At 37.4% G+C, this 144,179-nt stretch overlaps 4 protein-coding genes and 1 pseudogene across 6 annotated transcripts; 1 reads left to right on the top strand and 4 right to left on the bottom strand.

The window, feature by feature from the left end:
- Positions 1-3,925: 3,925 nt before the first annotated feature.
- LOC149836407 (UBP1-associated protein 2A-like) lies at positions 3,926-9,035 on the bottom strand. Of its 2 annotated transcripts, none has more exons than XM_090005329.1 (2): positions 7,557-9,029; positions 3,926-4,064 (listed from the first exon to the last, which is right to left on the bottom strand). In XM_090005329.1, the coding sequence occupies exon 1, from the start codon at positions 8,886-8,888 to the stop codon at positions 7,557-7,559; it is 1,332 nt and encodes a 443-aa protein (XP_089861455.1). In that variant the 5' UTR covers positions 8,889-9,029; the 3' UTR covers positions 3,926-4,064. The 2 variants fall into 2 exon arrangements, with proteins under 2 accessions (XP_089861455.1, XP_089861454.1); XM_090005328.1 differs by lacking the exon at positions 3,926-4,064 and adding an exon at positions 4,458-4,813 and having other exon boundaries at positions 7,557-9,035.
- Positions 9,036-21,666: 12,631 nt separating this feature from the next.
- On the bottom strand, positions 21,667-26,623 carry LOC149836406 (UBP1-associated protein 2B pseudogene; annotated as a pseudogene). The gene is made up of 2 exons (XR_016431790.1): positions 25,160-26,623; positions 21,667-21,909 (listed from the first exon to the last, which is right to left on the bottom strand). The product of XR_016431790.1 is annotated as a UBP1-associated protein 2B pseudogene (transcript).
- Positions 26,624-47,056: 20,433 nt separating this feature from the next.
- Positions 47,057-59,816, top strand: LOC149836405 (uncharacterized). Its single transcript, XM_090005319.1, has 14 exons — positions 47,057-47,794; positions 49,216-49,774; positions 49,994-50,216; positions 50,378-50,468; positions 50,648-50,719; positions 50,835-51,583; positions 52,931-53,000; positions 54,406-54,510; positions 54,653-54,993; positions 55,095-55,253; positions 55,381-55,444; positions 58,246-58,391; positions 58,591-58,695; positions 59,361-59,816. The coding sequence occupies exons 1-14, from the start codon at positions 47,432-47,434 to the stop codon at positions 59,587-59,589; spliced, it is 3,276 nt and encodes a 1,091-aa protein (XP_089861445.1). The 5' UTR covers positions 47,057-47,431; the 3' UTR covers positions 59,590-59,816.
- Positions 59,817-60,673: 857 nt separating this feature from the next.
- Positions 60,674-83,099, bottom strand: LOC149836404 (uncharacterized). Its single transcript, XM_090006979.1, has 10 exons — positions 82,438-83,099; positions 81,991-82,118; positions 81,749-81,811; positions 81,517-81,606; positions 81,073-81,238; positions 66,551-66,740; positions 65,421-66,268; positions 64,669-65,307; positions 61,094-61,159; positions 60,674-60,952 (listed from the first exon to the last, which is right to left on the bottom strand). Exons 1-10 carry the CDS (start codon positions 82,984-82,986, stop codon positions 60,845-60,847), a joined length of 2,847 nt encoding a protein of 948 aa, XP_089863105.1. The 5' UTR covers positions 82,987-83,099; the 3' UTR covers positions 60,674-60,844.
- Positions 83,100-87,143: 4,044 nt separating this feature from the next.
- LOC149836403 (uncharacterized) lies at positions 87,144-130,917 on the bottom strand. Its single transcript, XM_090005318.1, has 10 exons — positions 130,685-130,917; positions 129,785-129,992; positions 129,559-129,670; positions 116,274-116,380; positions 89,306-89,374; positions 88,712-88,827; positions 88,564-88,618; positions 88,351-88,471; positions 87,449-87,591; positions 87,144-87,361 (listed from the first exon to the last, which is right to left on the bottom strand). Exons 2-10 carry the CDS (start codon positions 129,923-129,925, stop codon positions 87,260-87,262), a joined length of 966 nt encoding a protein of 321 aa, XP_089861444.1. The 5' UTR covers positions 129,926-129,992; positions 130,685-130,917; the 3' UTR covers positions 87,144-87,259.
- Between the last annotated feature and the right edge of the window lie 13,262 nt (positions 130,918-144,179).

Below are 144,179 nucleotides of genomic sequence, written 5' to 3'. Positions count from 1 at the left end.
ATACAAAACCCTAAAAGACAATCAACCTGACCCTAACAAAGCATCAATCACATAACGGACGTGATCGACATAGACCACACACACTTCCCTTGCTCACGATATGATGGAAAACCTTTATCAGCACAAATAAAATATCACAATCGTATTTTGACATAAAAAAAAAGGTTAGGACAATTTAATAGACCTAATCACAGAATAAAACACGATGGATCAGGAGAGAGAAGGGATATGGGACAGTGGGGAGACAGAATAACTTTTCAGCAAAAACTAACATTTTGAACGCCTAGAACAATTTTAGACACTAAACGTTTTATAAGATGCATCGTTGCAGAACACTCTTAGGAGACAACCAATCATAATGAACTTCGATACTAAAGCACCAGAAAAATGAGTTTCTGCGTTGCATCATCCAACTGAAGAGGGGGAACAACAAAAATGTAAAATTTTGCATCAGATAATCAGCTAGTCTCTAGCAAAGGCTAGTCTATAAAATTGAGCAAATTGTTGGTTCTGAAATATAAAAAAACATCCCATTCAAGTACCTAAACGCTAGTAGACTGCCAAAACAGTGTAATCAGCAACAAACATGAGACAGGGAAAAGAGACAAAAATACTTTGATTTCTTGCATGTCACTTCAGCAAACTGGCATGCATAATTCCACAAAATGAACATAGTAACTATGGTGTGCACAATCAAAGCATTCCAGCAGAATGAAGCCACCCAAACAAGTGTATAATCAGTCAAAAAGATCACAAGAAACGTGTCTTGACAACAGCAAGCAAATCATCCAAACCAAATTATGTAATTTCAGCAACTCAACAGATTTTGCGGACTTATGAAATCAGAATTCCGTCATTTACAATTAGATTGAGGCCAAGACAAGTCAAAGTCTCACAAATGACCTCCCCTTTTGGTTAGACAATATTTGTAAAACAAAATATCTCCACTTCGAGGGCCCTCACAGATGATACGACAATTTGTAGATGAAGCACTATTGGTCCACAAATGTTGAACTGACGGGCGACTTGCTTTTGGCCCGCCTGCCTTGCCTCTCCATGGGCCTTACCTGATTGATTCAACTAGGGTACATCACCGTGCCTAGCTAGAAAAGGCCTATGACGAGTTAAAAAGTGAATCCAAAATACAAAGGAAGTCCACACCCCGCGGTCAAAATCCCAATGCAAGTCGAAAGAGTAGGCAAGGAAGCAAGTCGGTTTACAGGGATGATTTATCAACCTTTACTTAAATAAAAAAGCCACCGGAACTACAATGGTGGCTGATATTTTACATAGACAATCTTTCAAGCTGAAACCAATGGCTGAATTTTGGTCAAAATAAGTAAAAGTAGAAAAGATGTGGAGAAAAATATTGCTACCAGATAGAAAAAATAAATTCACAGTTGGATTAACCAGAAGAGTAGCACTGGAACTAGCATACAGAAGGATATTCCTAACCCTAGCCCATAATGATCCCCACGTTTTAAGAATTTTGCAGATTCCTCCAGCAATCAAAAAATAAAAAATATACAAAGAGAAATTTACATAACTCCAGAAATTTTCTTCAGACCATATAACCTAGAAACATTTTCCATCTTATGGCCTTTTCCCTGTGTTTATCCTTGACAAAGCAAAAATCCAGACACCATATGACATTTCTCAAAAGGAAGTTGTAAGACTCCGTTTATCCCCAGGGCATTAGAATCAAAGACTATCAATATCCTCCAAAATCATATGCCACCGTGCTCAAAAGGCATGAAGAATTTCGATGAAAGGCCAATAAAAAGAGCTATAGGACACAAAGAAAACATTCACCCAATTTAACTCAACCAATTACTACATATAAACCATCAAATCTTCTTGAAAGCACTTGAATGGAAGGCAACTTTTCGGAATTATTCCAAGTACTGATATTCATTGTACCAAATGAAAACATCAAATATAAAATTGAAGAAACTCACAAATCGCAGATTTGGTGAACCAAAACGTCTTTAATGAACTATATGACAAAACCATCTAGACCTCCAAACCTTCACACAGGCCTTTAATCCAAACATCTTGGATGAAAGATTTGAAACATCTTTAACAAAGATCCAGAGAAAATCAGAGTTCACCAAAAGCTCCAAACCATCTTGCAAACTTAAGCCTAATCATCTTTAACAAAAAATTTCAAGCAAATTGAAACTTTCTGACAAACCAGAATCTATCTCAATCTCCAAAGCCCACCTCACCACCTTTTCAAACCCAAACATTTTTGACAAAACATTTCAACTACCCAAATCTGTACTATTCAGTGAAACACACACCAAAGCACAGCCCTAGAGAACCACAAACAGAGAAAGAAAATTTTGTAATGTTCTCAACAATTCTTGACTGTTCGACCAAAAAGAAATCGATAGGGAGCACTTAAATGCACTGCCTTGTATTCAGGGACCTTGCTCAACATCTTCCCATACACTAGCTCACCTCTATTTTTACGTTGCAGCAAACTAAACCTTCCAATGAAAATCCAGATCAAGGGCTTTATATTTAGATCTAAAATACTAAACAGCTGGTGCTTTATGCTAAGCAATTTTCAGCTACTTCCTGCCACTTCAAAACAGTAGTTCTGTTCTTAATAATAGAAGGAGTCCAATTCATGGAAGTTTTGGCAGGTTACTGACATACAAAATCATGGAGGATGTTCCAAAAATAATGTGATATTAAAAAATGAAAGGCTAGTTTTGTCTGATCTGCAAATACTAAATGTTTATTCAAAGCAATGCTAACGTGAAATTCATCTCTGATCCAGAAAGTTGATTTTGAAAGTTTCCATGAACCTTTAAATCTTAAAAGTTTCCAACTCTCTCACAGAATTATGAACCAAGCAACTTCTAAACTAAAAGTGGCCGGGCAGTGCATTAATACCTGTCTTTTCCATCATCGAGAACAAAAAGGGAAACTCGAGCTTCATTGCATACCATTCTCCATCCAAATGATCAAACTTCATTAATCAAGCAGCTGGTGCAGCTAATTGTAAAGCAGGCAAGTTCAAATAAAGTCCCTGACTCTGCATGCCTCCTTGCTACCACAATCATGTGCACATACCATCACAAGTTGTTTCAGTATATAATTCCAAAATGAATAAATGTGCCTTCTTCTAACAATACTTTCCAAATAATCTCCATAATGAAAAACATGGAAACTATCACGTGAAACACAGATAGTGCTTAAAATCGCACTAAAACCAGTACCCTTGAAGCACACAAGTGTTTTACAAACAGAAGATTTAGCTTCAACTTTGAATCCAAAAAAGTGAGAAACTCACTGACCCGATGGGAAAATCTAAAGAAAATTGGGAAAACAAAAAAAAGAAGTAAAATGTTGATATGATTATCGCTTTTTCAAATATCATCGATTCAGTAGGTGCAGCCTGCTTTGTTCGGCAACTAGCAATCAAAGCAAAAGCCTTGAAGTTTCGGTCAAAAGTTGATAACAGCAGGTTGGAAGTTCATAACAAGTGCCAAAAACAAACGAAATTTGACCCAATACATCCTGAGAGGCCCATCCATTTTGAATAAGAATCTCAAAGATCATAATCACTTCACATCTTTATTTTTGCTCCTCCACCAAAGGCCATACACTGCAAGCTATATAACTTCATGTAGTTAAAATCAATGATCAGCCTATGTATCATCCATTAAAGTGAAGTTATTTTCTGTAAATCTAAACCTTGAATGAAACGCCGAAATCTTTAGAACCAAATAAAAATGTTAGTGCACAGTACTTGTGTATCTGCTAGAGCATTGCTTTTATATTTTTAATGGAGACCAGCAACACTGCCGGCAACTTCAAAGATTTGATCATTAAAATCAATCTGAAAACCAACCTACCAAAGAAAGCAGCTCCTACCATATGCAAAAATTTGGCCCACCAGAAAAATTGAAAGAGATCAAACAGACTTCTACAATCTCCTAAAGTTTTATATTGAATTGTTTGATTAGTGTGGTTACATATAGTATTGGAGGTTTTTATACAATGACACTACTAAAGGAGCAGATTACTTACAAAGGCTCCAAAGAAACAACCTGCAATATAAACAAGATGTCCAAGATATTTCAACAATGGTCACTCAGTTAACCAATAGATAACATAAATGAAGGCTTCAAGAGAGAAAACTGGGGAATCAACAGACATTTAAAAAAAAGTTCAGCTTAAATAAATAAATACACAAACTCATGCATGTGTTTGTGTGCTTGAGAAGGGAAGGGTGAGGTGGGCCAGGTGAAGGCTCAAGACTACACCCAACAAAGTTGCAAACTAATAAGCTAATCAATCACCAGAAAATATTCACCAAGCAAGCAAAAGCCAGATACAAAAAATGAATAGATTAAAATCAAAGCAATGAAAAAAAAGCAACCCAGATAGTGAAAGGACACATTGAAAAATGCACATTAACCCAGATAGCATCAACTAGCCACTCAAAGAAATTTTTAAAATAACAGAGCACTGAAAGTATTAAATCTCAAGATTCTGGACACAAAACCACTTAATACGGAGTTTTGTAAACTTCACGTCTAAGTTCAAATTCAAGTACTGAATCCCAAGATTCAGAAACACAAAATTACTTAACACATTGTTCAGCGAACTACATAAAGTTGAAAGACCATAGTACTTTTATCATTTCTTAACATGTCTAAATTTCAAATCTCTTGTTACACCGGTTGCACTTCATCAGAAGTAATAAAAGCGGATTTTCATGAAGAGGGCACGAGATCAGAAACTTGAGGAGAATCATCTGCCCAAAATTTTAGGAACCGGTGCACCCATGAAAGATCTGCACAATCAATAGAAAAATATAAAGCAGTAATTTCATAAAAGTTGTTCCTTTGTTTTGTAAATGAAACAAGAAACTTTACATGGTGGCACCAAAAAAACAAGAAATAAAAGTTATGATTTAGAAACAAGAGATAATAATACAATAAATTTCAAAATTGAATTGATCAGTACTTTAATCAATGGCAAAGACATGCAATAAAGCATTTCCCAATCCAAAAAGATGACACAATGTCTAAAATTTGCACAAATCTATAGATTTTGTAAATATACAAACACTTGCAAAACTAAGATGAGATAAAGCACCTAAATCCTTGAAAAGATATGCAGGAGTCACTTAACTTTTTGACAGCCAACTAGCATAAGATCTACAAACTTATAATCAATAAAAACGAGAATCACACAACACAGAATATTTTAAGAGAAAACAAAATTTAATGAAAAAAAAAACATGAGCATGCAGGTTCTGCCCACTGTCAAAAATGTAACTTCATGGTAAACCTAATTCCTTCGATTAATATTTGTGAAAAACAAAGAAGTATAACAAATGATCTTCTTTTAACAAAACACCAGAAAGGATTTTGTTTCAGTTTGAACAGTTTCAAACACATTGGATGTATAAGCACATAACTGTTAAATTAAGAATTCTCCATGCACCAAACGTTTTTTAAAAGGACAAGTATTACCTTAGGATAATCTTAAATGTATGTTAGTTTTTGGCATATTTTATATTTGTTTTGTTCTTGCACTGACTGTTCCATGCCTTATTCATGCTCAACAAAATCCACAACTAATGGACCCACCATATGCCCACCCAAAAAGAAATCCCAAAAACATAGTGCCCATTAATCCATTAAAGTCAACAACCCAATGCTAGGAAAAGTTTGACATTCCAACTTAATTGGAAAAATATGCATTAATCACTCTTACCACAAAGCTTCCTCGTAACGATTGACTTGACCATTAAGAACAGAAACTTAGCATGTAAATTGTCCACTAAGAAGACAGATGAAAGTAGAACAGAATACATCCCCACCATGCCAAGGGAACTAGAACAAGGTGAATGACCAACAGACCATGAAAGAAGACCCAACTAATTGACAAAACCATGAAGGTCCATAGATACTTTTCTACACCTTACATAAATTTCTAATAGCTTAGGCTACTAGAAATGTATACAATCAAAACCATATCTTTATTTTGCTTGTTCTTCTTAAATTTCTAATAGCTTAGATTACTAGACATGTATTCAATCAAAATTGTATCTTTATCTTACTTTTTCTTTCCAATGATCATGGCGAAAATCAAAATCTGCCCTTTGTGCATCCAAATTTTGACAAGGACATTGACACCATCACTTTAAACCCTTCAACAGGACAAGCATAAAATAACGACTGATCATTCAATCAGATGATGTCTGCCCCACTGTCACCGATATTTTGAATATATAGTGATAGTATCAGCAATTTCAAGCTTGCCAATAATATCGGGATTATATTGAGATATTTTCAAAATATCGGCAAATCAAAAATATCGCGATAATATCACAATATTTTTGAGTTTTTTAAGTTCTCATTTCCTATTTTTTGTTTCTTTTATATTTTAAAACCTTTAAAACATGTTTCTTTATATTTTTGAAAGAAAATTAATACAAAACTCAATATTTTCTTAGGTTTTTTGTTGTTGTTTATATTTTTTTCAGTTTTGTAAACTCTCAAGATTTTCCCGAGAATTATCAACTTTTGAAAATCTCTCCGAGAAATACCCTAGCCGATAAATTACCCTTAACGATACAGGTGACTATGGTCTGCCCATGGTTTCATAATGATTATCTTTACATATCATTCTATAAATTGAACAAGGCCCAAAAAACATTGCATAACAATCATGGAAAACACAAAATTCTAGATATAAGCCACAATATCTCACTACATGGTATAAGTCTAAAATGCGAAAAATGATTACAAACAAATGAAAATTTCCAATGACGTACATGAGTCTCAGAAATTCTATTAACAGATCTACATAACTGACAATGGTATCCTCTAACGAAATCAATATATTCAGCATATTGACGCCAGCATCCTTAAAACAAGTTGATATAATTATCGCATTGACAAACAACAAGAACATATGGCAAATCATGCAAAGTTGCGTGTACAATCAAAAGTTAAAAACAATAAGCAGACAGAAAAATAACCCAATCCAAACACGGCCAAAAAAGCAGAGTGTCACCATGCAGCTCCATAATTGTCATGCTTGTAAAAATAGATAAAAAACACTCATTAAAACTAGAGGATGCAAATAATGTGGAGTTCACAAAATCAAAATCCTCTCATCTAGCTGCAAGTTACTGAAATGCCCTAATAAATATCAATAATGACCTTGATTAAGCAAGTTCACTATTAAACTTAACACGTCCAGTCAGTCCAATTCAGAAGACAACAAAATCAAACTCACGGAATTTATAAGTGCAATTACAGAAATATCCTACAAACTATGAAACGCTAATTCATATAAAAATTTTGGTGGCAGAACACTTCCATAAAATACACCACATGGGTGTGAAACCGTGCGTTCATGACAGCACATGAATGGTTAGATCATGATAGAGGGTGGTAGGCAAGAACACACGCGTGTGTGAGTGGAAGAGGACCCTCTTCCAAGTCCTAACCCAAAGCCAGAAATTAACATGGAACTTGGTGTGAATTATAAACATTTTTCAAGCTAGAGGAACAGCATACCTAGTGCCCCATGTAAGGCGGCACACCACCCATAGGGCCTCCACCAGGCTGCGATCTTCCGCCAGATTGTTGCGCAACATTCTGATATGGGAGTGCCCCTTGGTTTCCATACATGTTGGCATTGACACCAGGCTGGTTTCCATACATGTTCGCATTGCTCACCAACGGAGTAGGGACTGTCTGGTTAACAGCTGAAGCCAGCGCTGGGTTGAGTGAAGCAAGCACATTTGTCAAACCAAGTCCAGCACCCTGTGATGCCAAAAGCGCTGTCAAAGCCTGACCAAGCGCTGGGTTGAGAGGTGCTGGAGCAGCCGCAGCTGCCTGATTAAACCCTAGACCACCGGCCATCAAATGGCTACCTCCAGCACCACCACCTGCTGCATTCCCCAACCCGTGAATAAACCCTCCGCCCACGCCCTCATTCCTATGGAAGCCATGATGGCTTGCACCTGGGTGGTGGTATTGCGGCTTCCCCGGCTTCGGCCCATCGATGGCCTTCTGGCAATGCAATATATGCCCCTCAAAGTTCTTGTGCGGATCCTCCAGCGCCTTCTTAGCACTCTCAGCAGCCTTGTAGACGAAAAGCGTGAACCCCTTCGGCTTCCCGGTTTGCTTGTCAAGTCCAAGCGGGCCCTCCTCGATCTCTCCGAACTTGCTAAAGAACTGGAGCAGCTTCTGCGGATCGATGTCCGCTGAGACGTTGCTCACGTAGATCTTCTTCTGCGTGTACTCGGAGACCGGAGGCATCGCCGGCACCGGCCCTGCTGAGGCAAGCTGGCAAGCGGTCATGCGGCTCCCGATCTTCTTCTGCGGTTGTTTGAGGGCCTTCCTGGCGCCCTTCCGGTGCTTGAAGAGGATGAACCCATAGCCCTTCGACTTGCCAGAGGCCTTGTCGGTGACGGCGTTGCAGTCCTCGATCTCGCCGTACTTCTTGAAGAAGTTCGTCAGGGATTCTGCGGTGGTGTCCCAACCGAGGCCGTGGACGAAAATCTTGCGGTGGGCGGGATCGACGTCGGCAACCTTGTTGATGCGCTCGAGCACGTCTGTGTGATTCAGGGCCGCCTCGCTGAGGAGATCCAAGAGCTGATCCTTGCCGAAGGGCTCCAGGAGCTTCTGGATGTCCTTGGCATCATCCTCCTCCTCGTCGGAGCCATCCTCGCTGCCTTCGCCCTCCCCGGCCCCGGCAGCATCCTCGGCTTCAGCCTCGGCATCGGCGGTAATAACTGGATCTGCGTTCGCTGCGTCTTCGCTGGGAGGCTCCTCCATGACGACGGTCGACGGATCTTCGGCCAGTTGCTCGACCTTCACCTCCACCTTTCGCTTCTTCGCCATGGCGGAAGAGAGTCGACACAGAGATAACGACCGAACGAAAGAGAGAGAGAGAGAGAGAGAGAGAGAGAGAGAGAGAGACGGGAAGAAAGGGCAGACGGAAACACTTTATATAGATTTTAGGTGTTAGGGTTTCGGTCGGGGCTTCCCGAGTGTATCGACCGACGGCCGACGGGGCTTGGAGTAGCGGTGTAAAAGGTTCGGGCATGGTTCGGGTTCGGGTTCGGTCTTGTTACATTCATTTTTAATGGGGCCTAAAAGCAAGACCCAAACCAGATTGAATTTGACCACCGTGGCGTGGAGTAAACCCAACTTGGACCTTGCGGCAAGGGATGCCACCCGTGGGTTTCCAACTTCTGACGTCCTGTCAACTTGGTAACGTTCACAAGTCGCCCGTATCAAACTGACGAAAAAAAACGACTCCAAATGGCTAATGTCTTAATTTTATTTATCTTTCAGTTGGGTTTAGATATTACTAAAAAATGTTATAAAAGAAACCTATTGGATTAATGATAATTATATTTTTATTAATGATGAATATATTTCTATTAATGATAATTATGTTTATTTTTTTTATAATTAGTATACATTAAGTTTGAGTTAAGAATAATTGGAGTATCAAGTCCAACATGGGCATGGGTCCAAATTGTATAAAACCAATTCGGTCAAGTATCAAATGGGTTTCACTACATACTTTGTCCGGGCTCAAGTCAATTAAGGTATAAATCACATACAACCAATAAAGTTGGGTATAAAATCCAGGTGGGGCCTAATTAGTTTTCAGTTTATATTTTTCATTCCTAGAATCCACCCGTTTCTTAAAGCTTTTAGATTTTAGACCTGATCGAAACTGAAAAGTCTATAAAATCGGGTCGATTTGGGTTTAACAAGTTTGTGTATACCCGACCCAGTTACACCCCTTAGTTTGGACGGTTTTTTGTGACAAGTTTACGCTAAATCTTTTAGCAAATGACAAAATAAATTGCCTTCTTAAAGAAAGTAATTATGGCACAAACTTCGATGATGAATGATAAATACCTTTATAAAGATTTAAATTCAAAAGGTGCTGATCAAAAACCCTATAAATTTTGAGTAGTAGGAAAAAAGAAAATAACATATGGAAAATGATCGTACTGCATAGCAAAAATACTCCATAATTTACCAAATTTGCTCAATGAACAATATTGCATGTTATCAATTTTTTCTAACCGCTTTTACTTCTCATAAATGTGCTTTTTATATTTTCGCACATTATGATGCCAACAAATTCACATCTAAGGTTGTAATATTCTAAAAAAGATTATCAAATTTTAAACAATTTTCGAAACTCGGCTCAATCACTTGTGAAAATCATCAAACTTGTGAAAGTCTGATAATTGAGAAATTGTGGAAGCGTATCACATCAAGTATTGCAAATTTTTGAAATATAATTTTGTTAAAGAATAATGTTTTGTATCTCAACCCATTTTTTGTATTTGGATGCCCTATTTTCGCAATCATATGGTTCTTGTGGTCTCCAATTGATTATCCCCAATCCTTCTAATAATTTTTTGACAACATTCAGGCAAATATTCTGACAAATATTATATATTGACTGTAGATGTGAAAAAATTATGTGAATGACTATCAGATTTTTTACTATAAATGTGAATGATTATAAATTTTTTTTTCTGATTTAAAAAGAATAAATGAAAAATCACATGTATCTTAAGAAATGTTTTCTTAAATTAAAAAGCATAAATGAAAATTTGCATGTACTTTGCGCAATTTCTTTCTTGTACGAAAAATCATCACTTACAAACACATGTTCATTTCATGTTATATATTATACAGAGCTAATTCTCATAAACAAATCAATCACTTATTACATAAATAACACATATCAAACAAAAAACAATATCAAACAACTTCATTCTATGTTATATACACAATTCATTCTCACTTGTTACATACACAACACATAAACAAATCAATCATCCATTATATAAACAATTCATTCTACTCAAAATCAAGAATCAAACAACTTCATTCCATGTTATATACATAATTCATTATTGTCAAAATACAAGAATCAAATAATGGCATTCCTTATTATATATACACAATTCATCCATAGACAACTTCATCAACTCTTACACACATAAACAAAGTTCAAATAATATACATAACAAAGCTCAAGCTACAATTAGAGTTCATTTTCACTTTAGTTGGTCTTATAATATCGTATTATAATTATGCAAATGAGCGATAACACCTCCTTGATAGTTAAGCATCTCCCTCAGCCTAACAACTTCTTCTCTTAAATAGGCTATTTCAATATATGCTATGATAGCACTTATTGTAGCCCCAACTTTCTTCTGAATGTAGATCTTATCTTTCTCTTCATCCCTGTGTACATCGGCCATGGATTCTTCATAGATGTCTTTCTCACCCTTGTACAAGTTCGTATTCAAACAAAGTGGGACAATCCTTCATTGTGTCATGCATTTTTTTACTAACTACTCTAGGGTGACTAAGTGTTCATTGAACAAAGTCAAACGGTCAGACCACTCAACTCAACTTCGTTCATATTGGGCAACCAAATGTCACTCCTTGCGAGGTCTCTCACGTGCACAATCACATCCCCACGGTCCTCGTCTATTGTGTCTATGTAGGAGCACCACATTACCCAAAACGTAACAAACATCATGAATACTTCCAACAAAAGAATAATCACCTTCAACAAAAGAATGAACACCTCTAACATATTATTTGAAGAAAACTTATATGAGATTATGTGATGTTTTGTAATTCTGTTATGCAAGATGCCCTATTGAAATTATGATCCAACCATGTTCGATTATTTCTATCATCTTTGTCATGTGTTTGTCTATACATTGCAACACATGAAAATTCAGGAAAAGGGTTACGTCTGAAGGAGTTTTCAATGGATATGTGCTCACATATCCAAACCTATAAGGATTGATATAAGGATTAGTATCACAACAACAATTTATACATAAAAAACACAAAGAAACATCAAATACGAAACATGAAAGAATGAATATCTCTAACAAAACTAAAATGCCTGCAATATTTTTTCTGTTAGTCTTGCACTCAAATAAACATGCATACATATGTGCAAGAATAGTAGCTCCTCATGCATATTCATATATGAAAGGCAATGGCTATAACAATTTCAAGTATGATCCATGCACCAAAAAAGTATAGCAAGAATGCTCTAATGTCGTTCTGCGAATTATTTTTTGCCCTTCCCTCCAAAAGTTCACACCAACTTCACCCTATAACTCTTAGTCAATGTAAGATTATAGTGGTTCCTCAACTATGATAGCTTGACCTCAACACTATCTCATGCATCATCATCCGCATTTATGAGAACATGACCCAAATCTATAGATTATCTCCACCGACGTTCAGTCACTTGCTTTTCATGGTACCTTAATCTGGTGATTTATGTCACATCCTCCAACGTAATCATTATCTCAATGTCTCCGAAGTTGAATGTGTTTGAAGACTAACTTCAAAACTGCACAATAAAATCTATATACTATGGCCAATGTTCTATGGCGTGATCTTCAAGAATTTTTGAAAATGCATCTTATTTAGCAAACCCTTATGGGACTTTCTCAATGCTGAAAACCACAATTTTGCTTTGTACTAGAAAAATTGATGCACGCGGAGTGGTTGGGGTTGATGCCGCTACTACACATGCACATATTCAATAGTTATAACATTGAATTGCAAGTACACAAATACACAACTAAACACATGGCATGATACATATATACAAACTAGTAATAATTATATAAAGTGCAGAAGAAACAAGATTTAGTCATATACCTTCATTTGTATCATATCTATAGTTTATATTTGGTAGTAATGAATGTATGAAATCAATACCAAATGTTCATGAGTTATGGTGATATACTCTTGATTTACATAACTTGTGGTACTGGCATACTCAAGAACTATAATGTTGATTCCAAGTCTTTTTTTTTTGTTTTTGAAAGACGACTTGAAGATGTTGTTTTAAACCTTATGTTCATGAATTATTTTTATACGCGCTCAGAAAAAAAAAAAACATCAAATGGTTCATCAATACTTACACACACATACAAACATCAGGTGGCAATTATATATGACACTTTTAACAGTTATTGAATAAAATTGACAATGAATATACAAAATAGATATAGAAAAGTACTTGTCCCTCGACACAAGACATGTTTGTTGTTGCGACCTCCTACTCAAAGCATGCACTCTCACCGAAGAAAGAAGAGGAAAAAACTCATTTGCACTATGTAGCCCTGCATGGCACTCATCTAACTTTGAACCCTCAATCTCCTCTAATAAGCCTATAATCACATCTACTGCCTGAGGACCCTCCACAATTGCCGCTAACCCCAACCACACTCTCCTCTACATTTGGGCTCAAATTCTCCTTCAATTTGTGCACCTCCATCTCTGTCTCGCTACTACCACTGCAAGTGACAACATCTCCATCTTGTTCAAACCAGGAGTTGAGGTTGGTAGCAACCTCACTCTGAGCCAATGGCTTAAATTGTTTCACCAATGAATCCTCATCCCCCTCCTTCAATGCTTCTGGGATGAGAAACAAATATTTGGTTGTAATATCATCAACTTTTCTTGAAAAAACAGTAGGACTTGTGAGTCAGTTTGAAAGTTTTAGCAACTGATTTGTTGAAAGTGTATAAAACTGCTTAGATCAACGCAGATTTCTCTGTGGCAAATCGTTGAGGCTGTATTTTTTGTGGACAAAAACTGACAGTCAAATTTTTTGTGCTCAAGCAAGATGCTTATCTATCAGAATGGCAAGCCTATTGTATGTGTCAATAAGTGTCTCATAAAAACCACACAACTGTCAAATCCATGGGTGTAAATTGTGTGTTTTCTCTTCTTTGATGTCATCTCATAATAAAAAACGTAATTCTTATGATAACAAGGGTACCGTCATAATTCAAACAACAGTAAATTGGTTAATGTACATGCAAAAATTGAAAGAACTCACATGCAATGATCTACACACCGAAAAAATTGATTAAATTGGATAATATACATGCAAAAGTATATTAGTCTTAATCGAGGAAACTCACATATATATTATACAACTTAGATCATTAAATTGTGTGTTTTTGCACTTTTGCATGTATATTATCCAATTTAATAGATTTTTTCAGTGTGTAGATCATTGCATGTGAGTTTCCTCGATTTTTGCATGTACATTATCCAATTTACTATTGTTTGAATTATGACCATACCCTTCTTGTTATCATAAGAATTAAGTTTTTTATCATGATATGACATCAAAGAAGAAAAAAAACACAATTTACACCCATGGATTTGGCGGTTATGTGGTTTTCATGAGACACTTGTTGACACTTTTGCATATGATTATTTGATCTACACACTGAAAAAACTGATTAAATTGGATAATATACATGCAAAAGTATATTAGTCTTAATCGAGGAAACTCATTATAACGCTCAAATAAGTGCAAAAAATAGTATCCATCAAATTTTTGACGGACAACTTAGCTCCTGGGCTGATCTAGCTAAACTCTAAAGCCATGCCAAGTGACCAATATAATTTACAATTTACATAATTACTTGCCTCACAAACAATATGTAATTCTGCGAGTCTACCCAATCTAAGGTAGCTGTAGAGCTACAATCAGGCAAACCCAAAGGTGAAACCAATGAGGGATTCATCCGTTGAAGGAAATTTTGGGATAATGGATGTCTCATTTGCTCCCACGGAGCAGTGGAGACGAAGACCTTAATATATTTCAAAGATTTTTATTTTTTGTAAGAAAAACTAAAAATAAGTGTAAAGGATATGTTAAAGTATAAATACAAATATAAATAATATCAACCCATCATAAATCGATTTTATCTTGTTAATGTCATTGACAATAAACACCTCAAATTCAAAACATGAAATATCCTGAAGCTATGTTTTACTGATATTATATTAACCTTTTGAACATATCAAGGCAGGTGATGACATTGTAAGAATACCGGCAATATTTGTGACACAGCTTCTACAAGGTTGTACTACTGAATCGCCTACAAAATGTAGCAATAAAATTAACAATAAGGACCCAGAGGACAAGCTCTCTGATGCATTCTTGCAAGTTCCATGCTTCTAGATTAGAAAAGACAGCAAGCAGGACCTCTAAAAAATTATCCACTCATGAGTTTGCAAAACAAGACTCTAGGTCCTGCACGCTACCTGTAAATCCATGGGCCTTCTCTTTGAATTCTCCATCTTCCTCTTTAAATCCAAAAAAATAACACCAGCTTATACAAAATTTGTATCTACACAATTAAGACAATATATATGGTTAACATATAGAAAAAATATAGACTTTCCTTTAGTGAAATGAAACTAAATACTAATAGTAATCTAAACATTTGTGGAAACAGTTGTGTTTGATAAAAGTGGACCATAAAATAAAAATTAATGATCGTAGATACGACATAAAAGATGTCATTTTTTTCCTGGATGATTTTTTCTAGGTGGGTTCGGTTACCATTTAATTTTAGAGACCAACATAGGTATTCAAAGATCTCGAAGAGAACCAACAAAAATAGAGTGTCTAAATTAGTAAAAAAAATATCATATGTAAAATGAAGATGATTAAATTTTTTAAAACCATGTTATTTTCCCAATATATTAGGGTTTTTCTTATATTTTTGTATATTCAACGAGATACAGTTACCAAAATGGAATTTACAAAAAAAAGCACGGCAATTATCAACAATTTACAACATAAAACATCAGTACAGCTTGCTTTTTTTTTCATTTATGACAATTTGTTTTGTGTTACGAAACTGGGGGTATAAATGTAGAGAGCACCGGTATCGGCCCTGTACCGTTTGAACAACTATTCAGGTGAATCAGCCCTTACTGAGCCAAAAATAATGAAAAAAAAATATTAGATGTCAATCAGAAAGTAACAAGTGTTAAAGCCATTAAAATAATATTAAAACAATAATAAAAAGTAATTTTAAGTACTTTTACATTTATTCAAAAATAATTTTAAGCAATTTTTTTTTCATTTATTAAAAAATAGCCAATTCAGGCGTGCAGATACGCACTGAGAACATTACCTCTTTTTCTCATTCACGTTTCGTAAACATGCTTGGCCATAAAATCCTTAAACGATGGGTCACTTTAAAAGGGAAAAAAGCAAAAGAAAGAAAAAACATTACAAAACTCAACTTGGCATATGAGACGCATTCACAGAGCACCAGCAATTGAATAAACTGACAGAACCGTGGGACGATTATCAGAAAACAGCTGGTAAATAGAGAGTCGTTTTTTCCCTAAAACAAACCCATTATCTTATCAACATCCACATCATCATCATAAGCCACGCAGTGTTATGACAACGCTACCATTAACTTAAGTTCACATTAAATGACACCTATTACTTAGCCGAGTTAGAAATCAAACCCACTCTAGACCAGCATCAAAAAAAGCAAAAATTTGACAATAAATAGTTAAATTTAGTAACAAACATATGATTATAGCTATGAATGAAAGTGTGTAATTCAGTGTAACATGTCACAAAATTCATGAAATTGCATAATATTGAACAAACACCAAAACTTGGGGCACACCATCCGATTACTCTATACACAAATATATATATATACACAGAGAGAGAGAGGGTGGGGGGATTATCCTGCTGCTGTTTTGTTAGGTTGCTGTTAGGACCCTCCAAAAATCATAGTTTTGAGATGTTTTATACTCCATATAAACCATTAGATGTGTTCACGATTGTTGCTGAATGGAGAACATGTAATTGATTAAACATCTTTATGCTCATATGTGTATTTTAAAGAGGTAAAAACATTATCAGTTGATAAAGTACTAAAATTTTATAATAAAATGTTTACATTTTTTACATCAAATAAATTTGAAACAAACCTTGTTTCTTAATAAATAAGTATTGATAAACACATCTAATGGTTCAAATTAGACATAAAACACCTAAAACTTTGATATTTGGAGGGTCTTAACGATGATGTAAAGAAAAAGGGGATAAGATGAACCCCATTCTTATGTATATAGATTAATCTAATATTAAACTAGTTGAGTTTAACATTAGATGGATTCACCATTATTAAAATGACTAAAACCATTAAAAGAACAGTATTTTGGAAAATGTATGATTCCGTTTATGGGCATTATGGGTCTTTTGAACTTGAAGAAAATCGAAAAGTCAAACACTTTTTTCAAAAAAGTAACTTATGAATCCATTAAAGTTACCTTTTTTATCTCAAATAGTATTATTTAAAACAAAAAAACATAAAAGCATGGTTTTGCCCATTTTTAAGTCCGTAAGCACCATATCATACGATATGACACTGTATCGTACGATACACACCCGTATCGAGATACAGGTGTGTATCATATCGATCTCTTGCATCGATACGATATGTATCGTATCGTATCAAGACGACATTGGATACAACCACGTAAAACCGAGATTAGTAGTGCAAGAGCATGGAGGAAATGGAGCTTTTATTTTTGTTTTATATTTTACTTTTTAAGTTTTAAATTATTTATGGTTATGAAGCTTTTATATAGTCTTAATGGAAATGCTTTAAAATAATGTCTTTTGCTACTAAATAATACTTAATATGAAATAAGGTTATCTTTTGATTAATTACTTTTTTTACTCTAATTAATTTGTGGTAGTCATGCAGCCAAATTTTCATGTAATGAAGGATGCCAATCATTATAAGAATTATCTACTCAAATAGAGCTTAAATCTAGATTATTTACATTTGTATTGGCAATAATTTACGTTTAATTTAATGTATAAAGTTATTTTTTATCAACAGATTCAACACACATTTGTGGTCACTCAAGATTTTTTTATTTTTTAAATAACTTTATTTGAATTAAAAAGAAAACCTTAGAAGTAACTAATTGTACAAAGGTTTATTTAATAAACACAAATTTTAAAGGCTTATGTACAAAGACTCCTTTTCATAGGGCTTAAGCCTCATGTAAAATCTTAAGCCTTGAAGTGGCAGAGGGTACCTGGAAATGGCCCAAAGTGTCATTTTTTTAGTGTTCTAGATCTAAATATAAGCTGCTGATATAGATTTTCATTTGGACGGGTTATTTTGCTACATCCAAAATATAGAGAAGCTAGTTTATGGAAAAATGTTAACCAAGATGTCTGGATATGAGGTGGCCCATTAAGTGCTCATTACACATTTTTTGGCTGAACAATCAAGAAGTGTGGAGAATTTTAAAAGTATATTTGTTCATTTGGGGTTGTCTGGAATTGAGGTTTTTGGGTGTGTTTTGATTCAATACAATTTTTTAGTTAGTTGAAATGTTCTGTAAACTATGTTTGGGTCCCAAAAATTGTGAGAGGGCTTGGAGGTTTAGATAGATTATGGTTTGCCAAAAAGTTGATTCGATTAATTTGAAATGTTTTGTTAAAGGTGGTTAGCTTTGAGGTTTCCGGAAGGCTTAGAGGTCTAACTGGAATCTTATTTGGTTGATAACTTCATTGAATATTTGGATTCAAAGGCATGTGAAGGTTTGGAGGCTTAGATAGACATTTTTTTTCAAATAGTTACTCATTAAAGATGTTTGTTAGGGTCGGATCTAGGAAGGATGCGAGAGGCAGATGAATTGCTGAGAAGGGGGATCTGCTAGTGAGGAAGGGTTGGCTAGAGGGAAGACATGAGATATGGAAGTTTGAAAATGGAGGTAATTCTCAATTGTGCTCACAATTGAGCCAAACTCTCTAGCTAAGCTAGAGCCAAATCCAGTTTAAAGATTAGAGAGGCCAAGTAGATGAATTCTCATTCCAATAAGCATAGGGAAAAAAGAGTAAATATAGCTATTTATAGGCTTTTCACATGCCTAAAGACTAAAACGCCGTTCAACAAGACAACAATACCCAAAGCCCCATTACACCCATAAGTGGGTCGTGGACCCAATAGAAGCCAAGAAAGACCCATAAAAGTATGGTTCCAATGCTCCCTCATATGGGTCATGGACCATAATACAAGCAAAAAGAAGTCCCATAACCCGAACAATGAACTTGGCTAGGTGGGTATGGTAACAATGTTTGGGTTCAGAGAGTCTGTGCTTGGTGTAATTCTTCAATTTCATATTGATGTGTTTCTGTCTGATACTTTGAATTTTGGGTATTTGTAATGCAAAAAAGTTGCTTCAATTGAAAGGCGGTCAAAAGTTTTGATGGCTTTATTATGGAGTAATTAATTGAGTCAAATCATGACAAATGCTTGTTTGTTTCATAAACTCTTGAATTCAATGCCCTTCTGTGAAAGAGTCTACTGTGGCTTTTGGTTATGGTTAAATGTAGGTTCTCTGGGGATACTAATCGTCTTTAATGATAGAGTGCTTTAGGATAAATGGTCTCTATCATGACTAAAATAATATGGATTTAGATGCCATATTTGTGGCTTTTGGTTATGGCCTTTTCAGCCTCATGGGTTTATTCGCCTCAAAGCCTAAGCCTCTCATTGGTATATAAGGAGGCCTTTGTTCTTAATTATAAACAATTTCGAAAAATCAATAATATTTTAAAACGAAAAGGCTGACTTTTAGTTGTTACGCAAATTCTATATGTATGAGAACTGAAGTATGAGAACTAGAATATGAAAACTAAAAATATGGGTATTTCTGACACTTTTTTTGCAAATCCAACCAAGAGGATGTGCTCAGCATGGTGAATTTGCTAGGAATCACCCATTGGATCGTGTATTTTCATTGAAAAAATGTGATTTTTGAATGCTTGAATATTTATGAAGATTATGAGCCATTGATTTTAAAGCCTTAAAAAATTCCGTTTATGCATCAAAATCGGATTATTCAAGAGAGGATTCTTATAAAACCAAACATGCAGATCACATCTGTACTGTTAGATTCAAGAGAAAAGAACAAAAAATCCAAGAAAATAGTGGTTCACAAATAGTGACTCCTATATTTTTATCCAAAGCCACCCATGCAAAGTCATCTTTCAACAGAAATTTGGTATTGAAAGCTCCCACGGGCTTTTAAATTCCCAAAGTTTCCAATTTGCTTACAAAATTGCAAACTAAGCAAGTTCTCAACAGAAATTGACTGGGCAAAGCATTAATACATCTCCTTTTCATCATCAGAACAATAAGAGAACTCAAGTTTGATAGCATACCTTTCTCAGTCCAAATGATTAAAACTGCCTTAATAGAGCAGTTGGTCTAGCTGACCATACAGCAGGCAACTTTCAACAAGTCCCGACATTTCCTTGCCAACGCAATTATGTTCAGAGGCCATCATAGGTCAATTTTTGTGTATAATTCCAAAATTAATGGAAAGAGCCTTTTTCTAACAATTCTTTCTCAGAAAACTCTATGATGTGTATACATGAAAACTACAGTATGGAATAGAGATAGTGTTTAAACCCCCCCTGAAATCGTACTCTCGGACAATGACACAACTATTTTACAGATGAAAGGTTTAGCTTCAACTTTGGAATCCATTAAACTCTATTACCCACTGTAAATTTCTACAAGAAAAATGAGAAACAACAGAAAACAAGAGTTTTATCTGATTTTCTATTTTTTGAATATCTATTGAGTGGGCCCAGTCCTCTTGTTCAGTGGCTATGAAACACTAGGCAAAAGCATTGAAATATTAATCAAAGAAGCTGATATTGGTGCCAAAACACACACAAAGAATGACACAATACAGCTTGAGAGGTTCATTCATTCGGAGCAAAAAACACACATCATAATTACTTCAGACCTTCATATTTGCTCCTCTAGCAAGAACCTTACACAACAAGCTGTACCCTATGCATCATCCATCAAAACAAAATAATTTTCTCCAAACTTTATTGAACAAAATGCAGAAACCCTTAAGAATTAAGGATTAATAAGTTAGCCTCTGACACTTATTTGCATCTGACCAGAGCATCCCTTTTTCGCAATTTCACAAAACAGAGACCAGCAAAAGTGCCAGCAAAATCATAATTTGTTCATTAAAATCAATCTCAAAGGACAAAAGGCTCAAGCATTCCTCAAAAATGTTTACAGGCATTCAAACTTTCTTTCAACAAAAAGTTACAGAAATAGAAGGCAATAAGGGCGCCGACCATCAACACATGCACTGACTGACAAAAGCAAACAGTTCACAATGTATGCAAAAGTGTGACCCATTAGAAAAATTGGAAGCAAAGAAACAAAATTTCTTAAATCTGCTGAATTTTAATTGTTTGATTAGTTGGAGGCTTCTAAAAAGTAACTCATTAAAGAAGTGGTTACTTGCAAAGCCTCCAAAGAAACAACCTGCAACAAAAACAAGATTCCCCAGCTACTTCATCAATGGCTATGAAATTAGACAGTTGATAACATAAACGAAAGCATCAGAAGAGAAAACTGGTGAAATCATTAGATACTTGCAAATAGTTCAGCATATGCATGTGTGTGTGTGTGTGGAAAGGAAGCTCAAGACTAGAACTGAGAGAGCCATAAACTTATCTGCTAAATCCACGACCACAAAAAAATGCTTATCCATGTAAGCAAGAGCCAGTTCCAAAATCTTATACATGTTAATAGCAAAGCCATGAAAAGAAGTTTTCACGATGCCTAGTAAAATGACACATTCTTAAACCAAAAAAAAAAGGACACATTGTCAAACACGTTAGACAAACCACAAGATGGCATTGACTAGAAACTCAAAAAGAAATTTAATTATCAAAGTGCTGAAGTACTGAAACTGAAGATTCTAAAACATAAAACCACTTAATATGATGTTTAGCAAACTTCATATCTAAGTTCAAATACCAAAGGTCATTTATCAAAGGCTAAGTAACATGCCTAAATTTCAAATCTCTCATTACACCAGTAGCACTTCATCAGAAGCAATAAAAGCGGCATTTTCATGAAGAGGGCACAAGATCAGAAACTTGAGGAGAATCATCTGTCCAAAATTTTAGGGACCAGGTGCGCCCATGAAAGATCTGCACAATCAATAGAAAATATAAAGCAGCAGTTTCATAAAAGTTGTTTCTTTGTTTTCTAAATGCAACAAAAAATTTTACATGGTGACACAAGAAACTATATGAAATGAAAAGAATTATTTAAAAAGAAGAGAACATAAACCAGCTGCTTTCAAAGATTGAAATCATCATTACTTTAAAGTTTAAACAATAGCAAAGACATGCAACATAGCATTTTGCAATCAAGAAGCCGACAAAGTCCAAATTTCAGCAGTCTAGATTTCATAAACACAGAAACATTGGAAAAACTAAAATTCAAATTATTAAACAATAAAGCTGAAAAGATAAGTAAGAGACACTAACTTATTGACAGCCATGCATGAGATCTATAAATTTATAAATATTGAAAATGCTTGACAAACCACAGAATATTTTGGAACAAAAAGAAACTGATTCAAAAGAAGTTCTATTTATTTTTGTGCCAAGACCAATAAAATATGATATGTGATCATTTTTTACAAAAAACCAGAAATCATTATGTTTCAGTTCAGCCAGTTTCATGCACATTAGATGTATAAACAAAGACAAGCACCCCGTGCCTACACAAGTTGCAATTCTGCTTCGCAAGTTCACAAAAAGGTCATCTACATTCCTGTTATGTTGCCTCTATCAATAACAAGTTGTAAAGTTTCCATGAATATAAATTCACATCTAAACCAAGTTTAAACCTAAGATATTTCTTTCATTACAATAACATTAACATCATCGTGTGACTTAGATTTTGCATTTCAGCACACTTCTTGCAACTAGTTAAATTCTATTTTTATGCATGTTTAATCATTGGGAAGGCAACAAAGTGTCATTCAAGAGACCACAATAGAGTGGAAAAGCCGCGACACAAAGTTCCTTACCGACACTGAACTCGAGGTTGGTGTTTTGGTTGGGATGGTTATCTAGTAGTTATAGGAGTGGAGAGAGGGCTTCCAGGCCTAGTGGTCAGCATTCGCCTAGCGCAAACTTCACTTCCCAAGAAAAACCAATACAGTGGTGTAATGCTTTCTTAAAAGCAGAATATATCATTAGTTGTCTAAATCTTAGGCCCACATCTATTCTCAGTGGAGTACCTTGGCTACTCAAAATACACAACATGAAAGATATACAACTGTTAACATGAAAAATTTATATATACCCACATATTTTTTATATGGAGAAACATTACTATAAATATGTTGATCTTAAACATACAACAGTTTTGGCATGTTTCATTCAAATTACATTCATAAAGAGATTTTCTACTCCTTGTTCATGCTCCTAAAAATCTGGAGCTGATTTTCAACCCCATGGACCCATCACACTCCACCTAAAGGGGATCCCAACCATTACACGCTTCTGACCAATAAATTGGCACATTGTTGTGTGTAAAATATGACATAGAAATTGCAGTATGATCCAGAAACTAAAATAACACTAAAATAGTTTGTTCATCATTTGTAGACACTCTTCTCATCCATTCAGTATAGTGGCCCTTAAATCCATTAAACTACCCTTGCCAGGAGAAGACTAGCTAATGCAGAGGTCAATAAATAGTATCATTGCAAATTTATAATGTAATTAAAAACATAGGAAAAGGTACAAATACATAATAAGAAGAATTTGACGACTAAAGTAAGACAGCAATTGTCTTTAGTCCTTCAGATGCATGCTCAAGTGCATCTGATCTTAAAGATTGCAATCACAACAGAGACAGACACAAAGATATGAATATGGTTTATCTTTCTCGTTTTAAAAATGAGTGTGTTGATGATAATTTGCACGTAATCGGAAAAACATGAATTGAATAACTTCCATTCATATGGCACACATAATCATTCTTCTAGTACAATGCTTTATCATAAGGATTGCTTTGCCATTAGGGACAGAAACATGGGAATGTAAATTGTTCTCTAAGAAGGTTGGCGAAAGTAGAACAGAATACATCCCCACCATGCTAAGGAGACTAAATCTGGGTGGCCTCCCAACAAATCCAGTAAGATGACCTGTCTAGTGGACAAAAACCACCAAAGCCCAGATCTACTTTTCTATTTCAACTTGCCTAAATTTTTAACACTCAAGACATGTACATAGTTGTGATTGTTTTCCCCCTTGTCAATGATAGTGGGAGAACCTAAATCTGGATATCACATCAGAGAATCCCAGTCTAGTATCCAGCCTTCCATCTGGCATGCCATTGCAAAGGCATGACGTGCATTTGGACTTTGACTAGGATATTGACATCGTCAGCTTAAACCCCTCGGCATGACTTACAAAGGACAAAGGCCAATCGTTCTATGACATGAATCCTGAAACACATACAACATTTTAGACATAACCCACAGTTGCTCGGTACATGTTATAGAAAGTCCAAAATGTGAAAAAAGAGTACAAACAAGTGAACATTTTGAATGATGCAATGAAGGAAAAATACATGACATTCGCCAATTCTATTTAACAGATGATAACATAATTGACACCGGTATGATGTAATATAGTTGACATAGTCAGCATATTGACTCTGTATCATTTAAACAAGTTCATACAACCATCACATTACAAATAATAAGAACATATGTCATATCATAGTGTAAATCCATATCATGCAAAGTTTTCTTAAAAATAAAAAGAAAAAAGGAAATATAGAAACCGCAAAAAGCATGAACCAATTCATGCAGCACTATACTTGTTACGCCTGTAAAATATATGAAGCTATTCATTAACACTACAGGATGCAAACAGTGAGGAGATTACAATAGCAAATTGCACTGATCTTGCTGCAAGTTACGGTCATGGTCTAACAAATATCAAACACGCCCTTGATCAAGCCATTTAGATATAAAGGAGAATTTATCAGCAGGTCCTGTTAGTTGTATGCCATTTGCATGAAAATTACATGTATACAAGAATGCACCAAAAACAAACTTATGAAATTTATATGCACAATTCTTGAAATACTCTAAGCAAAATAAAACATCGTTTCATAAAAAAAAATCCCAGGAAATGAATGCTGCTTGCAGAATATTTTTATGAATTACATGTTTAACATGGGGATGACTGTGTGCAGGACTACACACAAGGAGTTGGAGCATGCTAGTGCCAGGCAGGCAAGACCGTGTGCACACGCACGTTCATGTGTGAATGGAATGGAAGATCCTCCATGTCCTATGAAAGCCATGTATTAACAAAGAACTTGGTATGCACTATTCAATAAAAAAATTAATTAAGGGCAGTTGCATACCTAGTGCCCCATGTAAGGCGGCACACCACCCATAGGGCCTCCACCAGGATGCGATCTTCCGCCAGATGCTTGTGCAACGTTCTGGTACTGGAGTGTCCCCTGGTTTCCATACATGTTAGCATTAACACCAGACTGGTTACCAAATCCCCCCACACCAGCCCCATGTGAAGCGTTGCTCACCAATGGAGTCGGGACCATCTGGTTAACAGCAGAAGCCAAGTTTGGATTGAGTGCTGAGCTAAGCGAAGCAAGCACGTTTGTCAAACCAAGCCCGCCGCCCTGGGTTGCCAAAAGTGCTGTCAGAGCCTGTCCGAGTGCCGGATTAAGCTGCGCCGGAGCTGCCGAAGCTGCAGATGCCTGATTAAACCCTAGTCCACCGGCCATCAAATGGCTCCCTCCGGCACCACCACCTGCCGCATTCCCCACCCCGTGAATAAACCCTCCGCCCACGTTGTCATTCCTATGGAAGCCTTGATGATGGTTTGTTGCTCCTGGGTGGTGGTAATGTGGCTTCCCGGGCTTCGGCCCATCGATGGCCTTCTGGCAGTGCAATATATGCCCCTCGAAGTTCTTGTGCGGATCCTCCAGCGCCTTCTTAGCGCTCTCAATCGTCTTGTAGACGAAAAGAGCGAACCCCTTCGGCTTCCCCGTTTGCTTGTCGAGCCCGAGCGGGCCCTCCTCGATCTCTCCGAACTTGCTGAAGAATTGGAGCAGCCTCTGCGGGTCGATGTCCGCCGAGACGTTGCTCACGTAGATCTTCCTCTGCGTGTACTCCGAGACCGGAGGCGCCGCCGGCACCGGCCCTGCCGAGGCGAGCTGGCAGGCGGTCATGCGGCTGCCTATCTTCTTCTGCGGCTGCTTGAGCGCCTTCTGGGCGCCGCTCCGGTGCTTGAAAAGGATGAACCCGTATCCTTTTGACTTTCCGGAGACCTTGTCGGTGACGGCGTTGCAGTCCTCGACCTCGCCGTACTTCTTGAAGAAGCTCGTTAGGGTTTCCGCGGTGGTGTCCCAACCGAGTCCGTGGACGAAGATCTTGCGGTGGGCGGGATCGACGTCGGCGACCTTGTCGATGCGCTCGAGGACGTCGGGGTGCTTCAGGGCCGCGTCGCGGAGGAGGTCCATGAGCTGGTCTTTGCCGAAGGGTTCCAAGAGCTTCCGAATGTCCTCGGCATCGTCTTCATCCTCCTCTTCCTCTTCCTCCTCCTCCTCCTCCTCCTCCTCCTCTTCTTCTTCCTCCTCCTCGTCAGTGCCATCCTCGTTGTCTTCGCCCTCACCGGCATCGGCCTCCACCTCAAAGGCACCAGCAGGTTCGGCGTCTTCGCTGAGGGTCTCCTCCATGAGGGCGGTCTCCGGCTCTTCGACCTCTGGTTCGGGCTTCGGCTCAACCTTTCGCTTCTTGGCCATCGCGGGGAAAGAGGGAACACGCGGAGAGGACGAACGATCGAGAGAGAGATTAGGGTTAGGGTTTCGTTTGAGGGGCTTTACGGCGTCTCGTGGCCTCAAGGACCTTTTTCTTTGACGATTTTACCCTTAAAGAATATAACGGATGATGTAAAAGCAGCAGCTGCCGATCATTTTTCTTGTCTGCTTAGCTTAGGTAATCCGTCAAATCACTTTAAAAAAAAGAATATAACGGGTTAGGGTTTAACGTCTTCACCGTCCATTGCGTCATCCCACGAAGTGATTGAGCTCTCGCCAGGTACCGGCTGTATTGATGTTGTTTTTCACAAATCTGATTATGAAGGTGTGCTTACTCTAAAAAATTAAAATATACTTAAAAAAAATATTATGCATTTGGGTTCCCCGGAAATAACATTTGGATCATGTTTTTTTTATTTCGAAAGGCAAGTTGGGGTCAGGCGGATACATATCTCTTAAACCCCATGTGGTAGAGGGATTCGAACCTGGGCCTTCAGCTTGGCAGAGGACCCCGCTAACTACATGGGATACCACTTCGGTGGTAGATCATGCTTTTTTTTATAAAAATATATTTTTTTTAGTCTTAAATATTTATAAAAAATTTAGATCATCAATTTTAAACCTTATAAAAACCTATTTATGCATCAGGATTGGCCTATCCAAGATAACCCATATGTATAATGAATCGTAGGATTTATATATATATATATATAAACTCTTTAACAAATTTAGAAAATACCTATCAGCATATACTAAACTAAGGTAGGTATAATCACATAGTAAAAAACCAAGTCAAAGCCCTAAATCATAACAAACATCATTTATAGATAGGGTAATTGAAAAAAAAAACTATAACCCCAAAATTTTAACCAAAAACAAGCATGCGTTCATGAAATTATGTTTAATGTTGATTAAAAAAAAAGACAAAAATACCTAATTTAATATTCATGTCATTGAAAAACCAAAATAATACAAAAATACTTAATGAAAGATTTAAGAGTTTGATAACTGATAACCAAAATCAAACATTCATTAATGAAATCATACTTAATGATAATTGAAAAGAGAAAATAACATTTACATCAATTGGAAAAATCCAAAATGAATACACTAATTCCTAAAAATTCATAGATTTATGCTCATTGAAAAAAAACTAATATTCGAACCAAAATTGAGTATTGATTTCATGCCTAAAGCTAATTAAAAAAAATAATAAAAACCTTTAAAACCCTCATTAAACATTTATGCTGTTTGAAAACAAACTAAATAAAAAACCTAAACTCTAACAAACATCATACGTTATGCTGATTCAAAACTAACCTAGGTCCAACCGAGTTTTAAAATGAATTGAATCATGGGACTTTGCTCACATTTTGGTCAAAAAATAATTTGGATCGCACACACACACACATAGTTTTCCATTGCATTAGATGTACTAGATAAGAGCTTTTCATGTTTGTAAAAGTTTATAATGAAATCTAAAACACAATGTTTCACGATGCACCAAAATCTCACAATAAAATTCATGTATCGGATAATTAGGTCCAAAGGTGTTCCTGAAACCCCCAAAATTTTCAAATTAAACTTAGATGTTTAAAAGATTTTTATATGAACTTCCTCAAGATAATATAACGCTACAAGTCAATATAGAATAGGCCGCTGATACGATCAGGTGAATTTGTCAAGTTGATTACCAACAAAAGTTATAACCATTTGAATATGAACTTGACGAATCAAGAACAAATCCATATATTATGCAATAAAAAATAGCATGAACTACAACTCATTGACATGATTTGCTAATGGATTTGAATGATCAAATGTCAAAGTCCACCGACAACGAAAATCAAGTTACAACACCACAAAACCAATCTATAACGAGACTCGTTACACTACGCTAAGTTGCTATTCTTAGTTAATTCATGGGTTGTGAATCGTTGGAATTTTATACTTTAAGCAATTATCGCGTAGTTCTTCAACCTTTGAAAAAATGCACTGCCGGCCAACACAACATTGGTGATGAACACTAAGACCAAGTTCTATAGGATAAATGTTAGATGTACTCCTGGTTGCGTTAGTGGAGTCAACAATGGCAATTCCAATATATGCATTCTTCAGGACAGAAGCATCATTCACTCCATCTCCTTTCATTCCACATATATGCTTCCTTTCTTGAAGTTTCCTCATTGTGATTGTTGCAAATTTTTTCTCTTTTCTTTTTTCTCTTTTTGAGGAAAAAAAGAGGAGAAAAACTTTTGCAAGGTCTCACTTGACCTTTTTGAAAGAAAGATAGATTTTGAAATTACTCGCCTCTGTTTTGAATTTTTGCGTGAAAATGGAGAGACAGGATTCGGTCATCGGTACGAGGTTCAACCGTTCCTGATGCCTTTAACCAGGCGTAATTGAACCACGGATAGAATCAATGCCTTTTGCTTTGCATAAATTTGTCTAAGTGATTATTCTGAAATCCCAAATGCACATGGAATCAGGCTTGTGCTATGTTTTTTGAACTTGATAAATGTGTATGTTTTTCTTAAAAATGTTTTAAAAAATTCGATTTTTTGAGTGATTTCGAAATAGGTTTGAAAAATATCCTTGAAGAAGTGGTCCAGAAATTGAACTTGCTTTTGAAAACTGAATTTTAAATCCAAGTGTGAAGTGGATTTGAGATTGAAAATGAAGTTAGGAATTCGAAAATTTGAAGTTTGAAATTGATGAATTAGAGTTTTAAAACTTAAGCTCACTTCTGAAATGGAACTTGAAATTTAATCAAAATTTGAAATTGAGACTTTGAATTGATTTTGAAATTTGATTTGATGTTTGAAACCAGAATTGAAATTTGAATTGAAAATTCAAACTGAATTCCAATATTAAATTGAGAATTGGAATAAAAAACAGAATTTGAAATTGAATTTGTAATAAAAATAGAATTCAAAATTTAAAATTTTTAAAAAGAAATAAAGAATTTGAACTTTAACATTTGAATTTGAAATGAAATTCAAAGTTAAGATGTGAAGTTTAGAAATAAGGATTGAAATTTGGATTTTAAAATAAGATTTAAAACTAAGTGGAATTGGAAATAAATTGATGAATCTAAATTTGTAAATGAAAGTTGAAAATGACTTTGAATTTAGAAATGAAAATTGTGTTTTTGAAAATGTAATTCAAAAATCACTTAGAATTTCGAAAATAACTTAAAATTATTTTAAAAAATATGATAAATCATGATATAATTCTATCTTAAATGATTAAATGATTAAAATGAATTTGTTTAAAATTATAATTTTAAAAGCAAATTTTATTTTTAATAAAATTAAAATAAGATTAATTTTTAATATATTCATGACTATGGTCACAAATATATTCTAATTTAATCTTTATTTGAATTTTAATAAAGAATAAAATAAATTTTGTTGCCTTTATAGAATTTAAAATAAAATTATTTTTTAATATATTCATGACTATGGCAACAAATATATCTCAAATTAATTTACATCTTAAATTCTGATTGAGTAAGAAAATGATATTCATTTTTAGAAAATATGATGTTTTTTCAGAAGGAACCTAAAGTGTAGGTCAAATTTTATTCCATAAAAGATAAAAAATTTATGTATTGTTCGCATTTTAACTATGGCCATAAATGCAAATCATTTACTTAGGATCATTTACCTCTTATTAGAATGGTGCATGCGTCATTTGTGTCATACCATAGTGCTTTTTGAAGAATAAAATATCACAAGTAATTATGAGAATTTAAAGTGTAGTTATATGCTCATACATTATAATCTAAACAGGAAAAATATAAATTCTCATTAATATGAAATTATTACAATCTTAAATTGAAATTAAATGTTGAAACTTCTTAATCTAGGAAAAGAAATCAGGATCTTACATGCTTTCCTGCAAATATGAGACAACATAAATGCAAGATGTAGAAAGAAATTGAAAATCATATTTAACATATACATGGTTATACTAATGAAGAAATGCATATGCCTTTGCCTAAGTGCAATGCTTATGATAATGAAGAAATGCACATGCATTTGCCTAAGTGCAATGCTTATGCTAACAAAGAAATGCGTATGCATTTGCCTAAGTACAATGTCTATGTTAATGAAGGAATGCATATGCATCTACCTAAGTATGATGTTTATGCTAACAAAGGAATGCATATGCATCTACCTAAGTATGATGCTTATACTAATGAAAGAATGCATATAATATAGAAATGTGAATGAAGATAGGTAACAGAGACACACACTTCATATGCAAAAGGTAAACTGAAATATGATATGCCGGATTAAATTAAGCATAATACTAATGAAACTAAGATGAAGATATGGTGGAAATTAGGCACACATGACTCATATTTTGCAAATGCTACATCCGTGTGAAAGATAAGAGTATGAATGCAACAGATGCAGCTGAAGTGTATGTGTTGAATGTGTGAGTGTGAAGAAGTGAAGTACAGGTATTAGTATGATTACCAAACGGTAAATGGACACTAACAACAACTGGAATACAACAGCAAATCGATCTTTCAACTTATTTTTATACAACCAATCAACCTCAGCAGGTTGAATTCTATGTAAGACCCGTGAAATTTTCTGAGAAATTTATTGTTGCATAGAGTTGATATATGTATGCTTTCGTATATTTACGAGGTTATAGCACGTAATTAAGTATAAATTAATTATGCTTTGTATTTTAGCTTTGTGCGCATGACCCGAAAATCACGTAAGTACACTGTGTAAGTAAGAAGAGCCTAATTTTGAGCGAATTAACCTTTAAAAATTTAAGGGTAAGTTTATTATGTATTTGTATAGCTTGTCCTCGAATTTGAGACCTGTACGAAGAAAAAACCTTGTTAGTGCATGTGAATTACGAGATTTGCTTAACGATAATACGCGAGACGTAACAAGCTTATTTCTTGCAAACAAAAGAGAATTTCTCAAAGAAGCAATGAACATTCCATGTTAATTGAGGGTTTGAAAATAACTAAATGATTTATTGAAGTCGAATTTCATTTTAAAATTATTAAATAAGCATTTCCCTTTTAATGAAGCATTTTCGTTTTGGATTTGGATCCGAATCGACTAGAGGTGGCTCAAACCTAAGTGGCGCCCCTCTAGGAGGACGTTTTTAAGCCTTGGTGGACCAGCTGGTCAAGGGTTGACCAGCTGGATGACATTCTTGCAAAAGAGTGCATGGATTTGGAAAAAGGAGGCCACGATTGGCCATAGTCTTGTTTCAGGACTCATGATGAAGCATAAGGCTTCATCATGAGGGGCGTTTTTTCTAAAGAGGAGGCATGGGGCTGGTGCACCATGGCCTTTTTTGTAAATAATTTGAACTATTTCAAATAGCTAAATTCGGTAGGCTGGTTTGAGCGGCAGCCAAAGGGACTCCTTTGTAAATTTTATAAACTTTAAAGGCCTTTATAAAACTTGTTCAATGGTGTTTTTGAAAGAAATGTTAGAGATTTCAAAAGGAGAACATGCATTGGTGAGTAGGGCGGCTATGGGGGGCGTGGAGCACCCCAGCCCTCCATCTTCCCTCTTTAGATCCCAGCCACACGTTTTGAAAGCCCTAGGTATTTAAGGCATTAAGAGAGAAAAATAGAGCATTTCTCTTGGGCGATTTTTGGAGTCTCTTTTGCTCTCCCCTCTCCCCTCTCTTATCCTTTTCTCTCCATTGTGAGCAGCATCTCCATCCTGTTTTGAAAGCCTCGAAGGTGAGATTCTCCATGTAAGACCCGCAATTTTTCAGAAAATATCTGAATAAAATTCATGAGGCATTTACCAGTAAAAATAGCATTTTTTCTCAGAATGCGAAACGAATCAATTTCTGCGAGCCAGTTATACTTAGGATATTCGTCGAATCGCGAATATATGCTCAAACACTCTGGAAGCCATAACTTTCTACCTGAACGAAATCAAAGGATTCCTGCGAGCCAACTTTCTTAGTTACGTCAATACGAAGGGAATGACGTACTCAGAATTTCTCGGAAAAAAATTGCCGAAAACCCGAAATTCTTGCGAGACCCACAAAAATATTGGTGGGACCCACTGAAATATTTCTCAGAAAATATTCTAGAATATTCTAGAATATTCCAGCACCTTCCAACATCTTCAGAGCCTTCCAACATGTTCCAGCACCTTCCATGGAAGGGATTCTCAGAAAAGCCCAAGGGTAAAGAGGGGATTCTGAAACTTGGGGCCCAAGTTTCAGAACCTATAAATAGAGGACCCCCCCTCCTTTAGAAAATCGCCAACCCCTCTCTCTCTCCTCCTTTTCCAAACCTCCCCTACCTAGCCTAGCCCACCTGACCTGGTCTGAGCCTGCCTGACTTAGCCTGAGCCTGCTTGACCTGGTCTGAGCCTGCCTGACCTGGTCCTAACCCACCTGACCTAGGTCTGAACCTACTTGACCTAAGTCTGAACCCAGTTGACTTGACTTGAACCTGGTTTGGTTCAAAGTCCAAGTCCAAGTCCTTTTTCGTCCGAAGTTCGAAGTTGATCCTTTTTCAAAGTCGAGCCTCGTTCGAAGCGTTTGAAGCAATCAGAGTCGTTTCTTCCTCAAATTGAAGTTCGCTTCGTTGATCCATCTCTCTCAAGTATTTGATTGTTTGTATATAGCATATACTTTCTGAAGTAGTATCTTGCTTTAGTTCTTGGTTGAGCCCTCTAGGACGCTTTGGTGTTCACGCGCTCGCCTCGTAACTATCGTCGGATATATATGTTCAAATGCGCAGTATATGCGTTCTTCAAAAATAGTATCCCACCCTAGTTCTTGGTTGAGCCCTCTAGGACACTTCGATGTTCACTCGCTCGCCTCGTAACTATCGTTGGATACAGATCTAGGTGTATATCTGTTGATTTTGCCGATGCGTCTTATATCGCACAGGCTATGTAATTTACCTTTGCCGTCGCGTCGTATGATGCCAAGGCTCCCTGTTTTCTGCATTTCCGATTATTGCACTTCCGATTATGCAATGTATTTACTTACGCCGTCGCGTCGAACGATGCCAAGACTTCTGTTTTGTTATATATGTAGAATATTTCGTTCAGTTACACACCCTGAACAATAGTATATGCATTTCTTTACGGCGCCGATGTATAAAGCACAGGCTTCTGCTTATACTACATATATAGCGCATAAATGAGTGTTCAAATGGTGATCAAACTCCAAATCGCTCATGCGATTCTCTGACCGCTCCTCGTTCAAGATTCAGCTTGACGAATGAAGCCCCTATTGGAAAGGCTTCGTTTTTTGGCAAAATGCTCTTTACGTAAAGACTAAGTCAATTACGTATGGTCTGGCTATGGCCAAGGGTTTCTGCAACCTTGATGGATGCAAAGTACGCACAACAGTGCGCATCCATTTTCCGAATTAAGCGTGGCGATTTCCTACCAAAGAGGGGAGATGCCGCTGAAATGGATAAAAGAAACGCACGCTTTCTCCGTAAAAGAGAGGAAGTGCTGCTGAAATTTCTGAAGAAGCTAAGAATAGCTTAGAAAGAACATAGCAGGATATTCTGACATATAACAGAGTGCTACCCAGTTCATGGTTTGCCTTCTACAACGTAGAAGGGTTCGTCGCACCACTGCCAGTAGAGCAGGGAAGGTGCTGACGAAATGGTCGGCGGAAGAGCTGTCGGAACCAATGGAACGGCATAATGATGTCTGTTGATGGAACGATGCCAGATCGGCTCATATCCTTGTGTCTGCAATGGCACCTTGCTCGTAAGGGCCGCTGAGCCGGAGTAGAGGTTGCGCCTTGGCTAGGTTTGGACTCGTTGCGTAAAAATACGCCGAGTAGCCGATCTATTTAGATCGAGTCATATGCATGCTCATTGAGAACGGTTACGCAACCAGACTCGTAAGGGCCGAAGAGCCAGAGTGTGTTGTTTCCACCCAAAGAGGTGTGATGCTCGTGGTGGCCGAAGTGCCAAAGAGCGGTGTTCTGCATGCATATGAATAAGACTTAAGGTCGCACATACCCCGCGGTTGAAAATCGTGTTAGGGGCACCCCCTCAGTAATGACTGTGTTGGGGCGGACTGAATGGGGTCGGGTACATACTCCCGTAGTGCTGAAAGCACGGGCTGCCTAAATGGCATGCAGATTCTGTCCAAGTAATTGTAAGACTGACAGACCCCTTCAGGAATTATGCTCACTGTAGAATGACAGTGATGGTACAGCCTTGAGTGACACGTATTTTACTTTGGACCTGATAGAGTCCACGATGGCCTCAGTCACTCATGGGTTTTGGGGTCGTGGTTATCCTTAAGATCTAAGGATTGAACTCAACTACTGCAAGTAGAGGATGCATCCGAATATGGGCCTAGTAGGATTCTCTCAGTTGAAACACACTGCTCTACTATGGATAGGGTCAACAGGCCTCTGGGGTATCTAAAATACATAGAATAATCAACCCCCAGAACGTCGCGTTGATGCCCAGACAATAGCTCTACCTGCGTACCAAAGGCGGGAGCGGTTAATTAACGAAACAATGCATTAGCTTAGGTTCAGCGATGCTTGAATGTATGCGTGGATGGTCGTTGTTGATTCAGTCCTGCATAACCTTTGTGAATGTGTCATGTTCGGTATACTACTGGACCGACTGGGCAAAGACCCGTGTTGTATCCGCACAACTAAGCGAAGCTCGAGGAGTTGTCCTTAAATGCGTGGGATACGGATGTGCCAAGTATGAAGACTTGAGCTAAACATCACTTTGAGACCCGAAAGAGGTCATGGCTAAGTCGTGGAGACTTAAGCGGTTATTCAAATCACAACTCTGAAAAGGCTTGCTCTAAGTCATGAAGACTTGAGCGGATGTTCAACTCATAGCCCTGAGGAGGCTTCTGCGATATACGCTAAGTCTTGGAGGCTTGAGCGTCGTTATTGCGCATTGCGACCCTGAGTGGTCATTATTGTACTTGAGTTGAATGGATGTATGACTGCATGCTTACCAGACCCTCAGTGGTCCTGACCCCATTTTATGGGGATTTCAGGTGTTGGACCTGCGTGGCGATATGCGGAGCATGGCGGCATCGAGTTCCAGGGTTTCTCTAGACAGAGTTGTACTGCTTCCTTTTATTGAACCTACACTGCTTTTCTAAGCAGTAGTGTTGTAATAAACATATGTTTTCGATAAAATAGAATACTTTGGTGGTCAATGAGTTGCTTGGCCACATACCTGCAACGTGCTCGGAGTTTTCTAAAACCGACGACTCATTATCGTCTTATTCCGCTGCTAAAAGCTTTTGTAAGTTCCGCTGCAAAGAAAAAAAAAAAGATATTCATGAAAATTTTAACTAAGCTTTGTTTTGGAAATCCGGGGCGTTACACTCCATCTCCTTAGCCTCCAATGTGTTCAAAAATCATGAGCTTCCATTCTTCGGTTCATTTCATACTTGTGGAATTTTTATAGGTATGCTTGGATGCATCACATTTGTGTATTTTATTGAACATGCTTGCATGCATATTCGTTATACATTGTAATAGAACGCTAAGAGATCATTCTAGTTTCAACTGCCCTTGTTTTTTCATGGCATCTCATGCACCATTCATGGTTGTTAGTCGGTCTTCATAGCAGCCATAGTTCTACCCTGTTATGACAGTGAAACCATGTTGCCAATACGCTTTCTTTTTATGTATGTCCGACAAGGAGGCCATGGATCCAGCCCTTACCCAGTCGATCAACCCTTCTTGGGTTCGGTTGGTGTCGGTTTGGGCTAGCCGAGGCCGAGCTAGGATGGTCCAGCACTTTTCCCCTTTTTGGTTTTGTTTGGATTGGGACGTTAAGGTCCCCTTACTGTTCGACTGGATCAGTCCAGCCAGCTGGACGTGTCCAGCAGAGTGCGTCCCAAGTCGACCACAAACGGGTCAGCCTGGGCGCCCCTTTCCTTATCCCCTTTTGGTTCTACGTGAACCTTGGCCGAACCCACTAACCGGGTGGGTGTGGGTCGATCCCCATTGGCCTGACATGGTATGGATCGAATATGGTCCAGACCTGTCAAAGGCCTGAGCTTGGTTGGTGGGGCGTCAACCCTCCACGCCATTTCTTGGAAATTTCGGGCCTCCTGCAGCCTTATGCAGTTGTTAGGCTGCAACTGGGTGCAGGCAGCGGGCCTGCACCACTTTCCCTTCGGTGTTGGCTGAGCCCAGCCTGGGTCTGGACACTCGGTCCAGACCGTGCACACTCTGAGCACGCCCCATATGGTCGGGACCAGTCGGTCCAGACCTGGGCAGTTTTGGTGGCTGAGCCACACCTGGTCTGGACGTCCAGTCTAGACCTCACTGCTGTGTGGGCTAGCCTAGCATGGGTCTAGACTAAGCAGTCCAGACCCAGGGTTGTCCTCCACTTGCTGAGAACCGCGTCGTGGCCTTTCCTTGGACCGGACCTATTCAGTCCTAGTGTTCAGCTCTTGCGATTTGCGTGACAACACTGTCTTCCTCTTTTGGTTTGGTCCCAACAGCAAGCCAAGTGTTGTCACCTTGCAGTCAAGGTGGCTGCCATCGCGGTCCAGTAGTGTCGGCCAAGTGGGGCTTGCGGTGTGTTGGTTGTGGTGCCCCATGGCGCCGGGTGACTAGTGAGTTGACCGACCCATGTCCAGCACATTAGGTACTTTAGCCCCAATTTTAGCAGCATTTCAGTCTTGTTAGCAGACCTCCATGCTGCAGCCTACGGAGCTGAAGGTATGCTTATGACGCGGGTTCCAATTAACCCGATAACTCCATAGTTTGACACATGTTGACATGTGTGAAGTGTGTGTGTGCGTACAAAGCCAACTTACGTAAATATGGTTATGAATGCATGAAGAAAGGACAATCCGCCGATGTAGTGTAGTATGGACTCACACTTCTATGCTTATATCCGCTTTGCATAGAATGCAAGGTACTCGTAATATGATGGTGTATCGTATGCCTTCAAAATAGGGTTTTTGCGTAATTAAGAAACCTATGTCGTATGTTAATCAAATGAATGCAACGGTGGCAATTCTCTTGTCGTACGTATTTGGCACTATGGCACGTCACAAATCATCTTTTTAGCATATTATTATGTGCTACGCGATGTAGTATTACGAAAAAGTACGTGCACTGCCACTCACCCTATTACGAAAGCTATTGCACAAATGAATGTACTCACATGCTCTTGTTTGTGATACTTGAATGTACAAATCACGTTGGCAATTGAATGTTTTTCCTAAGTCCAAAGGGATCATGAGGCACATCTATATGGGAAATTGGTCTTATGAGACTTATGCGATATTTGAAACTCCTTGGCGAGTTTTAGTGTGGGTGATGGCCCCACCTCGCGAGATGAGCTCACTTATGTTAAAGCTACAAGTTTTATATGCTTTTGCTCACCTTTTGATTTGTTTTTAGAGTTGCCTTACCGTGGCAAAATGTTTCTAACTGTCTCATCATAATGCACGATGTTTGGTATCACATCATTGTTGGTTCACATACTTGAGGCACGATGCATATATGCACACTTGTATCTATGCACAGATCAGGATATTTATTTGTTCTGCATCACATGCTCTCTTGTGTTATTGCATTAGTTGATTTTGTTCTGTGATGCATACCATGTTATAAATGCTATGAAATGTGTTCATAGTTTTTTTCTTATGATTGCCTACTTGTATCGACTTACGTTCTAAAAGCATGCTATTTCTAATTGTATCACTTACTGCTCCATGTGTAGTTTCGTTATTCTTGTTATGATTTATCGTTCAATTATTGTGGATGAGCATGCTATGTGTCATGAATAACTCTGTTTCGTTTTCCACATTTCGGTATATTGGGATTGGTTTGTCTCACCAGCTCGAAAGAGTACTGACCCCGTTTTATGGGGATACAGGTGTTTGCTTAGGTGTGCGATAGAGCTCGGTGTGCGGCAGAGGACATAAACCCACACTTCTAGCACTTCGAGATCTTGGCAGTTGTTGTTTTTTTAAAAAGGGAATGGTTGTACTATTTGTAAATGTATTAAATAAAGTTGTTTCAAATCAATGTTGTTTCACTCATGTGACCCGTCCAGAGTTTTCCGCTTGTTTTCCTTTTTGGTACTTGCGCATTTGTTTAAAAAAAAAAAGTTACCCAAAAATCCAAAGGATTTTTATTTTTCAAGTTGGGAATTCTGAGGCGTCGCAGAATTCTCACAGTAATTCGAATTCTCAGATTGATTCATCATAACACAGCAGCTCGATGAATCCCCTTCAGTAGCAACAAATCGATTTCAGGCAACAGTCACTAATGTGATTGGTTGTAATATTGAAAGGCATATGTTGTATTGAGATATTGACATATGCAGGTAAGTCAATAAATCTAATAAAGACATATAAGGATACTTGCAGGAACCTGGAAAATCGTTATCAGCAGAAGCACTCCCAAGCAAAACCATGATGTTGCCTTGGGAAGATGAAAAAGAATCTGACCTTGAGAGAGATGGATGGTTTTACAGTGGAACACACATGATTTTACTGTCATACATTCAATAATCTTACTGCAAACATGCAGCATATGCTATTTTCAAAGTGAGATCACTGAAAGTTTCCAGATCAACAGAACAAAGGATGATTTGCAAGACTTTCCAAAAGTTAAACAGAGTAAGTACTTTGCAATGGGCCATGCTACAGCGTGGCGCAGGAAATCAGCAGAACAATGATGTTGTGTAGTGAATTAGATGCGGTCAAAACTGATCAAATGTTGATGTAGGTGCAGTGTGAAGAGTATGCTGTGAGATGCAGTGAAGACACTAACATGCAGGGAGTGAAACGAATACATAATGATGTGATAAAATGCAGTGCAACATAAAAACATAAAATGCAGTGAATGACAGCCAAATGTAAAGGTGTTGTGATACAGGAAATGGAATGGATGCACCGCAAAACAAAATTGATTTCAAAACATGTATTTCTCAACAACTTAAAATTTGTTTTTGGATCATCATATCAAATTGTTTCATATCAGATCAGAAAGTTGTTTTTTGAACCAATAAATCAAAGCTTTTCACAGTAAACCACTCTGCTCTCATAGCAAAAGTAACTCAAGTTATTATGCAGATGTCACAGCAAATCAAACTGAAGCAGTTGCTGCGAATCTAATGCTGGATTGGACTTTGGTGTTGTGCATAAGCTGATCACACATAATTGTTGTGCACTAGACCATTATGCACATTACTGGATGTTGTGAAATGCAGACATGCAAACTGAAGTTAATATAGTAAAGTATGTACACAGGTAACAATGAAATTTTGTTTGAGCTTCCAAACATCGTATGATTTTCATAAGCTGAAATGTTCGCCTTTCGCAAACATTTACACAATTAGTCCACAAATGACTCCAGGAATGCCTGTGAGGAACCTTAATCATATGCTGCTAGGTTGGCTCTTGTGGAACTTCTTTTATATGTATATATACACAAGTGCAATGTCAAAGACTTCGGTGCAAAAAACTGGGAATCTGCAATAAGTATCATCAAATTTACATTTTCCCTGAATGACAACATATTTTCCACTATCGCCTTCAATTCCTTACATTCTGATGGAAGCCAAAATTCCAACCCCAAGTTGATTTGTATGCTGGTTGTGTCAAACAGATGATTAGCATGGCTAGATTGTTGAACTACAACGGACTATCTAGCTAACATTTGTATAATACATAAGCTCTCAGTTATCTTGGTTTGGAGAAAGGTATTTCTATCATACACGCAAAGTACACATGATTCAATCAAACTGAGAATTGATGATTCCTTTTTGCCAATCAGACCTTATATATTCAAGATTGTGAAGATCATTGGTACTTGTTAAGCAGTTGCCGTTACTGCTATTCTTTCCATCAGACGATGTGGCAAATGTAAAATGTGATGCATTAAAGGAAATTGACGAAGACATTACAAGAAATAAATTAAACTAAACAGAGGTATGCTGTGATGTGCAGGAATGACAACACCACTGCGATTCAGATACATATAGGGACAGAGGATGATATGATATGCAATGAACAAAGTATGCAACAATGAGATTAAATGAAAACGAGATAACGTATGCGACGAATCAAATGAATCGAGTAAACAAAATGGATCAAATGAATGACAACATATACATTGAGTGAATAACAACAAATGGAATGAAATGAAAATTAATGCAGGGAATGAAAACACAGGATGAAATACAATGCTGACCAGATGCATATGAAGTGAAATGCCAATGAAATAATAAAATAATGAAATAAGATGTAAGATGCGATTCAGATGTAAAAAATGTGATGCACAGATGAACTGGAAACAGAATGTTGGTGATGGGGATGCACAAAAATGGGTAATGGCCCGAGTAATGAACGTAGCTCGATCATGAGGGATGTGCAATCTCTTGTGATGATAGGTGCCAAACTAAACACTGTGCGCAATGTGCAGGTGATGTGAACAAAATGGAAGCTAATAGATGAATGCACATGAATCATAGGCGATGAACGACACGTGCAATGAAACAAAATGGAATAAGAGTAGAATACAAATTTAGATCAGAGAATGAAAATCATCGGATGAAACATAATGTTGCATAGATGCAAAGAAGATGCTAAATGCAATTGGAACAAAAAATGAATGGAATAAGAGGATGAGGAAAGTAATGTGCGATCTAATGGAATGATGCAGGATGAACAATGATGAGGTTGAATTAAAACAGAAGACAACTATATAGATGAAGGGCAACAGAGAATGATATGCTTGAATGTGAACAATATACAAAATAAAATAAAATAAAATAATACGATGTTGCAACATGTAGGTCGATACTGCTATATGCATATCGACGCTACAAATGATGCTTTCCATTGAATAAGTGAAGAACAAACAAGAGCAATCGTGAAAAATAGAGAAGGGAGAAAGAGAGAGGAGTTCTTACCGTGGATTCAGAAGAGAGGGGGTCTCTGCCTTTGTGCCAACGTTGGGTCGACCTCCTTGACTGATGAGGGAAGAAGAGGGAACAAGAGGTAGAGAAGAGGGGAAAGAAAGAGGGAGAAGAGGAATCAGGAGAGCTCGTGGTGATGTTCAATGGCTCTTGATCGATGCCTCCTTGCCTTCCCCTGCGTTGGTTTATAACGGAGGAGGCCGTTACAAAAATTTCAACAATGGTCCCTCATAGTTTTAAAGATTTTAAAAAATGAGGCTTTAATTACCAGGATTTTCAAGAAAAGGGTAAAGGTACTTTATGAAATTTTTTCTTTTATGTTTTTGAAAAAAAAAAATGAGGGAGGGGATCTAGATGAAGTTTTTAAGATGTTTTGCAAAATATTTTGCTTTGAAATTTAAAGATTTTTTGAAAGGAGGTTTTGTGAAATAACGTGGTTAAATTTTAAAAAATTGAGTTTCAAAATGAATCAGGATTCAAGGTTTGAGCAACTATCGAGTTTGGATCTTGAATTAAGGAAACATGAGAGGAATGAATCCAAATAAAGACTGGATCTAAATAAAATACTTGAGCCAATACATAGAATTGATTTTGGGTTTTTGAAAATAGAAGATCTAGGCTCAAAATTGGATTTAGATATCTGATCTCGATCTGGGATGAGGTCAAATATAGAAAATGAAAATGGATTTCGAATCTTCAACAAGGAAGTGAATATAAGAATTAACTAGAAATTGACCCAATTGCTCAGAAGGTGGGTGTTAGGGGCAAAAAGGAAATTTTTGAAGATTTGAAATTTTGGGGTGTTCATACTCATGAATTCATACTTATGATTTGTCGGGTTCTTGAAATTGGTATTATATCGCAAGTGGAACATTTCATAAGAACCCTTCAAATCCTTTTTCTAGTTTTCAGGATAGTTTTTATCACAACCACCGCAAGATAACCATAACCCTAACAAATTAACTCAAGTTGTTGATTTTGCAAATATGATAAGAACTGCTCTATGCATAATGAGAAAAGGAAAACCCTAGAGGAACCAAAATGAGGCATCAACAACTAAAAATTTCAAGAATCATAAGAGAAAGAGAGAGTTTCATTAAAAACGAAGAGCTTTATGCATAATCGTGCCTTGAGAAAGAGAGAGAGAGATAGAATTGGGGAAATCATGTGTAAAAGAGGTCAGGTAGTCTGGGCAGGGTGGGTCGTGCACACCCTGATCCAACCTTTCACTAGGTCAATGTCGGCACTACTCGCTCTAAACCAACCCCTCTTATTGGGGGATTTTTTTGATTTGAACACATGCCTTCCCTAGACACTATGTAGATCTGTCATTGAGTATGAGCACTAAACCTCTAGACCTCTTCATGAAAGCATGCACTTTCTCCCTCATTAGATGATCTTTTCCTTCATCTTTTCAATCCTCTTATCACTCTCATCATTCCTCTTGACCCTTTATTCAGCCTTGGTCTCCTTCTTTTGTTGAGATTCCTTATTTTACCCCTCACCACTCACACTCTCTTCACTTTGACATTGATCTCTTTATTTGCTTGATGTAGATATTTTTCCTTCCCTACTCCCTCATCCACACCAACATTGACTTCCTCCCTTTGCTAAGTTTTTTCTTTCGCCTTCTTCACCCACACGGTGCCCACCCCCTCACCCTCTATCTCATCATTGTCAATGCAAGTGACTCTATCTTCTACTTCCTTTAGTTGAGTTTGCATATTAGCAATAATCAATAAATCAAAAGTCACAGGCTTCTTGAACTTCTTACATGTTGATTGCTCATTACGTAATACTATGTACATACTCAATAAGTTCTTTTCTTGCACAGATAACTCAAATATCAATGGTTTTTGAGGTTGTTTATTTGATAACAACAATCTTGACCTCCTCTTACTAATGTTGATTTTATTGTGAATTATATAAAAAACCCATGCTCTTTGCCATGGAGCATGTTCACGTTGATCCAATAATCAGTCATTTATCATTACAACATTATATGAACCATCAACCATTGAGTGTTTTTTTTTAAAGCTCATTATTCAAAAGAGATAAACTCCACATCACTATACAAGGTTTATGGTAGAAAAAGAAAATTCAATCGGCCTTTTTACAATACATACATGTTTTTATGTCTGCCGAGTAGGTGTTGGTGCCTCGATGACACTTTCTTCTCTCATCGTCTTTATGAATCAAGATAGCCAATTTTGTATACAACAAAAGTCGATAATAGAGGCTCACCACATTAAGGAAAATAAGCGGGCAAAAAATACTCACATAAAATTAAATTAAAAAAACAAAACAAAATTTATTATTGAATATAAAAAAATAGCTTGAGAATCATGCCATTGTTTCCAAAACAATTGATTAAATAGTTAGAATAAGCAAAACTTATGCTTATCAAAAAATCTCGCCGCTAATGATGTGTCTAATGATAAAAATCTTGCCAATGATGTGCCACCAATGACGCACAATGGAGTTCAGACAACAATCTTTCCTTAGCAAAAGACAAGATGGGATCCACATAGGTTAGGGATCACAAAAACCCTAATGTTATGAGAAAATGGTCATCAAATGAGAAACACAACTTGTATACTTATTCAAAGTTGCATTTATTGAACGTACAAAGCTTCTCAAACATAAGATGTAAAGGTAAGATATTCACACAAAGGTAATGAGAATATTTATGAAGCTTACAAATTCACATGTTGGATATGTGAATATTCGGTAGGGTTGCACATACAAATAAAGTTCACATGTCATATTTGTAAACATCATAAGGACATTCTCAAATGTATAACACGAATATGCCAAACTCAAACTATAAAACATTCAAAGGTAAGGCCATTCACAAAATAAGCTTAAGACATCCACATGTTAAATAGGTTCATGTTGCATTAGAAGGAGGTTCATATATAATATTTGAGAATGTAATACTTTTGCGAAGGTCATGATATACATTTATGGACATCATTACTTGATGTGAGTTTTTAATTAAAAGAGGTTCACATGTCGATTGCACAAAGGTTAGGCCGTCCACAAATGTATGATATGAATATGCCAAGTTTGAACTTTTAAATTCTATAAGGTTCACATGTAGTATTTGCGAAAGTAATGCCATGCATTTGTAAACATCATAGCTTTATGCAATTTTTAGTTAAATGAGGTTCACATGGTATCTGCGCAAAAGTCCAAACATCTATAAATATATAATGCAAACTTGTTGAGCTCGAATAAGAAAATATGCGAAGGTAGGACCATTCACACCATACATTTGCGAAGGTCATGACATATATTTGCGAACATGTTAATTTTATGCGAGTTTTTAGTTAAAGGAGTTTTGCATTATAATTACACAAAGGTTCGAACATTCACAAATGTATAACGCAAACTTGTCGATCTTTGAACTTTTAAAATCTAGAAGGTTCTCATTAGGGTTGTGAATATCAGAATATGAGAACATTTCAAATGCGAATCTCTTATGTTGGGATTCAAGTTGGCCATGATTGTAAATTTTTTATGTGAATTTTATCAGGTCCGCAAATTTTTCATGTGAATCTCATTATTATCCGGATGTTATTAGGAGACACACGTATTTATCTCACAAACATCAACATGGTTTGCTTGTGCAAAAGGTAAAAATGTCTTAAAAAATCGATAATCAACCATTTTAGGCATGGGGGGATTTTGATAAATTAATAGGCATTTTTATAAAATGTGCCATTTTTAAAAGGCATTACAATCATTTTTTTTGCAAGAAAATTCCCATCAGAAAACCCACATGAATAACCTGATTTGTTGGTCATTCTCAGCCACAATAGAGATGATGGTGGGGGCAGAAAGCTATCTGAGATGATGAAGTGAGTCTCCCTAAGTGTCTACTTGGTCAGAACCGCACGACCATGAGACCTCTTTCTACCACGACTAGCTTGGAATGTGGGTTGCGTAGGGATAGAGAAGACAGTGGATACCCTAGGAAAATGGAGGAAACTGAAATTGAATGGTGGAAAACAATAGAAAAAGAGAAGCGTGGAAACCATGGTTGATAGAGAAGAAAAAGGGCCAAGGAAAAAAGAGTGTCAAGGGATAGGGGAGAAAGTGAAGCAATAAGGGTGAGGGCACTAGCCACAAAATTTCCTCCTTTTAAGAGTTTTATCTTTGATCTACCTGTTCCTAGGCCTTGGGTTTCTCCATGTAACTAAAAAATAAAAACTAGGTTGCAAATGGTTCAGATCCAGGATGAGGCTCTTGCAAATTTTGGTTGTTCTGGTTCAGACTGTCCAATGCATTTTTCTGATAAAAAATCTGAACGGTTTGCATCCCTACTCAAAGGGTCTGACTATTTGTCTCAGTTCTTTTTTTTTTTCTTTCTAATCCTGTATAAATAGTCAAAGACTGTTTGTCTAAGCACTCAAACGGTCCCGTCAAAATGGGTCAGTGAATCCACCTATATTTTACAAGCTTCTACCTGAGCTTCCAACGATAAATTATACAGGAACAATCGTTCGGTCTCAACACGTATCCAAATGCGAGGATTCGAAACAAATACGATTGAGTCTATTCCGATTCCGACTGAAAGTAGGAAAGAGAACTCCGATTGGATTCAATTTGAGTCGCTAAAATGCAATAGGCATTACTGGTGGATCCAGTACCACAGAGATAAAATCTTAAAAGATTTTGAACTTCACTACCAGATCTGAATCGGATCAGAATCCACTCTTCGTCGGGTCAAGCCTCCGTCGACCCGTACCGAACCGTTTCTATTTGTATCAATCCCATCCAAATCCTTGGATCCGGTTTGTGCAATCCAATTCCGAGTTTGACTCCGACTCGTTGCTTCGATCCGTCGTTTCAAGCCGATAGATTTCGTTTATCTGGAAAAAGAGGTTGGACACGCGCGCAATCATGTCCCAAACACACAAATTATCCACCGTCGATCCTAGAGATGTACATCCTGAAACGTATGTGAGGAAATCTCCTAGCAAATCTGGGACCCTCAGGGGGGGCAGCACCATTTAGTACCAGGTGAGGGTACCTCACACGCTAAGTCGCCTCCCTAGGGGTGCCAATGGGTCGGGTTTGACCTGGACCTGACCGGTACCAAACCCTATATGGTTAGGGTTTAGTGATAAATAAGAAGATCGGATTATAATTTACGTCGGACCCAAAGGGTCCGATTAATATATGGAGCCATTTGTATTTCATATCAGATACGGGCCAGACCCAAGTTTCAAATAAGATCTTCAAATTTTCAATGTAAAAGGATACAAAATATTATTTTACCGGGTGTGTGGTCTTGGTCTGGTTCATGTAATTCTTATAGAATTCGGGTATGGGTTTTCTTATAGTGGATCCGATTGAACTCGGGTCCGGACCTCGATACCAGTATCTTAAATCAGCTCTGGGTCTGGTTCTACCTGAGTCCCAACCAAACCCGACCCGTTGACACCGGCTCGCCTAAAATACCCCGAACCGGCACCCGCACGGTACTCCCTCGCACGTGCCACCAAGAAAAACCCTCGTTTCGTTAGAGAAGCCTCCCCCTACCACGCTCCCTCCTCTCGGCGACAACATCACTCTCTGTGTAGAGCGCTCATTACTCTTCTTCTTCCTCCCCCTCTTCCCTCCCTCTCATTCTCTTTCAGAGTCGTTCTTTCCTTCCTCTCTTACACATCTCTCTTTCTCTCTCTGGCTGCTGATCTCTTCTTCCTTCTCTATTTTGAAACCCTAACCCTTAACTTTGCTTCTTTTGCTGCTTCCGTAAAGAGAAGATGTATACAAAAGAGTGGACGATCTTCAGTCATCTGTTATTTGATCGTATGTGAGTGATCAAGCGGAAAACAAGAAGAAGGAGAAGGATCAGAAGAAGGGAAGGAATTGGTAGATGCGAAAGATTTGCGAGGAGTAAGCCAATTCCGGTTTCCGGGGCGATGGAGTGCGGCTCCGTTGCCGGGGGTGGGGTTTCCTGCCCCCCTAACCCCGCTGAGGGGGCTCTCGTCGAGACTGTCCTGTCCGAAGAGTTCGAGGCCGCTGTGAGGGTTGGTAACGTGAGCGAGGATGAGGGTGCCGAGAGTGCAGGCAGTGTGGAGGGAGAGGCCGAGAGGCCGAATGCGTGGAGGAGGCCGGCGGTGGACGGGAACCCGGTTGGCCAGGTAATGGGGGCGGAGTCTTGGCCGCCGCTTGCGTCTAATCATCTGGATGCAGGACAGAGCGGCGGAAGTAGCGGCGAGGCTTCTCCTCTGCCTCCCCCTCCGCTGCCGCCGCTTGGGCCACCACGGCGACCACCCATGCAGGTTTTCCTTTTGTCCGCTTGTTGCTATTTCCATTTTAGACATCCTTTGATAATTCTTTTGAAATTAAGGATGACGATGGAAAATCAGAGTGCCTGTGCGACTTTATCTGTTTGTTTAATTTGTATATTTTCCAGGGTCTCAGTGTTTCTTTTTACTTGTTCATTCTTTTATTTGTTTGCTCATTCTTTGCCTTTTTCCTTTTTTTGGCAGTTCTTTCTAGTTCTTAGCTCTAAACAAGATAATATGTTCAAACAAACATATTTGGATTTTTTATTGTTAGCTGTTGTATTCTTTCATATTCACATGGAGAATGAATCACTCGTGTCGAAGTGATTAGGTTTGCTTTTTAGCAGAATATTATATGATGAGGAATGGGTCGAATATCTGTGACTGTGCTACAGCCTGCATATACGTAAAAAAATATAGAAAAAGGAAAAGGAAAAGAATCCGAGTAAACATGCAAGCCACGAGCACTAATGATGGAAGTTTCATCTGAAAGTATCTCCTCTTTTTGTTGAATGTTGTTAAAACGTAGCTATTATTGCTGCATCCAGTTTTTACAAGTGGAACTCCAAGGATTTTGTAGCATTCTGGACTTGAAAACCTTCATAAAATTTTTGGCTGTCTACTTGTTTACACTATTTATAGGTAATGATGGTTGGGGCTGGAAGTTTCTGGTAAAAGCTTCACGGTTGAAGAACAAAGTAAATTCCTGCTTGAATGTAAACCTGTCTCAATTAAATCAATGATCTGGATGGTTGCATGTCGCCACACAAATGGGGAACATGCATCAAGAGAATTCCAATAAAATATGGTTCTGTTCTACATTTTTGAGTTTCTCATGGCTGTCCCTGCCTATCTTGTTGCATTAGACTCTATCAATTGCTGTTCCTGGCACTATGGTGGTGCAATCTTCTTGTATTTGGAAAAACACTATTTATTGTACTAGTGAGGCTCTTGTTCCTGCATATGTGATGTGACTAGTTTATATGTATTTGATTGATTGCTCAATTCACATTGGCATGCTGCCAGCTTGAAGATGAGATAAAGGGAACTGAATTAATAGATCATAGTTTACATATTTATGGGATATGGTAACTTTTAATGCACAACCCTTTGCTACTGGATTCTCTGTTTTATGTTAGAAGCCACGACCTGTGACCTGTCCCCTAGTATGTTGGGTCTGCTTAGTTTATACTTTCCTGCCCTGTCATACCTGGGTCTTCCAGCACCTGGCTTTAAAAAGATGGTTGCCATCGAGCTTCCAGATTGCCCTGGTGGAGCCGTAGAGAGCATCTAGACATTAGAAACTGCATATAGGGGGAATTCATGCGTATATTTCTAGTTAATTGTTGTTGTGATCACTTCAGTTGATCAAAGATGCCACAGCTTATGGGATCTTTCTGTTTGCCTTCTTCCAGGGACCAATCCGTGCACCAAGATCAAATGGTTATGGTGGTGGAAATCGTCCTCATAGGCATTCACATATGCACTATAAACCAGGTTCAAAGCGTAATTATCCTGCAAATGGTGTGGTCCCATTTGTCGCTCCCATGCACTATCCTCCTCCTCATATGCAGCCTGTTTATCCTATGCCCATGAATCCTCAACATGCTCCAGTTCAAGACTATGCTTTTCCTGCTGAATCCGGACAGTTGATTCCTTCAGAAGCTCACTTTGTAAGGCCTGGATATGATATGGCTGTGAGGCCTTTCAATCGACCAGCAGCAGGAGTTGGTGTTGATAACTACAGGAACTTTCATTCACCAATTCGAGGTGATCCAAATGCATATATGGGCAATTTTGAAAACAGAAGAAATGCTTCCCAGGAGCCTGTTGGCCGCTATAATCATCCATGGCATCCACAACGGGCATTTATCCCCAGTAACATCCCCCCTCACGTTGGCCCACCTCCTTTTCCTGGCCAACATCCTCCCTTTTATGGTCCTCCACCTCAAGCTTTTATGAATGCACCACCTGGTATGGAAAAATGCCTTTCATGCTTCCAGTTCGCATATTTTTTTTTTTATATCTTTGAGCTCTTACTGTTTTTCTTTTATGTTCAATGCCATCTTTTAAGTTGAAAACAGAAAGAAAATTACATCTGTTGATGACATTATCGTGGTGATTTAGCTTCATCTCTCTCTCTCTCTCTCTTTTCTGTTTTTAATTTGGTGGGTGGTAAATCATGCAATGCAGCTCCAATGTTTCATGCTGCACCAGCACCTTATCAACATACTAGTGTTCCACACTATTTTGCACCTCCTCCTCCTCCTCCTCCACCACCACCACCACCACCTGTGCCTGTTCCTTCTTTAGCGGCACCTCCTCCTCCTTCTCCAGCTTCAGAAGTTAGCTCCCAATCATCTGATTCACAGGACTTGAGGAATCGGATAGTCAAACAGATAGAGTACTATTTCAGGTAAATTACTTCCTTTGATGCTCGGTTTGTGTTTATGCCATGCTTTATTGCTACATTAAGACTGGGGCTTTGCCTTCTTTTAAAAGTAACTTGCTCTGGTTACTGGCTGCATTTTTCGTGTAAGCCCTTTGAACTAATATGCAATTGCATTCCTTGTACAGTGCAGAGAATTTGTGTAAAGACAGATTCATGCGTAATCTAATTGATCAAGAAGGGTGGATTCCCATAAACATAATTGCAGGCTTTAGGCGGGTTGGTTTTTCATCAGTTTAATATTGCATACATTCTTTACATCATATACATCAATTTGCGTGTTTGAAAGCTTTCTTTTAATTGTGTTTTATTTCTTTTGGTGCACTTGCATATATCTTTATGTTGTTAGCACACATTTTGAAACAAGCACACATTTTGAAATAAATCATGTGTTTCAGGTTCTAGCCATGACAGAAGATATTGGAGTAGTTATTGATGCACTGAAGGACTCAAAGGAAGTTGAATTGCAGGTGAGATGTCTGCGACTTTCAATGCTCTTAACTCCTGTGGCAGTTGAATGCGTATTTTGATATGCATTTGCTTATCGGGCTTGTCTTTGGCCTCGATCGAATGGTGTTCTTGCAGCGGAATATGATGAGGAAAAGCAAGGACTGGGATAAATTTCTTGGTTCCTTACCAGATGATGGGCCACTGCCATCTCCACATGCTTCACAAAGCCATATTATTATAACATCTAATGATGTGAAAGATCATTTGCTGGAAGCAGCTGAGGAGTTGGCTGAACAACATCACAAAGCATCTGATAGTTTAAATAATGGGATAACGGAGGTAGCTGAAGGTGTTGTTGCAGAACCTCATCATGGAATGCCTGATGATTTGAACAACCAGGTAACAGAGAACGTTGAATTGGTTGCTGTAGAACCGCATCATGATACTTCAAACCATGAAGATCAGGATGGAGACATATCATTGCAACATACATCTGAGATTGAGGTTTCATCTGCAAGCCCTTCAGTGGATGAGGCGGAGAAAGTCATATCTACTGATGGACAAAAGAAACCTGCTAAGAATTCATTAATCAATCGGACATCTAGTTTGAGAGTTGATAATGGCATTGGGCTGTCTGTTTTTGGTGAATGTCGCAAGGTCCCAAGTGACAGTTTTTCCTCTTGTTATTCTACTGTCAGAGGTTTTAGTGAGGCACCTACATGTTCATCCACAAGTATCAACTCCTTGGCTAGGTCAGAAGTGACAACTGATGTTCTTGTAGATGGCTCGTCCATGTATAGAGGGGACCAGAGCACTTTCCTGCTTGATGAAGAGCTTGAATTGGAGCAGACAAGCAGAAGGGATTATCTTTCATTCAGTAGAAGGTACACTTGTCTTTTTTGTTTGGATGTTTATTTGAAGATTGTCATCACCTAGACTACATAAATGTTCTGAGCTTCTTATATGTGGAATAATTAAATATATTTCTTTCTAATCAAAGAATATAAGATATTCAAAATGGTGGAACTCCTCTTGCTTAATTCTTCTGCTTTTTTCTCTGCAGTGTTTGTATGTAAGTCTCCCAGTGCCGCATATTAATACAATAATGACAGGTTGTTATTGGTGCATAAGAATTTTGCTCGACACTTCACCTTGAGTTCTGTGAATAGCATGCAGTTGCACACCTACATTACATGGATGCAGATGTGCATATGTGGATACAACCATTCTTATCAAATTTCCTATATGACTACCATATAAAGTGATATGGAACACAAGACAAATGGAGTATCTGTGTGACATAGTTGCACGCTTTTGAGCCCTTTGGGAACCATGTCAACTAGTTGCTCCCCATGTATTAGCATATAAATGACAGTACATTTTCTTGTCAAAATCTTAAATTACATATTGTGTGTTAAGAAAGCCTCTTTTCTGGTACTCAATTGCTTTGCTTTTTGTGTCTTCTGTACACATTAATTCATGACATATTTTAATGGATCCATTGTGTCAAACATATGCCAACAATGACCAGAAATTTATTCTTTTGAGCAACCACATTTCATGTTGCTTTTATGTATAAAATAGTGACATTTGACCCAATAAGTGTAAATCATTGAATTTGATATAGGAGAGCCCATGTTCAACAGAAGAGGATAGGGTATATTGGTAATTTGTTCTCTTGATCTGTTGTATGTTACTGCTTATGCATACATTATACAATATGTGTGTGTCTCCATTACACCACCAATTGCTACCCAAGGTTGGTAGATTACATGTCTCAAAATTTTTACCACTAAACAAGTGAAGTACAAAGATAAAATCATTAAATATCTAAACTGATAATATCATGATTTCGATTTGGTACCATGAACATTGGAACAAAGTTAAAAACTAAGATAATGATCATATGATCTTATGTATTTTAACCAGCAAATGTGCATTTTTCACCTTCCAAAAGAACCTCTCTCTCTTTCTTCATTGAAGGTAAGAAAATGTACGAGGAGTGCACCCACTTGATGTACCTTAGAAACATGCTTCATGATCCAACTATGTCAGTTATGTTTTAAATTTATAGTGTTTTGGGAATTTAACGAGTCATTACATTTCACCAACCTTGAATGTGGGTTTGGGTTAGGCCTTTATAATATATATTGCTACTAGTGGTTGGCATGTTCTATATTGGGTTGTTTGTATTAGTTCTGATCAAACCATACTTGTTTCTCTTCTTATAGGAATGAGGAAGACGATGATGATATGGATGTTAATGATCATGATGTACAAAGACTCGTAATTGTAACTCAGGTATGGTTATTGACACTTCATGTGATTCTGTTGGCAAAACAGTTAGGGTGTGTTTTTTTTGGCCTGAAATGAGGGAAAGAGGCTGCATTTCATATGAAACGAGTCTTTCCCTTTCGCAGTGAAACAAACAGCCACCTAGGATCCTGTGGTGCACCCATGATTTTTCTTGCCAAAGGGCTCATTTTATATGGAAGGTGCATCATGCCTACGGAAAGCAGTTTCTCGCGAGAAGGGTGTTTCATGCGATGTGGCTTTCCCAGGGGGCCGCGTGTACCAAACACACCCTTAGAATTTAGAAAATGATCCCAAATTCAGCATCTCTTAAATCTTCTACTAGTGTGTTTGGATTTACTTTCTACTTACATAATGGCAAAAAATGTTTATTTTGTCAATTTTATATGCTGTTACTACTAATGCAACTTCATAATTATTTAAAAGAGGTGGTAGAGGGACAAAATGAGCCAAGAGGATTGCTGTCAGTTTATTTTTGGTATATTGTTTTTTTCAATTTAGGAATCAGTCAATTATTCGTTTCCATATATTCTTCAGTTGCTTGGATCTTTACTGATTTTGATACGTAACGGAGTACATTTATATTATTAGACCGATTTGTCCTTGTGTATGCTATTTTGATTCTAACAAATAATCGATTGCAACTTCTAGCTAGTCCCAGACAAGGTTATGTTGGAAAAAGCTAAAATGATTGATGCTGCTTGAACCCTTGATTCAATAAAATCAAAAGGTGTTCTTTTACCCTATTTTGTCATAAAAGGAAGTGACTAGATGTACCCATTTATCCATAAAATTGGTATGAGCTGGAATACTGCATTCTGTAGCATAAGGTAATATTCCCAGTTGCCCCATTTTTCTCAATAAGTGGATGCATCCAAACAACCCCTAAAAAAAGAGGGCCTTGTGCAGTGCAGTCCCATACTCTGTGGTGCTGGGGACGGGTTTACTGGTGTCAATCCTTACTTTCTGCTGTTTTTGCAAGGACTGGCTAAAGGTTAGGACTGATCTCAGTGGACCCCTAAATAATAAACAGCACGTGAACACCAGATTGATATTGTGGTTCTTGCTTGTTCTTTGAAACTACTCCACCTGTTGAATGGATTGTGCATGCACATGTGCAAAGTTCTACATGTCTTTTTGTTAACTGGTGCATCGGTACTCCAGTCATCTTCCATTATGTAAAATGCAAAATGTATGCAAAGTGTTCATGGATAGGAAAATAAGTTAATATTCTGAAGATGTTCATAATTGCCTCTACTTGTGATCGTTTTGTCGTGTATTTTGTATACATTTTTGTGTCAGTGCACCTGTCACATGTTATCAGAAAGATGTGCTGCCGCAGATAGGCGTAGCATTATATATATTTTTTAAGTTGCTTTGCTGTTTACTGCAGAACATCAGAACTGGGGAAGATAATAAAGCTGATGTAAGGGAGCCAAAAGCTATTGCGACTGAGCTTGTGACTACGATCAATGATGGCCTTTATTTTTATGAGCAGGTTGACATGCAAATTTTCTCTTAAATGAGTAATTCTTTTGAATTCTTGATCTGGGCAGTTCTGTGCTTAGTAACCGTATAGATTTTTTATGCTGTTGGGTGCTCAGATGAATGTTTAAGAAGCTTGAATTTCTTGCTTTCAGGAATTACATGCTAAGCAGTCTGATAGTGCTCAGAAGTGTGTCTCTGGTTTAGAGGTGAAACATGGAGATTCTAAACCGTGTGGCCTTATTCCTGGATTTCTGTCATCAAAGCCTAATGCTGTCTCTGGTGGGAGCAACAGCAATGAAGACAGGCATTGTAATGCTCGAAGGAGGACAAATAAAGTCTTAAACAAGCCCCATCCACAACATAACCAGCGTTTGTTTCCTGGCAATTTTAAGATCCATAATGTTGGTCGTAATCTACATGGTATTGTGTCTGAAAGCCCACCAAGTAACTCGGTTGGTTTTTTCTTTGGGTCCACACCACCTGAAAACTTTGGGTCAGTTTTCTTGTTGCAGTTACAATGCATTACAATTTATTCAATTCATATGATGTAGACATAATTCTAACACTCTTCTGTTACTAAATTTTTTGTCTCAGTTTGACATCTTCAAAGTTGAGCAGTGCTCACTGTAGCTGTCCGGCAAGTGGTGTGGTTTCTGGGAGCAGCCCACCTGTTGGATCTGCACCAAAGTCTTTCCCTCCATTTCAGCATCCAAGTCATCAGCTTTTGGAAGCAAATGGTTTCAAGCAGCAGAAGTAAGTTGTATTCTGGATTCAGTATGCACTGGTCTTAGACAGGACACTGGCGTAAGAGGATCTCTGGTGCGTATTTCTTTAATGCTTACTACATAATGCACCTGTTTGTGATGATCCTTTTCTTCAGGTATTTGAAATACTACAAAGGTTCTCTAAATGACCGTAAGAGAATGGGCATTGGTTGCAGTGAGGTCAGTCATGTTTTCCGTGATTATTCTTTAAGATGTTCTATTTGTGTTCGATTATTCAGAGATTTCTAATTATCTCTTGGTTACATGATCATTATCTCAACTGGGGCCTATGGCATTCTTGTTGCTTGTTGAGCTTCCTGCCTATTTGTCATTTTATGTAATTATAAAATGCCAATTCTTTAGAACTGCCTTGTCAAGTTTAAGTCTCAGTTTTTTTTGGCAGTGTGCTTCTTGAATCCATTAGACATGCAAATATGCAACCTTCATGTATTAAATGTTTTTTTTCTGTGTGTGGTTCATGATAGAACACATGAAAATGAAACATTGCTTGTAACCATAAATAGTTAAAATCAGGTGCCTGTAATGTGGCTTTAATTGTCAAAAGTGCACCTAGTACTCGCGGCCTAATGCCTATGTGCCTTGGCAAGCACCTAGCTGGGAGGTGTATGTGTGTCAGTGTGTGCGTGCATGCATGCATACACAAAGGAATATATTTGCTACAGTTGATTGTATGTACAATTGACCTAACATTTTTAATTATTTTATTCTATTTGTTTTTTTGGGGTCAATTTAGCCCTACATGTGAATTATATGGTCCATTTAGTGGTTATCAGCATTTGAATAATCAGATTTTGACGTGTATGGTATTTTCTGGTGATTCAAAAATCGATGGCCATAACACCACCAAAAGTTCATGATTCAGAAAAAAAAAGCACAATCCAGGGTTTAATCCCTGGCAAATTGCCTATGCTGAATCGACTATTGGATCATGTATTTTCGATGAAAAAATGTGTTTTTTGGATGCTTGAATATTTACAAAAATTCTGAGCTGTTGATTTTCAAGCCTTAAAAGATCCTTCTTATGCATCGTAATCGGATGATCCAAGAGTCTGTTTCTATTAAACCAATCATCTAGATCACATCCATACAGTGAAATTTAAGAAAAATAAATAAAAAAACCTATGAAAATCTATGTTCATACTCCAGTTCACATATTCTAGTGGACCTATATATAATATCATAATTTTTGTTTTAGTAATGTGCCTTAGACCATTTAAGATTTTAGATTTTCAAAATTTTTGTTGGAAACTGTTATACCTTTTGTGGGTCCCCAGGTGATGCCTAGTGTCTAGCACTTTTGAGTTTTGATTTGACTGCTATCAATATGGCCATCTAATTGATATGTGAAACAGAGGGCTTGGATAAGGAATGAAGCATAATACTTGGTAAATGCAGATTCACACACGGCTTGACTGGAGACAAGGTCAATGGTGGTGCAGAGTTCATTCTTTGAATGGACTTAAATCACATAATAGATTTATATTGGAGTTGAAGTTAAAAATGAAGGTGATAATATTTTGCATATGATAACCTGGTGTGTGTTGATGAACATTGGGATAAATAATGGTTGCCACTGAATGCATGGGGTTGAAGAATACCATATAACCTGCAAATCAGAAAATAGTGATTAATAATACGTGGAGTATGCAACACTGGAAAGGATCATAGAAACTAGATTCAGAGACAAAGGTGGAGGAAAGGGTGCTATGGAGGTCATTCCTTAATTCTACAATACAGTGGGGGATGGGCCAGAGGTGTAAAGATAACTGATTTGGATTTTAATCAATGGAATACCTAGAAAATGGTTTTCCCTGTCAGACCTGTGCTGTGTTGGCTTCTTAAACATTTAGTTGGCTTGACAACAAGGAAAGATATGTGGATGCATTCTCAAGGAAGTTAGGTCTTGCTAAGCCTGAATCATCAATTTTTGGGCCCTTGAGATAAGGAACTTTTCTTTTGGAATAACTGGAGTATGTGTGTGTGAGATAGATATCCTTTGTACCCCATGGTAGTTCAGAAGTGTGAGATATTCCAGAAGCACTGCTTGTTCTCATGTATTTGCTATTTGTCAGTATCCACATCTATGTGATGGCGAGGTGTGAAACTGTCTTACCTCATCATATGGCCTAGTCGAACAGTCTGATCTCTTTGTACTCGGCTTTTTGTGTCTCATGTCTTGGCCGAAGGTTCTCGCATGTAATCCACATGATTGACATCTTAGTTATGCATGAGCGGATGCAAGCACACAGGCACACACACACACCACACAGCCAGAAACATAAAAAATCATGAGGTCATGTAATAAAAATAACCTCGAGCAGTGTTGTTAAAAGCGTGCCTCAGTGCGCAAAAGGCGCACCTTGCCTTGAGGCGAGGCCCTCTGCTCCTCAAGGCACCAACCTAAGGCATGATAGTAGTAATAATAATAATAATAATAAGAAGAAGAAGAAGAAGCATTTATTTATTTATTTGTAATTTTAGATATTTTTTATATTTTTTTAAGTTTTCACAACATTGACCTCTAGACAGAAATCACAGTAATAATATAAGTGTGTTGCATAAAAAAAGAGATGCTTATTGTGTGTCTGATCGCCTCTCTTTACTTTTGATGCTAGGCCATAAATTCTCAATGCTTCATAGAATGGTGATGCACGTATTCTAGAACAATTATAAACTCCTGTATATTGTTATCACTGATGGTTTGAGTTAACAAGTTCTAGTGTTGTTCTATGACCTGTTTATGTTACCCTCAAAGACCTGAGATAAAGCATGTCTTTATTAAGTGCGAACAGCTTGTGGTCTAGGGTGTGTTACTATTATGTGCATGCTGCCTGTCTAGCTTGCTTTTTGTTACACAATGGATTAAGTGTCATTGCAACCATATTTATTTGATGTTTTAAAATATGCTGATGGATTAACAATAGATTATCATAATTTTGACTTGTTATTGATGTATACAGGAAATGAATACACTATACCGATTTTGGTCATATTTCTTGCGAGATAATTTTAATCGCTCCATGTACAATGAATTCCGGAAGTTATCACTGGAAGATGCAGCTGCTAATTATAATTATGGAGTAGAGTGTCTTTTCAGGTTTTATAGGTATTTTAGTGGCCTTTCTCTTTTCATTTTGTTACTTCTGTGAATAAACATGATTAAACTTGTCAAGATTCATCATAGTTGTGCCTTCATGATTTGATCCGTGAAGTCTGTGGGGGAGGACATTTTATTAGTGATCATTTATCCTAAAATTGAGGACTGCAGTAATTTATCTTCACCATCCTTCTTTGTGCATTTTCAGTTATGGATTGGAGAAGAAGTTCAGAGGAGCCCTGTATGAGGATTTTGAAAAACTGACACTCGAATTCTACCATAAGGGGAATTTGTATGGTCTTGAAAAGTATTGGTAATTATAGCTAACACAATCTTCATAATGTACCCGTTACATTTGTCTTTGATTTCTATCATAAAGGGTGATATGCATTCAAGTGAATTATGCCGGGCCTCAGTCTGCATCTTAATGAGGTTTCCCTGTGGACCGACCTTGTTGGCTTAGTGAGCATGGTCGATAAAAAATTTACCAAGCAATTGATTTCATTAGCTTCTTGGCTGCTATGACTATGGCCCGATGCATCTTCTGTAGCCCACTGTTTTGCTGCTTAGCATCAATTTCCTCGAGTTTTAAGCCTTGTGTCCAATGTGACACTTGGTGTGAGTAAAGTTCAAAGAGAGGTAACCTGTCATGGGCTGCATCCCATTCTTTGCTGTCTACGGACTTGCTTCCTTAAAACATGACTCTTAAAGGGAACAGATCCCATCAGTATCAACTTTCTTTTCTTTTGATCCAGCCCGGATGGCCTGCTGGCGGGGAAAGCCTAGGACTGAATGAAGCCTTTAGTTGCAGTAGATGATTAATTATACTTTCTCAATAGTAGGACTGAATGAAGCCTAGGACATGTTTTACTTTAATTATACTTTTTCGATAGTAGGACTGAATGAAGCCTAGGATATGCTTTATTCAAGTTTTAATCTGAATCTAACTTGAATAGAACATTTCTGAAAACATTTCAGGGCATATCACCACTATCGTAAGGACAAGAGGCCCCTGAAGATGCATCCAGAGCTAGAGAAGCTGCTCAGAGAAGAGTTCCGTTCCCTGGATGACTTCCGAGCCAAATCCAAAGCAACAAAAGAGTGTAGCTGTAGTGCGAATGACACTTGCAAGGATGACAGAGATAGCACCGAGTCTCCGGCTTCAGCCGAAGCCACAACTGGTGTTGGTTTGAAGTTGGAAGAGTGAGAGAAGTTGCAAGCGGCAAGTCTGAATGGAGGCTTAATTTTGAATTGTTGTAATGTGTTTCTTCAATTCTTTTTTCATAAGTCCTCCGATAATGATGATGAGTGAGTTGAATGGGTGGCTCTGAATTTTTTTTGCTTTGGAGTTGTTGGTTCACCTCGGCTTCATTGTACATAAGAATAATGATGGAATGAATGATGAAAATTGATTAATAACAGATTTGAATTCAATCAGTTTCAGTTTTGTTGAAGGTCCTTTTGTTATGTTGGTCATTGTTAGCTCGTTTTTGGACCATACCATGTTCTGGGTCATGGTCTCATTGTTGTTTGAGCCTGTTCTTGGTTCAAGTTCGGTAGTTTCAATCTGCAGGGACTTGGCATCGTTGGTAACTGAGCCCACCTGAGTCATGAGCTTCTCTTTGATTTTCGGTCCCCACAAATAGGGTGTCTGCTTACGCCTGATTACCGGGACTGGGCTATGGATGTTGGATGTAGACTAATTTATTTGATCATGCATTAGAGACTGCCAGGACTCATTGGACTCAGGTGGTTCCACTGTGTGTCGCTCAGTTGGGTCAACTTGCATGTAGCGCATGCTATGGACAACGGCTTGACAAGTTGTCAACTCGAGGCTCTACTGCAGGGTGTGGGAGTGTCTGCTAATAGTAGCTTAGAGGCTGATTGCAGAAACTAGAGAATTGGTGTGGTATACGGTGATGTGTTCTGTGGTTCACTAAGAATTGCAAGGCTTGCTTGGGCGTGGGGCTGGTTTTTTGTGGGTATTGGTTTTTCGAGTCGCTGCTTTTCTCCTTCCCCAAGTCAAGGTTTTTTGACTGGTGTCACCAGGTTATGAACTTATCCCAAACCAACTGAGACGGGCCTACTCTCACCAAGACCTAAAGCCTCAGCCCTTGACCGTCGAGGTGGTGCTAAAAACTTTTAAAACGATCGTGTTTTCTGTTTCAAAGAGCCTCGGACTTGCACATTTTTGGTGGGAACTTTCAAAATGCTCTGGAGGAGATAATGGGAATGAGTTTGAAGGATCAGTTAAGGGTTGATTTTCTTCACCCTTTTTTCCTTTTCTGTAATTTTTGTAAGGTACTTGGTGGTATTCATGGAATTATATTGACATGAGTATCTACATTGTGATATTGATCAGCTGATATATTGACGGTCATACCATGAATATTCCATCTACACCAGTTGTTACTTTTCATTTTGTTTTTCGGTGCAAACCTTTTTGCTGCTTTAATTGATCATTATGATGCTGAAGCTGTCCAATAGGTCCCTCTGCACTGGCTTGTAGGAGTGTTTATAATCCGAGTCCAACCCCACTGGGTTTCGCCGGTTCTTCGTAGTTCTCCCAACTGTTCAAGAAGAAGTTTGAGTTAGAATTTGCAAATGCATAGCCGATTTTTTGTTTTTTTGTTTTGTTTTGCTCTCTCAAGGAGAATATGTTACTAGATTATTTGCTTTGATCGTAGAGAAGTATGAATTCCATCACTCACTCTGCCATCTCTCAACTCAAAAATAACTGCATCCTCAGAGAATGGTATCGGTCGAATCGCTGCCACCTGCATTACATTAAGAAATTAGTTGTCAATCTGAAATGGAATGGCACCTAATGGAAAAAATTTGACCTCATCGAAAAAAATCTGAAATAGAACGGCACAATGTTTGTCATTTCCAGACACAGTCACACCTTTTTTCTTGATTAACAACACAAAGTTTTCCCTTGAGAATATGAAACGTGTGAGCGTGTTATTTAGACAATCCACCCACTACAGAAAACAAGGGTCAGACTGTGTATGTCTCTAAGGTAATATTTCCCGAGCAAAAGGGTGGCTAGCAAAGCAGAGTAACTTGGGCGCTGCTATTACCTGCAGCTACCTGAGGACCCAACTAGAGATTAGTCCATTAGGAATTCATCTGGGTATGCATGTTTTATTCTATTTATTCTAGTTACAATACAAAAAATTGTATATTTGCACTTTTTCATGAATCAGATGCATAAAATTGTTTGACTAAAGGCGGTGCACCACTAGGTAAGGATACATCATGGTGGAACGAGGATGTCAAATTAGCTATTAAGGTTAAAAGAGAGTGTTATAGAAATCTAAGTAAGAGTCGTGATAATGAGAATTTGGAGAAGTATATGATAGCAAAGAAGGAAGCTAAAAAAGTTGTTCGAAACGCGAGGGCTAAGGTATATAAGGAGGTTTATGACAAGTTGGATACCAAAGAAGGCGAGAAGGATATTTATAGGCTTGCAAAGATGAGAGATATGAAATCGAAGGATTTGGGTATGGTTAGATGTATCAAAGATGAAACGCAAAGGGTTTTAGTCAAAGATGAGGAGATTAAGGAGAGATGGAAAGATTATTTTGATAAGCTATTTAATGATAGTCATGCTCAAGATCTTGGAGACTTCTCCATTCCTTTTCATGAGATAAATCGTGACTTCATGCGCAAGATTCAAAAGAAAGAAATTGCAGAGGCTTTGAAGAAAATGAAATCAAGAAGGGCAGTTGGCCCAGATGGTATACCTATCGAGGCTTGGAAATGCTTGGGAGAGAAAGGTTTAGAATGGTTGACAAATCTTTTTAACTTGATTTGGCGAACAAATAAGATGCCTAATGAGTGGAGGAAGAGTACTTTGGTGCCTTTATATAAGAATAAGGGTGATATACAAGATTGCACAAACTATCGTGGTATAAAACTCATGAGTCATACTATGAAACTTTGGGAGAGGGTGACTGAGTCTAGGTTGAGGAAGGTTGTCATGATATCGGAGAATCAATTTGGTTTTATGCCTGGAAGATCAACTATGGAAGCTATACATCTTCTTCGACAACTTATTGAAAGATATAGAGAGAGGAACAAAGATTTGCATATGGTTTTTATTGATTTAGAAAAGGCATACGATAGAATACCTAGGGACGTTCTCTGGTGGACAATGATGAAGAAAGGTGTTTCTCTCAAGTACATTAGTATAATTAAAGATATGTATGAAGGAGTAGTAACCAATGTCCGCACTTGTGGAGGGGTGACAACCAATTTTCCGATAACGGTTGGGTTACATCAAGGATCTGCTTTAAGCCCTTTCCTATTTGCGATAGTGATGGATGAGCTTACGAGATCAATTCAAGAAAATGTACCGTGGTGTATGTTGTTTGCTGATGATATTGTTTTGATTGATGAGTCTAGAGCTGGGGTTAATGCTAAGTTAGAATTATGGAGACAAACATTGGAAGCTAGAGGTTTTAAGTTGAGTAAGAGTAAGACTGAATATATGGAATGTCGGTTTAGTAAGCAACGAAGTAGTGATGGGAGTGTAGTGAAGCTTGGTGAGCAAGATATACCGGTGAATGATTATTTCAAATATTTGGGATCCATCATTCAAAAGTATGGAGAAATTGATGGAGATGTAAATCATAGGATAAAGGTTGGGTGGATGAAATGGAAAAGTGCTACTGGAGTGCTGTGCGATCGTAGAATGCCATTGCGGTTGAAGGGAAAGTTTTATAGGACGACTATTAGACCCGCTTTACTTTATGGTACGGAATGTTGGGCTGCCAAGAGACATCATATTCAAAAAATGAGTGTAGCTGAGATGCGGATGCTTAGATGGATGTGTGGAAATACAATAAAAGATAAGATTCGGAACGAAGAGATACGTAAGAAGGTAGGTGTTGCACCCATTGAAAATAAGATGCGAGAGAATCGTTTACGGTGGTTTGGACATATTCGGCGAAGGCCTAATGATGCTCCAGTTAGAAGGTTGGAGAAATGGGAAAATATATTAGTTAAAAGAGGTCGGGGTAGGCCTAGGAAGACTTGGATGGAGATGATAGGAAAGGATATGAATGCTTTGAACCTCACCGAGGACATGGCGTTGGATAGAAATGATTGGAGGAAAAGGATTCATGTGGAAGACCCAAAATGAATTTCTTTTTTGGTTCATATCGCTGACCCCAATTGTTTTGGGATGAAGGCGTAGTTGTTGTTGTTGTTGTTGTAGATGCATAAAATTGTTTAAAACCTCCTACCAGTTCTGTGTTGCTTGCAGAATGTTCAATGCGATTGCTAAAGAAGACATGACTACTAAATTCAACGAGTGCTTGTTGGCTAATGCTCCTTTCATCGTCTCGATTTGATTTCTAGGATCTATTTTTTGTTACCTGACGGCTCCTGTAGATTTCTTAGCCCACACACCGAGATTTCATATGCTACCTGCAATGCACTCCATGTTTACCAAACTTGATGGGTTTTGCTTCATGGCTTCTTCTGATGACATTCTCTCTGTGCTTGACTGTTTGTATGTAAGCAGCATCTTTTGCTTTTTCAGACCCCATTTATGACTGCTTATGCATTAATGGATATATCCTTGATGCAAGGGAGTTTTTCTCTTCATGTCAATGATAGATCATGCGTCGTTCTTTTGTTTTTAAAGTTTTTAGAAAACTTTCTCGATTATAAGCATTTCTTCCAATTTGATGATGGATGAAGTTTTGCAAATTTAGCATTTATTGTGCTGTGCTAATTGCCATGGCATCTCTCTTGTTTCATTGCCCTCACTGTAACCATGCTCTCACCTCAACTCCTTTATAACTGCCTGATTTTGGGGTGTGTTTCTGCTTAAAATTATTTATGTTTTCAGAATATTTTATCGTTACTGACATCTTTTATGTTGTCCTTCCAAGATGCCCTCCCGTGAGGATGTATTTTTGATAAAAGTTTTTCAATGTTTCACATAATTCCATCTTCCTGTGGCTCATTAGGGATTCCCTAGCCATAGGAACAATATGGCTTGCATTGATAAACTATAACCTGCACTATTCTGATTGAATTGCTGTTCAGATTCATGCCATGAAGCTTTTCAGTGTAGTATACTACTATTTTTTTTCGGATCTGACTTTCACATCTTTCTTTCCTCTTTCCATTGCCTTAAGAGCTATGGTACAGCATCTGTCCAATTTTGGATTTTAAACATATATGGCTCACCTATTAATAATGATATACTATAACCTCAAATTATGAGAATTTTTTAATCATGGAAACTGGAAAGGAACTTGATACTGACCTTTCCATTGCAGTTGCTGCCTAAAAAATTCATGCCAAGCATGCTCATCCCAAAGTCAGGTATAGTGCCTTCATTGTTGTAGTCATGCATGTTGTCCTGACTGCTCACTTCGTTAGCTTCTGAATTTCCTGTCAATTTCATTTGAGATTGTTTCTCCATATTTTCCATGGATGGAAAACCATAGTTTCTCCACTTCCATGTTCTTTCATGTAAGTATCTGAGGTAAACATGGTTATCTGAGCCGATAACAAATAATTGGTTCCCTTGGAAGCTAGGGCCAGGTGCTGCAGCAATAGTTACATCTTTGTGTGGTGTCCCATGTTCCACCCAGCTCCATCCATCTAGTGGATTCCAGTGATATTCTACAAGGCCACCATCTTCTGAACTCATGAATAGTGAGCTGGTTAGAGATGAAGTAGATGGTCTCATCACAGTTCCAGGTAATCTTGACAGAGACAAATGAGGGGATTGATCATGCTCATGCCATAATTCTGTAACTTTGTTAAACTGATAGAGTCGACCGTTATTTCCAACCACAAATACTATATTAGATCTTAATCCTTCCTGATCCAGTATAGCACCTACTTTTATGTTTTGGGGATTTTGGCAGTCCTTCCACCCAAATTTCCTCAAAGCAACCTGCAGAAGCACTAGATTATCACTTGTCCAAAAAGCCTGAACAGAAACATAAATCAGAAAATGTAGACTTTGAATATAGCTGTCCCTGTGTTACACTGAACGTTTTCACTTACTGTAAATTGAATCAGTCTCCCATTTTTATTGACAAAAAATAATGAATCTTCTGCTCTAGCCACGTGAGCTTTACCAGGCATTCCATCCCATGGAGGACCTGTGGCTACTCTTCTTCCTCGACTCATTGAAGTGCAGTTTATCCATACTAGGCCTTCACTGCTTCTTTCTCTTAAAAATAAGCTACCATGCGTGTCAACTAAGAATACACTTCCATTGTAAATTCCTACTATACCTGTCATAGGAATTGAGTGCTCATGCCTGAGCCACAACCATATGTCTTCTGTATAAAGGTACTCAAAAGTTATACCATTATCTGTTACAATGAAGAATGATCTATCTGCCTGCATGGCTCGCATGCGGAAGTTTGTTCTGATACTTTTTGTTGAAAAGTTGTTTTGATCTGAGGTCTTGGGCTGACTGTTGTCGTATTTACTTGGTGATATATAACTTTGATATTCTTGACCTCTTCTTCTTCTGGTTGTTGGTATACTGCCTGAGTCATTTAGTTCTTCTTCACCAACTCTATCCTTCATTCCAGTGATGCAATTTGATGGACCACGTCCTTCGGAGCAGTACTCTGCATTCCATCCTTCTGTTTCTGGGGCGTCATTGATAGTCCATACATACTTGGATGATTCTTTTCTTCTTGTGTGAGCTTGATTGGCTGGCCCTGAACTATGGCCCCCGATGCCTGGTAAGTGGAGCTCTGCAACTCTTCCATCATCCAATGGAAACAACATCCTGCCAGCTTGAAGTTGTAGCCCAGAAATGCCTCGTGCAACTTTTGCATGTGGTGGGTGCATATGATTGATCCATACTCCTGATGTTGGACTACCGTGGGTTGCACCTGTATTTTATGAGAGTGAATGTTGGTCTCATGCTAATAATGCATGGATTTTGTTACCTCTATTATGTCGACTTGTTCATTACTAAGAGAAGGTTCAATGGCAATTTACATGCATTCGATCTGTAAGATATTTTTTGCCATAGCATATGAAGAAACAAAATGTTCTCAGCAGATGTACACTAACCATGTTGTTTTTGACCCTTAGCAGATGACTGGTTTATTTCTAGAAATTACACTTTGCAGAATTGCTTCATCTTCGCTTTAGGAAGCATGATGGCTCACCTGAACTTTTGGGGATTTGATATTCATAGATGGATCCACTTATTGTAGAAAGGAACAATGAATAAGATTTTGACTTTAATTCATCTGTCACGGTAGGTGTTATAGCACTCAGTTGATGACCTTTTGGAGCTCGATGAATTATCCACTTCCATTTTCTCTGATGCAGTCTCCTCTCTATGAGAATTCCGTCCTGCAATTTACCACAATTTTTAGGTCCCAAATGGATTTTAAAAGAAAACATTTGCATCACCTTGCAGAATATCTTATGATGGTTTTCCGTCCTGCAATTTACCACAATTTTAGGTCCCAAATGGATTTCAAAAGAAAACATTTGCATCACCTTGCAGAATATCTTATGATGGTTAGCTAGAGTGTTGGAAAGTGCATCTAGTTTAACTGTAGAATGATTAAGTAAACCAGTTGCACAATCTGATTTAGTCATATATGCACCTAAAACATTTTTCATTTATTTGTATGAGGGAATAAGCACATTAATATTTCTTAGAAATCAAACCCTATTGAGTAGACTTTCTGAATGACGGAATTGGGATGAATAAATTCAAAACGTCCAAAACCTAGCTGATGTAGCTCAATTCCAATAATCACTGGTCTCTTTTTTTACCTATAACAACTGATATTTTGATAGTAAATAGCATTTCGTGTGTGTGTCTATACATACATACATACATACATACATGCATATATATATATATATATATATATATATATATATATATATATATATATATATATATATATATATATATATATATCAGTAGAATAAGAGGTTCTAGGCTAGAGCAAATAACTGACATCAGGATGAAACAAGAAATTCACTTTCTGAACTTTCATCTTTGACCCATAATTTAGTTGATGTTTCAGATGCAATATCATAAGAAAATTTCACATGTGAAGACTGTGATATTGATACTAAGTTGCTAACCATGGCTATCACAGCACCACTAATTTGAAAATTTTGCAAAATATCATTCACATTTGATTCTTTTGAATAAATACAGAGTTGTAACTTGTGTACTCCCAAAAAACAGCTTAGTGCAAGATGGAACTCTTTGGATGTCATGGAACTGTCACTGTATGTAATATTTTTAAATTAAAAAAACTATTATGTTTATTTCATATTCAGTATGGCAATATCAGGTCTTACCACATTAATGTTAAATCATGTTCCTGTAGAAAAACAATGTTTAAGAACATTTCCTGGAAACCAGGGTTTGTTACTTTTTTAGCCGTATACCTGTAGCAACTAATAATAGAAGGCCATGTTTTCCTCTGAAGTTAGATAAAGGGTTTATCCTAATGCTCATGTAAAAGTATCTCCAAACAAGATACTAAGATCAAGACCTTAATATTCTTGATAATAAACCCGGCACACATGCACAATAAGAACACTTTAGAACACTTGTGCACAAAAGCACAATTCACAAAAACTCACAAATGCACAAAGGCATAAAAATATTGGAATCACTTTATTGAGCACTTGAGCTTTGACTCAAATCCATAAGGAATACAAGAGGAGGAAGCCCCTATTTATAAGGAAGCAAATGAGCAACATAGGGGGCTCCCAAGAGAGTCGTTGGGAGCCTCCCTATGTGGCACAAAAAAACGAAAAAGCAAAAAGAAAAAGGAAAAAAGAAAAAGTAAAAAAAGAAAAGGAAAAAGCAAAGTTACAAGCATATTCCAAAATGGAATATGCGTAAAACATGAATTTACAGGAATACCCTTTGGGGTGAATAAGAATATATATATATATATATATATATATATAAATATATATGAGATTACAAATATCGATACATAATTTAACACCCCCCCCTCAAACTTAGGGCAAGATGACTGAGAGTTTGCCAAGAAGAAAGTTGAATCTTGGGGCACATAAGGCTTTGGTGAAAAAATCTGCCAACTGATATTCTGAAGTAACATAAGGTAGATCAATGACTCCTTTTAAGTAGGCTTCACGAACATAGTGACAGTTCATTTCAATGTGCTTAGTTCGCTCATGGAAAATATGATTTTTGGCAATGTATATTGCACTCTTGTTATCACAACATAGCTTAGTGGGCCCTTTAATAGTGATCCCCATGTCTTCAAGCAGCTGATGAATCCATACAATTTCCATGGTAGTAGTTGACATGACACGATATTCAGCTTCAGTCGAAGATAGAGAAACTTTTTGTTGCTTCTTACATCTCCATGAAATTAAAGAATCACCTAGGAATACACAAAAACCAGTGGTGGAGTGACGGTTATTTGGGTCACCTCCGCAATCAGAGTCAGTATAAGCAATTAATTTTAATTCAGAAGAGGATGACAGAAAAACTCCTTTATTAAGAGTACGCTTTAGGTATCTTACGACACATAAGACGACACTCATATGAATAGAAGTTGGTGCATGCTGAAACTGACTTGCCGTATGCACTTCATGAGAGATATCTGGTCTGGTAATACTCAGGTACATCAACGATCCTACAAGTTGTCTGTAGGGAGTAAGATCGGAGAGAAGAACACCATCATCAATTTTCATTTTAGCTCCTACTATAACAAGAGTTTCACAAACTTTATCATCTGTAATACCTGACCTGTCAATAATCTCAGATGCAAGCTTAGTTTGAGACAAAAAGTACCCTCTATGAGAGTATGCTACCTCAATACCCAAAAAATAAGTTAAAAAACCCAAGTCAGACATTTCAAACTTATCCTTTAAAATCGATTTTATGCTTTTAATCCCTTTAAAATCGCTTCCGATTATAAGCATGTCATCCACATATAGAAGTAAAATAACAATCCCTGCATTAGATTTTCTAACAAACAAAGCAGTATCAGTAAAACAGGATGAAAAACCATTTTCTAACATTACGGAGTTAAACCTATCATACCAAGCCTTGGGGGCTTGTTTCAAACCATAAAGTGCTTTTCGAAGGTGAAACACTTTTTCTTTAGGAGACTTCATTTCAGGAGGAGCATCCATATACACTTCTTCGTTTAGATCTCCGTTTAAAAAGGCATTCTTAACATCCATTTGATAGATGTTCTACTTGTTGATTGAGGCAACAGTTATAAGACATCGAACGGTGACCATTCGAGCTATCGGGGCAAAGGTCTCTTTATAATCAGTCCCATATTCTTGACTATATCTTTTTGCAACTAAACGGGCCTTGTATCTCTCGAGGGACCCATCACTCTTAGTCTTAACCTTAAACACCCATCTACACCCTATTGCTTTCTTATCTTTAGGAAGGTCTTGAAATTCCCATGTCTTTGCTCTCCTTAGAGCTTCAAGTTCATTATCCATAGCGACTATCCATTCCGGACATTTTCGTGCTTCCTCGAAGTTTCTAGGTTCTATGTAAGAGTGAATGGCGCTTAGACATGCTCTATATTTAGGTGAAAAATACTCATATGAGATGAACCTAGAAGGGGGTTTTCTTTGTCTTTCGGTCCTACGAAGGTTTTCCTCACTTTGAGGAGTAGTCCCACTAGCATCATCATATCTTTCGAGGGCACTTCTGAAAGTATTCCTATCTCTATTAGTGTAGGTTATGGGATCTCTATGCGGTTCCTCATTGACATGTTGATGAAACGTTGGGGGCACATAATTGGTTTCATTATTACTTGAGTCATTTTGATTCGACTCATCATCACTAGTATTATCATCTTCAGTCAACAAATCAAACAGAAAAGAATAGTCAATATTCTCGTCATTAGATTCAAATTTTTCGAAACCACTGATATTTTCCAAAAAGCTTACATTTCTGGAAACATATAGTTTATCATTTTTAATATCATAACAACGAAAACTTTTTTGAGTTTTAGAATAACCAAGAAAGGCACAAGGAATGGCCTTGGGGGAGAGTTTGTCATTTTTATCAGTAAGGACAAAACATTTACATCCAAAAACCCTTAACCTGCTATAATCAGGTTCTTTTTCGTATAATTTTTCAAATGGGGAAACCTTGTTCAAGTTTTTTGATAGGAGTCTATTTATGAGATAGACTGATGTAAGGGTTGCCTCAGCCCAGAGTCTTTTCAGAATATTTTGTGAAATGAGCAAAGTTCGTGTTGTTTCAATAATATGCCTATGTTTTCGTTCAGCCAACCCATTTTGTTGTGGGGTTTTATGACAAGATTTTTGATGGACAATACCATGATTTTCAAGATAACTTTTGAATTCATTGGAAAGATATTCGCCACCTGAATCGATTCTAAGAATTTTTAAACTTCCATTGAATTGATTTAAAATCATCATATGAAATGTTTTAAAAATCGAGAAAACTTCATGTTTATGTTTAAGAAAATATATCCAACTAAATCTAGTGTAATCGTCCACAAAGATAACATAGTATGAGAAACCTCCTTTAGATATCACCGGAGCCGGACCCCATACATTGGAGTGAATAATTTCAAAAGATTTTGTTGTAAACATGGATATTTGAGAAAAAGGAAGACTTTTCATTTTTCCAAGAATACATTCATTACATACAAAATTTTCATTACAAAGATGCTTAATAAAAGGCAAATAAGAGATTTTAACAATGTTGGGATGACTCAATCTCTTATGCCATACATGGATATCTTTGTTTTGAGCAACATTACAAAATTGGTTCTTGGGAATTTTGAGAAAATCAACATAGTAGAGGTCTCCTCTCCTAGAGCTTTCTCCAATCAACTTCCCAGATTGACGATCCTGTGTCCAACATTTATCAGAAGAGAATTTTATATCGCAACCATAGTTCGAGAGTTGAGAAACCGAGAGTAAATTTAAGTTTAGTTTTGGTATAAGACAAATTTTTGGAATAAATAAGTCTTGGTTTTCAAAACTGCCCATTCCTTTAATTTCAAGAGGTGTTCCATCCGTCGTTGAGACAAAATACGGAAGAGAATTTTTAGAAAAATCAGAAAGAAAACAAGAACTTGGAGTCATGTGAAATGATGCACCGGAATCTAGGAGCCAAGATGTCTTACCGAGAGAAGAGGAGGATGACATAGAGGCTCCAAAAATGCTTCCTTTGAGAAGAGGTTGAAGAGCATCAACAATTTGTTGAAGGGAAAGAGACTCATTTAATGAAGAAGGTCATTCCTCTGGTTGGGATGCCATAGCCGCGACAAGAATTTTCTTCCATTTGGGGCAAATGGGTTTGATATGCCCGGGTTCTTTACAAAAATGGCAAGTTAATTTGCTATAGTCTCTTTTGCCATATCGATCATTTCCTCCTTGTCCTTGATTTTTGAAATGAGGAGGTTTGTAGGCCTTCATATTATTCCCGGGTCTTGACACAACATTAACCGCTTCATAATCATTTTGAGAAGGTGCAGCAAGGATGCTAGGATTATTTTTACTAATCCCCATACGGGTTTCTTCACCACTTAGCTTAGTGATAACATCTTCAATAGAGGGAGATGTGAAGGCGGATAGAAGAGAGGACCGAATTTGCTCAAATTCGGGTCTAAGACCATTTAGAAAATTGAAGAATCGATCTTCCTCTAGTTGTTTGTGTCTTAACTCGATTGCTTCTCCGCTCCATTTTGGTTCGAGCATAGCAAGCTCGTCCCAAATAGATGATAGTTCGGCAAAATATTCCCGAATAGACAAATCGTTTTGTTGAAGGGTCAATGCCTTCTTTTGGAGGTAATATTTGTGAGATAAGTGCCTTGAAGTATACATTTTTTCAAGGTACAACCAAGCTTTAGAGGCCCTTTTAAACTTAATGATGTTAGCGTTGATCTTGGTTTCAACGGATGAAAAAATCCAAGACAAGATTTTGATGTTCTTCATCTCCCACTCATCATGCCTTTTGGAATAATCTTCTAGGGCTTTTTGTCTATCTTCACCTTCAAGAATCTTAATATCCCCTTTTTCTATGATTGTAATTTTGGGTTCGGGTTCCGATATTGAACCTTGAACGTACCCCCAAAGACCTTTCCCTTTGATATGGGCTTCCATATTGCCGGCCCAAACATGATAGTTTGAACCACTAAGTTTAAAACCAAGGGAGAAGTGGGAGTCTTTTTCACCCATTAGAGAGGGAAGAAGATAGAAAATAATGTGTACCTCAAATGATTTTCAAATCTTTCTTGACAAAAGATGCTTCTAAAATATTTCCCGAAGGAGATGATCCACTTCAAAACTTCAATAACTTGAAGGCACATTTTTCAAGGCACTTCAAAAATGAAGAGATGCACGATCTTCCTTCTTCAACGAGACTTTGATACCATGTAAAAGTATCTCCAAACAAGATACTAAGATCAAGACCTTAATGTTAAAATGTAAATTGTAATATATATATATATATATATTATTTAATATTATTATATTTTCTTTTATTATTTTATTTTTCTATTTTTCTTTATTTTCTTTTTTAGCATCTAGTTCAATAGAAACTAGATATTTGATCCAGTCAAGTTCCTGTTGGAACTTGACTGTGCAAATAGCTGTTGGACTGTAGTCCAACAGCTATAATAAATGTTGTTGGACTATAGTCCAACAGCTATAATAATAAATGTTGTTGGACTGTAGTCCAACAGCTATATTAAGAGACGTTGGAATCCAACGTCTCTTTTGGAGAGCTCAAAATGAGCTCTCCTCTCTCTTCCACTTTTTTGTATATATAGGGGTGAACCCCTTCAATGTAAAGTACCATGCTTCTTAAGCATTTTGTTCATGAATAAAGTATTATTTATTTTTCAAGTGTTCTTCCTTTTATACCCTTTCAAGGGTCATGCTTGTAGTGTCTCCAATAGACACTTGTTTGTGAGTTATTTGTGCATTTGTTGAAGACCACCATTTCATTACATGGTATCAGAGCTACGAAATCCTTAGATCTTGAAGTGCTTCCGCCTCGATTTCCATGCCACATTTACAAAAGGTGTTTCATCACCTTGTTCTTGGCTCAAGAAGATTTGTTTGAAGAAAGGCGAACTTGTGCTACAAAAAATTTTGGTTTTGTATCCTCTCTTATTCCTTTGTCTACTCTTTTTCTTTTCTTTTTATTTTTTCTCTCTCTCTCCTCCTATTTATTCCTCTCTTACCCTTGTAAAAGATGGATGACAATGATAAGATCACCATCATTCCTATGAAGCTAAATGATACTAACTATGTAATGTGGGCTTCGATTATGAAGCACCACATTTGGGGAAAAGGTTTATGGGGTATAGTGGATGGTTCCGATTTGGAACCTAAACTATCTCTTACCAAGAAAGAGGGTGATAAAGAGGTTCCTCTAACGGAAGAAGAGAAGAGTAAGGCGTTAGCCACTTATGAAAAGAAATGGAAAGAATGGAGGATAGGGCATGCAAAAATTATGTCATGGCTCATCAATAGCATAGACATTAAAAAATGCTCTAGTCTAGCTAAGTTTGAGCATGCCGATAAGGCTTGGGAATACCTCAAAAACATGTATTCCCTTAAAGATATTGCACATGTATGCAGTTTACAAGATAAAGTTCGGACAATGACTCAAAAAGATAAAACTATTCGAGAATATTATAATGAGTTGTCCGAACTTTGGGAAGAGTTCTCTTCTTGAGCCCAAATGGCATTGTGCCGAAGATATCGAGCTTCGCCAAAAGCAACTCGATATGGAACATTTCTATCAATTTATGAATGGTCTAAGGCCGGAGTTTGAATCCACCAAATCGGCCCTTTTACATCGTGGAAAAATTCCTTCTATTGTTGATACTATAGAAGAGCTCACTATGAAGGAAAATAGACCTAAAAAAAGTACTCCAAAAGTTGATGATGACTCCGTTTTAGCTGTATCTAGACCGGGGAATCATACTCGTACTTACAAGCCGCCTCATTTTGGAAGGCAAAACGGCGACTTTGATAAAATAAAAGTTATTTGTCATCATTATCATGAACCGGGGCACTATAGGCCTCAATGTCCAAAGTTAAAAAGAAGAGAAGAAAAAAGAGTTGCATCTGAGTCAAAAGATCAAGATGCACCTGTGTCTATGGCTCAAATGATGGAAATCCTTCAACCTCTTCTCAAAGGGGTATCCTCCTCAATCGAAGCCTCAATTGGAGCGGTAATTGCATCTTTCTTCGGTCCAGGTAACTTTCCTTGGCTTTTAGATTCTGGTGCTTCTTTTCATATGACCCCAAATGTTAATAGTCTATCCGAATGTCTTAAAAATAACTTAAGTGTGTCAAAGGTTTTTACAGCCGATGGCACATCTCTTGAAGTAAAAGGAATAGGATGTTTTGAAAATCTTCAAAAATCCAAAAGATTTTTTATCCCAGAAGTTAGATATATCCCTAAACTTAATTTGAATCTCTTATCTGTCTCGCAAATATCTGATTATGGATGTAATATCTCCTTCTCTTCTCATGGTTGTTGGGTACAAGATCGCCAGTCAGGGAAGCTGATTTGGGAAGGCCATAGATAAGGAGGACTTTATTACATGGACTTTTTGGAATTACCCAAGAATGCATTTTGTTATAATATTCAGAAATTAGAATTGGATTTATGGCACAAAAGGCTTGGCCATCCTCATATGTCTAAAATTCAATATTTTCCAAGTTTGGAAAAAATTTGTAATTCTGAAAATTTTTCTTGTAAAGACTGCATTCTTGGCAAAATGAAAAGGTTACCATTTCTTAGTACAACTTTTGTTTCCTCACGACCACTTGAGTTAATACATTCGGATGTTTGGGGCCCCACACCAGTTATTTCCAAAGGTGGTTATACATATTATGTCATTTTTGTTGATGACTTTTCTAGACATACTTGGATTTATTTTCTTAAACATAAATCTGATGTCTTTGCTAACTTCCAAATATTTCATAAAATGGTTAAAAATAAGTTTCAAAATGATATTTCTGTTTTTCGCACTGATTCAGGGGGAGAATTTATGTCCAACGAATTCAAAGACTATCTCAATTTACATGGTATTACACATCAAAGATCATGCCCACACACTCCACAACAGAATGGCCTAGCCGAACGCAAACATCGGCACATTATGGAAACTACTAGGACATTGCTAATTGCAAATCAAGTTCCAAAAAGTTTTTGGGCTGAAGCGGTCCTAACTGCCACCTACCTCATTAATAGGATGCCATCTTCCTCATTAAAGAATACAACTCCAATAGAAAAACTTGTTAATTTAACTCCAGATTATTCTAGATTAAGAGTCTTTGGATGCAAATGTTTTGTTTTCACCAACAGAAATGACAAACTCTCTCCTCGTGCAATCCCATGTGCCTTTTTAGGATATGCTGATAATAAAAAAGGCTACAGGTGTTTCGATTTTCAAAATGACAAATTATATGTGTCAAGAAATGTATCTTTTTTGGAAAAAGAAAGCTTCTTTGAATTTGAAAAATCCAAGGATGTCACTGAATACTCGTTTTTAATTGATCCAACTTCAAAATCCAATGAATGTGATGTTGGATGTGACCTTGACAATGATCAAAGTCCTATTGTTGTTGAAAATGATGATAATGAAGAGCAAATCCATAGGGATGTTAGTCTACAATATTCAAGACGTAGAGAGCAAAGTCTTCCATGTGCATTACAAAAATACTCTGAAGTCTCACCTAGAAGAACGTTTAGAATCTCTAAACCTCCAGAAAAATTTGTGTCTTATGAATCTTTTTCACCCACGTATAGGGCCGCCATTGCATTAATACAATCATATGTTGAACCATCATCCTATTCTCAAGCAAAAAATCATATAGAATGGATAGAAGCCATGAAAATAGAATTGGATGCACTAGAAAAGGCCAATACTTGGACGATACAAGATATTCCTCCGGGTAAGAAACCTATAGGTTGTAGGTGGGTATACAAAGTCAAAACCAAAAGTGATGGGACCCTGGAAAGATATAAGGCTCGTTCAGTAGCAAAAGGATATGCCCAAGAGTATGGCATCGATTATGAAGAAACATTTGCTCCTGTGGCCCGTATGACCACTGTTAGAACTTTAATAGCCTTGGCCTCCATTAGAACATGACCTATCTTTCAATTAGATATCAAAAATGCTTTCCTGAATGGGAATCTCGTTGAAGAAGTATACATGGAAGCCCCACCTGGTATTAGTATCCCTAAGGGTAAAGCTCTTCGTCTAGAAAAAGCTCTTTATGGTCTTAAACAGGCTCCAAAAGCCTGGTATGACCGATTTAGTCATGTTATGCTTGATATTGGTTTTCAACCTTGTTTAACTGACACTGTTTTGTTTGTTAAGAAATCTGATGCAGGCATCATTATTCTTCTTCTCTATGTGGACGATATGATCATCACTGGAGGCGACAAACAGGGAGTTGCAAATATCAAATCTCTTCTTAAAACTCACTTTGAAATGACTGACTTAGGTTTATTAAGATATTTTTTAGGCATTGAAGTTGCTTATTCCCCTCGGGGGTATTTGATATCTCAATCTAAATTTGCTCTTGATATCGTTTTCAGGTCTGGCATTACAGATGATAAGAAAGTAGACACTCCAGAAGTTGTCAATGTTAAAATGAAAATTGATGATGGAGAACTTCTTGATGATCCTACTCCTTATAGACAGCTTGTTGGAGCTCTTTCTTATCTTTCCATTACTAGGCCAGATATAACTCATGCGGTTCATACAGTCAGTCAGTTTCAGCATGCTCCCACTTCCGTGCACATGGGAGCGATTTTGCGTATTATTAGATACTTAAAATCCTCTCTTTCACGAGGACTCTTCTTGTCTGCTTCATCTTCATTAAATTTAATTGCATATACTGATGCTGACTGGGGAGGTGATCCCAATAATAGACACTCAACTACTGGTTTTTGTGTGTTCATAGGTGAAACCTTAATTTCGTGGAGGTGCAAGAAGCAGCAAAAAGTCTCTCTTTCCTTCACCGAAGCTGAATACAGAGCCATGACAACCACCACTATGGAGGTTGTTTGGCTCAGACGATTGCTAGCGGATATGGGAGCTAAAGCAACGCAAGCTTCAAAGATGTGTTGTGACAACAAAAGTGCGATCTACATTGCAAGCAATCAGACATTCCATGAGCGTACTAAACACATTGAGATGGACTGTCACTATGTCAGAGAGGAATACTTACATGGAACCATTGATCTGCCATATGTTACATCAGAATATCAATTAGCAGACTTCTTCACCAAGCCTCTCGCTGCTCCCAGATTTCACTTCCTCTTAGACAAACTTTCGCTCATTGTACCGTAAGTTTGAGGGGGAGTGTTAAAATGTAAACTGTAATATATATATTATTTAATATTATTATATTTTCTTTTATTATTTTATTTTTCTATTTTTCTTTATTTCCTTTTTTAGCATCTAGTTCAATAGAAACTAGATATTTGATCCAGTCAAGTTCCTGTTGGAACTTGACTGTGCAAATAGCTGTTGGACTGTAGTCCAACAACTATAATAAATGCTGTTGGACTATAGTCCAACAACTATAATAATAAATGCTGTTGGACTGTAGTCCAACAACTATATTAAGAGACGTTGGAATCCAACGTCTCTTTTGGAGAGCTCAAAATGAGCTCTCCTCTCTCTTCTACTTTTTTGTATATATAGGGGTGAACCCCTTCAATGTAAAGTACCATGCTTCTTAAGCATTTTGTTCATGAATAAAGTATTATTTATTTTTCAAGTGTTCTTCCTTTTATACCCTTTCAAGGGTCTTGCTTGTAGTGTCTCCAATAGACACTTGTTTGTGAGTTATTTATGCATTTGTTGAAGACCACCATTTCATTACACTTAATATTCTTGATAATAAACCCGGCACACATGCACAATAAGAACACATTAGAACACTTGTGCACAAAAGCACAATTCACAAAAACTCACAAATGCACAAAGGCATAAAAATATTGGAATCACTTTATTGAGCACTTGGGCTTTGACTCAAAGCCATAAGGAATACAAGAGGCGGAAGCCCCTATTTATAAGGAAGCAAATGAGCAACATAGGGGGCTCCCAAGAGTCATTGGGAGCCCCCAACGGTCACATATGTGACCGTTGGAGGCTCCCCAACGACTCTTTGGGGAGCCTCCCTATGTGGCACAAAAAAACGAAAAAGCAAAAGGAAAAAGTAAAAAAAGAAAAGGAAAAAGCAAAGTTACAAGCATATTCCAAAATGGAATATGCGTAAAACAGGAATTTACAGAAATACCCTTTGGGGTGAATAAGAAAAAAATATATATATATATAGATAGATATATATACATATATACTATGTATATATATCTATATATATGAATATAAATATATATGAGATTACAAATATCGATACATAATTTAACAGCTCACAGAGGCCTTTTCTTTTATGTGGTGTTTTTTTTATCTAGAAATTGATTGCTTCCCTTTCTAGCGCATAGTTCTCTAGAAGTTGATAGGTAAGCAAGGGTGGATCAGGGGGGGCGAGGAGGGGCTCTAACCCCTCCTAAGGTTTTGAAATTCTTTTCCTTGTTTATAATTTTTGAAATGCTTTGCTGTTCCTTACACCTTTAAAACACATAAGATGAGTCCATACCAGTTGGATTGATTTATATGCTGGACTCATTAAATGGCTCATTGACTTGGCAGAATGTGACCTGCCATTAGATGCATCCATGCCAGTTTCATATACTGAACATCGTTGGTTATATCATTGACTTGTATAAATCACATCCTGATCAAGCCAGAAACTGAAATTGCATTATGTTTTGGTTGGTGGTGCTTAAAGTTTGCATGTAGTTGAACTAATAATTTTCTTTATTTAATAAGCATTAATTTTTTGCTTCAGGTGGTGCTTTGATGTTGAATTGGTGGATTTATGCAAACGACTTAATACCCCCATCATTGAGATATCTGTCAATTGGACAGAAATTCCTGGATCCAAAGTGCACTTGACAAGTATCATGCACATGCTTGTTCGCCTTGGTTATGGATTAGGCTTGTGGAAAATTCATACTTGAAAGTGATGCTCCTTGTTTTTCTGTAAAATAAAGCCCTTTCTAACACAAGCAAGCTAAAATCTAGTCTAAGGGTTGACAGAGGAACCACTTTTGCCATAAAATGGAAGGTTTGACCATGTTTCTGCTCACTGTCTCAGCTGGTGGTCATGTGCATTGCTGTTTGTGGTCATGTTATGAGTGGTCATTTTCGTGGTCTTGGCTGAGAGGAAATACTAATCGATCAGAAAGATATGGATCAGTAGATAGTCTGCAGTTCCACTAGTAGCCTTAAATTGTTGACCTTGTTGATCATTGTGTTATCATCATATTTTATGCTCTACGTTGGCCATGACCTTATTTTGGTTCCACGAGGGAGAGTACTTCATTCAAAAATACATGTTAACCTCCACACTTGGTGGACTATTTAGTATGCTAATTTGTAATTGTTGCAACTATGATGGTATATGATATCATAATCAGTTAGTAGCCAGCATGCTGGGATTCAGTTTCTAATTATATATTTTGTTAAGTATGATCTGGTAATACTTTTGTTCTGTTCAGATTGCAACAGCTATAAATGAATTTCCTGACATTGTTAAGATGCTGATATTGTAAAATGCATGCTGCCATTAAGATAATGATTTTCTAATGGTGGGAAAACTTCAAAACTGTTGAAAGAAGGGGTAGGGAGCCCTTCCAACCTAATAAATTTTGCTGTGAAGAAATACAGAAAGGCCACATGACTCATGCAATTGATTTAGTGCTGCTATCTGCAGCACATATTTACTGGTCCACCAATATATTTGTGTAAAAATGGACTACTCAATGCTGTTATATGTGCCTAATATGCTGTATTGTGAATTGTGTACAGAATTAGATAAGGATTGTGTAAACCAAATCACCTTCCATGAAAACATGTGAATAAACATAGTGACTTTTGCTGAGTGAATTAGATGATGATCTTGTAGAGTATCATCCAACAATCATTTGCAATTAGTGTTTCCTGCTCAATCACTACACCCTTTACTTATGCTTGCATATCCATCCAACTGTCACTCTTAGCAAGATCCCTCGACACTAAAGACTGATGAACTAAAGACTCCACCAATGGATCCAACTGTGGCTGTGATTAAAGGTGCCAACTGAGTTCAGGCTTCAAGCCATAAGAGATTAATTTCCCACAGGCATTGACCAGGCACTTGCTGTCTAGAAAGAAAGCCAGGGGCAATGTTTGAATGGGCTGCTGGTCTCTAGGCTCTATTTTATTTTATTATAATTTTTTTTTGCCCCCCTTGAAGCAAAATCCTGGATCCACCACTGTAGGTAAGTTGTGGCAAAAGCTGTGTTGTCCTGTCAATGTCTTTAGTCAAGTTGGTTAAATGATGCATTATTTGTAAATATTTTTCAAGTGTGAAGATTAAAATAGGAAAAGTGATCCTTGTTCTATTTCAATCATTGGCTACATAATCCTGCTAAGCTTCTCAAACAGTCACCATTCCAGATAAAATAATTGCCACACTCTTCAGACAAGTAAACCAGTATATGAAGGGAACTTAGGGAAGGTTTATCTGATCTGTATAAGCATATTAGCTTATCATACTTCATTTAATAACTCGGATTTACCTTACTTAGAAGAAATACAGAGAACGATTGAGCTCCAATCAAACCATGCATAGCATGTCCTTGGTATGGTAGAAGTGAAAACTCATCCACTAACGGTTCACCCCATATATGCTTCTTCCATGATGGCTTTGAACTCATATCAAATTCGTAAAGCTCTCCTGTATAACTGCATCATGAAATCGGTTGTTTGGCTGATAGATTACAAGCATAAGTGTGATCCATGTAAACAATTTTAATCATGTAATGCTCAGTGATCAGATATTTATGCAGTTTGGCTATATTTACCATTCGTCAGAATTTTCTTTTGTGAAATATCTCTTTGGTTGGATACACTTTAGGAGTATTAAAAGTGAAAGTGAAAGTGTGCAGTTACATGGTTTAAGGTGGATGTAATTCATTCTTAGTTCAATTAAAACTTCTCTGGTGATAATTGTTGTAGCAAACCTCAATATAAACACAATATCTGGTATTGTAGTCTGAGCACCAGCTATAGCAGCAATATTTCCACCAGGTGGTTGCCCATGATATATCCACCTGAGGAAATTAATTTTAGCCTAGAGCTGTTAGTTATTTTCTGCACCATATACACTACGATAACAAATACATAATTGACACATTAGGCATAAATATATGAACATACTATGAATACTGTAAGACGCCAAGATGCCTGTCTTACCTCAAAGGTTGAAGTTCTCTAATTTCTAAAAGTGATCCTCCCAAGGTAGTTAAGTAGAGTCTCCTGATATACAAATATACAAGAGTGAAAACTTTTTGCAGTTAATCTTGAAGGTTTGTGAATATGATAGGAACTGCTTCTATTTCTTTTATATCTTCTGATCAACATCAAACAAAATTGTGAAAAAAATTCCATATTCATGAAAACCAATAAGAACCTATCATTGCACAGCTTATACTTACTCGCCTTGGTGTGTTGTAATGCCAGACTTAACTTGTATCAACATGCTCGGTTCCATGTCTTTGTTATGCATGCTTGATTCAAATTTAAGTTCTTTCCATGTCTGCTGTGAATTTTCGTTTAGCTGCAGCTGGAATAGATGAAAACAGATATTAAATTTTGGAACAAAGACAAAACTGGATGACAATTGATAGCTTGCAGCGTCTTAAAAGAGCACGATTGTAGTGCAGAGTTTTCTTAGTTTGGAAAACGTGTTTTTTTTCTTCTTCTTTGTTTTACCAAGCTGTTTACTGTCCCTACATGAAACTAGGAAGTGAATCTCTGTATTATAAGAGGAAACTTGGCACGCGCTGTAAACTGATTTTGGCATTTGAATGGACCTTAAACGTTCAAACCAGAGCTCTTTGTCCCACAGGAAAGCCTTGTAGGATACGGAGAGTGCGAATTACCTGATGTAGGATCCCATCTTCGTTTAGAGCAAGAATGGTTTGGTTGACGGCGAAAATAGAAACTGCACGGCCTGCAGAGATTGGCAAGTCATGTGGTGCAATCACCCACTGCACCCCATTCCAGAACCTTTCATAAATGGATCCGCTCTCTCCTGTAATCCAGACAGATGAGTCTGACATTTTGGTGATAGACATCCTCCTAAGAGGTAAGACTGAACCATGATTCTCCTCGACTGGCAGGGCTTCCTCTTTTGTAGAATTCTCATCCTTTTTCCTGTCAGGCCTAGGTTCTTGCTTACCCTGTCCAACTGAACCAACCTTGGTACAGTTACCATTCAAACAGTTGTAAAGATCAAAAGGCAACTGTACTTCTTTCCAACTGTTTGATTGCTCGTCGAACTCATAAAATTTGTCAACTTTTTGTTCAAATGCTTTAGCAGATCTTTTTGGTTGGTTGAGACACCAGGAACCACCAAGAACAGTTGCATACTCTGGCATCTGGGCCATCGTCAGAAAGACCCACATGAAGAATTGAACACAAAATCTCATTATACCTGTTTTGCTTATTATAACTCAAGAAGAAGCCGGGCATGCTGCAACTAAGCCTTGTCTTCTGCATAAGCTGCTGCAGTTCCCATCAGGCATCTTGATTTTGCAGTTTGTATAAGACCAAGATTGTGGGTTTTTTCTTTTGGAATCATATGAGAGGGAGGGAGAGAGAGCTAATGGAAGTGGCAGATTATGCTACTTTTAAACTAAGCATTCACCTTGCGGGTCCCATGAACAACGTGAACTTGTACGCAACCGAGGACAATGAAATGCACTAGGAGTGGTTTTCTGGCTTTCTGCTTTCCTTGTCAATGAATTATCTTTGTTCCTAGCAGTTTCCTCTTGTCAGCAGTTTGAAAAAATCCAGCCTAGTTTGTTTTTTTCTCACTCACCATTCTTCCACCAAAATGGGTAGTGGCAAATTCTACCAATCACAAGGGTATTACTGTATTCAACCTCTAAATGATGATGCAAGAGTGGGAGACTAACAGGATATCTAGGTGAACTTTATTACTGAAGGTCAATGTATTAGATGAGATGGTGGTGCATTTTTTCTCTTTGTTAGGTTTGATGGCGCTGCTGATATGATGCCATTTACAACTATACAAGCATCCCAATAACATGTAAATCTATTGGTTCAAGAGAGCAACTATGCTTTTCCACTTCATGGGGTTTTAACTATCTACAACAAGGTGATCTTATTCTCAGTTAGATGTTTGCGCTTAGATAACTGCACCGTTAGTGGTTGTGAAGGCGTTGAGATGAAGGCGCCGGATCAAACTTCACTGCTGCACGGGTGTGTTCGCAGCTTTTGAAGGTGGGCTACACACGGCAGGGTTGTCGTGTGCCCCACCCGAGTTTGAGTTTGCTTTGCTGGGAGAGGGGTCCATTGAGTGGTCTGGTTCTCGGAGAGGGTTCCTCGAAAAGAAAACTGCCACCATTGTAGTTGATGCGGCTTGGTGGTGGTCTGGTTTGGATATGGTCAAAGGGTGGTTTAGTCATTTGAAGAACTGTAAATGATTCTCGTGCAAAATCAGGGGTAGCTTTTGTAATTGGTGGGTGATTATTTTCATTTCATGTTTAGATTCTGGTTCCTACAATGAGACGCAAGGTTGTGGAATCTGACCTTAGGATAGAGAGATTCCACCTGTACTTGTCACTTTTTTATCCTGAGATTCCAATATCTGGATGCCACGTGTTTGTCATTTCATGAACTTACGTTTGCGGGTGGGTCTTCTCTACTATTTGAGCCGTGTCAGAGACGAAGACGTTAGCACTTCGAATCTTCAGTGCTTTGGCTTGTGGGTCTCTCTCTCTCTCTCTCTTCATGTGTAGAGGAACTGAAACAAGAGCTTGGTACTCGTGGTGCACTTATCATCTGGCATTCATCATCAAAGCTACTTGATAATATTTGTTAATTCGTGATACCAGGCAACTAGTTTTCATGGTGGATCCTTATATATATATATAAGGGATCAATTTTGATGACCTAATGTTAAATTGGTTCTGTCCTAGCTGAGCCTCTGAGGGCTCCCAGGTTGGGCTTTCTCCCACTGTATCCTCTAACTTTACAACTTTACTTTTAAACAACCTCACTGTAGATAAAATTTTCAATTGTTTATATAAGTGGATAGTTTCCTAGTTTCTCACGCCATACCTTATCATTAATTTTGATGAAGTCAATGGCAATAAGGAAAAGTTTAAATATAGTAGCAAACTGCAAGGAGTGCACATGCTCACGTATATTAATTAAAGCCGTATTTACTGCTGCCCATTTTTGCCAATCCAATTGTGCAAATTTTCGCCTTTATAGGGCATGTTTTGTGTGCATGCAGGTCCTGCAGAGTGTAGATGTAATTGAGTAATTAAGCGTTTCACAATTAGTGAACTAGATTTATTTCCCCCCATTTGTTACATGGAGAAACCTCACCGGCTGCACTGGCCTTAGCTGCCGTACTTATGGTCGTGGTCCCAGTGGTGTAAAACTTCGTTAGCATTCCCTTGGCCCTCAGGGAGCGTCATGTCGCCTTGTGAAAGGAGACACCCATAAGGAGACTCCAACTCGGGGTAGAGGAAGGCCCGTATCCACGAGCCTGGGACCATGTGGGCATCATGCAGTTGATCGTTGGTTCGCCTTAGCTACATTGGCACCGCACCAAGCTAATGCAATCCAATTTTAGTTGCATATTCATATAGCTATGAATGTCAACGGACTGGGGCCTCAGAGCTGCAGAGTGAATTGGCTAGGTCTTAAACTGAGTCTTTTTTTTTAGAGGAAGGTCTTAGACTGAGTTGATCTTTGCTGTGGTGCAGCAGTGTAGAGACCGAGCCATATATCTGTTTCACTCGTGCAGATGGCACGTATTACAAAGGGTTGTACCAGTCAAATTTCATCATCAGTCATCAAACAGCATAATGTGCAAATTACCTTTTAATCTCTTGCATGAATGTAGACAACATAGTGGTTGCTGTACAATGAAAGGGTGCTTGAATTATGTAATAAAGAAGGAGACAACTACCCCATAAAATGATGGGAGTAATTGTGACATTAAAGCCTATTTGGTAGCTAGTGATATGGATCTCTTCTTTTGTGCGTGCATGTACATGTATGAGAGAGAGAGAGAGAGAGAGAGAGATGGCCCACGGCTTCTAACCATTCTGCCTCGTAGTACTGAATTGTCAATTTGATGATGATACCTGATCATATCCAGCAATTGACGATCATAAGCTCCCTACTTGTCGTACCATTCTACAGAGGTGTGACAATTACCAGTACCTAAATCGGTCTAGCCTCTTGTAAGCCTTTAGAGAAAATTAGGCGTAGACACCAATACATGGCAGCAACCTTTTCAATGATAGCCTGGAGGCATGGTGTGGGAGCAACTTTCAGTAAGGGAGTACTTGATTTGGAGGAAAGCGCCTCCCATGTTGCCCTACCTAGGGCTGTCAACGGTCCCGTTTGTATAGGGATACCAGAACTGACCCGAACCCAAATTTCAGGGTATGGGCTTGGAAAGTGCCGTCCCTGACCCCAACCCACTGAGTAATATGTGGGCAGGGTATGGGTCATGATTTTTGTTGGGTACCTGACCTGACCTGGCTTTGTTGCTGGGTATCCAACTCGACCCCAAGTATTATATATATTTCTAATAAAAAATAAATTTCTAAATTATGCAGGTTCTGGTTTGGGATTCTATTTTCGTGACCCGACAAAACATGGACTTGAACCCGGTTATTAGTTATATGGGCGGGTTCAGGTAAGCCCTGACCCGACCTGTTGACAGTCCTATGGCTATCTGTCTTTGGTGACCAGAATCAAACTTCTTAAAATCCTGGATGACAGCTTTCTTTTGTGTGTAGTTATCTGTTGCAATTCTATCCAAACAGGAAACTGGCCGTGTGGGAATTCAAGAAGAATCCGTCTTCTATTTTCAAACACAGTGCGGTTCTTCAGGAAGGGAACTGACTAGTCCTTGTTTCACCATAGCTTCAAGTCTTCAACTACCAGATCTTCACATAATGCAAACTATCCTTTATACACAATCAGGAACACTGTCAGTTTGAGAAACTAAATTATGTGCTTAAGAAGTTTCGCTTCAGCTTTTGGTTTCCACGAGGAAAAAACAAAAAAATAAAAATAAAGGTTTCAGTCTCAAGTTCATAACCCACAAGGTTCTTTGTTATCGGAATAGCTTTCTTGATTGGCCTTTTTTTTTTTGAGAAGCAAGCTGGGGTTAGGCAGGCCCTTACCAGTTATGCAACTATACCATTGGGTTTTGCACCTGCAACGTCCCAACGCAAGGTGACGTGCACTAGCTGCTCCTACCAAACAAGTGGAGCCCCCATTGGTGATTGGTCTGTTTTTTTATAAGAATGGTCTCTTGATTGGTCTGTTTGTCATTAGTCTTTTGCTTAAATCCAGAGTAGGGAATTCTTAACGTCTATAGAACTCCATGTGGTTACTATGCCTTATGGTTTAAGTTTTCGGAAGGCAAATGCATGACAGAGTTGTTCTCAATTCTGCTACTAACCGTGTTCGGGTTCCTTGTCTGATTTGCTGTTAGGATTGGATTGAGACAGTTGCAGTGTGTTTTATGTTTATTAACAAATTTTCTCGACTTATTGCTTTGAACTTGATATCAAAAGGGGCCACATGCAAGAGAGCATCCTCGAATTAATTGAATTTTATGTTGCAGATTTACAGCATTGACGTAACACTGTAACTGTATAGCATTACATTACAAGTATCAAATGCTAATTCAAAGTTAATTGGCTATAAATGCAACAGGTTGTATGCAGGCAGATCGTTGATGCTGTAAACGTCTTCCAGAGATAGCTCACGTTCTAATTGCATCTGTGTTGATTTCAGAACGTCCTGAAAAATCACAAAGACATTTAGGAAAAATAACGAGTCAAGCTCACCTGGAAACGAGCAAGAATCACAAAAAGCATGAATGTTCACATTGAATTCCATGTATGAAGCACGCTTAGCAAGCCATTGAGCATCCATCATCTGGAATGCTACACAAAAGAGGTTGTCAAACGCCATCTCATCTTCTGCAAGTAGTTTCATGAAGTTTATTCCTGCAGAAGAGCTTGGCTTCCCTGAAAAAGTTTGCAAGACATAAAACTAGGATTAAAAACTAAGCAAAATTGTGAACTCAAAATTCCAGTGTAATGGACATCCTTAACTGATGAAGTCCTAATAAGTTCTTAAGCACTCTCATGAAACAAAAGATCAATTCTGATCGATGTTTGATATTTTTCTAGCATGGCGAATTTCATCTTATCCACAAGAATCTCAGACCTACCGCATGCAGACACAGACACAACAAACTGATACAATGTTGACATACAAAAGGGACACATATTGACCATGTCTGACAGATTTGCATTTGTTCATGAATTGTTGTGGGTATCATTGCATCAGGTCTCCATGTCAATGCTGTGTTGGGTTGACACAAGAAGTGTTAAGTGAAATGTTCATGTGATATTGTCACACCTTTTTTGAGGCATTTTTTATGACCCATAACGTCCTTAGTATATTCTTAATCATATGATATCTTGTAAATCTCAATGAGCACTTTCTTCAGGATTTCCTGAGTCGGAAGTTCCAGAACCAACTCCATTCTAGTATAAATCATTTCTCCCACCACTATATGGTTTTGCTCATTTCAAGTCCATGCAGATTTCACCCTGGACCTGAGATGAATGCTCGAGTTTTTTTACGGGAAATCAGATTTACAACCAGGGGAGACTGACAAGAAAGAATTACAAAATCAGAAATTTGACCACAATAATATCACAACAAGCAGTCTTCAAAATACTATACCTGACTACTTTTTCCCAAAAAAAAAGCTGTACCTGACTGTAGGTCCAACATTTGCACCAACATAAAAGATATATTAACCCCAGCTACAGCAAATGGATACTCCCATTCGGACCTGCTTCCTTCTTGTTTATGCAACAGTCTTTGGAACAAATCCTGATTGTAGAACAACAAATAATATATATTCTATATCAGCTGATGGAAGATGTTAGAAACCAGGAACAATCTAACAAGGTCAAAGAGTCTACCGGATACTTCTGTGCAAAAAATATCAAGTTCTCCAAAGACATATATCCCCCTCCCCTGAAAAAATATAAGAAATCAATACTGGAACCCACTAATAAGAGTCAATGAACAGATATGTGCTTCAAGGTCTTCTTGCTTCCCGTACTATACCTGAAATCAGTTGATGGATCGGTACCTTGCCAACCCATCTCTTTCCAGAGTTCTGATTTGAGTGACGGGAGTTCTCTGTTGGGGTAAGCCAGAACCCAAAGTTGCCTGAGGGCATCCTACAAAAGTGTCAATTTTTCTCGGTTAATATAGACTTGGAGACAAAACAATGAACCAATTTTCATGGGAATTTTTTCATTTCAAGGTTTCAAAATCTAGACCCCAGATTTCTTGTTCTCTTAGTTAGAATTAAATGGAAAAATGAGAACAAAATAACTAAAAAAGGAAATGGAAAGAGAAAAAGAATACTTAAGGAAGGAAAGCAGATAAATGAAGCTTCCCATTCCAAAAAAGAAGAACCTGAGTTTTTCAATATGAGTGGCTTTTTAAACCTTTCTCACTATGACCACAATTTAAGAAGAAAAGGAAAAATCAACCCTTAAACCTAAACCTCAAGAGATAAAGAACACTTAAAAAGCCTAGACATAGAAACAGAAATGCAACAAAAACAAAACAAATATATGCATTCATATGTCAAGGAAATGCATGCAAGATGATGCAACATAGCAAATAAAAGCATGTAAGTTGGATGCTTACTTGATGATCTAAACGAGAACCATCAAAAGGAATTCCCAACCTCTGTTGCAAAGCTTTTAGCCTTTCTTCCTGAAAGGTTATGGAATCACAAGTTGAATCAATTCAGAGAAAGTAAGATATCACATATCTGGTTTATCAAAAAAAAAAAAAAGATATCACATATCTGGTTTATCCAAAAAAAAAAAAAGATATCACAAATATGCAGAGAAGTGAGAAATACATCACTAAGCTATACACAGGAATCAATAAGCAAGAATAAAATTACTAAGCTAGATACAGGACAAATACAAATAGAAATCTGGAACAAAGATGTTAGCAAGAATGAATGTTTCTGTTACAAAACTTAATAGGCAAGTGGAAAGCCAAAATTCTACAGAATTATTAAGTCAACGCTATATGGCTTGACAGAAAATACACAGCGATTCAAGGAATATTATGTAGGGTTGAAATACCAGCATATCAGTTATTCATTGAACCATAGTGCATTCTTCATATTATGACTTAAAACCACCGCTTTAATGGAAAAAAAAGATGAAAGAATTTGCTGGTGACGGGGTTTGCAAATATTCTAAGATATGGTCGGTATGGCAGATGGCAACTTGAGCACATCCATTCTAATTGGACCCTGTTGCATTAAGGTAGAAGTGGACAACTGTCTGAAAGGCAGGCCAAAAAGCATACCAAGATTGAGCAATCAAACATTAGAACAATTGGACATAGAGGTGCTAAAGAGTAAAGAGCAGTGTTGTGAAAAGCATGCCTCGCCTCAGGGAGAGGGGCATTTTGCCTTCAGGCACAAGCCTAAGGCGCAACCATGTGTGAGGCGTGTGCCTCATACACCTTGAGATGCACACCTCATTTGTAATTAAAAAATAAAAGTCGAAACAAAAGGGGGGAGGGAGGCCCGATGTTAGGGCACCCCCCCCCTTTTGTCTCCCCCCTTTTGCTCCCCAGCTCCCACCCTCTTCACCACCGGCAGCAGGTATGTTCTCTCTCTCCCTCTTCTTCTTCCCTTTCTCTGTTGCCCCTTATTCTTCTTCTTTCCTCCTTTTTTCTTTTTCTTCTTCCTCCCTCCTTTGTTCTTTTTCCTCCCTCCTTTTTTCTTCCCTTCTCCTCCTTTTTTTCTTCTTCTTCCCTTCCTCCGCTGCCGCTTCTTCTTGTTAAAATGTAAAACTGTACATATATGTATATATAATAATATTATATTATATATATATATATAAATACATTTTTAATTTCTTTCTTTTCTGTATTTTTTTTTCCTTTATTTTTATTTTTTGTCTTTATGTCATCTAGTTCAGTTTGAACTAGAATGACTGTTGCTAGTCAAGTCCTGTCCAGACTTGACTAGCAATAGAGTTGTTGGACTGACACAGTCCAACAGCTCTTAATAGAGCTGTTGGACTGACACATTCCAACAGCTCTAAATAGAGCTGTTGGACTGTGCCCAACAGCTCTATTGAGTCCTCTTTCAGCTGTGTATATAAAGGGGTGCAGCCCCTCTTGTATTTGACTCCAATGCTTCTTAAGCAATTGGTTTTTCATATCAATAAAGAATACATTTTTATTTTTATTTTGTTTCCAGTTATACCCTTTTTAAGGGTTATGCTTTAGTGTCATTCTTGACACTTGCTCTTGTTAATCAAAGCTCGTGTTTCGAAGATCCCCATTTCATTTCATGGTATCAGAGCCGCGGAAGTACTAAATCTTGAGGAAAAGCTGCCTCGGTTTCCGTGCCCGTTTGCAAAAGTGTTCGCCACTTGAAGAGAAGTGTTTTATCACTTCATTGGAGAAGATTTCACATCTTGTTGTATTGTTTTTTTTTTCTTTCTTTCTCATTTTCCTTCTTGTTTCTCTTCTATCCCTATTCTTTCTCTCCTTGTAATCGATGGATGACAATGATAAAGTCACCATCATGCCTATGAAACTAAGCGATACGAACTATGTAACATGGGCTTCAATCATGAAGCACCATATATGGGGAAAAGGCTTATGGGGGATTGTGGATGGTTCCGATTCGGAACCTAAGCTATCTCTTACTAAAAAGGAGGGAGATAAAGACGTCCCTCTATCGGAAGAAGAGAAAATCAAGGCTATTGCCTCATACGAGAAGAAATGGAAAGAATGGAGAATATCTCATGCGAAGATAATGTCATGGCTTATCAATAGCGTTGACATTAAAAAATGCTCAAGTCTTGCCAAATTTGATCATGCCGATAAGGCATGGGAATACCTTAAGAATATGTATTCCCTTAAAGATATTGCACACGTGTGCAACCTCCAAGAAAAAGTTCGAATGATGACACAAGGAGACAAAACTATTCGTGAATATTACAATGGGTTGTCCGAACTTTGGGAAGAACTTTCCCTTTTAGAACCAAAGTGGCATTGTGCCGAAGACATCGAGCTTCGTCAGAAACAACTCGATGTTGAACATTTTTACCAGTTTATCACTGGATTAAGGCCGGAATTTGAAACCACTAAATCGGCCCTACTTCACCGGGGAAAAATTCCTTCTATTGTTGAAACTATTGAAGAGTTAACAATGGAAGAAAATCGTCTCCGGAAAAGTTCTTTAAAAATTGAAGATGATTCTGTTTTAGCCGTGTCTAGACCAGGGAATCATGTTCGATCATATAGGCCTCCTCACTTTAACCGACAAAATGGTGACTATGATAAGAAGAAAGTTATTTGTCATCACTGTCATGAACCGGGACACTACAGGCCACAATGTCCCAAACTTAAGGAGCTGAGAGAAAAAAGAGCTGCAATTTCTGGATCGGAGCCTAAAGATCAGGATGCACCAGTTTCCCTGGCCCAACTAATGGAGATCCTTCAGCCTCTCATCAAAGGTGCCTCTTCCTCATCTGAAGCTTCGACCGGCGCAGCAGCCTCATCTTTTTCTGATTTAGGTAAAATTTCTTGGCTTCTTGACTCTGGTGCATCTTTTCATATGACCCCAAATAATCAAAGTCTATCCAAATGTGTTAAAAATAAAACAAGTGTGTCAAAGGTCTTTACTGCTGATGGGACTTCTCTTGAAATAGAAGGAATAGGAGATTTTGAAAAAATTTATAAAACAAAAAATTTTTTTATTCCAGAAATTAGACATGTTCCCAAATTAAATTTAAATCTTTTATCTGTATCTCAAATTTCTGATTATGGGTGTAATATTTCTTTTTCTTCTCATGGTTGTTGGGTACAGGATCGCCAGTCAGGCAAGCTGATTGGGGAAAGCCATAGAGAAGGAGGACTCTATTACATGAATTTTTTGGAAATGCCGAAGAAAGCTTTTTGTTATAATATTCAAAAAATAGAGTTGGAACTGTGGCATAAGAGACTTGGTCACCCACATATAGCCAAAATCAAACATTTTCCAAATCTAGAAAAATTTTGTAACTCTGAATCATTTGATTGTAAAGATTGTATTCTCGGCAAAATGAAAAGATTACCATTTCAGAACAGAACCTTTTTCTCTTCAAGACCACTTGAATTAATACACTCGGATGTTTGGGGTCCTGCACCAGTAATTTCTAAAGGAGAATTTGTTTACTATGTTATTTTTGTCGATGATTTCTCCCGACATACGTGGATGTACTTTCTCAAACATAAGTCTGAAGTATTTTCATACTTTCAAACTTTTCATAATATGGTTAAAAACAAATTTCAAAATGATATTACTATTTTTCGCACAGATTCAGGGGGAGAGTTTTTATCCACAGATTTTCAAAATTATCTTAAATTGCATGGCATCACACATCAAAGATCTTGTCCTTATACACCTCAACAAAATGGACTGGCAGAACGAAAACATCGCCATATTATAGAAACCACTAGAACTTTATTAATAGCAAATCAAGTCCCTAAAGACTTTTGGGCAGAAGCTGCCTTAACTGCCACCTATCTCATTAATAGGATGCCATCTTCTTCGTTACAAAATATCACTCCCATTGAAAAACTTATGAACATTTCTCCAGACTACTCTAGATTAAGAATATTTGGGTGCAAATGTTTCATATTTACTGACAAAAATGATAAACTTTCTCCTCGTGCGATTCCCTGTGCCTTTTTAGGATATGCTGAAAACCAGAAAGGTTATAGATGTTTTGACTTCAAAAATAATAAACTATATGTGTCTAGAAATGTTTCCTTTCTTGAAAAGGAGAGCTTCTTTGATTTTAGAAAATTAAAAGACGTCACTGAGTACTCCTTTTTGCTAGATCTAACATCAACATCTGATGAATATGACCTTGATTGTAACTTTGATGATGATCCAAGAATTATTGATCTTAATGTTGAAAATGAAGAAGTTCATAGAGATACTAGTATTCAATATTCCAGGCGACAAGAGTCTAATACTCCATGTGCACTTGAGAAATATTCTAACATTCCAACTAGACAATCATCCCGAATCTCGAGGCCTCCAGAAAAGTTTGTATCATACGAGTCTTTCTCACCCACATATAGGGCAGTTATTGCATTAATTCACTCATATGAAGAACCATCCACATATTTTCAAGCAAAAAATGATATCAAATGGATAGAAGCCATGAAAGTTGAATTAGATGCACTTGAAAAGGCTTCTACATGGAATATTCAAGATCTTCCTCCAGGGAAGAAAACTATAGGATGTCGATGGGTTTATAAAATTAAAACCAAGAGTGATGGTACTCTTGAAAGATATAAAGCCCGTTTAGTAGCCAAAGGTTATGCCCAAGAATATGGGATTGATTATGAAGAAACCTTTGCTCCGGTGGCTCGTATGACTACTGTCCGAACCTTAATTGCCTTAGCTTCTATCAAAAAATGGTCTATTTTTCAAATGGATGTCAAAAATGCTTTTTTAAATGGAAAGCTAGTTGAAGAAGTATATATGGAACCCCCTCCTGGTCTAAGTATTCCTAAGGGTAAAGTCCTTCGCTTAGAAAAAGCTCTTTATGGACTTAAACAAGCACCAAAAGCTTGGTATGATAGGTTTAGTCGTGTTATGATTGATATTGGTTTTCAATTCTGTTTAACTGACACTGCTTTGTTTATTAAGAATTCTGATGCAGGGATCATTGTGCTTCTTCTCTATGTGGATGATATGATCATCACCGGAAGCGATAAACAGGGAGTTGAAACAATCAAAACACTTCTTAAATCTCATTTTGAAATGACTGATTTGGGCTTGTTAAGATATTTTTTAGTCATTGAAGTTGCTTATTCTCCTAGAGGATATTTATTATCTCAGACTAAATTTGCTTTTGATATTGTTTTCAGGTCTGGTATTACTGATGATAAGAAAGTTGACACTCCAGAAGTTGTTAATGTTAAAATGAAGATTGATGATGGAGAACTTCTTGCAGACCCTACTCCTTACAGACAGCTTGTCGGGGCACTTTCCTATCTATCCATTACCAGACCAGATATAGCACATGCTGTTCATACAGCAAGTCAATTTCAACATGCTCCTACTTCTGTTCATATGGGAGCAGTCATGCGTATTATCAGATACATCAAGTCCTCTCTTTCACGAGGACTTTTCTTATCTTCCTCCTCTTCTCTTGATTTAATTGCATATACTGATGCTGATTGGGGAGGTGATCCCAATAACAGACACTCAACCACTGGCTTTTGTGTCTTTTTAGGGGAATCATTAATCTCGTGGAGGTGTAAAAAGCAGCAGAAGGTATCTCTCTCATCCACCGAAGCTGAATACAGAGTCATGGCAACCACGACCATGGAAGTAGTTTGGCTCCGACGACTGCTTGCTGACATGGGAGTTGAAGCAACAAAGGCTTCACAAATGTGTTGTGACAACAAAAGTGCGATCTACATTGCCAGTAACAGAACATTCCACGAACGCACCAAACACATCGAAATGGATTGTCACTACGTCAGAGAGGAATATCTAAACGGGATAATTGATCTGCCATATGTCACTTCAGAATATCAGTTAGCAGACCTCTTTACAAAGCCTCTCGCTGCTCCCCGATTTCACTTTCTCTTAGACAAACTTTCGCTCATTGTACCGTAAGTTTGAGGGGGAGTGTTAAAATGTAAAACTGTACATATATGTATATATAATAATATTATATTATTATTATATATATATAAATACATTTTTAATTTCTTTCTTTTCTGTATTTTTTTTCCTTTATTTTTATTTTTTGTCTTTATGTCATCTAGTTCAGTTTGAACTAGAATGACGGTTGCTAGTCAAGTCCTGTCCAGACTTGACTAGCAATAGAGCTGTTGGACTGACACAGTCCAACAGCTCTTAATAGAGCTGTTGGACTGACACATTCCAACAGCTCTAAATAGAGCTGTTGGACTGTGCCCAACAGCTCTATTGAGTCCTCTTTCAGCTGTGTATATAAAGGGGTGCAGCCCCTCTTGTATTTGACTCCAATGCTTCTTAAGCAATTGGTTTTTCATATCAATAAAGAATACATTTTTATTTTTATTTTGTTTCCAGTTATACCCTTTTTAAGGGTTATGCTTTAGTGTCATTCTTGACACTTGCTCTTGTTAATCAAAGCTCGTGTTTCGAAGATCCCCATTTCATTTCACTTCTTTCCTCCTTTTTTCTTCTTCTTCCCTCCTCCTTCCTCTGTTCTTCTTTTTCTTCCCTCCTCCTTCCTCTGTTCTTCTTTAACTCCGCCTGTGTAGTTATACACTGCCGGTCCCAAGCCCGGATAAAGGAGGAGGGTTGCGGTAGGCCTGTGACAGCCAGCATAAAAACTTTGTCATATCCTATGAAAATGAACCAATATGAGAATTTCGTTGGGGCGTTCCCTACTGAGCGACGCGCTGTACTCTCTAGGCCCGGAGGCAGTGATAAATGTGCAAGGGTTGCTAGGTCGTCGCCCAGAAGCGACGCGTCACACCGGCGCCCGGGTGTGGTGTCAAATAGGCAAGGGTTCCCTCACTTTGTTGGACGGGTGGGGGTAAAGAAGTTAGTCCAAGACCATAAAATTAGGTTAGCCACTTGGAACATAGGGTCTTTAACTGGTAAGTTGGTAGAGTTAGTAGATGTTATGTGTAGGAGAAAGATTGATATTTTATGTCTTCAAGAGACCAGATGGGTAGGTGAGAAAGCTAAAGTGATAGAACCTTGGGGATATAAGATTTGGTATACAGGAATAAATAGGAATAGGAATGGAGTAGGGATTGTTATGAGTCGTCAGTTTATAGATAATGTAGTTGAGGTCCGTAGGAAGGGTGATAGAATTTTACTTATTAAATTAGTATTAGGTACGGATATTATTAATATTATTAGTGTTTATGCACCTCAAGTAGGTTTAGATGATTCCATTAAGCATCAATTTTGGGAAGATTTAGATGGAGTAGTACAAGAGACATCTTATGGAGAAAAGCTTTTCATCGGCGGTGACCTTAATGGACATGTAGGCATTAGTAGGGATGGATTTGAGAATATCCATGGAGGCTATGGTATAGGAGAAAGAAATGAAAGTGGAGAAAGGATTTTAGATTTTTGTTTGTCCTATGATATGATCTTAGCAAACACTTGGTTTAGGAAGAGGGAGTCTCACCTAGTAACATTTAAAAGTGGGGTTAATACGAGTCAGATAGATTTTTTCCTACTTAGAAAGAGAGATAGGGGTTGTTGCATCGATTGTAAGGTTATACCAGGAGAAAGTGTAGCTACACAACATAGAGTCTTAATTTTAGATCTTAGAATTAGACAATGCCGCAAAAGGGATAGACATAGGATAGATCCTAGAATTAAGTGGTGGGCACTGGAAGGAGCTAAACAAGGAATGTTTGTAGAGCAGGTAGTTAAGGAAGTTGATTGGTGTCTCGAGGAGGATTCAGAATCAATGTGGAATAAGATAGCGGGTGGTATGAGAAAAGTAGCTAAGGAGGTATTGGGTGAGTCTAAAGGCGGTGCACCACTAGGTAAGGATACATCATGGTGGAACGAGGATGTCAAATTAGCTATTAAGGTTAAAAGAGAGTGTTATAGAAATCTAAGTAAGAGTCGTGATAATGAGAATTTGGAGAAGTATATGATAGCAAAGAAGGAAGCTAAAAAAGTTGTTCGAAACGCGAGGGCTAAGGTATATAAGGAGGTTTATGACAAGTTGGATACCAAAGAAGGCGAGAAGGATATTTATAGGCTTGCAAAGATGAGAGATAGGAAATCGAAGGATTTGGGTATGGTTAGATGTATCAAAGATGAAACGCAAAGGGTTTTAGTCAAAGATGAGGAGATTAAGGAGAGATGGAAAGATTATTTTGATAAGCTATTTAATGATAGTCATGCTCAAGATCTTGGAGACTTCTCCATTCCTTTTCATGAGATAAATCGTGACTTCATGCGCAAGATTCAAAAGAAAGAAATTGCAGAGGCTTTGAAGAAAATGAAATCAAGAAGGGCAGTTGGCCCAGATGGTATACCTATCGAGGCTTGGAAATGCTTGGGAGAGAAAGGTTTAGAATGGTTGACAAATCTTTTTAACTTGATTTGGCGAACAAATAAGATGCCTAATGAGTGGAGGAAGAGTACTTTGGTGCCTTTATATAAGAATAAGGGTGATATACAAGATTGCACAAACTATCGTGGTATAAAACTCATGAGTCATACTATGAAACTTTGGGAGAGGGTGATTGAGTCTAGGTTGAGGAAGGTTGTCATGATATCGGAGAATCAATTTGGTTTTATGCCTGGAAGATCAACTATGGAAGCTATACATCTTCTTAGACAACTTATTGAAAGATATAGAGAGAGGAACAAAGATTTGCATATGGTTTTTATTGATTTAGAGAAGGCATACGATAGAGTACCTAGGGACGTTCTCTGGTGGACAATGATGAAGAAAGGTGTTTCTCTCAAGTACATTAGTATAATTAAAGATATGTATGAAGGAGTAGTAACCAATGTCCGCACTTGTGGAGGGGTGACAACCAATTTCCCGATAACGGTTGGGTTACATCAAGGATCTGCTTTAAGCCCTTTCCTATTTGCGATAGTGATGGATGAGCTTACGAGATCAATTCAAGAAAATGTACCGTGGTGTATGTTGTTTGCTGATGATATTGTTTTGATTGATGAGTCTAGAGCTGGGGTTAATGCTAAGTTAGAATTATGGAGACAGACATTGGAAGCTAGAGGTTTTAAGTTGAGTAAGAGTAAGACTGAATATATGGAATGTCGGTTTAGTAAGCAACGAAGTAGTGATGGGAGTGTAGTGAAGCTTGGTGAGCAAGATATACCGGTGAATGATTATTTCAAATATTTGGGATCCATCATTCAAAAGTATGGAGAAATTGATGGAGATGTAAATCATAGGATAAAGGTTGGGTGGATGAAATGGAAAAGTGCTACTGGAGTGCTGTGCGATCGTAGAATGCCATTGCGGTTGAAGGGAAAGTTTTATAGGACGACTATTAGACCCGCTTTACTATATGGTACGGAATGTTGGGCTGCCAAGAGACATCATATTCAAAAAATGAGTGTAGCTGAGATGCGGATGCTTAGATGGATGTGTGGAAATACAATAAAAGATAAGATTCGGAACGAAGAGATACGTAAGAAGGTAGGTGTTGCACCCATTGAAAATAAGATGCGAGAGAATCGTTTACGGTGGTTTGGACATATTCGGCGAAGGCCTAATGATGCTCCAGTTAGAAGGTTGGAGAAATGGGAAAATATATTAGTTAAAAGAGGTCGGGGTAGGCCTAGGAAGACTTGGATGGAGATGATAGGAAAGGATATGAATGCTTTGAACCTCACCGAGGACATGGCGTTGGATAGAAATGATTGGAGGAAAAGGATTCATGTGGAAGACCCAAAATGAATTTCTTTTTTGGTTCATATCGCTGACCCCAATTGTTTTGGGATGAAGGCGTAGTTGTTGTTGTTTGTTGTTGCTCCTTTTCTTCTTCTTCCCTCCATTGTTCTTTTCTTCTTTTTCTTCCTCTGTGCAATTAATTGAATGTGCGTGTGATTATGTATGTACATGTAATTGACTATGTATGTGTTGGTTTTTGCAAAGATTGTGTATATCAAATTGTGAATGTTAGTTTGTGTTATTATTTTAAAATAGTTTTTTGATAGGTGTATACGCATGTAATGAAATGTGTATGAGTAGGTTTGTACATGTACATAACTACATATAAAGATTGTGTATGTGCATGTAATCTATTGTGTATGTGTAGGTTTATAATTTTGTATAAAAAGATTGTTAATGTGAATTTGTGACTTTTAGTTTGTCATTAGATCATGGAAATTAAAAATAAGTTTAAGCATTTTTGTTGGTGAGACAGTATAGATAATTAGATATGCATTATTATGTGCTCTAGTGCTTGAAAAATTAGATAATTTTTCATTGAACGTGCATATTTTATTTGTTAGATACTTAGATAGATCAAGTTGTTTTATTCATGTTATTACATGTTATTCTCATAATTTTCGGTATTTATTTGATATTTTCTATTTTTTATTGGTTGTTGCTTCATAAATAAAACATTTTATTTATTTATTTGTATTTTTAGATATTTTTGAAGTTTTAAAAATATTTTTTTAGACTTATGCTTTATGCCTTGAGGCTTATGCCTTGTTTCATATTGGGAGCACTTCGCTACTCCTCAATGCTTTTCACAACATTGGTAAAGAGTCAAAACATGTATCTCAACTCTTATAACTGGCAGTTGCCTTGAAGAAGATTAGGTAGCACAGTTTGAAGGTTTGGTGTATGCATCATACTCCGATTTCTTGCTTTCCAAGTTTATAGAGACTAAAATTTCATGTTCTTATTTACCAGCATGATATTCATTGCACCCCAGAAAGCACAAGATCTAATGAAAAGGAAAAAAAGTTGCAGCATCCAATTTTCCATGAGTTTCACCACAAAAACAACAAAGCTACTGAATAATAATCATCTACTGTGCAAACCAAACCACCCAATCTAGGAAAAATAAAAGAAAATATCATTCAACATACAATTAACAGCACAATGAACCAAGGATTTGAACAATCACAACCACAGGACTAATCAAGTTGTCTTTGTTCCCATTTCCACCTATCCTAGACTATATCCTGCAAGGAGCCCTTTTTTCCGAATGTCTGCTGATCCAGTACTAAATGGCATGGCTATTTGCAGCTTCAAACTCTGATTAAAGGAAGCTCATAAAATTGGGGTTTATTGAAGTGTCGTCCTTGGCAGAGCTCAAGATAGAGCCTACCGCTTCTCCAAACCTAAACATTCTTTTCACGTATTATACATTCAGAGAAGAACTTTCCAGTTTTAGCCTTCTAATTATACTGTAAACATTTGTTTCTTAATTGAGTCAGATTCAGAAGAAATAGATCCACATACAAATCTAAGTCTGATTCAATACATCCAAGTCCACTCCCACAAAGTAAATCCATTTTTTTATCCCCGAGGTTTTGTTAAATTGTACATATGTAAATAATATATATATATATATTCTCATTTTACCTTTAAAATTTTTTCTTTTTTGTATCTAGTTCAAAATGAACTAAAAGGCTGGTCAGTCAACTAAAAGTTGACTAGTCTTGGAGCCATTGGAGCTAGTCCAACCACTACAAATGTAGTGTTGTAAGTATCATACCATATCATATGTCACACGGACTCGGCTAAAGGGTTGCCGCACCGTGTCGACACGCACGGACTCGGGTGCGGCTTCGGACTCGGCCCGGACTCGGTCAACGCCGAGTCGGACTCGGTCAACGAGTCCGGGCCGAGTCCGTCCACATTTTGGACTCGGTCAACTTTGACCGAGTCCAAAATTGTCCATTTCGAGTTTTAAATTATGTTTTGGATCCGGATCGGGTCGGGTCCAAACCCGACCCAGATCCAATTTTTTTGGCAGCCGAACCCTAAAAGGGGTTTATCGACAGGGAGAGGGGCTTACCCTCTCGATTTTGCCTCTCCCCCTTAGCCCCTGCAGCTTTCTCCTGCAACCACGCCGGCGATCCGAACTCCGGCGACAGGCAGCCACCGTCTCCCCCTCCGTCAGGTATGTCGACCCTCCTGCACCCTCTGCTCGTAGCCTCCCTCCTTGCACCCTTTGCAGCCAGAAGAGGGGCTCGGCCCCCCTCCCTGCACCCTCTGCTCGCAGGGGAGGGGCTCGGCCCCCCTCCCTGCACCCTCGGCTCGCAGGGGAGGGGCTCGGCCCCTCCCTGCACCCTCTGCTCGCAGAGGAGGGGCTCGGCCCCCCTCCCTGCACCCTCTGCTCGCAGAAGAGGGGCTCGGCCCCCCTCCCTGCACCCTCTGCTCGTAGGGGAGGGGCTCGGCCCCCCTCCCTGCACCCTCGATTTGCAGGGGAGGGACTCGGCCCCCCTCCCTGCACCCTCTGCTCGCAGATTATTTTGGCAGTATATTATAAATAATTATAATATTTAAAATATATATATTTATAATATATATATATATATAGCCGAGTCCCCGTGTCCAAATTTTTTGGAATTGCGCCGCACCCGTGTCGCACCCGCACCCGCACCCGTGTCATACATATTGTTACTTTGTTGTGTATTGTACCTGTATCGGGTGTATCATACGATACAGGCCTGTATCGTACTGTATGGTAGGGTACATTTTTTTTTAACGTATTTCATAAACTTGGTTATTTTGTTTATGTGTGGCATTGTTCTTGTGAGATATGCATGCAATATTATCTATGATTCTATATTAGTTGATGTTTGATGATGTCTTACGTAGCTCATAAAGATATAAATGTGATTTTATGGTTGTATTTTGTGCAATTTATCATTGTTTCATTTGTTATGATTTTTTTAAAATTTTTGCTGATTTTTTCTGATTTTTTGAATTTTTTAATTAAAATTTTATGATACATTTATGGTATGATAAAGTGTTACTTTGGGCCTGGCCGATGCGAGTAACAATACGATACTTACAACCTTGGCTCCAACGACTCTATTGAGTCTCCTCTTTCCTCTTATCTATTGTATATAAATAGGGGTCACCCCCTCTTCAAATGTAATGCTTCTAGAATTTTGATGATTAAAAAAATATTTATTTTGAAGTCTTCTTATGAATACCCCTTGTGTGGGTTTTCGTAGTGTGCCCTTTTGTGAACACTTGTTGTGCTTGTTCTCTTAAATCCTTGGAGGACATATTGTGTGTGATTGGAAGACTTGTTTCTTTATATTGTATCAGAGCAAGGTTGCTCTTGAGGATTGCTTGTTGCCTTGTTTTTCGTGCTCGTGGGAGAAAGAAAGATTTTCTTGGTGATTCAAGTGTTCGTGTAATTGTTCAAGCATAGATCATTAGCTAGTGTGATCGTGGTGGTGTGCTTGTGCTATTTTTCTCTCTTTTCTCATATATTTTCTTCTCTCATCTCTCTTTATTTATTTCTTTCTTTTTGTAAGAATGGATGACAATGAGAAAGTCACTATCATACCCATGAAATTCAATGATATTAATTTTGTAATGGGGTATTCAATAATGAAGCACCACATATGGGGAAAGGGATTGTGGGGATTAATTGATGGTTCCAATCCGGGGCCTAAACTAGTCCTCACAAACGTAGAGAACGAAAAAGTACCTTTTAAGTACTTTTTACAGACGGTGAGAAGGCTAAGATACTAGCTTCTTATGAAAAAAAGTAGAAAGAGTGAAGAATAGGGCACACCAAGATTATGTCTTGGCTAATCAATAGCACAGATATTAAAAAGTGCTCTAATCTCACAAAATTTGAGCATGCCGACAACGCATGAAAATACCTTAAGAATATGTATTCCGTTAAAGATATTGCACATGTGTTCAATAACTTCAATTTACAAAACAAAGTTTGGACAACGACTTAAAAAGACAAAAATATTAGGAAATACCATAATGAATTGTTCGAACTTTGAAAAAAATTATTTATTATTGAGCCTAATTGGCATTGCCCGGAAGATATGTAACTCCGGCAAAAACAATTTGATGCAAAACATTTCTATCAATTTATAAATGGTTTAAGAATGGAGTTAGAGAGTACTAAATCAGCTATTCTCCATAGAGGGAAAATTCTCTCTGTTGTTGACACTATTAAAGAATTGAGTATAAAAGATAATAGGTTAAGAGGACATTCTTTGAAAAATGAAGACGACTCCGTTTTAGTCGTCTCTAGACCCAGAAACTACATACACCCTTACAAGTCACCTCATTGGAAACAAGAGAATGAATATCATAACAAGGCTTATTGGAAACAAGACAATGAATATGATAAGAAAAAGATTATTTGTTATAATTGTCACGAGTCGGGACACTAAACCTCAATATCCTAGATTTAGAAAGAGGGAAGAAAAGGTGGCTTCGATTGGTTCGTTTCAAGAATCAAATGAAACCAACAATTCTCATGATGCATCCGTATTATGGAGATTCTCCAACCTCTTCTTAAAGGAGCATTTTTTTCAAATGGAGCATCAACTGGAGTTACGGTTTTTTCTTTCTCCGGTCCTGGTAAAACTCCAGAGCTTCTTGACATTGGTGCTTCTTTTCATATGACCCCAAATCACAAAATTTTATCTGAATGTCATATTAACTCAAGCATATCAAATGTTTTCATGGCCGATGGTACATCTCTTGAAATAAAAGAAATTGAAAATTTTGAAAATAATTTGCAAGATTTTAAAAAGTTTATTATTCTAAAAGTTAAATCTTTTGTTAGTTTCTCAAATATCTGACCATGGATGTAATGTTTCCTTCTCTTCTGATGGTTGTTAGGTGCATGATCGCCAATCAGGGAAGCTAATTGGAGAAGGCCATAGAGAAGGAGGCCTCCACTACATAGATTTTTTTGAAATACCTAAGGATACCTTTTGTTGCAATGTTCATAAAATTGACTTGGATTTATGGCACAAACGTCTTTGCCATCTTAATGTATCCAAAATTCAATACTTTTCAAATCTGAAAAAAAAAATTGCAATTCTGAAAATTTTAAGTGTAAAGATGGTATCATTGGTAAAATAAAGAGATTACCATTCCATGAAAGAACTTTTATTTCCTCTAGACTGCTTGAGTTAATATATTCTAAGATGACTTCTCTAGGCATACTTGGATCTACTTCCTTAAGCATAAGTCTGAACTCTTCTTACATTTTCAAATATTCCACAGCTTAGTAAAAAATAAATTTAAAAATGACATTTCTATCATTCACATTGATTCAAGAGAAGAATTCTTATCAAAAGGATTTAAAAATTATCTAAATCTACGTGACATCACACATCAAAAATCTTGTCCTCACACATCACAACAAAATGGTTCGGTTAAACGAAAACACAGACGTATTATAGAAACAACTAGAACTTTACTAATAGCAAACCATTTTTGGGCTGAAGCAACTCTAACTGCCACATATCTTATTAATAAAATGCCATCTTCTTCTTTGAAAAGCATAACATCAGTTGAAAAACTTTTTAAATTAGCTCTTGATTACTCTAGATTGAGAGTTTTTTTATGCAAATGTTTTATTTTTACTAACAGAAATGATAAACTCTCACCTCGAGCTATTCTCTTTGCTTTTTTAGGTTATGCAGACAACCAGGTTATCCATGCTTTGATCCCAAAAGTAAAAAATTGTATTTTCAAGAAATGTGTCTTTTTTAGAAAATGAAAGTTTTTTTGACTTTGAAAATGCTCAGGAAGTAGTTGAGTATTCCTTTTTATTTTATTTGCTTCTAAATTATGACCATCAATATGATTTTAATGATGGCATTGATATAATAGATGAGTGTAATCTTGATAATGGTCCTATAATTAACGAAGAACATTATCATAGGAACCAAAACTATATGCAGTATTCTAGGCGTAAGGATTCAAATCACCCATGTGCACTAGAAAAATATGCTAAACAATCTGAAGTTCAAACCAGAAGGTCATCTAGGATCTCTAAACCACCTGGGAAGTTCACATCCTATGACTCATTTTCCCAAAATACAAAGCTTTCATTGTATTAATCCATTCATAGGTAGAACCTTTAACCTATTCTCAAGCTAAAAACATTTTGAGTTAGACGAAGCCATAAGGATAAAGTTAAAAGCTTTAGAAAAAAGCTAATACTTGGACCATTCAAGATGTCTCATAAGGAAAAAAACATATAGGTTGTAGGTAGGTATATAAAATCAAAACCAAGAGTGATGGAACTCTTGAGAGATATAAAGTCAAATTGGTTGCCAAAGGCTATTCCCAATAATATGGCATAGACTACAAAGAAACCTTTGCACCAGTTGCCAAAATGACTACTGTTAGGACTCTAGTAGCCTTAGCATCGGTTATAAAATATCCTATATTCCAAATGGATGTCAAAAATATTTTTCTTAATGAAAACTTAGTTGAAGAAGTCTATATGGAGGCACCTCCTAGTATAATGTTCCTAAGGGTAAATCTCTTCCTCTGAAAAAGGCCCTTTATGGTCTTAAACAAGACCCAAAAGTTTGGTACGACAGGTTTAGTTATGTTATGATTGATATTGGATTCAGATATTGTTTTGACACTGCCTTGTTTGTTAAGATTTTTGATGCAAGTATTATTATCTTACTTCTCTATGTGGACGACAAGATCATCACCGGAGGAGACAAACAGAGAGTTGAAAATATTAAAAAACTTCTTAAAAAATATTTTGAAATGACTGATTTAGTATTTTTAAAATATTTTTTAGGAATTGAAGTTGCTTACTCTCCTAGAGGGTATTTATTATCTCAATCTAAGTTTGTTTTTTATATTGTTTTCAGGTCTGAAATCACAGATGATAAGAAAGTTGATACTCCTGAGATTGCCAACACCAAAATGCAAATTGATGATGGAGAACCTCTTGAAGACCCCATTCCTTACAAACAACTCATTGGAGCACTCTCTTATCTTTCAATTACTAAGACTGATATAACGCACGTTGTACACACAACTAGTTAATTTCAGTATGCTCCCACTTTTGTTCACATGGGAGCAATCATGCACATTATTAAATATATTAAAAATTCACTTTCTCGAGGACTTTTTCTGTCAGCTTCATCATTACAACAACAACAACTACTACGCCTTCATCCCAAAACAATTGGGGTCAGCGATATGAACCAAAAAAGAAATTCATATTGGGTCTTCCACATGAATCCTTTTCCTCCAATCATTTCTATCCAATGCCATGTCCTCGGTGAGGTTCAAAGCATTCATATCCTTTCCTATCATCTCCATCCAAGTCTTCCTAGGCCTACCCCGACCTCTTTTAACTAATATATTTTCCCATTTCTCCAACCTTCTAACTGGAGCATCATTAGGCCTTCGCCGAATATGTCCAAACCACCGTAAACGATTCTCTCGCATCTTATTTTCAATGGGTGCAACACCTACCTTCTTACGTATCTCCTCGTTCCGAATCTTATCTTTTATTGTATTTCCACACATCCATCTAAGCATCCGCATCTAGCTACACTCATTTTTTGAATATGATGTCTCTTGGCAGCCCAACATTTCGTACCATATAGTAAAGCGGGTCTAATAGTCGTCCTATAAAACTTTCCCTTCAACCGCAATGGCATTCTACGATCGCACAACACTCCAGTTGCACTTTTTCATTTCATTCACCCAACCTTTATCCTATGATTTACATCTCCATCAATTTCTCCATACTTCTGAATGATGGATCCCAAATATTTGAAATAATCATTCACTGGTATTTCTTGCTCACCAAGCTTCACTACACTCCCATCACTACTTCGTTGCTTACTAAACCGACATTCCATATATTCAGTCTTACTCTTACTCAACTTAAAACCTCTAGCTTCCAATGTCTGTCTCCATAATTCTAACTTAGCATTAACCCCAACTCTAGACTCATCAATCAAAACAATATCATCAGCAAACAACATACACCACGGTACATTTTCTTGAATTGATCTCGTAAGCTCATCCATCACTATCGCAAATAGGAAAGGGCTTAAAGCAGATCCTTGATGTAACCCAACCGTTATCGGAAAATTGGTTGTCACCCCTCCACAAGTGCGGACATTGGTTACTACTCCTTCATACATATCTTTAATTATACTAATGTACTTGAGAGAAACACCTTTCTTCATCATTGTCCACCAGAGAACGTCCCTAGGTACTCTATCGTATGCCTTCTCTAAATCAATAAAAACCATATGCAAATCTTTGTTCCTCTCTCTATATCTTTCAATAAGTTGTCTAAGAAGATGTATAGCTTCCATAGTTGATCTTCCAGGCATAAAACCAAATTGATTCTCCGATATCATGACAACCTTCCTCAACCTAGACTCAATCACCCTCTCCCAAAGTTTCATAGTATGACTCATGAGTTTTATACCACGATAGTTTGTGTAATCTTGTATATCACCCTTATTCTTATATAAAGGCACCAAAGTACTCTTCCTCCACTCATTAGGCATCTTATTTGTTCGCCAAATCAAGTTAAAAAGATTTGTCAACCATTCTAAACCTTTTTCTCCCAAGCATTTTCAAGCCTCGATAGGTATACCATCTGGGCCAACTGCCCTTCTTGATTTCATTTTCTTCAAAGCCTCTGCAATTTCTTTCTTTTGAATCTTGTGCATGAAGTCACGATTTATCTCATGAAAAGGAATGGAGAAGTCTCCAAAATCTTGAGCATGACTATCATTAAATAGCTTATCAAAATAATCTTTCCATCTCTCCTTAATCTCCTCATCTTTGACTAAAACCCTTTGCGTTTCATCTTTGATACATCTAACCATACCCAAATCCCTCGATTTCCTATCTCTCATCTTTGCAAGCCTATAAATATCCTTCTCGCCTTTTTTGGTATCCAACTTGTCATAAACCTCCTTATATACCTTAGCCCTAGCGTTTCGAACTACTTTTTTAGCTTCCTTCTTTGCTATCATATACTTCTCCAAATTCTCATTATCACGACTCTTAGATTTCTATAACACTCTCTTTTAACCTTAATAGCTAAATTGACATCCTCGTTCCACCATGATGTATCCTTACCTATTGGTGCACCGCCTTTAGACTCTCCCAATACCTCCTTAGCCACTTTTCTCATGCCACCCGCTATCTTATTCCACATTGATTCTGAATCCTCCTCGAGACACCAATCAACTTAACTACCTGCTCTACAAACATTCCTTGTTTAGCTCCTTTCAGTGCCCACCACTTAATTCTAAGATCTATCCTATGTCTATCTATTTTGCGGCATTGTCTAATTCTAAGATCTAAAATTAAGACTCTATGTTGTATAGCTACACTTTCTCCCGGTATAACCTTACAATCGATGCAACAACCCCTATCTCTCTTTCTAAGTAGGAAAAAATCTATCTGACTCATATTAACCCCACTTTTAAATGTTACTAGGTGAGACTCTCTCTTCCTAAACCAAGTGTTTGCTAAGATCATATCATAGGACAAACAAAAATCTAAAATCTTTTCTCCACTTTCATTTCTTTCTCCTATACCATAGCCTCCATGGATACTCTCAAATCCATCCCTACTAATGCCTACATGTCCATTAAGGTCACCGCCGATGAAAAGCTTTTCTCCATAAGATATCCCTTGTACTACTCCATATAAATCTTCCCAAAATTGATGCTTAATGGAATCATCTAAACCTACTTGAGGTGCATAAACACTAATAATATTAATAATATCCGTACCTAATACTAATTTAATAAGTAAAATTCTATCACCCTTCCTACGGACCTCAACTACATTATCTATAAACTGACGACTCATAACAATCCCTACTCCATTCCTATTCCTATTTATTCCTGTATACCAAATCTTATATCCCCAAGGTTCTATCACTTTTGCTTTCTCACCTACCCATTTGGTCTCTTGTAGACATAAAATATCAATCTTTCTCCTACACATAACATCTACTAACTCTATCAACTTACCAGTTAAAGACCCTATGTTCCAAGTGGCTAACCTAATTTTATGGTCTTGGACTAACTTCTTTACCCCCACCCGTCCAACAAAGTGAGGGAACCCTTGCCTATTTGACACCACACCCGAGCGCCGGTGTGACGCGTCGCTTCTGGGCGACGACCTAGCAACCCTTGCCCATTTATCACTGCCTCCGGACCTAGAGAGTACAGCGCGTCGCTCAGTAGGGAACGCCCCAACGAAATTCTCATATTGGTTCATTTTCATAGGGTATGACTAAGTTTTTATGCTGGCTGTCACAGGCCTACCGCAACCCTCCTCTTTTATCCGGGCTTGGGACCGGCAGTGTATAACTAAACCCGGATAAAGGAGGAGGGTTGCGGTAGGCCTGTGACAGCCAGCATAAAAACTTAGTCATACCCTATGAAAATGAACCAATATGAGAATTTCGTTGGGGTTGTCAGCTTCATCATTATTAGATTTAATTGCTTACACTGATGCTGACTGAGGTGATCCCAATAACAGATACTCAACTACGAGTTTTTGTGTGTTTTCAAGTGAATCTTTGATTTCATGGTGATTCAAGAAGCAACAGAAGGTTTCTCTTTCATCAATCGAAGCTGAATATCGAGCAATGACAACTAAAACCATTGAGGTGGTATGGCTCAAAAGGTTATTGGTTGATATTAGAGTTCAACTAACTGGTGCATCGCACATGTATTGTAACAACAAGAGTACGATCTATATTGCCAACAATCATACCTTTCATAAACAAACTAAATATATTGAAATGGATTATCACTATCTTCGAGAAGAGTATCTTCATGGGACTATAGATATGCCTTATGTGGCATCGGAATATCAGTTATCACTTTCTTTTAGACAAACTTTCAGTTATTATACTGTAAGTTTGAAGGGGAGTGTTAAATTATACATATGTATATAATATATATAATATTATATATATATATATATTTTCTCATTTTACCTTTTTTAGTTTTTCTTTTTTTATCTAGTTCAAAATGAACTAGAAGGATGACTAGTCAATTAAAAGTTGACTAGTCTTGGAGGCGTTGGAGCTTAGTTGAACAACTACAAATAGGGCCGTTGGACTAGCTCCAATGACTATTGAGTCTCCTCTCCCCTCTCATCTCTTGTATATAAATAGGGGTCACCCCCTCTTCAAATGTAATGCTTCTTGCATTTTGATGATTAATAAAATATTTATTTTTTAAGTCTTCTTGTGAATACCTCTTGAGTGGGTTTTGGTAGTATGCCCTTTTGTGGACACTTGTGCTTGTTCTCTTGAATCCTTGGAAGACATATTGTGTGTGATTGAAAGACTCTTGTTTCTTTATAGGTTTTGTAGAAGGTAAGGTGAGATGCGCAGAAACCAAGGTAGAGAGAGAGAGAGGGAGAGACGGTTGCACAATAAGAGAACTTGTTAATCCATATTAGGGCTGCTGTCTATGTTAAATAGAGAGAGGCCAAAAGAATAAATTACATCTAAGTCCCTTATTAGATAAAAATTTCAAATAACCTTCAAACTAAGAATATTTAAACTTAAACCACCTATTCTCAACAAACTTAAAACCTCTTAATCTCAACACTCCCCCTCAAGCTGGAGCATAGATATCAATCATGCTCAGCTTGTCACAACATTTTGAGAAATTTGGTCTCGCCAGGGCTTTGGTAAAAACATCAGCTACTTGATCTTCGGAAGATACATGATCGGTGCAGATATACCCAGCCTGAACCAAGTCGCGAACATAGTGACAATCAACTTCAATATGTTTAGTCCTTTCATGAAACACTGGGTTGTTGGCAATATATGTAGCAGCCCTATTGTCACACATCATCAACATAGGTAGGGATACTTTCTCCTGAAGCTCGGTCAAGACTAATTTCACCCACATAATCTCAGTTGCAGTATGGGTCATTGCTCGGTATTCAGATTCAGCACTCGACCTGGCTACAATGGTTTGTTTCTTACTCCTCCAGGTAATAAGATTTCCTCCCACAAACACACAAAATCCAGATGTTGACTTCCTATCTTCATCAGATCCTACGTAATTTGCGTCAGTGTAAGCAACAACGTCAAAAGATGGATTTCGTTTAAACAACAAACCTTTACCAGGAGATGACTTCAAGTACCGAAGAACCATCATAGCTGCATCCCAGTGAACTTTTGTAGGTTTGTCCATGAACTGACTAATTTTACTCACGGCTAATGAAATGTCAGGTCTAGTAACAGTCACATATAGCAACTTACCCACCAAGGATCTAAAGCTGGCACTATCCACATAGTCAGACTTCTCATCGAACATGTGAGTTTTGGGATCCATTGGAATATTAGCTGGCTTAGCTCCTAGCATTTCAGTCTCTTTTAATAAGTCCAACACATATTTTCTTTGAGACAACACTAAGCTCTCTTTGTTTCTTGCAACCTCGATACCCAGAAAATATCGAAGGTGACCAAGATCTTTAGTAACAAAGTGTTTCTGAAGATGATCTTTAGTTGCAGAAATGTCTTGGGCACTGCTCCCTGTTAATATGATATCATCGACATATACCACCATAACAACAATTCCAGCACTGGTTTTCTTGATAAACAAGGAGTGATCTGAAGCTGACCTGACAAATCCAAAACTCGACATTACCTCAAATAATTTGTGAAACCATGCCCGCAGACTCTGCTTCAGACCATAAATAACCTTCTTCAACTTGCACACCTTCTGACACTCCCCCTGAACCTCGAAGCCTGGGGGTTGTTGCATGTAGACAGTTTCATGCAAATCCCCATACAAAAAGGCATTCTTGACATCCACCTGAAACAGGGGCCATCCATGGTGCACAACAACAGAAAGAACGAGACAAATAGTGCCAAGACGAGCAACTGAGGAGAAAGTTTCAAAAAAGTCAACACCATAAGTCTGAGTGTAGCCTTTTGCAACCAACCGGGCTTTGTACCGTTCAATCGACCCATTCGAGTTATATTTAATGCTATATACCCATTTGCAGCCTACAATATCTACATCTGTGGGAGGATCAACCAAGTCTCAAGTGTCTCGAGACCATAGGGCATCCATCTCATCACGCATAGCCTGCATCCAGTTGGAGTCGACTAGAGCTTGACTCTGATGAAGCGGAACAGAGGAGGCAGACAGAGCAGAAATAAAATTCTTCATAGATGCCCCAAGATTAACTTATGAAACAAATTGCGAGATGGGATAAAGAGTGCACTGTCTCTTTCCCTTGCGCAAAGCAATGGAAAGATCATCATCAGAAGTAGGGACAACAGTATGCTCAGAAATACTTACCTGAGGAGAAGGAGCTAATGGCGGCATGGAGGTACCCTGTGAGTGTATACTATGGGAGGGTTTCGGAAGCGAGACACACCAGACGATGGATCCAAGGACTGAGGAGGAAGCGACTCTAACGGAAAGGGAGGAATCGGCAGAGGAAGGATATCACCAAGGCTCTCCTGTAATCTTGGAGTAGTACTTGAAAAATAAGGAATAGACTCAAAGAAGGTAACGTCTGCACTGACATACTCTTTATGAGATATAGAGTCGTAGCAGCGATATCATTTTTGGTTCTTAGGATACCCAAGGAAAACACATTTAATAGACTGCGCAACAAGTTTATCTCGATCAGGACCCAGCTTATGCACAAAACACACACATCCAAAAACTTTAGGGTGGATAGGGAAGAGCGGAGCCTCTGGATGGAGAATTTGAATTGGGATCTGGTCTTCTACAGATCTTGACGACATGCGATTTATAAGAAAACCGGCTGTCAAAACTGCATCGCCCCAGTATGAAGCAGGCATATTGGATTGAATCATAAGGCACCGAGCAACATTGAGGATTTGTCTATGTTTCCTCTCAGCCACCCCATTTTGCTCGAAGGTATGGGGACATGTAAATTGAGGTTGAATCCCATTAGCAGAATAGAATTGAAGTAAGTCTTTGGATTTGAACTCAAGAGCATTATCAGTGCGAACAGTTTTAACACATACATCAAATTGAGTTTTTATCTCCGCAATTAAAGATTTAAGAATGACAGGACCTTGAGACCGATCTTTTAACAGGAACACCCACGATAACCTTGAGAAGTCATCAACAATAACTAGATAATAACGACACTGAGACCTATTAGGAATCCTACTCGGACCCCACAGATCGACATGAAGAAGATCAAACAATCATTGACTTGACGGACTCTGACTGGAGGGAAAAGAGCTTCAACAATGTTTTCCCAATTGACATGTTTCACACTGAAAAGAAATTGAAGGAGGTATATGAGGAATGACACGACGAAGTTTTGTCACTAGAAGGTGACCCAAACGATGATGCCACAATAGAGGACTTGAGGATGATGTAACAACAGAATAGGCCGAAACCTCTGGTTGGTGTAGGTAATACAGACCACCTTCCTTATAGCCGCCACCAATCCTTCTCCCCGTCAGCAAGTCCTGAAAGGTGCACCCCATAGGATAAAAAATCACTCTACAATTCAACTCTTTTGTCATTCGACTGACGGATAATAAATTCTGTGGAAACGAAGGAGCATGAAGAATATGTGACAATTGAAGAGTAGGGGAAATAGACATGTTTCTCTGCCCTACAATTGGGGAAGAGCTGCCATCAGCAAGAAATACCCCTTTTTGACCAGTCACAAGTTTTAAACTCAAAAAGTTACTCGAATTTCCGCACAAGTGTCTGGACGCTCCAGAATCAATGATCCACCTACCACCTTGACCAGATAGGCCATCACCTGCCGAGGACACAACCTCCGCAACAAAAGACTTCGAAGTGGATGAGCGTAAACCAAGGAGCTCGTCATATTCAGCCCTGCTAAGAGTTACATAATCATTGGAGGAATCTGCATCTGATTTAACCACTTGAGCCATAATATACAATATTGGGCTTGATTCACAAAATGCAGGAGCAACCACACGCGCACACCCACAATCAACTACGAACCCGACTATATCAAGTTTTTGACTTCACCAATGAAATCTGAGAAACACGACCGTCGACTGTTCAGATCCAAACTTCAAATATAATTTTAAAGAAACTTGACCAAAACCTTCCACCTCAACAAAGGATGGCTATAGGTTGCATATCAAGATCACACATCCAACACGATAAAGATGTGTCTGATTCATGCCCGAAACAGTAGAATTATTCAACCTCCACTCTACCACTATTGACACGCTTTGAGGACAAATTCAGCTCAGTTGATTCAGTAGGAGTTGCCTGGCTTTCAGACTATCACACGTCAGGCAAGTCCACTTCTACACAGTTTTCCATACCAGAGATAAAATCTGGACAGCCTTCAAGTGACACAGGGAATAGCGTGTGTTACCATCACACATCAGCCACTACGACAACCAATAGCAGTACTCAACACAGATTCCCACGACAAAAGAAAAGGTTCCCACAAACAAAATATTTTTCCACACAGCAGGGAATCACGCCTGTTGCTTCCACAAAAAAAAATTATATTAACATGCTGCCTTCACAGCACACACGTTCCGGCCAAAAAGATCACGAGACAGCAGGGAATCACGACTGTTGATATTCATATTCTAAAATCGAACAACCGAATAGGATCTGAGATGAACTCAACACCCAGATTCACGACCAACAATAATATGAGCACGCAGAAACTAGAAATCACGACAGCTGCTCACCAAATAGAATCTGAGATGAACTCAGCACCCAGATTCACAACTAGCGATAACATGAGCACGCAGAAAAATAGAACTCACGCCAGCTGAAACAAAATCAGTTTCACAACTTTTGCACAACACTCGTATTTATCAACATGGATATAGATATTCACGACAGCTGCTCCCAGCCACATAAATCACGACAGCCAAAACAAAATCAGTTTCATGACTTTTGCACAACACTCGTACTTATCAACATGGATATAGATATTCACCGTAACCATTAAATCTGATTACAGATCTGAGTCATGACATTTGTCAGATCTCAGATCTGTATCACTTATTTCGAAACAAAGATCGATCACACATTTTCCGTAATTACTAGAACTTGGCGCAGAATACGAGATCACGCTCCCAAGGTCGACTGCTCTGATACCATGTAGAAGGTAAGGTGAGATGCGCAGAAACTAAGGTAGAGAGAGAGAGAGACGGCTGCACAATAAGAGAACTTGTTAATCTATATTAGGGTTGTTCTCTATGTTAAATAGAGAGAGGCCAAAAGAATAAATTACATCTAAGTCCCTTATTAAATAAAAATTTTAAATAACCTTCAAACTAAGAAGATTTAAACTTAAACCACCTATTCTCAACAAACTTAAAACTTAAAACCTCTTAATCTCAACAGGTTCCTTGTTATTTCACACACACATACATACTCCATGTATATATATATAGATGAAAACCTCAAAAAGTAAAGCATAGAATTGGAAATAAATTATTTTCCATATGTACATCAGTACACGTAAATAGACGAAAAAAAAAATATATCTGGCTTAAAGAGGTCATTCCCCTATTTTGCACATTAGCAAGGAGTATGACCAAGCACTCTTAATTCTAAACTCACTTCACTGCACAACAATTTAATTAAAAAGTTATCATTCGTAGGAAGACTACAATGACAGAAAAGAATGCAGAAAGAAAGAAAACAAGTTATATTACTACTTGTGGAGAATCATGCATGTGGATGCAGGAAGAACTCTTTTGCCTTTGGACGGCGCAGACATATAAGACCTTTGGAACAAGGCAAAGGTAAGCAATCAGCAGCCGGTCCCAATTGCATGGATGGAGTTTGTTAGCAAAACTTCTGCAACATATGGAAGAACTCTAATAGAGCTAGGAGAGCATTGAAATAATATATTCAAATCTCAAAGATATTTCCTAAAATATTGAGATAAGAAAACCTTCAAAAGTGACGATTTTATGGGTATCAACCCAACAATTCCTATAAAGCATAAACACATAAAGGCATTATAATTCCTCAGAAGTTTCATGCAGAACTAACATTTCCATCCAACATGAATAAGAAAGAAAATTTTCTTGTAGAAGGCAAGATAAGTGAGATGCATTTTCATGCAAAAGATATGAAAGTCACAATGACCTGCAGGGGACTCAAAGAAACTGGAATACTTTTCTTGTCACTTCCAATATTATTGGTAAGAGGTAGAAGCCGCCTGATAACTGATCCGGAGCCTATCACAATATTTGCTGCAAAAAAACAGGGGAGCTATCAGCAACTACAACTACCAATTTAAGCTAATATCAGATTACCTGCATTCATTTACTAGGAGAACCCAGATAACATGCAATCACGATAACTTTAAAGAGGAGGAATACTAGCAGAAATCTAAATATTGGACTAGCACTTAAACTGGGATACAAGAACCTTTCTATTTGCATTTGCAAAAGCATATTCTACTTTTTCCTGGCACCAGTAATTCTGGCATAAGCTTGCCAGATTTTCTCTTTTTTAAAATAAGATCTATCATTGAAAAAGAATAATATATATAGGTTAAGGACCATTTTTTTTTTGAAGGGGACCTAAAATTTTTATGTTACTACCAGATTATCATGTCCACCAAAAACAATGCATGAGAGCCGAGAGGTAAAAAAACACAGGGAATAAGCTCTCCGAAATGAGGCATCAACAAATTTAGAATGTTTGAGAAATGCTAAAATGAGCATAATTGGTGCTGAAAAAAAGTATGACAAAGATATAAATAAAGCATCTATATGGAACACAGTTTGATTCTTGAACTGTAAAATGCTTTGCACATCCCTTCACACACATTTACTTGCATAGGAATGCTGCATGGGAAAGCTATACACATGCAAGCACCAAATGGTATTAGAAAACATGAAGATATAGAATATGTGAAATGAAACAAGATATGCATAATCACAATGCCAACAAAGGGCTACACAAGTGCACAAATACAATATGGTCTCTAATAGACCGATTATAGTCTCATAAAAGAGATATCTAAACCACAAACTTCAATAGAACACAATGTAAAAATAATGATCTTTGTATTCTCAACAAATATGCTTAGAAAAGCATATCGTTACATTTACAAGAGGCTCTATTTATAAAGCAATACATGTAGTTTAAAAAGGAGAAAAGGGAGGCAGTCCAACGGTCAGAATTATGACCGTTGGTCCAATCAGTCAACACTGATTTACATACTAAAATAAAACAAAAAAAACAAAAAACAAAAAAGACTGTATGATCCCTATTGGACTGTATATATTAAAATACATAAAAGATCAAAATACCCCTGATATATATAGATGTGCAATGTATTTTAACACTCTCCCTCAAACTTACGGTGAGATCACCGAAAGTTTGTTAAGTAAAAATAAAAAACGTGGTAAAAAGAAGAGCTTTGGTGAAGAAGTCCGCAATCTGAAATTCGAACTGAACATATGACAAAGTAATCGTCCCCTTCAAGTATTCTTTTCGAACATAATGACAATCCATTTTAAAATGTTTTGTTCATTAATGAAATGTGTGATTACTGGCTATGTATATGTCACTTTTGTTATCAAAGCATAACTTTGAAAGTTCTGAAATATCAACACCCAAATCTGAAAGTAACGATCTCTTCCACGTGACCTCAGTTGTTGCTATAATCATTGCCCTATATTCAGCTTCTATGAAAGATAAAAACACTTTTTGATACTTTTTGCATTTACAGGAAATGAGAGAATCACCTAAAAACACGCAAAAACCCGTAGTTGAGTATCAGTTATTGGGATATTCTTCCCGATCAAAATCAGTATAAGTAATAAGATTTAAAGATGAAGAAGAGGATAAGAATAACCCTTTAAATATAGTCTTCTTGATGTATCAAATTATTCTTAACACGACACTCATGTGAGCTGACATAGGCGCATGCTCAAACTGATTTGCAGTATGCACTAGATATGGTCTAGTAATAGATAAGTACATTAGCGATCCAATAAGTTGCCTATAAGGAGTTAGATCATCTAATAAAACTCCATCTTCAACTATCATTTTAGCATTTATCACTTCAAGAGTATCAGTATATTTTGTGTTTGTGATTCTCGAATGTGCAATAATATCAACTGCAAACTTTATTCGAGACAAAATGTATCACCTTGGCGAATATGCTACTTCAATACCTAAAAAATGCCTAAAAAAACCAAGGTAAGTCATATCAAAAGATTTCTTAAGCATAATTTTAATTTCTTCAATTTCCTTCTGATTATTTCCAATGATGATCATATCATCAACATATAAGACCAAAATGATAAGTGAAGTACATGTAGAGCTTATAAAAAGAGCAGTGTCAGTATAACATGACTTAAATCCAAAATTAACCATAATTTCACTAAATCAATCATACCATGCTTTAGGAGCTTGTTTAATCTCATATAAAGTCTTTCGAAGACGAAGAACTATATAATTTTCAATAGTCAGACCAGGGGGAAGATCCTGTGAAAATCTCTATAAAAAGAGACCTTGTGTAGCAACACAATACAAGAAAAACAACGAGTGCACAAAGGCACAAAGGAGAACACTCACAAGTGCATAAAGGCACGGATACACATGCACAAAAGCATGAAAAAATATGAACTTCAATATATGAGATCCCAAGAGGGGCTTTACAAAAGAATGAGAATCCTAAAGGGGGTTCACCCCTATTTATAAGAACATGGAGTCATGGGGGGGCTCCAATACACATGTTGGAGCCCCTCCAACGGTTAGAAATGTAACCGTTGGAGGGAGCTCCAATGTGTGTATTGGGGGCCCCCATGTTACATCTAATAAAAAAGGACAAAAAAGAAAAGACAAAAAAGTAAGAACCAAAAAGAAGAAAAAGAAGAAATAAAAAAGCAAATAAATTACAACATATTCTCAAATGAGAATATGCGTAAAACCATATGAATTTACATAAATACCCTTATCGGGTTTGAAATATATATATATATATATATATATATATATACACACACACACAAAATACACCATCTTTTAACACCCCCCCTCAAACTTAGGGTGTCACAACCGAAAGTTTGCCAAGAAGAAAGTTAAATCTTGGAGATCACAACGCCTTGGTGAAGAAGTCTGCCAGTTGATATTCTGATGTAACATAAGGAAGGTCAATGGTTCTTCTTGAATATTCTTCACGAACACAGTGGCAGTCCTATTCGATATGTTTCGTGCGCTCATGAAATGTGTGATTTTTGATAATGTAGATTGCACTCTTATTATCACAACATAGTTTGGTGGGCCCTTGAACTTGAACATTCATATCTTTCAACAAGCTGCGAATCCAAACTATTTCCATGGTGGTAGACGCCATGGCTCTATACTCAGCTTCGGTGGATGACAGCGATATTTTCTGTTGCTTCTTGCATCTCTAAGAAATTAATGACTCACCTAGAAAAATACAAAAACCAGTGGTGGAGTGACGGTTATTTGGGTCACCTCCCCAATCAAAGTCAGTATAAGCAATTAAACTTAATTCAGAAGAGGAAGATAGAAATACTCACTTATTTATTGCACCCTTTATGTATCTGATGATGCGAAGGATGGCGCTTAGGTGAACAGTGGTAGGTGCATGTTGAAATTGACTGGCAACATGTACTGCATGAGAAATATCAGGCCTAGTAATGCTGAGATATGTTAGGGATCCAACCAATTGCCTGTAAAATGTGGGATCTTTTAGAAGAATGCCATCATCAATCTTCATCTTCGAACTCACTATTTCAGGAGTTTCACAGACCTTATCATCTGTGATTTCCGATCTGTCAAGAATCTCACAAGCAAGTTTAGTTTGAGACAAAAAATAACCTCTGTGAGAATAAGCAACCTCAATACCCCAAAAATATGTCAAAAAACCTAAGTCTGACATCTCAAATTTTAAAGTCAAAATAGATTTAATACTTTTGATTCCTTTAGCATCATCTCCTGTTATTAACATGTCATCAACATATAACAATAATATAACAATTCTTGCATCAGATTTCTTAACAAATAATGCAGTATCAGTATAACATGAAGAAAATTCATTTTCAGTCATCACATTGTTAAACCTATCGTGCCAAGCTTTGAGAGCTTGTTTCAAGCCATAAAGAGCTTTACGAAGACAGAGAACTTTATTTTTAGGGATTTTCATACCAGGTGGAGCATCCATGTAAACTTCTTCATTAAGATCTTCATTCAAAAAGGCATTTTTGACATCCATTTGGTAAATATTCCATTTTCTAATTGAAGCAATGGTAATAAGACATCTGACAGTAACCATACGAGCTACTGGAGCAAATGTCTCTTCATAGTCAATTCTGTATTCTTGACTATACCCTTTTGCTACAAGACAAGCTTTATACCTTTCAAGAGAACCATCACTCTTGGTCTTGACTTTGAACACTCATCGACATCCTATAGTTTTATTTCCACTGAAAAGTGTTTGAAATTCCCACGTGTTGGCTTTCCTAAGAGCTTTGAGTTCACTCTCCATGGCTTTTCTCCATTCAATACATCATTTAGCTTCTTCAAAAAAATTTGGTTCAAAATATGAGTGAATGGCACTTAAGCAAGCCCGATATTTAGCAGAGAAAGAATCAAAAGATACGAATCTAGAGGAAGCCCTTCTAGATCTTTCAGTTCTCCTAGGATTTGAATCACAAGTGGAAATAGATTCACTAGGTTCACTATATTGCTCAATAGCACTTCTAAAGGTGCTTCTATCTCTACGAGAATAGGTGATAGCATCTCTAGATACACTTTCTTCTTGAGAGGTAGAAGGGTTAGAATTATTTTTTATTACAACCACTTCATTGTCACTGTTATATGTTGATTCATCATCACTAGAGATATCATCATCCTTAGATAATAGGTCAAAAAGAAAGGAATAGTCGGCATTTTCTAAATGAGATTCATTCTTTTCAAAACCACTATCATTTTCCAAAAAAATTACATTCCTTGAGACATATAATTTATCATTCCTAGTGTCATAACATCGAAATCCTTTTTAGGTTTCGGAATAGCCAAGAAAAGCACAATGAATGGCTTTTGGTGAGAGTTTATCATTTTTATCTGTAAGAACAAAGCACTTACAACAAAAAACTCTCAATCTATTGTAATCGGGTTCTTTTTCATATAGAATCTCAAAAGGAGAAATTTTGTCTAAATTTTTGGATGGAAGACGATTAATGAGATAAACAGAAGCAAGAGCCGCCTCAGCCCAAAAATTTTTTGGAATACTTTGTGAAATAAGAAGGGTTCTAGTGGTTTCAATGATATATGTCTATGCTTCTTTTCGGCCAAACCATTTTTTTGTGGGGTCTTAGGACACGATCTTTGATAGACAATGCCACAATCTTCAAGATATTTCTTAAACTCATTAGAGAGATATTCACCTCCGGAATCGGTCCTAAATATCTTTAAATTACTATTAAATTGATTTTTTATCATCATATGATATGATTTAAAACATGAAAAGACTTCATGCTTATGTTTGAGAAAATATATCCAACAATACCGTGAAAAATCATCCATAAAAATCACATAGTATGCAAAACCTCCCTTGTATATGACGGGTGCCGGTCCCCAAACATCCGAATGAATAATTTCAAAAGGTTTAGTACAAACATAGTTCTTTGTTCAAAAGGCATACTTCTCATTTTTCCAAAAATACAATCATTACAAGAGAAAGTATTTTTACAAAGATCTTTAACAAAATGCAAATAAGACAACTTGGTAATGTTGGGATGACCAAGTCTCTTGTGCCAAACATTTATGTCTTTATGTTGGGTCACATTACAAAAGGTGTTTTTAGGAATTTGAAGAAAGTCCACATAGTACAAGTCTCATTTCCTAGAGCCTTCCCCAATCAACCTCCCGGACTGGTGATCCTATATTAAACATTTATTAGATGAAAATTGAATGTCACACCCATGGTCCGTGAGTTGAGAAACGGAAAACAAGTTTAAATTCAACTTTGGTATAAGTCTAATTTTAGGAATAAAGAAGTTTTGGGTTTCAAAATTTCCAATTCCCTTAATTTCAAGAGAAGTGCCATCCGCGGTTGAAACAAAAGATGGTGACATACTTTTAAAATATTCGGAAAGAAAAGAAATGTTTAGAGTCATATGGAATGATGCACCCGAATCTAAAAGCCAAGAGGTTTTACCTGGAGGAGAATGAGTGGATACGACGGCACCGGAAATAGCTCTCTTAAGAAGAGATTGAAGAGCCTCCACAATTTGATTAAGAGATAGAGCTCCATTTGAAGATTCTTCTTTTGGTGGTTGAGATGTGGTTGTCATTACTAGAAGTTTCTTCCATTTTGGGCAAACCGGTTTGATATGACCCGGTTCTTTGCAAAAGTGACACAAAATTTTGCTATAATCTCTTCTTCCCCCTTGACCACCTTGATTTTGGCTTTTAAAATGAGGAGGTTTATATGTCCTCAAATTGTTACCGGGCCTAGAAACGACATTAGCACCATCACACTCCTCTTGATTTGTGGGCATTGCAAGCACACTAGGATTTTGCTTGCAAATGTCATACGAGTTTCCTCTCCACTTAATTTAGTTATAACATCTTCAAGAGAGGGAGAGGTGAAAGAGGATAGAAGAGAGGATCTTATTTGTTCAAACTCGGGTCTTAACCCATTCAAAAAATTAAAAAATCGATCTTCTTCTAATTGCTTGTGACGAAGCTCTATGGCCTCTCCACTTCACTTGGGTTCAAGCATGGCAAGCTCATCTCAAACGAAAGAGAGTTCGGCAAAATACTCTCTTATAGTCATCTCTCCTTGAAGAAGGGTTAGCACCCTCTTTTGGAGATAATACTTATGGGACAAGTCTCTAAAAGTATACATCTTCTCAAGGTACTCCCACGCTTGAGAAGCCTTTTTAAACTTTATAATGTTGGCGTTGATTCTTGTCTCAACGGAGGAAAATATCCAAGACAAGATCTTGAAGTTCTTCATTTCTCACTCCTCATGTTTCCTACTATACTCCTCAAGAGCCTTGGTTCTTTCGTCTCCCTCAAGAATTTTGATTTCCCCTTCTTTAATCAAAGTGATTTTAGGCTCCGGTTCCAGAATCGAGCCTTGAACGTAACCCCAAAGCCCTTTCCCTTTGATGTGAGTTTTCACGTTTCTGGCCCACATGTGATAATTTGAGTCATTTAGTTTGAAACCAAGAGAGAAATGAGAGTTTTTTCGCCCATTAGTGAGGTAAGATGAGAGAAAAGAATACGTACCACAATAAGATTTTAAATCTTACTTGTTGCAGTAATCTTCTAAAATATTGGATGAAGAAGACTCTTCACTCTAATCACCAAAATGTTGAAGGCACGCTTTTCGAGGCACTCAATTTTGTGAAGAATCACACCAATTTCTTTCTCCAAACAACCTTGCTGTGATACCATGTGAAAATCTCTATAAAAAGAGACCTTGTGTAGCAACACAATACAAGAAAAACAACGAGTGCACAAAGGCACAAAGGAGAACACTCACAAGTGCATAAAGGCATGGATACACATGCACAAAAGCATGAAAAAATATGAACTTCAATATATGAGATCCCAAGAGGGGCTTTACAAAAGAATGAGAATCCTAAAGGGGGTTCACCCCTATTTATAAGAACATGGAGTCATGGGGGGGCTCCAATACACATGTTGGAGCCCCTCCAACGGTTAGAAATGTAACCGTTGGAGGGAGCTCCAATGTGTGTATTGGGGGGCCCCATGTTACATCTAATAAAAAAGGACAAAAAAGAAAAGACAAAAAAGTAAGAACCAAAAAGAAGAAAAAGAAGAAATAAAAAAGCAAATAAATTACAACATATTCTCAAATGAGAATATGCGTAAAACCATATGAATTTACATAAATACCCTTATCGGGTTTGAAATATATATGAGATAAAATATGTATATGTATCTTTCTATATATATATGAATATATATATATATATATATACAAAATACACCATCTTTTAACATATTCATGCAAACTTCTTCATTTAAATTGTCATTTAAGAAGGTATTCCTAACATCTAACTGATATATAGGTCAATTCTTAATAGATGCTAGTGCAACTACTGTGGTCATGCGAGCTACTGGGGTAAAGGGTTCTTCATAATCTATACCATATTCCTGAAAGTATCTTTTCGCAACTAACCTAGTTTTATATCTTTCTAGGGATCTGTCACTTTGTTTTCACCTTAAATACCTATCTACATCCTATTGTCTTTTTTTAGGAAGATGTTGAATTTTTCAAGTATGAGCTTTATGTAATGCATTTAATTTTATTTTTATAGCTTCTACCCACTCTTTTATATCTTTGGCTTCTCTATAGTTGGATGCCTCATGATATGAGTGAAGTGCTAAAAGACATGCCCATTTATAGGAGACAAACTTATTTGGAGGTTTAGGTATTCGTTTAAATCTTTTAGTGAATCACTTGATTTATCCTAAAGGATCCACTTGATTAATCTATACCAAACATTCATAGGAGACAAACCTATTTGGAGGTTTAGGTATTCGTTTAGATCTTCTAATACTAGATTCTTCTATATTTGTTGATTGACTATATTTTTCAAGGGCACATGGATGCTCCCCATTATCTCGTCTAGTGTATGGTATAATGTTATGTGTTGGTTCTTCACTTAGTTCATCATTTGTCTCAATACTATCATTAATTTCATCATCAATTTCAATATTGGACTTAGGCAATAAGTCAAACAAGAAAGTATACTCGGATTCTTAGGTTTTTCCTTTTTTATTTTTGACATATCTAAGAAAGACACATTTAATAGCATTAGGAGAGAGTTGTATTTTTCAAGAAGCACAAAACATTTACATTCAAAAACCCTTAATCTTTTCAAATTGAGAGTAACCTTAAAGAATTTTTCAATTGGAAATTTGTCTTCTAAAGTTTGAGAAGGCATTCTATTTATTAAGTAAACTGCGGTTAGGGCGACTTCAACCCAAAATTTCTTTGGGACTTCTTTTGAAATAAGTAGTCCTAGTAGTTTCAATAATATGACGATGTTTTCTTTCAAAAATTCTATTTTGTTGAGGGGCCCTAGGACAAGATTTTTGATGCAAAATACCATGCGTATTTAGGTAGGATTGAAAATCATTTGAAAGAAACTTTCCCCCCGAGTCGAAGCGGAAGATCTTAATATTTGTTTTAAATTGATTTTTACCAAGATTGTAAAAAATTTTAAAACACGAAAAAACTTCGGATTTAGGCCTAAGTAGATCCAAGTGTGTCTACTAAAATTATCTATAAATGTGACATAGTATGATAACCACCTTTGATAAAACAGGAGCGGGACCCCATACATCCGAATGCACTAATTCAAAACTTTCATTAGTCAAGGAAGTTCTAGATCCGAAAGGCAACATTTGTATTTTTCCAAGTATACAATCTTCACATACATATTCTTTTTTCTTATTTTTTTTTTAAAAAACAGAAAAAGAGATAATTTGGATACACTTGGATGTCCTGATCTTTTATGACAAAGATCTAAATTAATTTCCTGAATATGATTACAAAAAGAATCTTTGGGCGGATATAAAGAATCCATATAGTAAAAGTCTCTTCTATGGCCTAGCTCAATCAACTTCCCTGACTGGAAATCCTGCACCCAACAAGCCTTAGATGAGAAGAATATTTTACACCCATAATTGAAAATTTGAGAAGCCTAAAAAATGTTTAAATCAAGTTTTGGAATAACCCTAACATTTGAAACAAAGAACTTTTTTGAATCATTGTTAAGATTTCCTATACTTCTAACTTTTAAAGAAGTACCATCAGCGGTTGACACACATAAAAAGTATGAATTAGTGCAATCGAATAGTAGGGACTCATTATGAGTCATGTGAAAAGATACTTTCAAATCCAAAATCCAAGAGGACTTACCTTGAGGAGAAGAAGAGACGGCAATACTAGATGTAGGTGTTATATATATATAAAAACCTATAATATAATAGATTGCTCGATAGGGGCATTTTTATCTTTTTACATGTAATAATAATTGTTTATTAGAAACAACTATTTTATTTCTCTTTCTTGTTTTCCATTTTTCTTTTTTCTTTTATTTTTTCCTTTCATTCACATTGGGGCCCCCACTCCATAGAGTCGTTGGGGCCCCAACGGTCATAAATATGACCATTGGGAGCTCCGCAACAACTCTATGAAGGGGAGTTCCCAATGGTCTCTCCCTCTTCTTTTGTATATAAATAGGGGAGTAATCCCCATATGTTATGTATTACTTTTCCCTTCACTATTCAATAATATTCACTTTTTGCTAGCCATTGGCATTGTCCCTTAGTGGACTTTTGTTTGTGCACTTGAGTACTTCTCTATCTTCTTTGTAATTGTTCATTATTGGACTTGTATGCGCATTGCACTTTGTTATTTATAATTTCGCATACTTCATTACAGAAGGAGTGACTTTTAGTATTTGTGAAATGCCCTCCAGAATTTGGGCAATTGTCAAATCATTGAAGTTGCCTTCTTTCTTTGATTCTTGAGGTTCTTCAGTTACCGTGGCCACCTTTTTGAGTTTAGGACAATATGATCTTGTGTCCCGATTCTTTACAATAATGACAAGTAATTTTTCCTCCCTTGTATCATCCATTATATCCTCCCCCATTATGTCCTCTTCTATTAAATTTTCTCTCAAAGTGATGAGGTTTATAAGTTTTTACAAAGTTATCGGATCTTGATACAACAAGCACTTCATCATTAGACTTATGCATTCTAAGTCTAGTTTTGACTTGACATATTTGAGCAAGGGTCTTACTTATTCAAGGAGTAGAAGTCCTATGAAGTAAAAATGACCTAACTTGCTCAAATTCCAGTCAAAGACCATATAGTAAAGAGAAGAGATTTTCTTTTCGAACTTCTTTTCTCATTTCAATTGTCAAACCTTCTCATTTTGGTTCTAACATAGCCAATTCATCCCAAATAGGTGATAAGAAACCATAAAAATCTCTTACACTTTTACCCCCTTGCTTGGTTGTATGTACCTTGTCTTGGAGATAATATAGTCTAGCCATATCCTTTTGAATTAATAGGCCATTTAAGAAGATCCATGCATCACATGCCTTTTTGAACTTGATGATGTTGGTGACAATCTTGAACTCTATGGTATTCATGAACCATGAGAGTATTTGAACATTATTAGTCCCACAATCTTCCATCTTGTCTTGATAGTCTTGCAAAGCCTTCTCCCTTTCTTCTTCAAAAAGAGCTTTGATTTGATCTCCTTCTTTTCTCGTTAGCTTAAGTTGGGGTTCATTAGTGATCACATTAACAAAACCCTAAAGTTTTTTTCCCTTGATGTGGTTTTCCATTGCAGTAGCCTAGTTGTTTTTATTGAACTTGTAGGAGATGATAGAGGCTAATTCTCTTTCACCCATGCTAACGGTGAAGTGAATGGCTTGATGTGGAAGAGCAACACTTGAAGACCACCACCACAAATAAAGCACATCCAAGATGGTTTTCAACACTACAAGAGCCCAAAGCTCTGATACCATGAAATGAAACAAGATGTGCATAATCACAATGCCAACAAAGGGCTACACAAGTGCACAAATACAATATGGTCTCTAATGAACCAATTACAATCTCATAAAAGAGATATCTAAACCACAAACTTCAATAGAACATAATGTAAAAATAATGATTTTTGTATTCTCAACAAATATGCTTAGAAAAATACATCTCTACATGTATAAGAGGCTCTATTTATAGGGCAATACATGTAGTTTAAAAAGGAGAAAAGGAAGGCAGTCCAACGACTGCCTCCAACAGTCAAAATTATGACTCTTGAGAGCAGTCCAACGACTAGTTGGACTGCCCCAATCGGTCAACACTAATTTACATACTAAAATAAATAGAAAAATAAAAAACAAAAAAGATTGTACAATCTCTATTGGACTCTATATTTTACAATAAATAAAAAGACCAAAAATACCCTTGATATATATATATATATATATATATATATATATATATATATATATATATCGGTATATATATACACAATGTATTTTAACAGAATATAGCCTACATGCACGACAAACTCTAGATTGGCACCTAATCGTATTAGGACCATCTTATTTGCAAAAATGTTGGATTTCCTTTTGCTGCAACTTGACCCCTAAGGCCCTGTTTGGATGATGGGCAAAACCAGGTTTGTCAAAAACCTCGTTTTCCCTCAAAACTGTTGAAATATTCATGTATTATAATGTTGTACCATTAGAGTCAAACAGTCTTGTTAGTGATGGACAAATTGGTCCAGATGTAAATGTATCGGTAAGAAAGTGCAACAGCTTGTTCCAGAACTCTTATGCAGCAAAAGAAGATCAGAAGACACGGAAGGGGCTGAAAGCACATGATTCCCAATGTGGGAAGTCATCGGGTATGGATTTATTTATTTCCAAACTGTTACATCACGTTTCAATTACAGAAGTACAATTGTATTAACAACATACAATAAAATACAAATATGAGTAATAATGGAACAACAAATACAGATATAAACAGTTACAAATACAATTGGATATAAACAATTACAAATACAACTAAGAAACCCAATCCAAATCCAAATCATGTCTCAATAGCCTCCCTCAAGTTGTACATGGTCTGAACACAACTTGGACTTTAAAAACCAAAATCTTTGCTTAGTCAGCCCTTTTGTGAAAAGATCTGCCACTTGATTTTCAGTACCAACAAATTTGGCTTCAAGCTCACCATCTTCAATCTTACTCCTTATAATGTGTTGATCAATCTCTATGTGTTTCGTCTTACCGTGACAAACTGGATTCAATGAAAGTTTTATGGCACTCTGATTGTCACAAAACATAATTGATTTTAGAACATCCTTATAAAGATCATGCAACAAATTTCTTATCCACACCAATTCTGAGGCAGTAGCTGCCATGGCTTGGTATTCCGCCTCAGTACTCGACCAAGTTAACACTCTTTGCTTGAGACTAGACCAAAAGACAAGATTATTTCCAACAAAAAGACTATAGCCTGAAATCGACCTCCTTTCATCTGGATCTCCTGCCTAATCAACATCTGAAAATGTCATAATTGTAAGAATGTCCTCTCCTTGAGATCTACTGTAGAACAATTCATTGCCCAATGTTCCTTTCAAATAACGTAAGATTCTTTTTATAACTTCCATATGGTTGGATCTTTGTTGATGCATAAACTGAGAAACTTGATTTACAACATATGTCAATGGGCAATAATAAGTAACATTGTATTCAACATTAAAACGGCTCACAAAGGCATCCAAAATTTCAACGTAACAGCCTATACAAAACAACATCACAACCATTCAGCATACTGCTGTCAAGAGCAGATCAACTAAACCATTACCCAACAATTGAACCCAACGGGCTATCAGTTGTGAGAACACATATATCCAGTGTTGTTTCTCCTTTAGTTTTGGATCGTCCCAAGAATCCTCAGGTTCCCCATGATCATCTCCCTGCATGAAGGTAGACTAGCTCAAATATTGGATCAAACTGAGTTCGATGAAACACATTAAACACAAAAATATTAGTTTCTTCAGCATCAAAAGCATCAATGATGGTAATATTACTTCTGAGAAGCTATCGTCATCACGTGCACTCCCAAGCAAAGGCTCGCTTAAGGAATCTAATCCACTCCTCTCAAGATGCTCGTGTTTCTTTCCATCAACGTCCCCATGATGTAATCTCCTTCTTACTGTTCTTGAAGTCATGACACAAATCCACCAGATCTACTTTCCTTGTTCTTCTCGAGATGTGAAATGATCTTGTCAATTATGACTGCAAGAAGTGGAACATGCAATTTTTAAGCATATGTGAGACACATAATCAAAGGATTACCAAGCAACCACTGGCAGACACCACACAAAAAAAAGACAGAATATCTCATCCTAACTATGACTTTTAAAAGAAAGATGGTTTTCATGGTTGAAGGCAGAGAGAATTTAGTCACAAACATCTGAAGCCATTAAACAACAAACTTCTGAATGTGACCCAAGTGAAGAAAACAGGGTCACATGCAATGTGAGTATCAAACTAACAAACACAAAATTATATTAAACAGGGGAAAAACATATGCAGTAGCTATTATGCAAATTTTCTTATGTCCAATGCGAATCAACCACAAACCAACCCTTTCACCCAAAAAACAGAACATGAGAAGCAACGCAAGCGTTTAGGTAGTACATGAGATAGCAAGTTTCTTATTTCTAATACACCTCTTCACATTGACCACTGAAGAGTTATCCACGTAATTTTCAACAAAGGCCCATCAATTTTCTGTCTAAGATCAAAATTCACAAGTGGTCTTCATTGTGCAATCTACGATGAACCCACAGACTTTTTCCTCGGAAATCCCGAGGACCACATCCAAAATTTAGATTGAGATCCAATCTCCATAGTGGTGAAAATTTTCCCTAATAACTGAATCACATATAAATAAAATACTTTAAGAGCTACAAAAAAATTCTTACCAACATATTGGATGGAATCGTTGCACCCAAATCTGTGGAACTAAAAATCAACACACCCACACATTCACAAGCAATATTCTTGACCCAGAAGCCGACCGCCTAAATATCTCGATAGAAAAAATAAAAAAAAAAACGAAAGGGGTTGACTCAATACGGAAAGAATTGAACAAAGACTCTCGATTGCACTGATGGGAGAAATTTAAAAAACGATATTCAAGGAACTCCTTTTTCGCACTCATGAAGAAGCGTTCTTGGAGATTGCGGGAGACGAGTTTTCGGAATTATATATGTTCGTGTTTGAAGGTTTTGCATCGCCTGAGAGATTAGAGAAAATTCGACTCAGGGACCTCTCCTGTACCCTAATTCCAAAAGCAGACATCAATTTTCGAAATTCTTGATAGTATGCACTTTCTTTGGAAATTGATAGACTGAGCGTAATTTCTCTAAGTTTGCCCGAGGCTCGACTAACTTGGAAGAAGGCAACTCGTGAACATCACCATGTTGAGGAACATCACGAGTTCGAAACCACAAGTCCTCCTCTGCCGCAGGGTCAATGGCTCAAAGCCAGGTTTACTTGGTGGTAGACGATGGAGATATGAGGTTTCACCCTAATGAACTAGGTGGCAAAACGGTTTTTTGCTAGTTATTCCCAAAAAATGAAAAGGTTTGTCCTAAATTCAATGTAACCACTCTCTTTTCCTTTATAAACTAACATATTAAGATGCATGTTTGACAGTTCTTAAGGAAAGTGGGGTTTGTATTATGAGTTATAGAGAATTGGAGTGGACAGCAGGGCTGAGAAACGAACGAAGTAGCTCTTAGCTAGGCTTGGTTCGGCTCACCACGAACTCGTTCATTTTTTGTTCATGTAGTTGGCAAGTCGAGTCATGAGCAGCTCGTTAACCATAAATTAGGCAAGCACAAATAAAGGGTGTTCGGCTCGTGTAGTCTCATAAAAATATAATATATAGCATTTAAGTGGATATCTAGTAAATAAAACAAAATCCAATAACAACTGGTTTTATTGTCTCTTAACATATTGATTGATGGGAAATTCAGGTATAGGAAAGGCAAAAAATTAGTTCTGAAACAGAGCATGCCCTATTGTGAATTTTCTGCAGCATTGTTATTTTAACAGATTGATTGGATATGTGCTTTTGCAACCCTACAAACGGTGGTTGTCTTCACCTATGTTTTTTTTTTGTCATTTGCCATGGCCTTAACTCAAGTTCCTGCTCCAGATTTGACCTTATAAAATACGACCATCGTTTGTAGGGTTGGGCCACCTGGCCAGCTTAGACTGACCAAGGCCCATCAAAAGTGTGAACTGTTTCCGTGTTCGAGCCTGGTCCAGGTCTTATATGGCTTTGGTCTAAGCAAATCTGTTCGAGCCTTTGAATATGGACTAGTGAATGTGATGGACTGGGCCAGGCTCCATTGACTTCTCATTGTCGTGCCCCTATCCAAAATCCAGCCCCTTTATCCCTTGCCGACGACCATGCTTTCTAGTTGCAACTCATGATCGGTTGAGGTTGCTTTCCATTTGAACTTCTTGCGCGTGATGAAACCAACAAGATCGTCCCTCGAATGAAAGCGAGAGGATTACCCTTGCTCTATATTAACTAATGTAAATCGAAAGTTTGATTATAATACCCACAATTTTTTTTGGATTTATAAATAAACTACTTTGACATTAATTATCACTGGATGTTGTAATCAAATTATTTATAGATAATATTCCAATTGTTGGATCATTGAAATCTCTGATATGTGGTAGTTAAGTTTTATCTGGAAAAATTTAAAGGAGAAATCTAATTATCGAAGAAACTACTAAATTATGTAAGGATCTAGATATCATGTTAGATCTATTAGGTGAACCCATTTTAAATTGAGTCTAGATTGAGCCTAAGTTAAAGTGAGTTATGAACACAATTAAAAATCTAATTTATGTTATTGAAGAATACAATGGTATCCACATCAAAAATACAAAGAGAACGGGAGTGATTTCATCAAAATTCGAGTTTGTACGAGTCATGAGCATGCCCAACAATTCCAAGAGCAAAATTGTAATTTTACTAGTTTATTTTTTTAGAATTTTAAATATGAGATTGCATTCGTATCGAAGTTCTAAGAAGAACCGTCTTGATTTCATAAAAATCAAATATAATGCATCTGGAGCACTTCTGGCAAGTTTCAAGGACATAATGATAATTTTATCAAATTTCAGGGACAAATATGACGTGAAGGTCATAGTTGTCCCACTCCATGTTGACAAGATTCACTTAAACCCCATATAACTCTTGTTTATTTAAAACCATACCTTAAATAAAGTCTAAGGGTGAAATAAAAATTTCATTAAGGAGAAACTAAACTAACCTAGCTAACTAGATTAAAAAGTAAACTGACAGATCCTAACTAACCAACTTCTCAAAACTATGGGACAACACATGGTTTTGAGCCTCTTGTTTTAAAAAGAGAGGGTCTTGTCTTTCCAAGTGACAACTTGATCTTGCCACCTAGCAAGATCTCCTACCTCCTATAAATACCTGCCCCCTCCCCCCCCGCCCCCCTTTTCCTTCATTCTCAACTCAGCCCTCCTCTCTCCCTCTCCCTTGCTCTCCTCTAGCCCCCTCCCATTGGTGGTTCTCCTCTCCTTAGCCACCTCTTCTCTTCTTCACTTAGCCACCCTCCCTTCTAGCTAGGCTAGCCTACCTCTCCCTCCTAGCCAATAGGCTAGACTACCCCTTAGGTTCAGACTTATTCTAGCTTAGCCCTTGGTCTGAACCCAGCCCTAGCCTGGCCTACCTCTCCTTAAGACCTAGTACTGTTTCAGTCTAAGCCTTGACCCACTTAGCTCCCTCTTAAGCACCCCCGGTTTGACCAAGATCCTACTAGTCTTGGCTTGACTAGGTTCTACCTTTATAATGTTTGACTTTATGATTGGTTGTTTTATTTAATTCATCGGTACAAACAAATATTTTTTTAGATAAATATTTTCAAAGTAATGAATATATTTCAAGGAACGGGATATTTTATGAATGGTTTACAAGGAAATAAATATTTATCTTGGGATATTCTCGTACATATTACGAGGAAATGTGTTTGGATACATGCTCATACATTGTTTCATGCTCACATGCATTCATTTATGTAAAAACTATGATTTCATGTAATAAATAAATATTTCAATTATATTGTTAAGATTCACGAAACTCAATGGGCCATGCATATACGTAATTACGTAAGGGCCATTATCTTTGTGAGCATGCATACAACTCAAAATAGAGCCAAGGTTTGAGGAACCTCTGGAATTCAATCTAAATACTGCATAATTTATAACATGAAACTTATGATATTTTGGTTATATGCTTTGGATCCTCCTGAATAAGCAAGATACTCATAAAGGCCAAGAGTGCCAAAGCAATACTAAAAGATAAGATGATCCATACACACATACCTAAAGTGGCATCCACCTTCACAGGTGCAGGCTCGAATGTATACGAAGGTTTCTTTGAATGAGAGAGAAGATATAATTGTGTCATAAAATATTGGTTAATCAAATAGGGTACGCAGACCATCGGTGCCCTGAAACACCCAAGAGAGGCAGACACAACAATAAGATACTGACTATGAAAGAAAAACTCCATGTTTTTCATTTAAAGCTTGGCCTACCTTGGAGAGGGTAGGAGGTATAAACTTCGATGGATATTGTTGTTAATATGCCCCTTAAGTGGTAATGACTTGACGTCCCTGGACATCAGAGATACAGAACATGATCTACCAACAAATGAATCCTAGGTGGGTAGTTTTTGTACTTCTGCAGAAGGTTAAGGTGTATCCTTGTTTCTGACCCATGATGGACTTCTTTCCCAATTATTAAACTGCTCTCTGTGGAGACACAAAGCCCGTTAGTCATACGGGGTATTAAAACATATAGCATAATAAACTCCCATATGGTCTCAACTGACTCAAAGTTTTCTCCGTATCGAAACATAAGAACTTTCAACTCACACTAATTATTGTATTTAAAGTATGTTCTTTCCTCTGATTAAAGCATGCATACATTTGAATGATATTTTACTATGACATCTGAATTTTCTGTTCACCTCACTAACATTTATGAATCATGTTTTTCTGCATATCTAGTGAATTTTTAAAAATATTATCTAAAATATCATGATGTAAATGTTAAATATTGTTGTTTTACTTGGAATTGGTACAAAACCCTACTAGACCGTAACAAGTCTGACTCATTTTATGGACAGATGATTGCAGGTGAAGAAATACGATATAGCTGCGGAGTGTATGTGTGATGTTGCAACGCTGTTGACAAGCCAATCATTTTTCTTTTTTGAGCACTGAATTTAGACACATGATATTGTATTGGTTTTGTAATATTTTAAATGATACATCATTCTTTTAAATAAAAGTATTCTATCTGTGTCATATTATTTTCTTTTGAATTCAGTATAATCGTTTTGAGTGAAATGTAACTCGCTGGAGGTTTTGAACCCCTATTCAAAAAGGTTTTTGCTGATGATTTTAAAAAGTCAAATAATTAAATAAAAATAAATTAAAGGGTCCAAAATCTCAGGGCATTACATTGATTTACTAGAAAAATCTAACAAACTACTAATTATTTGAGAAAAATATAAAACAATTATGTAAACAATAATTAATTAAAATAACTAAAAATTAAAGAAAATGAATAACTAAAATGTTGTCACACAGACTCTTCTAATAGGGCACCGCACCCACACCCATGTGGGTGCGACACTTGAACATGGCTTACTTTGTGTCAGGTGAAGTCAACCACATTGAGGTCTATTTTTGTCCAAAAGTAGATTCGATTAACCATAACCAAGTCGAATTATATCTATATTATGTATATAAATACATAAATGCACACACGTACACGTAAGGTTAACTTAAAACTGTTCAAAATTATATATATACCCTCCCCGCACCTCCGCACCCAAGTTTTTTTAAAGTGCTGAATCGCCGCACCCGCACCTATGTGATATAGCTGAAATGTATCTAATTTTTTATTCTACCATAACAATGAGATATATTCTTCCTTTTCCATTAAGGACGGAGATTTCCTAATTTAATTCAAAACAAACCTATTCTTAAGATAGCTTCATAAAAGATAAAGATCTATCTTAAAAAAATGGATATGATACAATGATCCATAAACTATAACCAAAATATCAAAATAAAAATATAAAATAAAAATGAATCTAACTGAACTCTTTATGTACCCAATTCGCTCCTACATCCATATGTGAAAGTATTGTCTCTATAAATGTCCATCACTTTATTCAAATTTTGATACACAACTTTGGCATGCTTGCTTTTAGGTCATGAATTTTACTTGTGTGATGATTATGTGAGAATATGTCATGTCATGTACATAAATGAAGAAAAACTTAAAAACCCTAATTAAACATTCATGTCATTTAGAAAAAAATTTAAAAACAATACCCTGAATCTTGAAAAATTCATAGATTTTTGCTAGTTCAAAAAAACCTATTATTCTAACCAAAATCAATCCCTCGTTACATGCCCAATGCTAATTAAAAAAGAAAAAACCCTAAAACCCTAATTAAACATTCATGGTATTTAAAAAAAAAATTAAATAAAAAACCTAAACCCTGGCACATGATTGAAAAACAAATAAAACTCTTAAAATCAAAACCCTATCAAGCATTCATTCGTGATTTATGAAATATAAAAAAAAAATAAGAATAAGAAGATGTTAATGATGAGGAAGAAGAATAAGACACCCAACAACCAGGAGCGTGTGTCAAAGGCCACCAGATGCAGGCAGAGGCAGAGAGAGAGAGAGAGGAGACTCAAGGAGCACCACGCGTGCACAACGATAGGCTCGCACTGCCAACTAGTGCTGCTGAACAGCAAAGAGAGAGAAGGTGGAGTTTGAGTCGGGCGGCACAAAAAAGAAGCCGGGTTAGGTGATACCAGATCTTTCATTGGGTGGGCAGGCGGGTCAGGGTGGGCACCATACACCCTGGCTCAAACTTTCACTTGGTCATGTTCGGGTAAGGGTGAACCCCTATTAGGGAGATGGCTCCAGTATGGCTCAGCCACTGACAATCACAATCACAAATTGCACTTTCTTATGTTTCACTGACTTTGAGAAAGTAGTATAACGGTAATTTACTGCCCACTAGACTTTTTTTATTCTTACAAACTTACAACTTACTTGAAATACGCAAACTATATTCCACGAAAACAAGGAAAGACCATCCTTTCCAACAATCAATTAAAAATGTTGGCTCATTTGGGCTTCCCCGCCTTCTTCTTTTGAAATATGAGTGGGCCTTTTATGGCGAGAAGCAGGCCAACCGAAGTTCAACCGGTTGGCCGTCGGCCACACACCCACGAACAACAGTGGGCTTGATCGACCGCTGTAGGCCCACCTCTCCTCCTTCCCTCCCTTTTTCTTCCCTGTTTTCCTTCCCCACATATTCTCCTTCCTCCCCTTCGTTCTTTTTGTCTCACTTAACTGTTAGTCGTGAGGGGCAGGCCGGCATCCACCACCTTTGACCAGTGGCAGACTTGCCTCACCATTGGACTCCCCTTTGTCCACCTTCTTCTTCTTCTTCTCCTTCTTACCCAGTCGGCGGGGATCCCACTGGACAGTTGCCACCGAGACAAAACACCAGGTTGTTGGCAGGCGACCTTGCGAGTGGCTTCCCAGGTGAAGCTGATGAGTGTGACTCCTCCAACCCTAGCCCTTTCACCCTTCTCTCGAATCAATTGGGAGTGAGAGAGGATGGTTTGGAACCGGTTTGGGTACGACCAATTTCATTCATCTTCTCATTCTTCTACTGTGTTGATTCGGACAACGAAACTTGTTTGGTACCGAAGTGGACATATTCTCTGACCAACAACCAACCTCCTCCAGTTTTGGACTTGGATCTAGCCTAAACTCCTTCAAATTGTAGCTTTTTTTTACCTGAATTCGACCCTAAACCCTGTGTTGGATTCATATTAACTCCAAAATCCGTCTAACCCAATTTTTGTGACCCAAACCCAACTTTGAACCCTCTAAACCCATACCATGTTGATGGATCCTACTCAAAACCTATAAACCTAGATCCAACCCTCAATCAAAAGACTCCAAACGTAACTCACCCAAACCCGACTTTATTGAAACCGAATATCAATCCAAACTCACAAAGTTGAAACCAAACCCTAACCTTAACCAAACACCCCAAACATGTACAAGGCTCAGAATTCAAACATCCACTAAGAACTTTAAAGCAATGGGTCAAATATTGGTTTCATGCTGGGTAAGGTGATGAGTTGGATGCTCTTAAGTTCACAGGCCAAGACAGTCCAAGTGCATTCTTGGATTGGATTTATGTAATGGAGTGTACTTTTGAACATCACCATATCTGAGAACAAAACAAAATTCTCTTAGCAACTATTGCATTTCGGGATGTAGTAAGGCTATGGTGGATGAGTGTGGAACTCAGTCGACAGTGTAAAAGACTGTAAGGAATGCGGACTTGGATTGAACTGAAGAAGTTATGCATGCCATGTTTGTAGAAGATCCAATTTATGCCTTTGACCCAGAAAACACCAACACCCAGTTAGATAAGACATCATTATAACCTATCTCAAGTAAACCTCCAAGCCAACATTAGAACCACCTTGAGAACCTACTAAAATCCCACATCCAATAAAAAATGATTTAGATCCAAACCCACTTAATGGACCCAAACCTATTATATTAGATCCACTTGAGCCCAACTTAGACCCACACCAAAATAGACCTAATTTAGACTTCAACCCAAACCCAATTCACTCCATCAAAGTTGAATCTCTAAAACCCATCTATACCCAAAATTAGTCACAATCCAAACCCCAATAGCCAGATCCAAAACCATCATATACCCGTCTTCATTAACTCAAACCCATTTAAGGCATTGGCACAAACCAGGTCAATATTGTTTTCCACAACTACCTATGTATAAAACCCTTTAAGAGTAGATCCAGATTTTATTCCAATCATTTGTTTCATATACGTTTGAAGGCATCTCACATGATTTTAGTTGTTTTGAAAGAATGTTCTTAACTTCAGTATGCACGATGAGGCATATTCTGCTTGGTCGTTCAATTTATAAAACAAATAAATGTCAGTTATTTTTAGATTACTTTCTTGTTTTACTTAAATAATTCTTAGTTGGTTAGATTTTTTTCTGAAATCGGGCTTCCAATTTACATCACATCTTTTCCTAGTTGTATTAATGTGTTTGGAAGTGTGGGAAAGCCTGGAAAAGAGATCTAGAATATGACATAACGTCATATTCTATCGTTCGGGGTTTATCGGGGAATTTTGATTGAGAATTCTCGGCGTAATAAAATTCCCATTTTTAAATTCCTGCATTGCTATTTGGGAACTCCCTTTCTATTTTTGTGTCTATCAGGTTCCGGCGGGACCTCAACAAGCGAGCTCTTTCTCACCACCACTCCGACTGCCCTCCTCGCCGACCAGCACAACCAACGAACACTAGAACGTCGGTGACATTGACAACCTCTCCAACCAACCTTCTCCGACCTGGTGGTAAGTCTCTCTCTCTCTCTAGCCTTAATAGTTGGGGATCAAATACATCGGATCTGCTCTGTTGTATATAGTGTTAGAATAAGCATTCAATCCCATAGATCAACATGTCGAATCATATAGAAACTTTGATAGAATTCTGTAAACGGAAGTGTACCTGAATCCATAGCAACAATTGCTGAAGGTATGATCTTCTAGATCAATATACTTGATTTTCTGTGCTCTTGTTTCCTGTAGCTTCTTCTCTCTCTTAATGGGATGTAGAGGAATGTTCAAGTATGTGATCTAGGGACTATGCCCCCTTTATCAAAGATGATAATCACCTTTTGGGTAATTACACTTTAGCCCATCATTAAAGTGTAATTGCACCTTAGTCTCTACACATTAGAGCACCACACCCTATGGATACATTAAAGCTTAAATAACTTAAATAGAAATTAATCACTTTTAAGAAAGCTTACAAATTGACAATGTATAACACATAATTATTATACATATAAGTCCAATGTTGGATAAATGATCCAATGTAATTGTAAATGTTCCAACAATCTCCCACTTGGACTATATGTGTAACCTTATAATTATGTATTATTAAAATACCATATGAGCTCAACTTTACTGTCATACCTGAATGTATCCAAAAATCAATCATGTCCATCAATTATATTAACACAAAATCAAGGCGGCCTTTGTTACATTTATCGTAACTCGACCTTCAATGGTCACTTGTGCCAACACAATCGAATGACAAAGATCATGATGTGGATGTGTAGCATGGAAATTTCATGCAATGTGATTACAACATGTCTATTTCCAATTGGTCCACCTTAAGCCTTATTGAGATCAATCATATACCATATCAAAGTGTGAATAAACTGAATGACTTTAATTTCTGCAGAAAATTAACCTTAAAACATCTTTACAACATAACAAAATTGTGTCTATAAAAAAAAAACATTACAAATGCAAACTCCCACTAAAACTGAATATCTTCAAGAGACTTGACACCCATACGAGCAACATGCTCAACAAACAGTTTGGGTGGCAATCCCTTAGTAAGCGGATCCGCAATCATGGAGTTTGTCCCAATATGTTCAATAGACACTTGTTCACTTTGAATTCTTTCTTTAACAACCAGAAATTTGATGTCTATATGCTTTGACTTCATCGAACTTCTGTTGTTATTGGAATACATAACTGCTGATTTATTGTCACAAAATAACTTTAGTGGTTTTGTAATATTATCCACTATACGCAGTCCCGTGACAAAATTACGCAGCCAGATTCCTTGGTTGGATGCTTCAAAACATGCTACAAACTTAGCTGCCATGGTAGAGGATGCTATGAGAGTCTGTTTAGCACTCCTCCATGAAATGGCACCTCCTGCAAGTAAAAAGATGTAGCCCGACGTAGACTTCTTGCTATCTTGGCATCTAACAAAATCAGAATCGGTATACCCAATGATCTCTAGCTGGTCCGATCTCTGATATGTGAGCACGTAATCCTTCGTCCTCTGTAAGTATCGTAATACTCGTTTGACTGCTCTCCAATGGTCCATTCCTGGATTACTTAAATATCTGCCCAACATTCCCACAATGAACGCGATATCTGGATGCGTACATACTTGAGCATACATGAGACTCCCTACTGCCGAAGCATAAGGGATGTTCTGCATTTCCTTTTGCTCATAATCATTTTTAGGGCACTGATTGAGACTGAACTTGTCTCCTTTAGTTACAGGGGTATCTTCTGGTTTACAATTTTGCATGCCAAATCTTTTCAGAATCTTTTTGATATATCTCTTTTGTGATAGTCCCAGAGTACCTCGAGAGCGATCTCGATGTATTTGTATTCCTAACACAAAAGATGCATCACCAAGATCTTTTATCTCAAAATGCTTAGCTAGAAATTTCTTGGTGTCATGCAATAAGCTTATATCGTTACTGACAAGCAAAATATCATCAACATATAAAACCAGAAATATATGTTTGCTCCCACAAAACTTATGGTATACACAGTCATCAACCAAGTTCACCTCAAAACCGAACGAGATGATCACTTGATGAAACTTGAAATACCATTGTCTAGATGCTTGTTTGAGTCCATAGATGGCTTTCTTAAGTTTGCATACTATATTCTTTGAGTCATCTGACACAAAGTTTTCTGGCTGCACCATATAAATTGTTTCATCAATGTCACCATTGAGAAACGTTGTCTTTACATCCATCTGATGTAATTCAAGATCAAAATGTGCCACTAATGCCATTATAATCTTGAAAGAGTCTTTCGAAGAAACTGGAGCGAAAGTCTCTTTATAGTCGATGCCTTCTTTCTGTGTAAAGCCCTTTGCAACAAGACGAGCCTTATACTTCTCCACATTGCCTTTTGAATCCCTCTTGGTCTTAAAAATCCATTTGCAACCAACAGGTTTCACACCTTTAGGCAATGGGACAAGTTCCCATACGTCATTGTCACTCATGGACTTAATCTCCTCATTCATGGCATCTATCCACTTTTGAGAATTGGAACTCTTCATGGCCTGATGGAAGCTGATAGGATCATCTTCCACCATTCCAATGTCAACATCGTTTTCTTGCAGAAATACAATATAATCATCTGGTACTGCACTTCTTCTTTCTCTAGTGGATCTTCTTAATGGTATAGGTTCTTGAGGTTGTGGAGTTTGTTCATCTGGAATAGTTTCTGGAACGAGAGATTCTCCAACATTGTCTTGAGTTGTGTTTTGGACAGGATCAGAGTAATTCTGATCAATACCAACAACACCTAATGGAATATCAACATATTCCTCTTCAAAGACAAAGTCCTTTACTTTATCACCCCCCGCAAACTCGACATCCTCAAAGAATCGGGCATTTCCAGATTCAAAAATTGCCTTGGTTGTGGGATCATAAAACTTGTATCCTCTAGATCTTTCAGAGTATCCAATAAAATAGCAACTAATGGTTCTTGTGTCCAGTTTCTTTTCATTAGGCTTATATGGCCTTGCCTCAGCTGGACATCCCCAAATGTGCAAATGCTTTAGACTAGGCTTTCTGCCTGTCCAAAATTCATAAGGGGTTTTAGTAGTTGCTTTAATTGGAACTCTGTTGAGGATATATGCTGCAGTCTTAAGTGCTTCTCCCCAGAGTGATTCTGGTAAGATAGAATGACTAATCATACTTCTTACCATATCCTTAAGCGTTCTATTTCGTCTTTCAGCAACACCATTCATCGTGGGTGAACCTGGCATGGTGTACTGTGGGACGATACCGCATTCTTCTAGGTATCTAGCAAAAGGTCCTGGACGTTGTTCACCTGAACCGTCATATCTACCGTAGTATTCACCACCACGATCAGATCTGACGCTTTTAATCCTTTTGTTGAGTTGATTCTCAACTTCTGCCTTAAAGGATTTGAACACATTCAAGGATTGTGACTTTTCATTAATAAGAAAAATGTAGCCATATCTAGAATAATCGTCAATGAATGTTATAAAGTATTGTTGACCATTCCAAGCAGCTGTAAGGAATGACCCACAAATGTCTGTATGAATAAGTTCAAGGACGCCTAATGTCCTGTTGGCTACAAATTTCCTTTTATTGGTTTGTTTTCCCTTAATGCAATGAACACAAATATCATAATCTGTAAAATCTAAGGGATCTAGAATTTTATTAGACACAAGTCTTTCAATTCTTCGTTTTGAAATATGACCTAATCTCTTGTGCCATAATGTAGCTGAATCCTCATTGGCTAATTTTCTTTTGATGCCATGACTTAAATGCAGGGATTCATTAAATGAAGCAATAATATCAATAGAATAAAGATTATCATGCAAAGACAAAGAACCAGATCCAACTGATTTTGAATCATGAAACAAACTGAATTTTCTATTTCCAAATGAACAAGTAAAGCCTAATTTGTCCAAAGCAGAAATAGAAATAAGGTTACGTCTAAAAAACAGAACAAAAAATGTTTCATGAAGATTTAAATAAAATCCAGTTTTCAACAATAATCTAAATTTTCCTATTGCTTCAACTTCAACTTTCTTGCCATCGCCCAAATAGATGTATCTTTCAGCATCACTTGGCTTTCGGCAATGGAGGCAACCCTGCATAGACACACTGATGTGAGTGGTTGCACCAGAATCTATCCACCAAGTGTGTCTAGACACCGAAGTTAAATTAACCTCAGAACAAACCAAATTGAGTAATGTACCTTTCTTAGCACGCCAAGAATGATAGTTGGTACACTGCTTCTTTACATGTCCTTCAGCACCACAAAAAAAACATCCAGTACCTCCCGGATTACCCGGTTTCTTTTCTTGTTTCTTGTTGGGTGTTGTATCTGCAACTTCCTTTTTTCTTTTAATTCCCTTGCCTTTACCCTTTGGGTTCTTAGATGTAGAGGCAAAGTGAGCACTTTCAGTCTTATCTTGCTTCAGTCTTTCCTCTTCCTAAACACAATGTGAGATGAGCTCATTCAGAGACCAAGTCTCTTTCTGGCAATTGTAGCTCACCTTAAACTGACTGAATTGTGTTGGAAGAGAAATAAGAACCAAATGCACTAGCAATTCCTCGGAGAGTTCAAGCTTAAGTGCCCTTAATTTTGAAGCGAGATGAGACATCTCCATAATGTACTCCCTGATATTGCCTCCATCCTTATACCTCATTGAGATTAGAGTTGTCAAGAGCGTACCAGTTTCAGAGTTTTTGTTCTTGGCAAATCTTTTCTCAATGTCAGCAAGGAAATCTTTGGCTGTAGTAATATTTTCAGACGTAGTGCCCCTGAATGATTCTGGAATGGCCTTCTTCATGATCATCATGCACATGCGATTTGATCTATCCCACCTGTCCATTTTCCTCTTTTCATCAGAGGTACTATTGTCTGTAATAGGTGAGGGAGAAT

The sequence above is a fragment of the Nuphar pumila genome, chromosome 5 (assembly GCF_984573655.1).
Source record: "Nuphar pumila chromosome 5, dmNupPumi1.hap1.1, whole genome shotgun sequence".
Lineage (NCBI taxonomy): Eukaryota > Viridiplantae > Streptophyta > Magnoliopsida > Nymphaeales > Nymphaeaceae > Nuphar > Nuphar pumila.
This window is presented reverse-complemented; position numbering and strand designations above follow the sequence as displayed.

Bases quoted from the DNA above. Each gene is read 5' to 3' on its own strand.
- LOC149836407 (XM_090005328.1), bottom strand. From the start codon at position 8,888: ATGGCGAAGAAGCGAAAGGTGGAGGTGAAGGTCGAGCAACTGGCCGAA.
- LOC149836405 (XM_090005319.1), top strand. From the start codon at position 47,432: ATGGAGTGCGGCTCCGTTGCCGGGGGTGGGGTTTCCTGCCCCCCTAAC. The intron at 50,720-50,834 runs GTGAGATGTCTG...GTGTTCTTGCAG, and splicing joins CAAAGGAAGTTGAATTGCAG to CGGAATATGATGAGGAAAAG. The intron at 58,392-58,590 runs GTATTTTAGTGG...GTGCATTTTCAG, and splicing joins TGTCTTTTCAGGTTTTATAG to TTATGGATTGGAGAAGAAGT.
- LOC149836404 (XM_090006979.1), bottom strand. From the start codon at position 82,986: ATGAGATTTTGTGTTCAATTCTTCATGTGGGTCTTTCTGACGATGGCC. The intron at 82,119-82,437 runs GTAATTCGCACT...CATCTATTCCAG, and splicing joins AAGATGGGATCCTACATCAG to CTGCAGCTAAACGAAAATTC. The intron at 60,953-61,093 runs GTGAGTGATGGA...CTTCTTGAACAG, and splicing joins TTGAGTTGAGAGATGGCAGA to TTGGGAGAACTACGAAGAAC.
- LOC149836403 (XM_090005318.1), bottom strand. From the start codon at position 129,925: ATGACTTCAAGAACAGTAAGAAGGAGATTACATCATGGGGACGTTGAT. The intron at 129,671-129,784 runs GTAATATTACCA...ACCTTCATGCAG, and splicing joins ATGACGATAGCTTCTCAGAA to GGAGATGATCATGGGGAACC. The intron at 87,592-88,350 runs GTACAGCTTTTT...AAACTTTTTCAG, and splicing joins AATGTTGGACCTACAGTCAG to GGAAGCCAAGCTCTTCTGCA.